Source organism: Leucopleurus acutus (assembly GCF_964270905.1).
Source record: "Leucopleurus acutus genome assembly, chromosome: 3".
Taxonomy (NCBI): domain Eukaryota; kingdom Metazoa; phylum Chordata; class Mammalia; order Artiodactyla; family Delphinidae; genus Leucopleurus; species Leucopleurus acutus.
Window position 1 is genome coordinate 60,683,212 of NC_139145.1, and position 130,261 is coordinate 60,813,472.

The window sequence follows — 130,261 nt, forward strand, 5'->3', positions numbered from 1 at the left end:
CTCTGACACAGGCTCCACCTGCCTTTGACAGATTAGGTTAGTTCATTCAAGCAGTTTCTAAACTCTGGGAAATCAGGGATACCTGTGCCTGTCCAAGTCTAGACACACTTGCAGGACCACAGAATTTTAACCTCCGCTGGAGGCCTACAGCAATCTGGAGCTAACAGTGCAGTCAGTTTAGCATCATCCCAGGGCAGGAGGGAAGTTGGGAAGACCAAGAGACAAGTTTAGGAAAGATCAAGTGGGAGAGGGAAAGCAAAGATATTCAGAGAGGAAAATGACCGAAGGGAACAAGAAAGGGCCAGAAAACAGAGCAACTGAAAAGAGGAGGGGAAGTAGAGAGGTAAAGGATCACACAGGTGAAAACAATGAAGGAAATGGCTGAAGGAGAAGGCGCCAATCTCATCAGAAGACACGTTAATTTCCTTGAAAGGAGGGGCAGTCTCATATACTTTTGTTTTTTTTAAGACTGTGAGGTGGTTTTTTTTGTTTCTTTTTTTGGCTGTGTTGGGTCTTTGTTGCTGCACACGGGCTTTCTCTAGCTGCGGCAAGTGGGGGCTGGGCTGCTCTTTGTTGCGGTGCACAGGCTTCTCATTGCGGTGGCTTCTCATATTGTGGAGCACGGCCTCTAGGCGCACAGGCTTCAGTAGTTGCAGCACGTAGGCTCAGTAGTTGTGACTCACAGGTTCTAGAGCGCAGGCTCAATGGTTGTGGTGCATGGGCTTAGTTGTTCTGCAGCATGTGGGATCTTCCCGGACCAGGGCTCGAACCCGTGTCCCCTGCATTGGCAGGCAGATTCTTAACCACTGTGCCACCAGGGAAGTCCCTCTCATACTTTTTTAATGTATCCCTCATATAACCCCCAAAAGTGCTCAAGAAGTACTTATTGATTCCAGTACTGTTTATGGACAAGGCTTTCAATAGGAGAATCTAAGTGTCTGGTTCATCAGAATCCTGGGACTGGGATTCTGGAATTCATAGCACTCCTTAATCTCTCTTCCATCCCAGGTTCTCCATCGTGTCTGTCAGAGGCAGGATTTCAGACTATGTAGACCTTGAGTCAGCAAAAACTACCCCAGGGGCAAAACTGCTCCCTGTGCCAGGCCTGTACACCCCAAAGGAGGCCACAGACCTTGGTTAACCCCTCAAGTTGTGATATTTGGCCACTTCTCCCAACTTTTAGTAAATAACTCCCTTTGGCTGGATGCAGAGAAGAGTCAAATGAAGAATTCTGGGGCTTCCCTGGTGGCGCAGTGGTTAAGAATCCGCCTGCCAATGGGGACACAGATTCGAGCCCTGCTCTGGGAAGATCCCACATGCCGCGGAGCAACTAAGCCCGTGCACTACAACTATTGAGCCTGAGCTCTAGAGTCCGCAAGTCACAACTACTGAGCCCACATGCTACAACTACTGAAGCCCGCGCGCCTAGAGCCCGTGCTCCGCAACAAGAGAAGCCACCGCTATGAAAAGCCCGCACACTGCAACGGAGAGTAGACCCCGCTCGCCGCGACTAGAGAAAGCCCGTGAGCAGCAATGAAGACCCAATGCAACAAAAAGTAAATTAATTAAATTAATAAATTTATTTTAAAAAAATATTCTGTTTTTGTTTCTTTGTGTGTGTGTGTGTGTGGTACGCGGGCCTCTCACTGTTGGGGCCCCTCCCGCTGCGGAGCACAGGCTCCGGACGCGCAGACTCAGCGGCCATGGTTCACGGGCGCAGCCGCTCTGCAGCATGTGGGATCTTCCCGGACCGGGGCACGAACCCGTGTCCCCTGCATCGGTAGGCGGACTCTCAACCACTGCGCCACCAAGGAAGCCCCCCAAAAAATATTCTGGATGAAGATGCCCAGTCTCAAGTATACACTCTGCCTGTCTCCCCTTGCAGGGAATGAGTACTCACAGAGAACTTCTCATGAATTTCAGCACAGTGGCTGCTTTCTCAGAGCCAGCCTCTCTCTCTGTCTCCTTCTGAACTGCCTCTCTCCCCTGCCCTCTGGTCTAGCTTCTTGTGAGGGGAGGCCAGAAGGCAGGCTTGCTCCAAGTATTCTATGCTCTGCTAGGCTTCTCAATGGCTTTGTGCAGGTGTTTCCAACTCTTTGCCTTCTAGATATTCCAAAAATCTATCCCTAGAGTCATCTTGGTAGAGACCCCAGCAACTTATAACCTACCCTTTTATAAATTCTTATTTGACCTCCCTTCAGTTTCACAGTTAAATCCAATGCTAATAGTGAAACAGCTCATGTAAAAAAAGTCCTTCAGGGACTAGATGACTAGTACCCAACTTCCAGCCCTCTTTTCTCATAATCAGAATATTCTAGAGCCCCACTGGAACCTGTTTGAGCACCACCATTTATCTCTAGAAAAGCACGCAATACAGCAAGAGGCTAAGGACATGCTGACATCTGCTCATCAGCAGGCCAGAAATGATGTTTTCAATTTCCCTTCTCATTTCATTTATTACCAGGCTGCTCCCTCCCCACCTTCATAAGCCAGTTCTTATTTCAAAAAGTGAAAGTAATAAAGCTGTTCTCCATTATTTATCAGGTTCCATGCTTCCTCCCAGTCACACATACCCCTCACACCTTCCCCTCCAACTCTTCTCATCACCTTCCTTTTCCCCCTTGGCCTCTTCTCCCTCACCCCTTCCAGATGGAGTTCAGGGTCACTGCCCTTCCTCAGACTCCTACACTTTTCCTATAACCTTCTGAGCTCATCCTCAGATGGGTTGATGATCACAGTGCTAAATACATACTTTATGATATGCTTTGCATTCACTGATTTCCTCATGCCAATGTCCCAGGCTGTACATCTATCACAGATAACCCTACAAAAACCTGCTGTCCCAGAGAGAACTGAAAAATCTCAGTGGGATACATGGACCATACTCCAGCTGGGTTTATCCTCTCCCATCCCAACAACAGAAATTATCATCCCCGAGCTGAGCTGACACCAAATACCAAGGCACTGGCCTTGCAGACTGTGTCTGGACCAAGAGCCAAGAATTCTGTGGGAACAAGCCCTTCTGTAGGCACCTACACAGTCATTCCTCTTGCTGGCATGGTTTGCCATCCTTGCGCAGTAAATATAAAGAGATGAAATAAAGCATATGGGGTAAGGGATGGGGCTTTGGAATAAAAACCCCAATTTAAGTTCTGCCCTGATACTTACTACATGCAGAACTTGGTTAAGCTACTTAACTTCTCTATGCCTTAGTTGTAAAGTAACAGTACCTCCCTGGTTGGAACAACCAAACGAGGATATGGATGTAAAGCATTTAATGCAGTGCTTGGTACATGAAGAGCACCCAGTAAACGTTAGAAGTTATTATGATCATATATGAATGGACATCAATAAGTCAGATAAACTATTCACTCATTACAGGCTTCTAAATAAAGAAATACAGCCTTTTTCTTTTTTAAGCATTGCTTCTAGGAGTTGCTTTTAATGAATTGCTAGAGCAGTGATTTATAAGTACTATATTGTTGGAATGCAAATAGATATTTCAAAGAGGTGAGAAGTAACTTGTTTTCTTGAGTGGGATAACATTCCCCTTGGGATCTTGTTTACAAATTCAAATATTTTGTAAGCAAATAGTACTAAGCTGAACTCCAGTCCTTATTTAGGTGAAATGATCACAGTACTGTACTTCTGAGCTTTGAGTAAAAGAGGTTTTTAGCCTATAGAAAAGGGGCCATTGCTCAAATGAAACGCTCTAATTACAAAAGCAGGAGGAAAAATGTCGATCTTGAGATTTTTCCTTTTATATATCTTTATTCTAATGTTGCAAAATATTGGGTAATGGCCAACCTATTGCACAAATACAGTCAATTTTCAATTATTCATGTGTGGGTTGTCCAAGGCAGATATCTAACCAACACTGTGTTTGCTTCTTTCTGTTCTATCTGCCCTTTACCTTTATTGTCCCCCCCAAACACACACACACACACCACACACACACTCATACATTCACACACACACTCACAAACTCTCTTACACACACATACACATTCCACTTTGCCCAAAGCAAGTCAGGCCCAGAAGTGCCTATTCTGGTGGTTACAAAAGATGTTGGTCCCTCAGACAAGCATCTTTGTTCCTTTTCTCCCTTACTGCAGGTTTCCCTTTCCTAAATATCTCGTGGGGTGGAAAGGGAAAGAAGGAGGAAGGAAGGAAAGGAAATCATGGTATAAGTTCCCCAGCCCAACAGTGCAGGCTGTAAGAAACAGAAGGCTCCTGTTCCCTGTGTGCTGGCATCTCTCTTGCCATTTTACTGAAACTTTGGGGTGTTTTTCTCTCTGCAGCACCCACGCTCCCTCCTTTTCTGCCAAAGCTCCTTGTTGTGACAGAATGAGAGGCTGATGCGTTGGGGGGAGGGGAGTGCAGCTAGGTAGCCTGAGGGCAGGGTTACAGCTTCCCCTCCAGGAGCAGGGTGGGGGGTAGAAGACTAAGCTACAGACAAATCCTAGAGGCCTCCCTAGTGCTGAACCTCACACATACCCATAGCATCTGTACACACACAGTGCTGTGCACCGCCTCCCAAACTCACGCAGACACACACACACACACACACACACGACTTGAACTTGGTGGGCACAACCATGCATTCAGTAACATTCAGGCAGGAAATTCTATGTCACATTGGCACAGATCTGCCCAAAGCAATCCATGCCCCAGGTCCCCCTACTTTGATCCCTCTCCCTTCTGATGGGCTAGAGAATGCTGCTGGATGCCGGGCATATTTGTGCATAGGCTCCGTTATCACTCAGCATTTCAAACACAGGGACCACCAGTGGCAGGGCCAGCAGACTGCTTAACCCTCTCCTTAGTAGTCTCCACTCAGAACACCCATGGGCTCCAGCAGCACACCCTGGAAAACACAGACCAAAGTCCTGATTAGGGGGCAGAGAAAGTGTGGGCTATAGGCCACAGGCTGTGGCCTCCTCACTCCCCTCAGCCTCAGCTGATGTCCCAGGCTTGTCTGAGGGAGAGGCCAGTGCAGAGACATGAAAGAGGGAGAAAGGATTCAATGGCGTCTCAAAGTTCCCTCAAAGCTCCAGGAGAACCAGCCAATGAAAGCCAGCTGTTACATCTGAACACTAGGCTGAAATATAGAGGACCCCAAATTGCCAGGCTAGACCCTGAACAGGAGAGTCAAAAGGACATCCTCTACTGTGTGAGATGAGGCTTTATGAGCTCAGCTGAAAGTGGCCAGTCTAAGATGACTCAGTTCTTCTCCTTCCAAGCCACTGCTAGGCAAGTACACTGCCTTTTCACCTCCCTAAATCCTTCTCTTTATTAGACATCTACATTATTCTTTGTACTTTATGCACATTAATTTAAATAACTCCACAGAGTGTTATTGAAGAGAAAGTTGAGAAAGCTTGAGGTTCAGAGATTTTACACGATTTGATCAAAATTACTTGGTTAGCAAGAGAAAGAGCCAGTCTTCACCCCATGCCTGGGTAACTCCGAAACCTTTGCCCTTTCCACTGCTTCTCAAGGATTCCACTGGGAACCCTCCCATCTGCCTCTGAGTGAGTGTGAGACTGTCTGGTAGTAAAGATAGTGTTGGGGAGGTAGAAGAGGAAGAATCTACATGTTGACCTTCTTCCAAGGGAGAAAAAAAGTAGTGCAACCTGGGTCTCCTGACCTCTGCCTGAGCTCCAGCATTGTGGGATGAGCCCAGCTCCTTTGGAGCAGGGTCCTGCCCTGAGTAGGCTGTGCCCAGTAGCACGGGTGATTCATCTAGAGTTGTTTCTCCTTCAGGACCCCACACTTTCTTGGCCAGTGTGCTGCATGGCTGCAAAATGCCCAGCCCCGGACATGCAGAGAATGTGTTGATTCAGAAACATTTAAAAATTAATCAGCACATGGTGATGCAGGCTGTTTGTTCAGGGCAATGTGCCACTATGTTGTAATGTGCCAAACTCCCTCCTTCCCCTTCCCCCAGCTCCTCCCCCTCCCCAGGTCCTGCCTGTTACCCTTGTCATTCTGCCGTGAGAGTCTGTTCCCTCACTCCCTCAGGGTCGACTGTTTGCAAAGCTCAAACTGCCACCTGAGCAGCTTCCCCAGGTGTGTGTGTGTGTGTGTGTGTGTGTGTGTTATTTTTTTTTCTCCCTAAACTGAAAAGTAGTGAATCCATTGGTTTCTCTACCTTCTGGAATGTGTCCTAGGAGGAGAGGTACTCAGTTTTGCATCTGCGTTCAGGAAGCCTGCATGAGTAGCTACTCCTTGAGGCAAGAACTACAGGTTGGGCTTTCTTTTTTTTTAATTTAATTTATTTATTTATTTTTGGCTACACTGGGTCTTCGTTGCTTCATGTGGGCTCTCTCTAGTTGCAGCGAGCAGGGACTACTCTTCGTTGTGGTGCGCGGGGTCCTCACTGCGGTGGCTTCTGCTGTTGTGGAGCACAGGCTCAGGCACATGGGCTTCAGCAGTTGTGGCTTGCAGGCTCTAGAGTGCAGGCTCAGTAGTTGTGGTGCACGGGCTTAGTTGCTCCGTGTCATGTGGGGTCTTCCCAGACCAGGGCTTGAATCCACGTCCCCTGCATTGGCAGGTGGATGCTTAACCACTGCGCCACCAGGGAAGCCCTGGGGTTTCTTGAGGACAACCAAAGTAGAGATTATTCCCCCTGGAGGGGCTGTCACCAAAAGTTTATCTCATTTTATCTCCTTCCAAATAGGGCTGCTCTTCCCTTCAGTCCAGAGAAACATAATTCATTCAAATATTCAGTCATTCAACAAGTGTTTATTGAGTACCTACTGTGAGCCAGAAACTGTTCCAGGTGGAGGAATATAGTGAAAATAAGACAGAAAAGAACCCTGCTTTCCTGAAGCTTGCATTCTAGTGGGAGAAGGTGGATAAGAAACGAGTAAACCAATAGTCAATGCCAGGATGAATATCAAATAAGATGATATAGGGACTTCCCTGGTGGTGCAGTTAGTTGTTAAGACTCTGTGCTCCCAATGCTGGGGGCCCGGGGATTCGAGTTAAGACTCTGTGCTCCTAATGCTGGGGGCCCGGGGATCTGATCCCTGGTCAGGGAACTAGATCCCACATGCAAGCCGCAACCAAGAGTTCACATGCCACAATTAAGGAGCCCACAAGCCGCAACGAAATAAATACATCTTTTTTTAAAAAGATGGTATAATAGCACAGGGATTGGATTGGCCAACTATGGCCCACTGCCAGTTTTGTAAATAAAATTTATAAAGTAAATAAAGAACACTCAGCAAGGAGCTACATTATTTTTTCCTTTTATTTGTATTTTTAAATATTTTTTGAATAGATAATATATTCAATGTGCCTAAATTTAAAAGAAAAAATAAAAAGGATATGCAGAGAAGTCTCCCAGCTCTGTTTCCCAGCTATCCAGTTTTCCTCCATATAAGCAACAAATGTTAATTTTTTATGCATCCTTCCAGAGAAATTTATTCACATAAAAAGCAAATACAGGGCTTCCCTCGTGGCGCAGTGGTTAAGAATCTGCCTGCCAGTGCAGGGGACATGGGTTCAAGCCCTGGTCTAGGAAGACCCCACATGCCACGGAGCAACTAAGCCCGTGCGCCCCAACTACTGAGCCTGCACTCTAGAGCCCGCGAGCCACAACTACTGAAGCCCGCATGCCTAGAGCCCGTGCTCCGCAACAAGAGAAGCCACCGCAATGAGAAGCCAGCGCCCCACAACAAAAAGCAGCCCCTGCTCAACGCAACTAAGGGAAGCCCGTGTGCAGCAACGAAGACCCAATGCAGCCAAAAATAAATAAATTTTAAAAAGCAAATACGTGTGTGTAGTCTATATTTTCCCCCCAAGGAAGTTATTTTAAACTGGGAGATCAGGAAAGACTTGTAATTTAGGCTAAGACTCTAATGGTACGAAGGTGCCAGCCAGGCAAAGTTCTCTGAGCAGCAGCTTCCAGGCTGTGGGAACAGATAGTACAAAACCCTAAAGCTGCACCAGACATGGTAGGTCCTAAGATGAAAGGAGGCTCATGTATTTGGGGCACACTGGGCAGTTATTTGAGGTAAGGAAGCCGGAAGATTCTCCTCTTAAAGGCTCTATAGTGTCCACAGATCCTGTGCTCCTTAGTCTCCATACTGGGATAAGAAGGAAGTCATTCCTGATATCCAACTCTAGTCTTCTTTGCTATCCTCTTGAGTCTTAAAGAGGGGCCACTCTGTCTTTTAATAATAGATTCCATCTGTATGTATATGTTGTATGTATTTGTATGAGCATGGAGGAAGGTATGGAGCAGGACAAGGGTATGGAAGGGGAGAGGTGGGTAATGATTAGCATTTCTAGAGGCAGATCTTACAATCAGAATTCTCAGTCTAGGAGCTTGGTAAAGCCTTTGTAAAGATGGTAATTACCAACCTGAATTGAGTAGATGGGTCGTTTCCTGGTAGCAAAGTCAGAGAGTAATAACTAACTCTCCACCCAGGGCTTTGCTTTGTAAAATGTAGGGAATTTTCAATTTACGCAATAGCTTTGTGGCCAGAAATTTTCAATCTCAAGTTTTCTAGGGTACCTGCTATGTGTTCTGTATCTTGGAGAAGGCAAGTGAATTAGAGCACCTAGTCCCCACCCTGAAGGAGTTTATAATCCAGCAGGGGAAAGACAACTTGAACGTGAGAAATAGTGGTGGGTTAACCTAGAGGGTATAAGCTAATTCAGAGAAGCTAGGAACCACCGTGAGCAAGAGCTGTCAAAGAAGCTCTCATGAGAAGGTGAATTATAAGCTGAGTCTTAAAGGACAGGGAGGATCTGAATAAAAATAATGATTTTTTGATTAAAGGGAGATAATGTGAATGAAGAGGACAGCAATTGGTACAGTAACCAACCAATAACTGGCAGCAGCAGCTGCTTCTTATTATTCCTATTATTGCTACTTACAGTTTACAAAACACTTTCTCATAAACTATTTCATTTGATATTACATTAACACTGTGATTGGATAGGGCCACTGTTACTGTTTCTGTTTTACATGTGAAGAAATTGAGGCTCAGGATGATTACCTACATTGTCTAAGTCACAGAGCAGAAACTGAAACCCAGGTGCTTTGAATCTACATAGCGTAAGCTTCCCTCTTTGTGGGGAGAACAGCAGGCAATTCAAGCAAGCAGAACAGCAGGAACCAGGGAAAGAGGCAGGGAGCCTTAGTAAACCGAATTATGAATTACATGTCAGTTGCACCAGGAGCTCGCTGGCTTTCTCTCTCTCTCTTCAGAAGAGCCTACACATGCTGCCTTCTCCCCTAGATAGGCTCCATATTCCCAGATCCAAGTTCTAGCTCAGGAAAAGGAGAAACTTATCGGTGGACAACCTCAACAGAGTAGGAAAACTGTGCGCAAGAGAAAATCACCATTTGTACAATCTCATTAGCATTGCAGACATACACACACATACATCAAACCTGCAGGTTGTCAGTGTTAAGTTATTAAGCCTGAGACCTGAAGTAAATCAGGCCATGTCTCAGAAAAACAGGTTATGTTACTCATATTAAGTTATCTGTGTGGATTAAAAGGCAATCTACTATTTTGCAAGTCCTTTCTTTTCTCAGGATCCTGCTGAGTGGCTGGAAAGGCTATCTTCCACACCCTTCACTCAGACCTACCTGAGTATATTAGCCCTGTCCTTTAACCCCACAGAGGGGTCTGGCTGAGATGAGCCACCTACCTGTTGTCTATCAGAGCCAGGCTTATGAGGCCCTGGGGCAAGGGGCTTCAGTGACTGCCTTTGTAATGAGGCTGCCTTCCAGGGTTGCCCCTGGCAACCAAGCTGCTCCAGTGGAGTGCATGTCTTAGAAGAGACTTGGGAGCTGGGGGAGGTCACTGAACCATAGGATGCAGGCAGCATGTAAGTTAGTGTCCTCCTTTCCTCCTCCCAGCCCCAGACCCCACTCCTGTGATGAGTACAAGTGCTTTCCCCTCACCTGTCTTCCCCAGGTCAACAGGATCAGCCTAGATTCTCCATGAGGACAAGAAGGTTAGGAAGAACCTGTCTGGTTTGCCCTGCAGCTGAGATCTGGGTACCCAACACATCCTTGGCCAGTTTCCCCATACCACATGTCCTCAAATGACTAATACTTTTTCACCCTTTAAGCATCAACATCGCTTTCTCCAGGAAGCCCTGACTTGCTTCCTGTGCCTCAGGCAGGGATAGGTGCCCTTGCCCATGAAACCCTGAGCATCACTCCATCATATTACACACTACCCTGACTGTTTTTATCTGTTTGTATTACCTCCTTGAGGTTAAGGACTGTGTCTTCTCTAGCACAGGACCTGGCAAACAGAAGGCACAAAATAAACTCTTGTTAAATGGATAAGTGAATAAATGAGAACACAAGATTCTGACAGGAGAAAACAGGGAAGTGGGAGGCAGCTGTTTAAGCACTGGCTGGAGGAAGTAGCATGCATAGCACACAAAGGGCCACGGAATGATTCAGCTTTATCTAGAATGTAAGGTATGAGGAGGGAGCAGGGAAGGTAGGCCAGGGCCATCCAGGACAGTCTTGAAAGCTGAGTTAATACATTTGGGACAGGAGAGTGGCAAGCTCGCAGCAGCATTTTAGGAAGACAGCTCTGGCCAGGTGTGCAGGATGGACTGGAGGGGAGAACCAGCTGGCAGGGAGACTAGTCAGGAGGCTGTTTTGACAGTCCAAGCTTGACATGTAAAGGGTCTAGACAAGAGCAGTGACAAGGGGAAATGAAAGCAAGAAATAAACCACCCAACTCTGTTGGATGGTTTCTTCATGCAGCCTAGGAAATGTCAGCCTCTGCCTGACCCTGGTTAATTAGCATCCTGTGGTTGTCATCTGAGCTGACTGGCCACCGGAGCACTCTGCTCTCTGGAGAAACTGTAGCTGCCATCCTCCGTGAAGCTGTTACTTCGAGGGGGCTAAGTGCTGGTGGGGGGTGGAAGGTAAGTCTAGGAGAGTATTTCCCAAAGTAGTAGTCCTGGAACAGTGGTCCACTGTATATTAATAGTCATCTTGCAAAGAAAAATAAATGAGTTATCTGCTCGGATAACTGTGGGAAACTCCAGACTCAACAAAGGGCAAAGCCACTTCTTTACCCTAATATCTCAAGGGAGCCATATTACACACACACATACCCCCAGTGTTTATCAAACTTAAATGGCATTGGAGCCTTTTTCACGTCATACCCATTCGCAGCTCCTAAAGACTCCGGAATCAAAATTGTTTGCCATGCCTCCTGCAGGATGCGTCTGGACTACACATGTAGAGCACACTGCCTGCATGCCCACCGCCCTTGCGTAGAGAGATGTAACTTCACCCACAGCCTGACCTCATAAGCAGTATAGAAGCTGCTTACAAGCTCTGGCCCTGAAGCCAGTCTGCCTGGATTCAGATCCTAGCTCTACCACTTAACAGTTATCTAGCCTCTCAGTTTCCTTATCTACTCAATGAGGAAAATATTAGAACTGACTTCAGTGGGGTTGTTTGGAGGATTATATTAGTGAGATAAGCCCTGAAAAGCACTTTACACTGTGCCGAGTACATAGTAATCCCTCAATAAATATGAGCTACTCTTTTTCTTATGCAGCCAACTATTCTATGATGAGAGCCCAAGCCCTCCAACCATAGCTCTGAACTGAGGCAACCTGGCGAGGCCTGGTATGAAAAGGCAAGGAAGGGGTCAGATTCTCTTTGGGGAGTTAGGACTGGGACACAGGGCTAAATGATTAATGCTAGAGTGAAAGCTGAAAAGATCAAAGAGGGGCCAGGGGGAGGCATAAGAATCACAGCAAAAGCAATTTTGTACAGAGTCTGCCCCTCACTCTCCGTGCCAAAATTCCCATTTTCTGGTGTCTCCATTTGCCTTTCCTTTATCAGAGAGCTGTCAGGCCCCCAGGTATTTGAAGCCAGTGGTTTCCTGGCTGCAGTACCACTGCTAAAATCTGTTTCTACTTTCAGAACACCTCCAAAATGTGTGGGAGGCTTTCCTTACACCAACACCAGTTCTCCAACTCTCTGGACACTGGCAGCATGTCCTACAATTCAATTCAGTTCTGACACTAACTACTGGAAATTAGCATTGGGTCTCACAGGTTAAGGGCTCAGTCCCACAAGGCTGCTTCCCATTTCGGATGCCAGTTGCAAGCCTTTGGCCTCCTCTACTTCCCACCAGCTAGCTATAAATTTGGGGTTCCCATGACTCTTCTCAGGTGCAATAATTTGCTAGAACAGCTCATAGAACTAAGGAAAGGCCCTTACTTGCAGTTACTGGTTTATTATAAAGGACATTATAAAGGATACATATAAACAGCCAGATAAAGAGGTATGTAGGATGAGGGCCGGAAGGGTCCCAACTGCAGGAGATTCTGTCCCCATGGACATGGGGGCACCACCCTCCTGGCACGTGAATGCATTCACAAAACTGAAAGCTCTTGGAACTTTGTCATTTAGGGGCTTTTATGGAGGTTTTATCACATAGCCATGATAGATTATTTACTCAATCTCCAGCCCCTCTTCTCTCCTCAGTGGGTAGGGGGAGTGGGATGAAAGTTCCAGGCTTCTAATCAAGATTAGTCTTTCTGGTGACCAGCCCCTATCCTGAAGCTATCCAGGGTCCCACCAAGAGTCACTTCATTAGAACAAAAAAGGATCCTATTACCCTGGAAATTCCAAGGGATTTAGGAGCTCTGTGTCAGAAACAAAAGATGCTGCTATCACCCCCATTACTCAGGAAATTACAAGGGTTTGGGGAGCTCTTTGTCAGAAACTGGAGACAATGATCAAATATGTATTTCTTGTTATGCCACAGGGATCAACTCAATAAGTATTTATAGACTCTTACTGTATGAGTAAGAAGCTCATGTCAAATCCTCTATGACTACAGGGAACACCACTTCACCGCACCTTTTACCCTCCCTTTATATCTCCTTGCCCTCACCACACACACACCTTTCCAGACGCTTACCTTGAACCCAATAGCTTTCACACATTCCAAGGAGAGGCCTTTGGATTTGGAAAACAGAATGATGGAATGGGGGAATAATTCCTTTCCACCCGTACAGCATTTTACAAAGTGCTTTTTTTTAAATAAACAAATTTATTTATTTATTTTTGGCTGCGTTGGGTCTTCGTTGCTGCGCGTGGGATTTCTCTAGTTGTGGCGAGCGGGAGCTACTTTTCGTTGCAGTGCACGGGCTTCTCATTGCAGTGGCTTCTCTTGTTGAGGGGCACAGGCTCTAGGCACGTGGGCTTCAGTAGATGTGGCATGCAGGCTCAGTAGTTGTGGCTCTCGGGCTCTAGAGCGCAGGCTCAGTAGTTGGGGCACACGGGCTTAGTTGCTCCGCAGCATGTGGGATCTTCCCAGACCAGGGCTTGAACCCGTGTCCCCTGCATTAGCAGGCGGATTCTTAACCACTGAGCCACCAGGGAAGCCCACAAAGTGCTTTTTGTATATTATCTGATTTTGATAATAGCTCTCTGAGGAAGGTATTATTATCCTCATTTTACAGATGAAAAACTAAAGTCTGAAGAACTCAAGTAATAGCGCAAGGTCATACAGCTACATAGGGTAGAATGAGGACCAGAACCTGGCAATTTTGACCTCTAAGCCAGGGACCTATTCACTATACCCTCCAATCTGACCTCCACCTCGACCCAGGACTTAGGGGTCAGGCCCATACACTCGAGAATTACAGTCTTGATCTGACTGAGAACTTGTCTCTGAGTTCTGTGGATTTGTGGGTAGGCAGCACCCCAAATACCTAGCTTGCCTCTGGAAGTGACTTTTGAGAGGAAGTGAGCTGGCAAGGGCATTCAGGGATGCCAGGAGCAAAGTCTTGGATCAGAGCTGCTCTTCCCACTCTTGTCATATACTCTCCTCTGGGGAGATCCCCAGCAGCTGTGATATAGTTGGCTTCAATATTCTGCCCTGATGTGGTCTGACAGCAGCTAAAAGGCTAGAGTGGGAAGATACTAAGACTGAAAATCCCTCAGTGGAAATGTGGTTTCTTGTTACTATCCTTCATGGTCCCATGGTATGCTGGGGACTCAGCAAGTCTCGGGCACCACGATTATCTCATAGGTTTTGAGTCTCATTCATTAGCCATGGTATGAGGCATCTTATCCTTCTCTAGCCTCCAGAGACGGCCTGAACTTAGCACGCTCAGGCAGATGATGGGTATCTGTTGCCTTGGTTTTCCTCTTTAGACCTGTCCCTCCTCTCCTCCTGCAGTGGGAACCAGTTTCTTCTCACTCATGAACCAGCTTCTGAATCCTGGGACTCACTTCACCTCTTCTTTCCCCTCTTCTCATCACAGAATCAGAGGGCACCCCCAAGTCCCCCATGTTTTATCTTCCAAATTCTAGGACCTACAATTTCTTCATTACAAGGGGGAAAGGATGTATTCCTTCTCATTCCCCTTATCCTGTGGGGATGAGAAGGCAGGTTGTTTCAGCCCTCATTCTACCCTATCCAAATTGCTACCCTTCCCAGCTCCACCTCAGCTGTCAAAGCCTGAGACAGCACACAGACTAAGGGAACCACACAAAGTACCCCCCCGGGGACATGGAGGAAAGCTCCAAGTTTTTTTAGTTTCTCCCAACACACACACACACACACACACACACACACATACACACTCACCTCTCTCTCTCTCTCATTTCCCCCTAAACTTTCCCTTCTTCCCTATCTCTCTCTCCCTCCCCCACTCTCCCTTTTTCTCCCTCACTCTCCTTCCTTCTATCCAAGAAGATGTTAATGGAGTTGTCCATTAAATGCAGCAGCTGCCAGAGTGCTAGGCTGACTGGGCAGAGGGCCTGAGCCCATTTATTCCAAACTACAACCCCCATCACATATCTCAGGTTTTTATCTTTTCATTTCCACATTGTGCCTCAGCCAGCTCGCTGAGTGCCAACTCCCTGTCTGAGAGCCCACATGCTTCCCTAGAGCACACACTGATGCCTGCCTGTCCACCAGCCACAGAAGCAGTGCATGGAGACGTGGGAGGGAGGATAGAAGAAAGGATAAATCAGCACACATCTCCCAAAGCCCAACCATGTCCAAGGAAATGTTGCTTAGAAAGTCTCAATTGTGGGGGACTTCCCTGGCGGTCCAGGGTTAAGACTTTGCCTTCCAATGCAGGGGGTGCGCGTTCGATCCCTGGTGGGGGAGCTAAGATAACACATGCCTCGTGGCAAAAAAAACAAAACATAAAACAGAAGTAATACTGTAACAAATTCAATAAAGACTTTAAAAATGGTCCACATAAGGGGACTTCCCTGGTAGCACAGAGGTTAAGAGTCCACCTGCCAATTCAGGGGACACAGGTTCAATCCCTGGTCTGGGAAGATCCCACATGCCACTGATCAACTAAGCCCATGCGCCACAACTACTGAGCCTGCTCTCTAGAGCCCACGTGCCACAACTACTGAGCCTGCATGCCACAACTACTGAAACCCACGCGCCTAGAGCCCATGCTCCACAACAAGAGAAGCCACCGCAATAAGAAGCCCGCACACCGCAACAAAGAGTAGCCCCTGCGCTCCGCAACTAGAGAAAGCCCATGAGCAGCAATGAAGACCCAACACAGCCAAAAATAAATAAATAAATTTATTTTTAAAAAAATAGTCCACATAAAAGAATCTTAAAAAAGAAAGCCTCAATTGTGGAATCTTTCTCTGGCATTTATCTATAATTGTGACAATTTATTACAATGTCACAAAGTCTAAAAACCACTCTCAAGAAGACCATAGCCTGTTTCTGAAGAAACAGGAGACCAGTATCCACCTGTCATTGTTATCTGGTGCCTACCCTGACCTCCACCATGAGTTACTAGAAAGTCATATACTTTACCAGCTATTTAGAATAAAGACAACAAAACAATAATTTTTTTTTTCTTTTTGGCAAAGCCATGCGACTTATGGGATTAGTTCCCTGACCAGGGATTGAACCCGTGCCTCCTGCAATGGAAACATGGAGTCCTAACCACTGGACTGCCAGGGAATTCCCAAAACAATAACTTTATAGTATAGGAAAATCCTAGAGTATCAGCTGTGTACCGTCTGGCAAATTGTGGGAACACGGCTTGATCAAAGAATGGAACTCTGGCTTAGCATGGGACTCTGCCTTCAGTTCTTGGTTCTTCCTGCTTCTCCTAGCTTTATCTTCTAGACAGACTCTTTTTTTGTTGTTTTAATTAATTTATTTATTTATTTACTTATGGCTGTGTTGGGTCTTTGTTGCTGTGCGTGGGCTTTCTCTAGTTGTGGTGAGCAGTGGCTACTCTTCGTTGCGGTGAGCAGGCTTCTCATTGCGGTGGCTTCTCTTGTTGTGGAGCATGGGCTCCAGGCGTGTGGGCTTCAGTTGTTGCAGCATGTGGGCTCAGCAGTTGTGGCTCATGGGCTCTAGATTGCAGTCTCAGTAGTTGTGGCGCACGGGCTTAGTTGCTCCGCGGCATATGGGATCTTCCCGGACCAAGGCTCAAACCCATGTCCCCTGCATTGGCAGGTGGATTCTTAACCACTGTACCACCAGGGAAGTCCCCCAGCTTTATCTTTGACCTGTGATTCTCAGAGAAGCCATTCCACAAATATTAACTGAGTGCTACTATCTGCCAGCCTGCTCCTGCTGCTATAGCCCTTGCGTTCACGTCACGACTGACTCCTCCTTGTGGTTCTCTGACACCCCTATCCAGCTGGTTCCCTGGACACTATGACCAGAAGCTCCTCAAACCAGCTGGACTGATTTGATCCTTTCTTGAGCTGAGTGTGCTTTCTTCACACCTGAGTCTAGAAAGCACTATTCACAACTGACTACTTCACCCATAATTTGTCTTTCATAAGCAATTTCATTTGAATAAGCTAGATGTACTCCATAGTCAAAGAGAAGAATAGACAATGCATGCTGTAAAGGACACATGTTCCTCCCCAAGCATCAGTTCCTTAAGGAAGTCTCTCCATCCCCTAGCTTTTCTAAGACTGGAGGGGTAAGATCCTCCCCCCAACCTCAGGGGTAAGAACAGGATCCAGGACAAGCCCATCAGATTATTCCACACCTCTGCACACAGCAACTAGTTCAGAGAAGGTCATATGACTTAAGACCACACCAATTACAGTCTTCTCTGCACTTTTGTAGGAGTTCTGGGAAAGGTACATGCTCTTTCCCTCTGGAATGGTGAGTTCTAAGGGTAGCACTGGTTTGGAGCTGCTGGTGGCCATCTGGCTGCCATGTGTGGAGAGCCTATCTAAGAACGAAACAATATAGCAGCAAACAAAACCAAGTGATGGTAATAATCTACACCTTCATGCAGCATCTGAACTCATGGATTTAGTCTTCCTGAAGCAAGTCTACTCTTCGTTGGAGATGTTTGAGAAGAAAGCAGATACCTGCCTTTCAGTTGTCTGATATAAGGTCCTCATGCTACCTCTATTTTATTCCCTCCCACAAAATATGTTGGGAGAAAAGTTATGGAAATGAGTAGGAGTTGTCCAAAATGCCCCCTTTCATCTCTAAATCTAAACACAAGATCTCTTGAGAAGAAGAATCAGGAGCCACTCTCATTCTCCTGTGAGGCAACTAAGTACTCGTTAAAGAGGTTAGGGATATTTGAGGCATGTCCCTAAATCTTTGAGAGCATCTGGACAAGCATTTACTGTGCTCTCTCACACATATTTCCTAGGGCCACTATCAAAATAGATGGGCCAAGGTGGGTCAGTGGAATGCCATGACCCAGTGGCATGTCAGGAGAGAGTTCTCTGCCCCTTCACCTACTCCATCCCTTCCTATCCCCACTGTTAGAGATAAGGAAGTTAAGCTCTAAGAGGTAACCAGAAGCAGGAAGAAATTATCTGGTGGAGGCTTTCTTGGGATAATGTTAGAATCCACCCTCATTCTCCTAAGATGGAGCCAGTCCCAAATTTCAGAGGCTCTGATGATGAAGCCTGCACTCAGAGAGGAAAGCAGGAGGTAGAAAAGGAAGAGAGAGGGAAAACAAAGGGAACTATTACAAAAAAAAGAATGAAAAAGAATCTCCTAAGAACAAAAAAGCATCATGAAAAAGCCAATAGACTGAGCAAAACATAGCAGAGAGGGGACAGTTCCCGAGTATCTAAATCACTCCATCAAAGCAGAGAGTTCCCTGGGCAGGTGCTGGGCTTCTCCCTTCAGAGAACTCTGGACCCTGCTGAGGGAAGTGTAGAGCCTGGCTGGCTCTCAATCAATGCATAGACCTGCCCAGTTGACTCTGCTGTCTAGTCATGGCTCAGGGATTCTTGAAGTCAAGATGCTTCCATAATTGGTTAAGCCCATGTGGAATCTCAGTCTGTGGCTCTGTGCTAACAAGGCTATTTAAACCCTTGCTGGCAAGAAAAGCACAGCTGTCCACCAGATGCCTGCTGAAGAAGCCATCTATTGCTAGAAGAACACATCCTCATCTTCTTTCTCTGTGGACCTTTATTCCTCCACACTTTTTGGACACAGAAATAAGGGCTGTTTTTCCCAATATTCATTATCATTGGGCATTAATCACCATCACTATACTCACAAAGCACTATAGAGTCATTTAGATTGCTCAGTACTCTACCACTTGGGAGAAGTGCTGCCTTAAGTTGGGTTCCCCAGAAGCATAGCCTGAGACAGGATTCAGGTCATGTGATTTGTTGAGGTCTGCCCTCAGGAGAAAGAGAATGAAGGAAGCAGGAAATGGTAAGAAAGGTGGATGTGGTCACAGCTTTGTATTTGGCCTCAGCCTGATCCTACGGGACAATTCAGGAGCATGAATGGCACCAAAAAATTGATCCTTCTTTGGGGTAAAGAAATGATCCTTCCTCAAGGCCTTTGTACCTCCTTGTCTGAAAGCTATAGGGGCTACAGAAGGTGTCTCCCATCCACCATGAGCAATTTTCTGGAGAAGGGGTCATCTGTGAGCCACTGGAACTCAATACAGCAGCTAGGAAAATGGATACACTGATGTGGTAAGGGAATTTTGGCAGGGTACCAACAGCATCTATTAGAGCTACTGTATTAGTGAGCTCTGGCTGCCTTAAGAAAATACCATAGAGTAAGTGGCTTAAATTTATTTCCCACAGTCTGGAGGCTGGAAGTCTGAGGCCAGGGCACCAGTGTGGTTGAGTTCTTACATGGGCTTTCTTCCTGTGGCCGCTTTCTTGCTGTGTGCCCACACGGGGTGGGGGAATGGGAGAGTGGGGTAGGGTAGGTAGCAAGTCCTCTGATGTCTCCTCTTATAAGAATACTAATTCCATCGTGAGAGTCCCACCCTTATAACTTCATCTAAACCTAAGTACCTCCCGAAGACCCTTCTCCAAATACCATCACATTGGGGGTTAGGGCTTTTAACATATGTATTTTAGGGGGACAAAATTCAATCCATAGCAGCTATCATTTCATAAACAGTTTCCCTGTTTACAAGACAACTGTTAGCCAGATTTGTTCAATGAGAGCCACCTCCCTTGCACCTAAATTCTTCTGGAATCCCATTTGTTGTCTGATGCAGAAAAGACCAGTTAGACCCCAACTAGCTGAGCTGGGCCTGGGATGTCCCAACAGTTTCTCTCTTCTCCATCTCAGCAGGCACTTCTTCTTGCTCTGGGAAAGTCAGGCTGTGATTATTTGCAAGCCTCAGCCCTTGGTAAGTATTCTGTAGGTGACAGCAGAGGCGTCTGGGTGCAGTCCTATCCAGCTCAAGCTTTGAAGCTCCAAAGCAGAGCCATTAACATTCTCTTCAGCCTCAGACAGTTCTCTTCAGCCCTTGTTAGTCTCATTTTCTTCCCTCTCAACTTTTTCATCAAGAGCAGCAGCTTCCTTTTTCCTAGAACTATTTCTTCTCTTCAAAGAGCTCTGGGCTCCAGGGAGGCCTGTGGCCAAGAGACTTGCCAGACACCTCTCGATTTTCAATGAAGAGCACACTGTGCCACCTGCTCTGTAGCTAATAATGCAAGCACCTCAACTCCCCTCAGTTCAGGATTGAGCAAAGGACCAGTCAGGAGGACACCTTCCCTCTGGCTTCCTGGGCTGTCTGCAGTGGTTAGGCCGTGGGTTATGGAGGCTATCCTGAGTCCCCCAATCCACCCCTACTTCTGGATTTGGGTTATTTAGATAGGGGAAGTCAGGGAGGAGAGACACAGTCCCTGCCCTCAGAAAGTAGAAATCTATCCACTGCCCGCCCATCTTCCATTCTGAAGCCTTTTTCCATCCACAGGGGAGGAGGTAGGAGGACTCTCCCTTTCACAGACGGGGTCCTGTAGGCCTGAAAGGGGCAGAAGAAAGTTCTCAATGAGAGTGCCATTAATGCCTCCATAATTTATTAAGAGCTGTCAAATACTTAGCTGTGTGGTAGATTCTTAGAAAATAGGAAGAAGCAATCTCAGGGAAGCTTTTAAATTCTACTACTGGCCCCAAAGTAAATTTCTTAGGCAATCTACAGATTTTAGTAAGAGGGACTCCAGTGCCTGCAATGCAGACAGAGAAGGAGTTAGGCAGATGGTAATTCAGCTTCATTGTCCAAACTTTCCTCTTAAGCCTGCCCTTTTCCATCAAGAGCCACTGGTTGTATTCCTGTGTCCTCACCAAGGTTTTTGAGGGGTGAGGGGATTGTGTCATATTCTCCCACTGCCCAGGACTTGATTCTGTCAACTCTGTAGCTTTCCTTCTCTTATGCCCTATAGCTATCTCAGGCATACAAGCACTCACTCCTTACAATTGCTTCTGCAGTGATTCCAGAGAGGCACATGAAAACAACTTTCCCAGGATCACATTTTACCAAACTCCTCTGCAGACTGAACAACACCTATGACAATGGGGTACAATCATTTGTATTCATTTCCCTGTCCCTTCTGCCCGCAGAGCTGGGCCTAGCATCACCCAGCGCACCTGCCCAGGTGGGCCCAGAGGTACACAGAGAAGGACTGCTACTCCATCTGCTGGTTTGACAGCAGCCCTGGGTTGCAGCCTTTCAACTCCTTGTAAGGCAGGCTCTGGTGCTGAACCAGGAGACCAAAATATCTTTTTGTCATGATAGAGAAAAGATATTCAGACATTTTGTCAAAAGTGATGACATTTACCCCTCCCACCTTAAACCTACAGACAGACACAGATAGAGCTGGAAAACACAGAACCAAGGATTATTGATCTAACAGGACCTGTCTCTGCTCTGGGCAACCATTGTTTTGGGGCTATAATAGGGACCTGAATATAACAAGAAGACAGCTCCAAACCAAAGTGGAGGTAGGAGGGGTTAGGATGGGGTTTAGAAAAACACTGATGATATTGGGCCTTTTCTTTTCTTCTTTCCATCAAGCCCTTCATCTCTACTTGCCTTTTTTGTAAAAAATTCTTCATTTGCAGATTATTTCCACAGGGCCTGTCCATCCAGAGTCATCTTTATGCTCACAATTTCTTATTTACCTACCCTTAGCGAGGCAAGGAAAGGATGGGGGTCCATTTTATAGATGAGGATAATTAAGTTTCCTCAACAGAAGAGAGGAGAAAATGATAATATCTGCCCTTACACAGAAATGAATTACTTAGTTCCTGAAATCCCTGTTCAATGACAGTAAGTACACAGTGCTATTTGGAAGTTTCAACAGAGGCTCCACTATGTCATATCCATGTGATACAAAAGTGAGGTGTTGGGCTTCCCTGGTGGCGCAGTGGTTGAGAGTCTGCCTGTCGATGCAGGGGACACAGGTTCGTGCCCCGGTCCGGGAAGATCCCACATGCCGTGGAGCAGCTGGGCCCGTGAGCCATGGTCGCTGAGCCTGCATGTCCGGAGCCTGTGCTCCGCAACGGGAGAGGCCACAACAGTGAGAGGCCCACATACCACAAAAAAAGAAAAAAAAAAGTGAGGTGTCAGCAAAGATGCAAGTTTTCATAGAAAAGCGTTGAAAAACAGTGATGAAACGCTAAAATCTTCACCCATATTAAGAAGCTGTTGGATATTAAGAGAAATTTTTTGGAAAAAAATTTATTTGGTGAGAAGCATTGGTATGCTGTGGGTTCCCCCTCCAAACAAAGAATGGTGCCTACATTTCACCACAAGCCTACTGAGAAGAGCTTCAAGGGGAACCCTCAGAGAGCTTGATATGTGTCTCGTGCAGTTAGAGGGGCAGAATAGACTAATTTCTGATTCCACCCCAAGAAATGTAGGGGCCATTGTATGGGCTAGCAGCTGCTTAACAATGTTGGGATTGCCCATAGTCTCAGAGCTTGTGTGAGCAAAAAATATGGTTTCTCACAGAGAAACTGGAAATGGACTGTTGATTTATTAGGGGCTATAGAGGAAGAAAGCAACTGACAGAGGAAAGTGTACTTGCCCAGGTCAAGTGTGTGTGTGCGTATATGGAGGGGAGTACAGATCTCTGAAGAACCCACAAAAGTGCCCCAGGAGAAAGCTAAATTTAAACATTGGCCATTCCTGGAGAACACAAAGCCAGCTTCAACAACATGAGACAAGTACAATATTTCCTGCTCTCTCATACTTCCTTGCTCTAATCCTGGAAGGGTCAGAAACTTCAGAAAAGAAAGAAGGACCACACCCCGCTTTTCACTCGTAGCAAACCCAAGATGAAGGAGGACAAATAGCTTAAAGCTGAAAAACTTTGGAAACAGTGACAATACCTGGGCTCAACATATTAAGTACCTAACTGAGATCATGTTTTATTACATAAAGCGACTGGAGGGCTTCCTAATGCCTGCAAGAAAAGCATTTGTCCAGGAATGGAGTTAGGACCATCACTACTGAGCAAGTTTAAAGGAACAGTGGGAGCCAAAAACAAAGTTCTTTTTTTTATGATTACACCCCATGAGTCCTGCTTATCATTGTTCTAGTTACAACTGTAAAAGTTAATCCTCAACCTTTATTTTAAAAAGTAATAAAAATACCACCAAAGGGGTCATAACAAGAGGAGCTGTTGTCAGAGCTAATGGTTCTCCTTGGCTTAATAGCACTCTAATGTCCTTGTGGAAAATGAGGCCTATGGATTTAAGCTCTGCCACTTCTCCCTGTTTTTCTTAATTTCCCAAAGCATCCTCTATTCTTTCCTCCTGTTACCCTGCAGTATTACTAGTTTTGAGAGAAGCTACTTTTAACAGTGTCCTAAAACCTCCTGTGCTGTTACATTCCTGCCCCATATCCTGCCCCTTGCACCTTGGGCATTCCCAGGGGTAACACGGGGAGTCATAAGTCACCACGACTTATGTAGTCAAAGTCCCTTCCATGGTAACACTTACTGGCACATACACCCACGTACAAAGCACTATAGAAAGAAAATTATATATATGGATTCTCTGCCCTCCAGGAAAGTACAAGTTAACACAGCTAACATTAAACAGATAAGCATAAATAGCAGAAAAGCAGCAGTAAACCAATACATCAATGAACAGCAGGGGAAATGCATGATTGAAGTGGGAAGCAGAGTTGGCCAGTTGATGAACGTTTACGGAATGGCTACTAGGTGTCAGGCATTGGGCTAGGTTCTGGCAATAAAACTGTGAACAGAACAGACACAGTCCCCATGCACATGGAGCTTTCAAAATACTGGAGAAGATAAACACCAAACAAATTTTTACTAAAAGGTGGTTTAATGAATATAAGTGCACAAAACGCTGTTGAAGATAATATGCAGGACTGGTCTGGGCATTAGGAATCTAATCTAGTTTGGGGGTTAAAGAAGCTTGCCTACACAAGTGACATTAAAATATGGGGGGACCCAGGACTTCCCTGGTGGCGCAGTGGTTAAGAATCCACCTGCCAATGCAGGGGACACGGGTTTGAGCCCTGGTCCAGGAAGATCCCACATGCCACGGAACAACTAAGCCCACGAGCCACAACTACTAAGCCCACGTGCCACAACTACTGAAGCCCGCGCGCCTAGAGCCTGTGCTCCGCAACAAGAGAAGCCACCACAATGAGAGGCCCACGCACCACAACGAAGTGTAGCCCCTGCGTGCCACAACTGGAGAAAGCCCATGCGCAGCAACAAAGACCCAACTCAGCCAAAAATAAATAAATTTTAAAAAAAGAAATGGGGGGACCTGAAGGCTAAGTAGGGTTAGACAAATGGCTGGTGGTGAGAAGAGGGACCTAGGAAGCAGAAAGGACATGTGGGAAGGCAGAAGCAACACAATGAAGGAAATGAGAGAAGGCCTGAGTGGCTAGAATGAATCAATCAAGTGGAAAAGGGGTCGAGGTGAGGAGGTTGAAGGGATCAGCAGAAAGCTGGAGATTTTAAGTGTTGATTAAAAGCAATGCAAGTGAAAATTATAGGATCACAGATTTGAAGTACTGGAAGGAATTTTAAGGTTATCCAGTCAAACCACTGGGATGATGCTGGAATCCCCTCTGCCTGTTCCCTATCACTAGATCAACATGCATGAAGGCCAGAAAGGACTTGGCATGGGCGGGGGGGTTGTCCACAGGAAGCTGGTATAAGCAGCAAGTGAAGTACTCTTGAAGCCCCAAGGGCTGAGGCAGGAAACTCTCCATTTCCCCAGAGTTTGAGCTGGAGCTGCCTCTCTGGTCAACCTGCCTATTTGTGTGAAGACACCCTCACAGGATTGGCCAAGGAGAAGCGAATGGCAATCATTTGTGTTTATTAACCATAGCTTGGTGAGAGAAGAATTACTTTGAGCAGGTGTCAGGGAAGCTGGTTTGTTCAAGAGTGATTGGCTAGTTTGCATTCATGACAGAGAAACCTATTGTGAAGGGCAGCCTGTGGAAAAGCCAAAGGATGGCAAAGCCAGAGTGCCCACCACCCAGAGGAGCTCTGGACCACTTACTCTGATAGTGGAATTTGTTTGTCATTGTTAGGGCAAATGCTTCTTCTGGTGCTGGAGGCAAGCAAGGAGGCTATTCCTTGATGGTAGACACCAATGAAACACTCATTATTTTTATGGCAGTAATGAAACCTGGCCCCTTTTCCCCTTCATTTTCCTGCTTCTCACTATATGGCAGGGCTGGGTGTGCTTAGGTAGGATCCTGTGTCCATGTCATGATATTCATTAATCAGCATTTAGTGAGCACCCCATACTATGAAGAGCCCGGTGGTGGCTCAGGATACAAGAAAGTAGAGGTCTCGGTACTTGAGAGGCTCACAAATCTAGATGAGAAAGGCAGAAACAGGCACCAGATGATAAACCATAGCCTCAGGTACCAAATGGATGTACAGAAGAGAACTAGGTTTATGGAGGACTAGATCACTGTGAAATGCGCTAACCACCAAGTTTTCTGAGCTGGCACTTGTTCTGGGTGTCACATCAGTCGGGTGTGGTGAGGAGGTGGGACAGTGTGGGGTTAGAGGAACAGGGCTAAGCCAGGGGCCTCTGACAAAGGAGCAATGGGAAGTCGCATTTCAAAGGTGAAGAAAATCATGAAAAGCCCTAATGGTAGACTAAGGAGCTTGGAGCTTTGATTTTTATTCTAGAGACAATGAGAAGCCCCTGAGGGTTTCTGGGCAAGAGCTTTAGAACAACTATTCTGATTGGAACGTACAAAATAATTTGAATGGAGAAGAGAGGGGAAAAAATGGAAAGGAAGCCAGTTAGGAGATCAGCATATGACACGATTTAAAATTTTTCTTTTCTTTTTTTGCTGAAAGAACTGAATGACAGATATTTCCCTTAACCTCCCATGGAAATTTAAGATAAAGGAAATAAAAGTTTTGGTTGTAGTGATAGGGGTTTGGGATTTAAAAGACCATTAAGATTACTATAAAAGAGCAAGATAAACCAGCCTCAGAGCAGCATAATGCAGGGAAGTGCTCCAGGCAGACTAGAAAGAGATTCCCCTGGGTTGTAGATGAAGATGGGTTTGTACAACAGGGGGACCCAGACCTTGCTCCTTGGCAGCACCTGAGGAGGGAACACAACCCTAGAGCAGACTGGCCCCATGATACAACTAGGAGACAGGACTCTAAGCTGCAGGATTCATAGTCTCACAAAAGGTTTCTGTGAGTCAAGGAGGAAGATCAGACACTCAGGCCCTGGACCTGAAGGGATGGTACAAATAATGGCACAGCAGGTGTCTCAGCAATAACCAGCATCTCAAAGCCGCTTCCAATCTCATGGCAAAATATAAGATACTGGAAGCAAAATTCAGATCTGAAGATGAAATATAAATGAGGTTAAATTTCCCACCAGTCAGATGGGATAGGAGCATACAACTGGAGTTTACCTTTATTTAAGCTTATAAATAAATGTGATACTTCCCTTACACCTGAATTTATAAACTGAGAGTCATACCTGATATAACTTCTACAGTTCAAGTGTGGAAAGATGTCACCTAGATTAGAATGACTGCAGCGAGAAGACAAAGGCATACAAGTCCTAGAGATATTATGCAGGAAGAAAGAACAGGACTTACTCTGCCCAGAATCTACAGAAAATCCCAGGACACAGTAAGAACGCAGGAAATTTCTCCTTGCCTCTGTCGCTCTCTACCCTTAGGCATCTTTATAGGGGACTCAAGTAAACGCTTTGTGAGTTAGTCTTAGCATTCACAAATTACGATGAAATGTAACTTAAAAAAGCTTTGTTCTCTCCCAAGGCTTTATGTTAGTGCTCAGGTGGAGAGGGTAATTTTTTAAAAAAAAGGATGAGATTTTTCATTGAGTTTCCACTTGGTGTCAGATATGATGGGTACTAGCAATACCTACATTAATAAAACTCTGTTCTTGTCCTTAAGATGCTCACAGTCTAGTGGGAGGGACGAATATGCTGATTAACTCCCATGTGTGTGTCATAACAAGACTGTGAATAAATATTCTAGAAGCACAGAGGATCAAGTGACAAGCTCCATCTCAGGAAGCCAGAGAAGGCTTTAGAGAGAAGGTGAGATTTAAGAGGGTTTTACTGGATAAGTAGGAGCTCGACATTTAGACAAGAAATAGAAGAGCTTGTCAAATAGTGGGAAAGGTATATACAAGGCATGGAGGCATAAAGAAACAGTGAGTTTGCAGTGGGGGAGTGGGAGATTACACTCAGTGAAAAAGATGTTCTGCCTGGAATTGGCCCCTACAATCTTTAACCAAGGCTACCCATATGATCAACACATTCACCTCAAAAGAACTTCTGAGATACACCAAAGAGAAGTCACATGTCACCTGGTGTATGGCCCTGTGCTGGAGACTACACAAAGGGATACAGACACTTAACTACCCACTGAGAACCTAATAGCCTCAGGCAAAACTTCATTTTTCTCTCTGTTTTTCTCTTTGAAGTCTTCTCACTGAAAATACTAGCATGTTTTCCTTCCTCAATAATATCCAACCTCATAGTCTTCTTCATCTATCAAATGAGCAAATTTCAGATAAAACACTTCAGTTTAAAACCCATCTTCCAGAAACCTGGATAAAGCCTGACGACTTAGAGGGGCACATCACACTGCTCAGCTTCAAGCTTTCTGTCCCAGGGGTCACTTCTCTTTAGGCCCTACTCCTTCCCCCTCTTTAGCCCTGAAGACTCAGGCAGGGTGGAAGAGGGCTACGCCTGCCTACTATCCATTGTAACTTTGAAACAGGAGGGAAGGGGGCAGAGCACAACCTTTAAAAGAAAGACGTAGACATTGAGGATACGACAAACACTGGTTAGAACCGGTTAGGTCCAAGATGGTGAAGATTCGACTTCCAGTAGACCTTGAGCCTCATTATACACTCATTGTAATATATCAGCAAGCTAAATGACACACCCACAGGTGCCATGACAGTTCCGACGCCAACCATAAAAGGCCAAAAAGTGTGCAGTGGCCCAATTCCTGGAAATCTCTGCCCCTTCTCCAAAATAGTTGGAATAATCCTCCCACCCATTAGCCTATGAAATTATCCAGCCCGTAAAAACTAACCAACCCATATTTTCGCGCCTCTCATCTTCTCTCTGTCTGTGGACTGTGTTTCTCCCAGGGCTGCTCTTGCCTTTTGAGGTGGATCACATTCTGTCTATGAAATCTATAGCTCTCTAAATAAATCCATTTCTTACCTATCACTTTGCCTCTCGCTGAATTCCTTCTATGCTGAGACATAACGAACCTGAGCTTCATTAAGTCCTAAGACCAGTTGTGCAATCTTAATCAAAAGACAGTGAGTTCGAATCCCAGTCCGTGGGTTCAACTCCCAATCTGGGTTTTGGTTGGGTTCGAGTCCCATCTTAGTTGTGCAGTTTCAACTTCATGTAAAATAATGGCACAAGAAGAAAATACCCCCAAAAAATTTAATAGAGTTTTTCCCTAATAATGTGCCTCAAGATTTATTGAGACATCTGAATCTCATTTTCAGCACATTAATGGTCTCGATTGCAAATGTACAAGTTATATATTTTGTGATGTATTTCTAATAGAATTCAGGGATCAGGGAAGAAAAGATATTATTATTGATAGATTCTTTGAGGGTGAAGGGAGGGTCTTAGAAAACTGACTTCAACTTAAAAAAGAAAGATAATTTGGTTTTACTCTTCAAATAAAAAGTGCATTTGATTTTGAAAAACAATCATCCCGACTCACATTTTTGTGTTTAACAACCACCTTGAAATTGGTCTGCTTCAGAGGACAGCATGATTCTGGGCTACCTTAGCATGAATGATTTATGACACTCATGAACTTGGCAACTACATCAGTTTTTCTAAAGCTGGCACCCAACACCACCTGCATGTTAAGTGAAGACTGATGATTTTTAAAGCTCACCTCATTATGCAGAGGTACATGAATTGTCTTATATGTGCAGTCTATAACTCCCAAGACAGATAAGGAGGCAGCTACGTCACAAAATTTATGGCTCTTTCCCGCTAAAGCTGAAGTTTTGGAGAAAAACTAAAGTAATAACTGGATCTTTGGAGAAAAATAGCTTTAGCTAACCATTACACCCCCAAATGATGAACCAGCTATAACCTACCGCTATATCTTACAGGAACAAAGAGGCTAATGGTGAAAGTCGCTTTAATCACAGCAATGAACTATGTCTACGTTTTGAACACTGCAGTAATAGACAGAACCTAAGTGACTCTTTGGAAATATCAAGTACTCTGTCAGTTTAATTTATTCCCCAGTTTGGTGTTTGAGACCTCTTGCTGATCAAGTGGCCCAGTCAGACCCACAGACATGGACTTCAGAGAAGAGAATTCAATACCCTGGTGTGCCCAGTGGCAGAGAATTCAATACCTGTGTGCTCCCTCAAAGTGAAGAAAAGCAAATGCTGGTTTAGGTTCTGAAATGAAGCTTGTTTTCTGAGATTCTTTAGAAATGCAGCAAATCTCTCCACATACCCTGCAAAATAGTAGAAGCAAAGAGGATTAAGTGGAATAAACTTATGAATCTCAAGAAAGAATAAGATTATATAGACCGCCATTAAAAATGACAAGTATATGAGACCAGGTTGACAAGTATATATTTTTAGAAAAGATAACTAAGCATAAAAAGCAGAACACAAAATGGCAAGCACACATGCCAACTGGAAGAACACAAAGTGACAGAAAAAATGGTGTTTCCAGCCTAGAGATTTTCAGTAATATAAAGCTAAGTGAAAAACAATGAAATTCTAAATAATTTATTTTCAAATATCCCTATCAATCAGGAAATAGACACATATGCACGGCTGCTAACGGCCCTGAATCCAAGAAGCACCCATCCCTCTCTCCTCTGCAGAGCTCAAAACAGTGGCACACTCTCCATGGCCTTTGAGAGTATAGAGCACCCGCACTCAAATACCTAAGGTAACATAAGAAAGCTGAAGACGCAAAAAGTCTCCAAGTAAGGGTAGGAAAATTATTTGGAAAAAAAGATTGTGGGGAACCCACTTCCAACTTAAATGACTTATTAATAAGTCACTTGATTTTTGAAACGTGCCTGGGATTTGTCCAGTTCTGACTTTGGGCTCTGATAATGCCTTCGGTCTGCTTGTCTCAATGTGGTTGCTCTAACTCATGGAAATGATGCTCCACTCACAAAATAGTGCCCTAGGGAAAGAGAGCAATATCAAAGAACTACAAATTATGCATCAGGAAAAGTGAAGCCTCTTTGGCTACTGGGAGTATGTATATCTAAAAACAGGGAAGATGCACAGAGAAGACCTGTATTTGGGTTCAGGGACTCAGTTACTACTTCTCATTAAGTTACCTGTAGACACTTGATCACACAAACACAGGTGCTGTTCTCCAGGGCTTTGGTGCTGGTGTTCTATTGGCTGCCTTTAATCCTGAGAGCAGCCTCCCCAGCTTAGGCCAGGGAGCTGTGCTATAAATGGAAGGATAGAGAAGTGGGCAAGCACCATACACACACACACACACACACACACACACACACACACACACACACACACACACACACACACATCCTGGCACAACAGCCCAGAGTAAACCAGACTTCCTTCTGGGAAGTCATGGAAAGCTGCAGAGGGCACACGCAGGGTAGCCTCATCCACAGCCTCTGTGGAGTCACGTTTGCACTTTGACAGGCTTAGAAACAGTTCATTAGTCTACGGTGAAAGACAGGTGTTCATGAGACCCACGGCAGCTATCATGCTCACAGATTCTCCCTTTCCCCTGAAGAAGGCGGTCACAGGGCTCCTTCTAGGTGAACCAGCTTTCTTCACATCATGCCACACACAGTCACCACTCCCACCCCCACCCCAACCTCTAGTTCAATAAAACAAAGAATTGGCACCTAAACCAAAGGCCTATGAGCTGACCCAGTGACCCTTGAAACAACGTGCTACTTTTCTGTGCCTTTACTCTGCCCAATAAAGTCACTCCATAACGATGGTGTACTTCAAGCCACACAGAAAGGTAGCAAGGGTAGTACAAGCAGCCCTGGGGATACATTAGAGTACAGGAAGAAAGTATTCAAATGTATTTATATTTATTTTTTCCATTTTTATATATGTTTAATAATAGTACTACATACATAGCTTCTAAATACATAAATATACACATAATGGAGGTGTGTGCTCAATTTTTTTTAAATTTTTTGGCCACACCACACAGCATGCGGGATCTTAGTTCCTTTACCAGGGATTGAACCCGAGGCCCCTACAGTGGAAGTGTGCAGTCTTAACCACTGGACTGCCAGGGAAGTCTCTCAAATATTTTTCTAATAGGATGTGTAATGAAAAAATGTGGTGACCAGAAGACACCATGTTACTTGGGGTGTTTCTAAACAAGGTGTGGTCCTTAATCCCCACCCCTATCAGAATCTCCTGTGGAACCTGTTAAACATGCAGATTACTTGACCCACCTCAGACCTACAGGACCTAAATCTCTTGGGTTGGTATGCTTAAAGAGCTTCCCAGTGATTCTGATGCCTACTGAAATGTAGGAACTACTGCAATAGAAGAATTAGAGAAGCAGACATAAAGAAGCTGAGCCATGGAAAGGGCAGAGTCAGTGCAGAGGGGAACATCAGAAGCCTGATAACAAGTCACTACAGCCAGGTCCTGCTGGGGCCTGACCAAGGAGGAGGAGCCACCCAACTTGTTCTGCCAGAACTCTGGTTCTATGGGTATTGAGACAATGCCTGTACTTCTTCCAACTAGCCTTCAATTAAATCCTCATCACCTAAGGAAGCCTGTGTACCTCCTCTCCTGACAGCTGGGGAGCCGAGGTGGGGAACCTTAGAAACCAAAAGCCCCTCACATAGAGAGAGGATGCAATCCAGGAGATCTGAAAAGATAGCTGATATAATTTCACTAATTGTGTACCTTAAAGAGTAAGGTTGAGACAGGAGGAAGCGGGTATATGAGCCAGAGTTGTCTGTAAGCATTTGAAAAACTGTACTGATTGACCATTTAGTCTGAAATCATGTGGGTGATTTCTAAAAAGCATACCAAGTAAAAATGGAGGCTGTAGAACAGAAGCTAACACTGTCTGTGTGACCTTGGGCAACTCACTGATTCTCTCAGTTCCTCATCTATTAAATAAAAGGTTAGATTTTAAGTGATATCTAAAGACCTTTCTGTGTTTCTGGAACCCAAGTTCAGGCTCAAGTCCTAGTTCAGGGTTGCTTCCGCTATAACATTCTGATCAAGAATAAATTAAAATTCTGGCCCTTTAAATGAAAGCATTCAGAAAACACTCCTGCATCCTTAAGAATTAATTATTGAATGGGTCTTCATAAAGAGCAAATCTCTGCTTTTGTCAGTCCTACGCCCTCCCCAAATAGGTACCTCACACACAGCTCTTTGGACCTATCCAATAGCCGACTGTTTTCCAAACCTGAATGAAAATCCGAGTGAGGTTAACTGACTGATTTTTACCCTGTGCAATGAGACTGCATTATCACTGGAATGTAAATATCCAACCTAAACAAAGGGACATCTTATTTTGATTTATTGCTACCTTAGTTTTCTTTCAGGGTCATCCTCTATTTCTCTTTTCTCCTATCAGAAGGAAGGCAGGTTGGTGGGTTACCAGGCATTCCATATAAAATGAAACCTGCTAATTGTCACCAACCCCGGGTACAGAGACATCACCTGACATAATACTTCCTACACTTCACTGGGGCAAGCTCTGTTGAATCAGACTTGAGTGAAGTGACACTGTGTAATGTACTCCAATATAGTATAGCTAATGCCCAAATGGAAAAGTGGCAACTGTCTCCTGAAATCTGCTGCAGGTACATAAAAAATTCCAAGGAGAATAAAAATGACAAATCCCTGCAGTGTGCCACATTTTATTTCATGAAGATGGAAAGTGCCACAGCATGATATTCATCTCTGGGAAAACTGAATAAAACGTCATCTGAGTCACCAGTTTAAAGAGACTGCTTTAAAAATATAAGCTTGATCTTATGTGTTCTATTACAGATTGAACTTTCTTTATAGATGTCTTGGAACCTAAACTACATAAAAATTCTTTTATAACTTTAATTCAATTGCCTAAAATAGCTGCTGTTAATAATGGATTAGGCCAGTGTTACAAAACTCATCTTCTGTATATGTGGAGATAAAAAGATCAGATCCAGTTTTGTTATGAGGCAGCAGAGCCTAGTGGTTAGCAGTATAGGTTCTGGAGTCAGACAGTCTGGCTTCAAATCTGGCTTTACCATTCAATTGCCCTGTGACCTATATAACATACTTGACCACTTTAAGCCTCAGTTTCCACATCTGCAAAATGGGAATACCAATAGTATTATTCCCTTGAAACCATTGTTTTGATCATTCCATTAAATAATGTTAGAAAGCATTTAGGACAGTGGGGCACTTAAGTAAACACTTAACAACAATTAGTGATTACTATCTAATGACATTTCCTATTAATGACTGGGAGTTAAATACTTAAAAATTGAAACTGGTTTCCTCTCTCAAAATATGCTAAAATAAAAATTACACGGCAGTGAGAGGCCTGCGTACCTCAAAAAAAAAAAATCATGCCAGTTAGAATATAATTTAAAATATAGTATGCACAGGTATTGGACAGCCACCTGTTCTGTCTGGTAAACATTTAACCACATGCAAATTATGTACCAGCTCCTTTCACTTTCCAGTATGACACTGAAATGACAACAGAGAAATGAAATACAGTGCTGTGTTGTATGATGAATAATTGCATCACCCGGCCGTGGATCTAACCATCCACTCTTATTCATTTGCAGCCAGCTCTTTTTAGACTCATGCTTATTTCTTCAAGCCATACGGCTGTAGGCTATATTAATTTGCAGAACAACCCCAAAACCTGTCCTTCACACTGGCAAATACAATACATGCAGCCCCATTCTCAGACTCCTGCTTTGAATAGTATCTAGAGCTACAACATCCCCCTTGTGGTCATGTTGAGTATTTGCCAGGCTCTTGGGGAAAACACCAGGAACCTCAGTGATATGTGTACCCCCAGAATCATCATCTCTGACAACCTTTAGCTAACACCATTTGATTCCAGGATTCTTTTGATTAACACTGTGCGGTTTTTAAGTGTATGCAACAAGAAGGAAAAAAAGCAAATTCTTAAGAGAACCAGTAGAGAAAAGAGGGAAGTGAGGAGAATGCAGTTATTCCAATTACTCCACTTGCCCTCCTCCCTCTTTTTTTTTTTTTTTTTTTTGCGGTACGCAGGGCTCTCACTGTTGTGGCCTCTCCCATTGTGGAGCACAGGCTCCAGACGCGCAGGCTCAGCGGCCATGGCTCAAGGGACCAGCCGCTCCGCGGCATGTGGGATCTTCCCTGACCGGGGCACGAACCTGTGTCCCCTGCATCAGCAGGCGGACTCTCAACCACTGCGCCACCAGGGAAGCCCCCTCCTCCCTCTTTATCATATGCAAGGTAGGGATGTGAAGTTTTCAATTTCTATTTTGCTTCCATGTTTAATATTATTTATTTGTCACTCCTCTCTATATTTCTATGTTATTTTTCTAAAAATAATTTTTATTGGAGTATAGTTGATTTACCATGTTTAGTTTCTGGTGTACAGCAAAGTGAATCAGTTATATATATATCCACTCTTTTTTAGTTCTTTTCCCATATAGGTCATTACAGAGTATTGAGTAGAGTTCCCTGTGCTATACAGTAGGTCCTTATTAGTTATCTATTTTATATATAGTACTGTGTATATCTCAATCCCAATCTCTCAATTTATCCCTCCCCCCTCCATGTTCTTTAGCATCAGTATATTGTTTTAGCATACAAATCTCTTTAAAATAGGGGCCATTAGACTGTAACTTGGATGACCTCAGGAAAGTCTACCTCTGAGGGAATTAAGAAAACAAGAGAAATGAAAGTATGAAGTAGACAAGTAAAGATACTATAATGATAACTAACAAATAAAAGGGTGAGGGTACTTTTTTTTTAGGATCTGTATAATCTATAAGCAATATTATGTTTGACTTTTTATTTTCTTACTCCCACTTCCCTCCCCCCTCACAATGTGAACTCAGCTATCTTCTTTCCCTCTTAAAATTCCCCCCAAATTTCCTTCATAATTCCTCACACAGTGGTGGTCACTTAACAGTGGAGCATCTTTCTCTTTTGAAATTGGACTTTGAGACTTTAAGGACAAATTACTTCATTTCTAAAATCAAGGCATTCCAAGACATATTTGTTGAATCAATGAATTAATTCTTTTTCTTACAAATCTGAAAGTGGTCACAGCAGAGAGGTCAGTGGCATCTTGTTACAGAACCCACACCATCTGTCCCAAGCAACAAGGTTTTGAGATGGGCCTGAGGAGCTGTTACTGAACACAAGTTCATGTGCCTGACTTACAGTGAGGCCAAACAAACCAAAACATCAGAGTTTCGAGCAGAGAAAGGTTTATTGCAGGGCCAAACAGGGAGAATGGGTGGCTTATGCTCTAAAAAAATCCCCTAACTCCCTGATGGTTTGGGGGGAAGATTTTATATGCAAAATTTGGGGGTGAGCGGTGCAGGGCGTGTGACTTTCTTCTGACCGGTTGGTGGTGAGGTAACAGGGCAGCACTCCAGGAATCTTGCCCTCAGCCTGAAGTTACCATCCTCCATTTGGGAAGGGGATAGTTTCCACAGAACTCACAGATATTATTATGTATAGTCCTTGACTGCAAACCAGGACCCTGAGCCAGGGCTGCACTATTGCTTCCTGACTGCGCCTCCCTTGTTTCCCTTCCCAGATTAGCAACTGCTTGAATCTGGCTTTTGGAACTAAGGGACAGTCAAAGAGGCTGAATGAAGCCTATTTCCTACAAACAATAAATGGGGAACACAGAAAGGCTTTTGTGCCCAAGTGGGCCCACAGGGTCCTGCTCTGCTTCAGAGCAAACCTGGGCAGGTAAGATCCTGAGCTCAGGTATTTTTTCTCGGGATGGTCTGCAAGATAATTAGCCTAAGGCAACCCAATGCTCTGTCTGAATGAAGGGCTGCTTTAGTAGTTCAAAACCCAAGGTCTCTGTGGTAAAACTCTGAAAGAATTTGTCGAAAGTCTGCATATGTAGGTTTATTTCAAGTTACTGCAATAGCAACAAGCGGTCAGAAGACGAAGAAATGACGAGGCTGAACTACCAAGATTTTGAACCCCAGGTGCACCCTGAACAAAGGCGCAGTACAAAATGGCGCCCTCCTCGAGGAGGAAACGTCAACTCGCGTAGAGCGTGTATCCGCCCGGGGCTCTTCCAGGGCAACGCTGGGACCAAACTCACGTGAGCTGGGGCGTCCTATGACAGCTCTAGTTAGGCTCCTCCCCGGTCTCCGCCACTCCCTGCGCACATGCGCTCCAGGCCCTCAGTAGGATCCCAGTTGCGCAGGCGCAACAAGCCCCTCCTCTCAGGCAACTGACGCAAGGAGACTGTTCGCAATTTATCCCGTGTGACCTTGAGTCTTTTCTGCCTCCGAGGACCGGGGTTGTCCACGGTTCTGCCTTATGCCGCTTTTAGCCTCCTGGTCTGTCACGGAGCCCAGACCTGCCGCAGCTGGCACGGGAGGACACGCTTTAACATGCCATCATGCCCCGAAGCGTATTAGCCATAGGCCCTGACTCCGGAAGCAGCGTTCAGGTATTTTCTTATCAGGCGGCGCGGGCGGCGCCTCAGCGGAAGAGCGGGCTTCCAGGCCGCAGCGATCAAACCCCGCCCCCCACCTCACGTAGTTGGAGGTTTCCAGAAGCGCTAGCATCACCGCGCCGCGCAATTCTCGGTGGCCGGAGCGCGTGTTTGCTGTCTCGTATTTCCACCATTTAGCAGCCATGATAAGCGCCAGCCGAGCCGCAGTAGCTCGTCTTGTCGGCGCCGCAGCCTCCCGGGGCCCCCCAGCCGCCCGCCACCAGGTAAGGGACTGCTGGGCCTTCCCCGAGGGGCTCACGGCCTTGGGATTCAGTGCGGCAGGCCGCGGCCTTCGGAGTCAGAATCCTCGGGGAGAGACGGAAAATAATGGACGTTCAGTATTCAGTGCTGCCGGTTCAAGGCCTCATTCAGGGTTTTGCGTTCCTGTTTCAGGCCCTGCTGAGTCACACTCCTTGGGAGCCTAGAGTTTTATCTCATCGAGTAGCGGGCAGTGGTCTTGATTAGTCCTTTTGAGACGATTACAGTTTTGGTCTTGAGGTCTTGAGTAGAAGGACGATTGTTCGCTGTGAAATGCAGAGTGTGCGAGGACCCCGTTGCTATGATACAACGAAGGAAGGAAGAGCATCTGAGCAGTAAATTAAAAATCAAGCTCTGATTTTCTTGCTTACGAACATTTGACTAGTTAGCTCCCCAGAATTTTGTTCTCCGTTATTTCAGAAAAAATGAGCAAATCAGGAAAAGGCCATGGAATGGTTGTTCATTATCGTGTAAGACTAAAAACATACCTTTTGAGGAAACAGGAATTGTATTTCTTTGCACTCAGGTTGGGTAAAAGAAGACTTGGAAGTAGCCTGAGATGAGATTGTAATAAAGGTCTTTGACACTGATGGGAAGCCACTCCTGACATTTTTTTTTTTTTTCCCTCGTAAACTGACTTCACAAAATTACCAATTCTAGTTCCCTTAAAGCAGCAGCTTGTCAAGGTCAGGGGAAATGTCTCTGATTAAGTTAAATCTGTACCTGCAACACGTAACATATGTGGGTCTTAGGTAGACACTGTTCCTGATGATGAAATTGAGTAGTATTTTAATGTATTTTTGCTTCTCCACGGGATATTTGGCACAGTCTGGAAATAATTTTGGTTGTCACAACCTGGGTAGCCATGCTACTAGGTTCTAGTTGTAAAGGCCCAAGTTGATGCTAAACATTCTGCAGAGCATAGAACGGCCCAGCTCCCAACAAAGATTTTGTTCAAAATCAATAGTGCCAAGGTTGAGAGACCCTTTGGTAATGTAATTCAAGATAATTTTATATCAATTTATTTCTCTGATTTCATTGGGAAAATTTGTACTTTATTAGGCTTGTTTGTTTCAGTACCATAATGTCTCTTAGATATGAAATATTTTATTTCAGTATATTTTATACATGGTAACCACTCAGTGAACAGAATGAAAGTCTCAACCTTTGATGTATTCTTCAGAAGAATAATTAAAACAAGCGCAAGTTTTCATGTGTAGTTCATGGCTGATCCTTTTTTTGTTTGTTTTTAAGGATGGCTGGAATGGCTTTAGTCATGAAGCTTTTAGAATTGTTTCAAGGCGGGACTATGCGTAAGTATAATTTCATTTCCTTTAGCGTTAAGATAACAAATGTTAAGCCCCAGAGCAATGGTCTCTAAATTTGTGATTAATTACTTCACTCAGAAAAAAAGACACAGCTAAGTTTATTTATAGAGTATGCATTTTGCCACAGTAACAAATGTTGTTTTCTTATGTTTTTCTACAACCATTTTGGAGATCACTGTTAAGATAATTAATCATAGCATTGTTTTAAATGTCTTACAGATCAGAAGCAATCAAGGGAGCAGTTGTTGGTATTGATTTGGGTACTACCAACTCCTGTGTGGCAGTTATGGAAGGTAAACAAGCAAAGGTGAGCATGATTGGAAGCTCTGGATCATGTAGTGGTAACCAGTACACAATTCAGAATTCTGCGTCCTTTGGCTTAGATAAGGGACATTTTCAAAGCTGCTTTTAAATTCTTAAGACTCTTGTGAGGTGAATCTTTGTGCTTAATTGTATGCTGGTAATAAATGAATGGATTTGACTTCCCAGGATTTAAGTGTGTCCTAGTATAGATGTAAGACTACTGAGTTACCATTAGGACCCATTGGGATGACTTGTGCTGTTGATTACTTCTGTAATTAACGTTCTGCTTTTTTGTAAGTCAGTTAAACAAAGGCTAAAGGTGCAGGAACAGTCTAGAAGCAAGTGGAGCTCCAGATAATGCATAGGCTGCATCCTAAGTAAGGCATGTTTTTTACTTCCTTCTGGAGGAAGTAGAGGCTGTTGCTCCTTTGTTTGTGAAATCTTTATTCCCACCTGGTTCTCTTCAAGAATATTTGGAGCACCTGGATTTTTGAATGCCTTGTTGTCAGTTTTTTTTAATGCCTGAAACTTGTAGGCATCACCAAAAAATCAGAAGTAGATTTAACTCTCCGTATGGAAGGAAAGATTACGTTGTCCAAACACTGAGTATGAAAGATGTGATTTATATTTATTCCTGTTTCTTGGATGTTCTTAGTTGTAGGTTGTTTGAATCTGCAATAGTAGTTGCTTACTATATCAGCATTCACAGAGCAGAAAAGTATGCCCATTAGTACTGTTCTTTAATATTTGTTTTGTGTCTTAAATGATTGGTACAAAGACAGTAGTGGTGACTGGAACCTCATTCTCTGTCCTATCTTGGGAGTTTTAGGTGCTAGAGAATGTTGAAGGTGCCAGAACCACCCCTTCAGTTGTAGCCTTTACAGCAGATGGTGAGCGACTTGTTGGCATGCCGGCCAAGCGACAGGCTGTCACCAACCCAAACAACACGTTCTATGCTACCAAGCGTCTCATTGGCCGGCGATATGATGACCCAGAAGTTCAAAAAGACATGTGAGTAATAGCAAAAATGTATTTATATGCAAAGGCTAAATAGATGAATCTTACCAGCAGGATCTCTTGGGACAGGCCCTGCTCCTGCCAAAAGGGTATCCTTCAAAAAATTCAATTCTGCCTTCACAGATTAGGTCTTTGCTATGTGTGACATGATACATGAACATCTGGCTAGTCATTCCTGGACCACATAAATTGGCGTTAAACACATAAGGTAGATAATGGCATAGGCGCCATCTTGATACTGATCAAATGTTTTCAAGGTTCATCCTTGTTATGGCGTGTATCGGTATTTCATTCCTTTTTATGGCCAAATAATATCCCATTGTATGCATACATACTGCATTTTGTTTATCTGTTTGTTAATGGGCATTTGGGTTCTTTCCACTTTTTGGCTAATATGAATAATGCTTTGTGTATAGGGGGGTTTTTTTGTTTTTTTGCAGTACGCGGGCCTCTCACTGTTGTGGCCTCTCCCGTTACGGAGCACAGGCTCCAGACGCGCAGGCTCAGCGGCCATAGCTCACGGGCCCAGCCGCCCCGCAGCATTTGGGATCTTCCCAGACCGGGGCATGAACCCGTGTCCCCTGCATTGGCAGGCGGACTCTCAACCACTGCGCCACCAGGGAAGCCCTGTGTATAGGTTTTTGTGTGGACATGTATTTTCATTTCTCTTGGGTAGACATCTAGTAATGGAATTGCTAGGTCATATATACCTATATGTTACCGCTTTGCAAAGCAGCTGCATACATTTTTGGTGAGAAGAATGTTCATGTTTCAATTCATCAGGATGTTTTTACATGTTAATGGGTGCTTTCTAAAGGTTTTCATTAAACAAATTCCTGAAGTTCTCATTTGTTGGCCATGGATCTCTTGGGGTGGAAGATGGGCTTTCATGGTGTATGGTAACCTCATGGTAGGTTGGGCTGGCATGTTTCTTAAGTATAATTTTTGTGTCTTTCAGTAAAAATGTTCCTTTTAAAATTGTCCGTGCGTCTAATGGCGATGCCTGGGTTGAAGCTCATGGAAAACTCTATTCCCCAAGTCAGATTGGAGCATTTGTGTTGATGAAGATGAAAGAGACTGCAGGTGAGATAGCTTAGTTCATATCTGGGAAAATTTAGAGAACAGCATGATTCCTCTGAGATCACTGGCTTCCATACTTCAGTGTCCTTCGGATGAGTCTGCAGTGGCTTTTATACAGAATACCTAGGAATGGCAAAACTTTATTACTCTTTCCCTACAAATTGAATTTCTCTTCCAAGTTTTCCTAATGGTGGCTTGCTTGTTTCTTTTTTCCAGAAGGGAAATCAAAAGACTACACATTAAGCTTTTGTATCTGTTAGATAAAACTTCCCATTTAAGAAACTAGTGGCTCTTTTAAATCTAAAACTAGGTCATTGTAGCTGGTGAGCCTTCACTAACATGTTAAAGGTGAGATCTTGGGTTTTTTAAATTGGAGTGTTTTCCTACAAGGTCTCTTCATGTTAGGTCATATGCTAAAAACTATTGGGTGCTGTTTGTGACCTCAAGAGAGTGACACAGGTTGTTAGGCTACATTAGTAATTGTAGCCTGTTTCATCTGATAGGGTCTCATGAATGATTTTCATTGATTGCTTTTCCAGAAAATTACTTGGGGCATACAGCAAAAAATGCTGTGATCACCGTCCCAGCGTATTTCAATGACTCTCAGAGACAGGTGAGTTTAATTATCATTTTTAATAATTTGTTTTTATTTATTTATTTTTGGCTGCATTGGGTCTTGGTTGCTGCACATGGGCTTCCTCTAGTTGCAGCGACCGGGGGCTACGCTTCATTGCGGTATGTGGGCTTCTCATTGCGGTGGCTTCTCTTGTTGTGGCGCACGGGCTTAGTTGCTCTGCGGCATGTGGAATCTTCCTGGACCAGGGCTCGAACCCTTGTCCCCTGCATTGGCAACAGGATTCTTAACCACTGCTGCCACCAGGGAAGCCCCCCAATTAGCATTTTTATTCAGGATATTAATGGTACCTGGGACACGGTGGAAAATGCTTTTTTCTTTTTTTATAGGCCACTAAGGATGCTGGCCAGATATCTGGCCTAAATGTGCTTCGGGTAATTAATGAACCCACAGCGGCTGCTCTGGCCTATGGTCTAGACAAATCAGAAGACAAAATGTAAGTTTGTGCAGTGAATTCCACCTAGATTTGTGAGACTTAAGTGCATGGAACCTTGAAACTTACCCTAAATCATCATCTTGATTTCATGGTGATTGAGCCTTATACTTAGACTGGAAATGTACTGCCTTGACCTTTCCCCAAGGCTTTTATGGTCTGTGTTTTTCATTCATTTCAAGATTGTCCCTTGATTACTTTTTCTTTTTAAAGTACTGGCTGTGGTCATTTTTTCCCCTTGGTATGCCTGTTGGCAAGTATTCATCCAAAAGAGTGGTTTTTGCTTTTTAACATTTCATTTTAACTGTATGTATGTTTTACATGTTGCTATTAGGGTCACCTGTTAAGACATACATCACTTACGCAGTCATCAACTTTCATAATTATACCTGGGGGGGAAATAGCCAAATTTATGTTGGTTTGGTTACTGAAATCCATACGCTGTGATGAGTTTTGTTCCTGACGGCCTTTTTCCTTTCTAGCATTGCCGTATATGATTTAGGTGGTGGAACTTTTGATATTTCCATACTGGAAATCCAGAAAGGAGTATTTGAGGTGAAATCCACCAATGGAGACACTTTTTTAGGTGGTGAAGACTTTGACCAGGCCTTGCTGCGTCACATTGTGAAGGAGTTCAAAAGAGAGGTTAGTTACCAGTGTGGTTAATACGTACACATTGGAATACTGAGAATTTCTTTGTTCTGACTGCTATTTGCTTTGTTTTACGATTTTTTTTTCCCTTAAGAGAGTGTTGAATAGGCCACTGAAACTGCATTTTAGTTCCATGGGTGCTCTGAACTATTCTGGTTATCGTAGCTTCAAATTGGAAACAAACAACAAAAGGCTACAGCAGGCTTCCCTGGTGGCACAGTGGTTGAGAGTCTGCCTGCCGATGCGGGGGACATGGGTTCGTGCCCCGGTCCGGGAGGATCCCACATGCCACGGAGTGGCTGGGCACTTGAGCCGTGGCCACTGAGCCTGCGTGTCTGGAGCCTGTGAGAGGCCACAACAGTGAGAGGCCCACGTACCGCAAAAAAAAAAAAAAGGCTATAGCACCTGGTGTACAATAGTACTATGGCATTTTATATAAGGGACTTTGAATATCTTTGGATTTGGGGTATCCGCATTTGACAGGGGTTGCTGGAACCAATTCCTCACAGATACCAAGGGATGACTGTGTAGGTTTCCCTCACTATCTGAAAATTGAGCCTGCGAAATTTTTGATAAGCTGAAATGTCGTGAAGCTACACATTTTGCTAACGGATGCACAACATAAATGGTTGTATGCTCACAGACAGTTCAAAGCTATGGTGGTGGTTTGGTGCTCAAATAAATGTAGTTACTGGGGAAGGAGCTTGGGGTGCACACTGCCTCTGTAATGGCTCGCTGCAAAGCAAACGCTGAACATTATTTGTCCTTTGCCTTTTTTGTAAAAGTGAAAATCCTTTTTAGATTTCATTTGGTTAGCAAAAACAGGTATTAAAGTAGATCTTATATAAAAGGGAAGTGGTGTAAAGCAAACTTTGGAAAAGGAATTATGGGAACTCCTTTTTTGAGCTAGAATTCTACAGCTGGAAAGAACTGAGAACAGTTCATCCTCTAACTCCAGACACATATTTCTTTTTCAAAGTAGGTCTTCTTTTTTCCTATAGATTTTTAAAGGCAATAACTAATTTCTGCTTGTTTATGACGGTATGGCTCTATTTTGTTTTGTTACACCTTACCACTGCAATTTAAGTAGCATTTGTTTTCTTAACATTAATATATTGTGTGTCTTCACTTTGTAGACAGGGGTTGATTTGACCAAAGACAACATGGCGCTTCAAAGGGTTCGGGAAGCCGCTGAGAAGGCCAAGTGTGAACTCTCTTCATCTGTACAGGTGAGACGTGGACAAATTCCACCAGTCTTGATGGATCTTTTCAGCCTGAGTTTACTCGAATAGCATATTCTAATTGGCATAATGTCAGTCAGATTTCTTTTAACAGCTTTCTGGTTGGTGATAAAAAGCCTTTCCATTAGCAAAGGAGCATTATGTTTTTTATGGGTGAGCTGAAGCACCCAAATCAGAGGTTATGATTTGCTTTCCTGCTGCCACCTGAGAACCTGGAATTAGATCTCCTGCCGTCTTGCTATATCCCTGACACGGATCTAACATACTGTTATTCTGTTCTTAGTGGTTAAGGCAAAGGGAGGCTTCATCTTTCAGAACTGGAGCAACTTTAGCACTCTGGGAAGGGAAGAGGTATTTATAGCATCTGTCATTGTGTTGGTAAAGTGGGTGACCTTCAGTCACATCTGGATTTTTTTTTTTTTCTTTTTAATAGCAGCTATAAGGAGTGACAAAGCTGTACAGGGTCATCCATGAAGTTGATGGTATTCCCTTGTCCTGCTGTCAGAATTTGCAGCACGATGGTTGGGGCTGAAATATGTGGCAGTACCAGAGGATAGCTTCTAATTCTTCCCAGGGGTTGTCACTGTATGAAACGGGACGTTGGTTAGTTTTACTGTGGCTCTATCCTATTAATAGGTATTTGGATTGTTTTCCACCATTTTGCTATTATAGCAAGGTGTATTGACCACCCTTGTACATTAATGTTTGTGCATGTGTGATTGTAAGTCTGTAGGTTAAATTTATAGAAGCATTTATTACCCTTGAGTTTATAATGTGGTTTGGGGAGGTGGACACTAATGAGAACACTTTTTTTTTTTGCAGTACGCAGGCCTCTCACTGTTGTGGCCTCTCCCGTTGCGGAGCACAGGCTCCGGATGCGCAGGCCCAGCGGCCATGGCTCACGGGCCCAGCTGCTCCACGGCATGTGGGATCTTCCCGGACCGGGGCACGAACCCGTGTCCCGTGCTTCGGCAGGTGGACTCTCAACCACTGCGCCACCAGGGAAGCCTGAGAACATTATATTAGTAAACGTCAGAAGTAATGTAGAGGTTAAGAGTTACTCTGGGGCTTCCCTGGTGGCACAGTGGTTAAGAATCTGCCTGCCAATGCAGGGGACGCGAGTTCGAGCCCCGGTCCAGGAAGATCCCACATGCCGCAAAGCAACTAAGCCCGTGCGCCACAACTACTGAGTCTGCGCTCTAGAGCCCGTGTGCTACAGCTACTGAAGCCCATGCACCTAGAGCCTGTGCTCCACAAGAGAAGCCACCGCAATGAGAAGCCCACACACCGCAATGAAGAGTAGACCCCGCTCACTGCACCCAGAGAAGACCCAACGCAGCCAAAAAAATAAATAAATTTTAAAAAAAAAGAGTTACTCTGCAAGCAGACTGGTGGAGATGAAGTCCTTATTTCATTACTTACTAGCTGTGTGACTTTGAATGAATTACCTAACATTTCTGTTTTCTATAAAATGAGGATAATTAGTGTTCCATTCCCCCTTAGAGTTGAGAGGATTAGTAAATTAATACATATAACCTGCTTAGGACAATGTGTAGTAAATAGTAAGTGGTATTCTAAATGTATGCATGTATTTTGTTTTTTTAAAAAGGCAAAGTTAGATTTATAATAAAGGAACCTGACAGGTGTTTGACATAATTAGGAGAGCTTCTGTAAGGGGAGTTAATCAGGAAGAGATAAAGGGTCAGGCAAGTATGAGGTTTTCGGGTAAAGACCTGAGTAAGGGTCAGTGTGGCTGAAGTACAGACTAGACTGGCAGGAGGAGCATAGAAGATAAGGCTAGAGGCTTTATAGATTGGGGATTTGGTATCTTTCCTGAGATAATGACAACAGACAACTGAAAATTTTTAAGGTGGGCCAGTAACATGGTCAGATTTGGTGAAAGCACTCTGAGGTGGAGTGCTCTTTGTGGCAGCCTGAGTGGGTGTGGGAAAATGTTGGGAGGCTATTGCAGCACACCAGGTGGTGAGAGAGGAAGGACTTGGACCAGAGTGTGGTAGTGAGAGATACATGGTTGGAATTGAGAGAGAAGAGGGACAGAACTTCATGGTGGAACTGGCTTTCGAGGGTGGAGAACCCTGGAGTTTTTCACCTGGTCATTATAGCATATAGAACTGCACTAATACAGTAACTACATGTGGCTATTTAAAATTAAATACAAGTTTTAAGAATTCCATTTCTCAGTTCCACTAGCTGTATTTCAAGTATTCAGCCACATGTGACTAGTGGCTGCTGGATCGAAAAGCAGAGATAGAGAACATTCCCATTGCCACAGAAAGTTCTGTTGGATTGCATTACTATAGATAATTTTATTTACTGATGTGGTTTGTTGACATTTTGCAAAGAAAGGGAAAATTGTTATTGGTGTTCTTGAAACTATATCCAATATCATTTACAAAAGATGTGTTGATTTTCCCTGTAAAGCACTTATCTGTCCAGGGTACTCTACCTGAAGAAAGCTGGTTAAGGATTTGCTCCCTTCAGTCTTTATTCTCTGTTGGCCTTGCTTTGTGAAGTTTGAGGGGCAGCATGCACAAACTCTTTTCCTGGGGGTTCACCCCGAGACATCTGTTTCTGCATGTTTAGTAATGAGTTTTGTTAGTCTAAATATTCTTAATCCATGCCTTATCAGGATTTTGGGCTTATTAAATACTGTATGTTACATGGTGTGACTGTAGCAGTGTTAGCTACTCTCTGGGGATGTGATAGCAGTAGTCAGTCCTTGTACTTCTCTTTAGCATTTTTGTTGTAGCTTTCTTAACCATCTTCCTGAAACTTGCAAAGCCCTGGTTTAGTGGCAGATTATTTGGTTCAGAGCATACCTTTCACATTTTTATTAATATGCAAGGAAATTTTTTAAAACTTGGTAAAAGAACACAGTAGTGTGATTCTTTATATATATATATATTTTTTTTTTTTTGGTGGTATGCGGGCCTCTCACTGCTGTGGCCTCTGCCGTTGTAGAGCACAGGCTCCAGACACGCAGGCCCAGCGGCCATGGCTCATGGGCCCAGCCGCTCCGCAGCATGTGGGATCTTCCCAGACCGGGGCACGAACCCGTGTCCCCTGCATTGGCAGGCAGACTCTCAACCACTGCGCCACCAGGGAAGCCCCTTAATATATTTTTAATAGCAGGACAGACTGTTCTTCACCTGAATGGGGATTTTTCCTGCTTCTCTGTTCCTTTCTCCATTGTTAATAACAGGTTTATAGTGTTTACTTCTGGGAAGATAAGAGGTTGAATCTTAAAGAGTCACTGTCTTTGGTGGCCATTCATTTAAAGTGTCTGACCCTCACTGTGGCTTTCAGAGTCTTCCTTTCCTGGGGTATAGTCTTTAATTGAAGTAATAAAGAGACTTCACTACTGGTCTCCCTGCTTCCTTTGCAGACTGACATCAATTTGCCATACCTTACAATGGATGCCTCTGGACCCAAGCATTTGAATATGAAGCTGACCCGGGCTCAGTTTGAGGGGATTGTTACTGATCTAATCAAAAGGACCATAGCTCCATGCCAAAAAGCCATGCAAGATGCAGAAGTCAGCAAAAGTGACATAGGAGAAGTGATTCTGGTTGGTGGCATGACTAGGATGCCCAAGGTAAGGACCCATGGAATTCTTGACATAGAGCGCAGAGAGGGCCAACACATAATGATTTATTAGGACATAACATATGGCTTATGTTGTGTAGGGACATGAATATGTGGCCTTTCTACCACGCTGACCTGAAAGGCGGATGAATTTGTGCCCTTGCTAAAGAGTTCTTAAAGGGTATTTTAAAAAAAGGATTAGGAAAGGGGGGAATGTCTTTGGGGTAGTAGCAAGGAGGATCCTGAACTTCAGTTTTATAGAATTTTTAGGAATGAAACAAAGTTTGCGGTCAGAGACAGCTTAACATCCTGGTATTAACTAGCCTCTATGGGCAATTTTGGACATGTGTTTTGCAGTATAGTGTTTGGGGTTTCTAAAGGCATCTCTTCAACAGAGATTTGTGCAATGATGCATTTTATCAACACATCATTCTGAAAAGACAGGTGTGTGGAAAATTAATAACTGAGCACAGAACCTGTTGATGGTGTAATTCTTGCTTTATAGCTTGAACAGAACTATCTTGGGCCTTGATTTTCATGATTTTTCCTTTGGAGTACTTGTGCTTAGGAAAATGATGCATACAATAAATCTGAAGTGAAAAGGAGAGGCTTTGAACCAGGCAGATATTTTTATGTTAACAAATTATCCCAGATGTTACTCAAATAGAACTTTTTCCTAGCATTAGTAAAATAAGCAGGAGGGGAAAACATGCCTCATACTTGCACCAGTATTGAATTACTACTGCTTCTGTTAAGCTGATTTTTAGTTGATATGTAGAAGAGGACTTGGACTATACAAATTAAGTCCCCTTGCCTTGTACCTTGTATTTCTAATTTGATGTGTTGCTTGGGAAACCAGATTAAAAAATTTAGGCAAATTGTTCCCAAATTTAAAAGGGCTATGAATGAGATACTCAAGAGTAAAGTATATGTGTAACCAAATAATATACTTAACTCATTAACAAGAACTCAACTACAGAATAATTTGAGTAAACGATCTTGGATCTGAAGCACCCTGTCCTGAGACCTGGTGGGGTCTCAGGACACATGTGCTACTCTCCTCTTCTCAGGCAATTGCCCTGAGTAGTGAGTGACAAGGTTCTTTTTTCTTGGTGCTCAGGTTCAGCAGACTGTGCAGGATCTCTTTGGCCGAGCCCCAAGTAAAGCTGTCAATCCTGATGAGGCTGTGGCCATTGGAGCTGCCATTCAGGGAGGTGTGTTGGCTGGTGATGTCACAGATGTGCTACTCTTGGATGTCACTCCCCTGTCTCTGGGTATTGAGACTCTGGGAGGTGTCTTCACCAAGCTTATTAACAGGAACACCACTATTCCAACCAAGAAGAGCCAGGTAAAAGCCACCCCACCCTACTTTGTCACAGAGATACTAGGTTCTGTGAGGATGTGATTGTAGCCACTTCTGTGAGCTTTTCCTAGAAAACTTTGCTTTTTGTTTTGCAGTCCATACTAGTTGAATATGGAGGGGTGGTAAGAATCTTGTCCTTTGTTCTCTTTTGTTCCTAGAAAAGTTCTCTTTCTGTCAGCCAGTGGTGATAATTTTAGGGAAGTCATCAGTAGTCTCTCCTTCTCAGGATAATAATTGCCAGAAGGAGCCTCATTATTTGAGACTGAATTCCTATACTCTTCTGTTCTCAAAGGCAGTAAAAAGAATGGCGTGGCTGAGACTAAGGGAGTTTGCTTGTCTTCCTGGAGAACGATAGGGGTTCTGAGATATCAAGCCAGGGTTATTTGGACAATGGCTTGGTCTTAGATTAAGAATTATTTCCTTTCTCAGGTTTGGTGTTTTTCTGAAAGAACTATGGCTATTGCTATGTTTGAAGTGACGTATTGCCAACACATCATTCTGAAGTGTGTGGTGATTTCCTGTGACTATGAGCATAAAATAAATGTCCTCTCTCTGACCCATTTCTTTGGATGAGCATGTTTCAACATCTCGCTTTTTATAGCTCCTTCTCTTGAGGCCTTCTGTGCTAATGCTGCATCTTTGTACAATGCCTTTGCTTAGCTGAAAACAATAGCTATTGTATGCCCTTTTGCTGTGCTAATCCTACTCCTGTTCTCTGTAAAGACATAAGCCTTTGTTCTGAACATAGTGTACATTAGGATTCTTCCAGTGTTGGGAGGTGAATTTCTTCCTTTGGTTTGTTGCACTTTGTAAGGGGGAATAGGCTGGGAAAAAAAAAAATCAGGCTTCCAACTCAGCAAGTTTCCTTTTTCTCCCTAGGTGTTTTCTACAGCTGCTGATGGACAGACTCAAGTGGAGATTAAAGTGTGTCAGGGTGAAAGAGAGATGGCTGGAGACAACAAACTTCTTGGACAGTTTACTTTGGTAGGTATTGGGAATCATGAATGTTATGTTCATTTTTTTATGGTGAAGTTACACTATTCTAACCCCTAATGTTACCATAAACTGCTGACAGACGTAGTCTGTGTTATCTTAGCATAGTATTCAAATGAATTCTGCAACTGGATAACCATGGCTTCAGTTTTTACCTGAAAGCCCTGCTTCTTGTGCCTTAGGAACTAAATAAAGAAGCTTGTAAAAGCCAGGGAAATGTTCATAAACAGTGCTTATTAGAAGAAATTCCTGATTACTATTTTCCTACTTTTAAAGACATTTGATATTGTTATTGGCTGCTACTTTGTCATCGTCGTCTTTTTTTTTTGGCCATGCTCTGTGGCATGTGGGATCTTAGTTCCCTGACCAGGTATTGAACCTGTGCCCTCTGCAATGGAAGTGCAGAGTCTTAACCACTGGACCGCCAGGGAAGTCCCTTGTTACTGGCTTCTAGTCAGCATCGCTTATTGCTTGTTGGGATGAATGATGGAAAAGTTTACTCTTCACGCATTGTGTATCCTTAGGTACATAAAGCCACTGTGGTTACTTGCTATAGCCAGCCTTCACTAGTATGAGTCCTGTTTATTTCAAGCAGCAATAAAATTACCACCCTTACCGACAAACTCATGTTTTTGTACATTTAAGTGAAAGTTTCACTTGTTCCTCCCAGAAACCAAGTAATTTCTTCCCCAGAAGACCATATAGGTTTTGGAAATAGAGCACTGGACCCCTTTGTGAGAGGAGCTTACTCTGGTATTTATTTATTCTAGATTGGGATTCCCCCAGCCCCTCGTGGAGTCCCTCAGATTGAAGTTACATTTGACATTGATGCCAATGGGATTGTACATGTTTCTGCCAAAGATAAGGGTACAGGACGTGAGCAGCAGAGTAAGTACTCTTATTTATTAAGACTGTAAGAGTGAGGTGAGGGACTTCTCTCTGTTGGGAACTAGACCCTCTAGATTGGGCATTATCTTTTCCCTTAGCCTCAGGGGAGGATGATGAGTCCTCTTTGCCCTCTTTCTCCTCAGTTATCAGTGTCACATTAACAGGTATGGTGTTTATTCCCCCAAAAAAGGCAAGCACTGAGCCTCTGGATTGCTGAAGTTTTGGTAGGTAGGACAGTTAGTTGTTCTCTGTATATTTTAGACCCTTGGTTTCCCTCTGCTTATTGTAGAACAATAGGATATTCCCCTTCTTCATAATGCACATCAAGACAGCTACTTTGAAGAGGAGGATTCTTTTTCTTAATACAGTAGAGGAAGAAGCATATAGTTTTCCTGGGAAATAATGAGGTGCCTTCTTTTCACTATAGTTGTGATCCAGTCTTCCGGTGGGTTAAGCAAAGATGATATTGAAAATATGGTTAAAAATGCAGAGAAGTATGCTGAGGAAGACCGGCGAAAGAAGGTGATTACTTTGCTCATAACTTCTATGTGAAATGCCTTTCTTATTTATTCTCAGTCTTCCCATATCAAAATTTTCATGTTACAGCATCCAGCTAAAACCTCTTACAGACATCTCAGACCACAGTGATTTCTCCCTCTTAACTGTTTATACTCTGTTAACTGTGTGTAGCAGTTTTCATGTTGTCTTCTTAATGAGGACATTCAGCCAACTAGTTGATTGGGAAGTCTTCATTCATACTACATTTTTAATTTCTCTTAGGAACGAGTTGAAGCAGTTAATATGGCTGAAGGAATCATTCATGACACAGAAACCAAGATGGAAGAATTCAAGGACCAATTGCCTGCTGATGAGGTAAACCCTCTTTTAAAATAGCTCAAGAAGTTGGGAGGCATTGTCACCAATGTCAGTGAAGATCATTTTTTCTGTGTGGGTCTTGATAGGAATTTAGTTTTTAAAAAATGTTTCTAAACATTCTGCTGTGTGTTATGGGATAAGAACCAGAAAAAGTGAGGGTCTGGTGGTGTTTTGTTTTTAAGTGCCACAAGCTAAAAGAAGAGATTTCCAAAATGAGGGAGCTCCTCGCTCGAAAAGACAGTGAAACAGGAGAAAACATAAGGCAGGCAGCATCTTCCCTTCAGCAAGCATCATTGAAGCTCTTCGAAATGGCATACAAAAAGGTACAAGGCTGTTTTACTCAATGAATATTTTGCTCCTAACTTGATGTAACTGCTCTTGATTACTGCCACTGATGGCTCCTACATAGCCATTTATGGAACTGGGAGTATTGGAATTGGAAATATCCTTCTTCCTGCCTTCTTGACTACGTTGGGTGGGTGGGAGGGAGGGAGGGAGGGAGGGAGGGTGAGGTCAAAGGGAAGAAATCACTAAAACTGGGAGAGTGGAACAGGCAGGATATGGCTTTTTCGTTTTTAGTTCATCAGAGAGCAAACTGTCACCCTTAACATTAAACAAGTGATTCTCAAATGTTTTCTTACAGATGGCATCTGAGCGGGAAGGCTCTGGAAGTTCTGGCACTGGGGAGCAAAAGGAAGATCAAAAGGAAGAGAAACAGTAACAGCAGTAAACTTTGGAGTCGAAAGGACAACATATTATGATGCTTGGGAGTGAAGGGATTTCCTGAGCTGAAATGGGCAAAACTTCAGTCTTCTACTGTGTTTTTGCAGTACTCTATATGAATATGTAAATTTAGTGACCATTAGCTAATGATCATTTAACAAGTGATAATTCCCAACAGTACAAAGTTCACAGTATTCTGTCCCTAGCCTGTCATTCTTTTTCAGCTGCATGTAAGATGGGGGGAAAAGATATAACGTTGTTTTGTGCTGAAGTAGCTGTATTTTCAAAGGGGTGAAGCCGTCTCACACACTGAAGACAGGTCTGGAACGAGACCATAGGGGGATGAGATCCTTCTAGTTACCTAAGTACTGCTGTACCAGCCTGTGTGTATATGGAGTTCTTCAACTGAGGCCTTGCAAGGCAAGCCAGCTAGCTGTGCCATGTTGGGAGGTAGGGCAGGGGAAGCTGAATCAATGGAAAACTAAGCTAGCTATTTATGTGAGGTCCAGCTTCTAAAACACAAGTCTCCCAAACTTTCTGAAGGCATACTTTCCTAGCTACCCTTTGGCCTGTGTCAGTGGCATCTGTATCTCTGATGACTGTTCTTTTTGATCCATTCTGGATTTTTTAAAAAATAAATAGGAAAAGCATTTTGATCTCTTGTCTGTGAGGGGTGAGGCCCTGAGATTTAGCTTCAGAAATATGACATGAATCACATTTCCCAACTCCCTGACCTCGATACAGGATTTTCTAACACTGGCATTTGAATTTCTAACAAATTGAAAACTTGGGAAGGCTGGTATAATAAGCATTATCACCAAAGACAAGTCTGGTTCAGAGGAGGCTTTTATTTTTTTTCTCTCCCTAGCCCCATCTAAGGTTTGGAATGTTGAAATAGTCTTTAGATCTCTAACATGAAAATCAGGCCTCCTATTTCCAGGCTGCTTTCTGCTCTAAATAAGTCCAACCAGAATTGGCTTACAGTAATGAAACACGTCTAGTATTAAGTCCTAAGGTGATATCAGTGGCTCAATAACAGGAACCCAGATTCTTTCTATAGTTTTGCTTTTTCATCCTCAGTTGCCTTGTCCTAATTTCTCTAATGTAGTTCTAAATATCACATGCTAACAACTTCAGAACCAGGAAGGTGACTGCATCTTAGAACTCACTTTAGTTTTAATAATTATTTCTTAAGTTTATTTCTTAAAAATTGAGATTGTTTATGTGATAATTATATTTCTGGAAAATTGTTTATTAACACCCTTTTAAAAGCTTCTTGAGGTTTCATATGAGAAATAATAGGCTCAAATTTTCAGCCACACGACCACTTGGTGGGAACCTTGTGGGGTGTGCAGTAATTCTTTATGAAGGATTGTTTTGTGGCATGCTGGGGAAGATAATTAGCATCTCTGGTTGGCCCTTGCTCACTAAATGCGTCTAGTGTTTACCAATCATTGTGATAACTAAGCCTCTCAAGCATTTCCAAAGTACCCCAATTCAGAACTACTGGTTTATATTATTCAAGATTTCATCTTTGAGATCAGTGAGAGGAGCCAAGCATGCCCTGAACAAAACGGGTTCTATCAGAGAGGTGGGGAGAAGAGCTGCTTGGGCAGGTACCCACAGATACTGTCTCAAGCTGTGCCATGAGTGGTATATGTAGTAGCAGTTCGGTTACCTTCTAATAAAACTAATAATCAGCACAAGCAGCCTTGAACAAAAATTTATAAATTCAGATACAGTCTTCCTTTTGTGGTGCAAGTGCTTGATAGGTCCCAAAAGGAAAACTTCCTGGGATTATTCCAGTTGTCTTCCCCAACTTAAAACTCCACCCTTGCTACACAATAGTACAACACATGTGATCTGACCCCTCAATACCTTTCTTTTCCCCTGCCCTCCTACTATACTTTGACCTTGCTTGGACAGTCTCCCACAGATTTCTACCTGACTCATCCCTCACTTTTTTCATAAGTCATAAGGGTTTTTTTTTTTCTAATTTAGTCATAAGGTTTTGAAATGTCATAAAACATGCTGCCTTCTTCAAGTCCCTGTCATTTCCTATCCTTAGCCTACTCTTTCTCCACAGCAGTTATTACCACCTAACTTATCTTTCCCCCCATTGCTATGGTCTGAATTTTTAGGTCCCCCAAATCCCTATGTTGAAATCGTAACTCCTACAGTGATGGTATTAGGAGGTGGGGCCTTTGGGAGGTGGTAGATCACTAAAAGGGGCTCTAGAAATCCCTGATCCCCTTCCACCATATGAGGACACATTTAAGTTTATGACCTGGAAGAGGGCCCTCACCTGACCATGCTGGCACCCCAATCTCAGACTTTCCAGCCTTCAAAACTGCAAGATAAATTTTGTTTGTAAGCTACCCAGCCTGTGTTATTTTGTTATGGCAGCTTGAACGGACTAAGACCCACCATTTTAAGTTTCAAGAAGCCAGAAACTTCTGTTCACTGCTATTTTCCAACATTAGAACAATGCTTGGCACTTAAGCACTCAAATCTGTCAAATCAGTCTCTCCCACGTCCAAAACTCTTGGGTGGTTTGGTTTCTCCATTTGAGAGAGAAAGGCCTTAATTTTTAAGTTTATGTATAAATTATACTCTGTCAAGAGTTCTAGGGGCAACAAACCAAACCCAGAAATTAGAACTTAACTGGTAAAAGATAAGTCTTAATTAGGAAAAGAATTTAAGGAGAAATTAATAGTAATGTTTAGAGGACTAAAAATGTGGCCTGAGGTATTCCTGGGCCAGCAAAGGGGGAATACGAATGACCAGAATAAATGCGCAACCCTCTTTTATACTTCATAGGTGTAAAAGTCCAATTCTGTTGCTGACTCTCTTGAAAAAATTTATCCAACTGGAGTTTTTTCTCAACTTTTTATTTCAAACCTGTTCTTAGAAAATTAAAAGAACGGTATAATGAACACACACAGAACACCATTCACCTAGATTCAATTTGCATTTTGCCACATTTGCACTCTTTCACACTTGTGTGTTCACTCTATATTTTCTGAACATCATGACACTTCAGCCTAAATTTTTCAGCACTCTTAACATTCTCCCCGCAAATATTATAATCAGGAAATTTAGCACTGATATACTACCACCATATATATAGTCCATATAAAATTTTCCCTGATTGTCTCAACTTTTTCATCTAAGGTCAAATCAAAGATTGCACATGGCATTTAGTTCTATCTCCTTTTCCTAAGAATAGTTCCTTTGCCTTTTTGTCTTTTCATGATGTTGATAGTTTTGAAGGGTACAGGCCATTTGTTTTACAGAAGAGGCCTTTGTTCAGATTCACCTGGTGATTTCCGTGTGCTCAGCGTCATGTACACATTATTGGTAGGGATACTATGTAAGTCTTGTGTCTTAATCAATGCATCAATTACCAGGAAGAATAAGATATCAATTCTGCGCTTTGCTCCACACTTCATTCTTAAGATACCTTTAATAAGTAATCTCTGGGGGTGGCTTAATTTTAAGTATAACGTTTATACTAGGGATTCTATAGCAAGAAGGAGCAGTAAAGAGAAAAGCAAGTTCTTACAGATGGTACATGAGAAGATCGGGAGTAAACAGACAACTCAAACTTTGAAAATAAACTGCTTCAAAGCAAAGACCCTTCACTATTTCAGATACCACTGTGACTCCATTCTCCAGTCCTAAGGCTGCTATGTTAGGGCTATGTCTCCACCTTTCCTTCCTCTGGTATCAGAAGAACAATTAAATGAGTGAAAGCCCTAGATAGAGGAGCTATAAGGCAACATACATTATTCAACCTGTGAAGGAGGTAATGTAGCAAATACAGAAAGAACCATTGAAACAGCCATTTTAGTAGGTCAAAAACGGTTGAGTATCACCAATTTCATATTGTTAAACCTAATTACAATGCACCATCAATCCCATTTCTGCTGCGGTAAGTCAGGAAATGGAAATCTATCTTCACACTAAAGAGAATACTGCAGCTGAACCAACCTTTAATAATTAAAACTTTCAATGCTGAGTGAGGCCACAGGAAACAGGAAATGTCCCACCTAAACCGTAAGCTCTTAAACCGGTTCTTGGAACCCCTAACCCAGAGCGTAGAGATTTGGGGCAATGGTTGGTAAGTGGGGAGTCCACGTGAGTAACTTCAGGGGGTCTATAAACCACTGATTGTAAAATGCAAGACCGCAAATATTAATTTTTCTGGGGAAACGGTCCATTGCTTTTACTGATTTCTTGAAGGAATCTGTGACCAAAAGGTTAAGAACCACAGATTTCCTAAATGGGAAACCAATCTACCTTACTAGTCTAACTACTTAAATTCAAGCCATACGCCTTGGTCCATGTACCCCCCTTGCCTTTAGCCATCTCCCCAGTCTTGCCTTTCCATATCTTAGGTATCTTTGGTCTACCCTCTTCTCTGAAGCCTTCCCCATTCAGCCCACACTGGCTGTTTCACTCAAATTCTTACACTCTATTTTTCAATTTTTTAATGTTCAATTCAGGAACTTATTATAGCTTTTAATATTTTCTCCCATCTTCCTTTGGATTATTTTGAAGCAAATTCCAGAAATCATAATTTTACTCTAACATTGTACCTCTAAAAAGGTTATTCTATAAAAATATAACAATATCATGATCATATCGAAAAAAATTAATAACTCCTTAATGGCAAAAACTTGAATGTTTAAATTTTCCCAATATTTTCAAAAACTATTTTTTTTTTTTTTTTTTTTTGACCACGCCACATGGCATGCAGGATCTTAGTTCCCTGACTAGGGGTTGAACCCGGGCCCCCTGCACTGGGAGCGCATAGTCTTAACCACTGGACTGCCAGGGAAGTCTCATAACTTTTTCAACTGTTAAAGAGTCAGGAGCCAATAACGGCCACACCCTATATTGGTTGATATGTCCCTTAAGTCTCTTTTAAACTATAGATTTCCTTGCCTCTTTTTCCTCTGCTTTGCAATTTATTTGTTGAAGAAACTGTGCCACTTGTCCTATAGTCCTGTAATCTACATTCTACATTTCACTGATTGCATTCTTATGATGTCATTTAACATGTTCTTCCATCCCCACTTGATCTGATTCAAGTTAAGCTTTTTGACAAGATTAGTTCATCAGAGGGTATATAATTCTGGTTGGCTCTTTTGTGATGTTAGCAGCCACTGATGATCATTACCTACCCCTAGATCTCTAATTTCATTAAAGGTATACTATTCTACTTCTATCTTTTCTTCATTTTTTTATATGAAATACCTCTCTAGTGAGAAACTTCCCCTCATAACAAGTAACTAGTTACCCTGAGGTAGAGTTCATATGGGAAAGGCTTCTTTATTTACTGGTTTTTAGAATGAGTTAGATCTGTAGTATTAATCAAAGGTGAGACCAGTGAGATTTCTTGGGTGTCTTTGTGAACGCACGGATTTTAACTTATTTAATGTGCTTCAATTCACTGCAATTATTCTTATTAAGGCTCAAATTCTTCTAACTTTGGCCTTGGTAGGCTTTTCCTTCTGGCTTAGTTTTTTTTTTTTTTTTTTTTTTTTTTTTGCGGTACGCGGGCCTCTCACTGCTGTGGCCTCTCCCGTTGCGGAGCACAGGCTCCGGATGCGCAGGCTCAGCGGCCATGGCTCACGGGCCCAGCCGCTCTGCAGCACGTGGGATCCTCCCGGACCGGGGCACGACCCGTGTCCCCTGCATCGGCAGGCAGACTCTCAACCACCGCGCCACCAGGGAAGCCCCCTGGCTTAGTTTTGACAAGACCCCATTAGTAAAGGACAGTATCTTCCATAAATGGTGTTGGGAAAACTGGACAACCACATGCAAATGCATGAAAATGGACCACTATCTTACACCATACACAAAAATTAACTCAAAATGGATTAAAGACACGAACGTAAGACCTGAAACCATAGAACTTATATAAGATAACATAGACAGTAAGCTCCTTGACATCAGTCTTGGATTTTTGGGATTTGACACCAAAATCAAAAACAACACCAAAAATAAACAAGGGGGGGTACACCAAACTAAAAAGCTTCTGTACAGCAAAGGAAACCATTAACAAAATGAAAAGGCAACCTACTGAATGGGAGAAAATATTTGCAAATCATATATCTGGTAAGGAGTTAGTTCCCAAAATATATAAAGAACTCATACAACCCAATAGCAAAAAAATAATCAAAAAATGGGCAGAAGACATGAATAGACATTTTTTCAAAGACACAGATGGCCAAAAGGTACATGAAGAGGTGCTAAGCATCACTAATCATCAGGGAAATGTAAATCAAAACCACAGTGAGGTATCACCCCACACCTGTAGAATGGCTAGTATCAAAAAGACAAGAAATAACAAGTGTTGGCATAGATGTGGAGAAAAGGGAACACTTGTTTACTATGACTGGAAATGTAAACTGGTGCAGCTACTATGGAAAAGAGTATGAAGGTTCCTCAAAAAATTAAAAATAGAACTACCACAGGATCCAGAAATTCTACTTCTGGGTATTTATCCAAAGAAAATAAAAACAGAAATTTGAAAAGATGTATGCACCTCCATGTTCACTGCAGCATTATTTACAGTAGCCAAGATATGGAAACAACCTAAGTATCCATTGATGAATGAATGGATAAAGAAGACGTGGTGTATATATACAATGGAATACTATTCAGCCATTAAAAAAAATGAATTCGTGCTGCTTGTGATGACATGGATGGAATTTGAGGGCATTATGCTAAGTGAAATAAGTCAGACAGAGAAAGACAAATACCGTATGATCTCACTTATATATGGAGTCTTAAAAAAAACAAGCTCATGTATACAGAGAACAGATAGGTGGTTGCCAGAGGTGGGGTTGGGGGTGGGGTGGGAGTGATAGGGGGCTGAGTGAAATGGGTGAAGAGGGTCAAAAAGATAGACTTCCAGTTATAAAATAAATCAGTCTTGGGGATGTAATGTATAATATGGTGACTGTAGTTAATTATACTGTATTGCATATTTGCAAGGTGCTAAGAGAGTAAATCTTAAAAGTTCTCACCACAAGAAAAAAATTATTTAACTATATATGGTGATAGACGTTAACTAGACTTATTGTGATCACTTCACAATATATACAAATATCGAATCATGTTGTATAGCTGAAACTAATATGATGTTATACGTCAATTATACGTCAGTAAAAAACCAAAAGTCTGTCAGGGTATTAAAAGTACTTTAAAAAAAAAAAAAAGACCCCCAGTAGTCTTCGTTCCTTTCCTTTCTTACTGATATAGCAAAGTGTTTCAGGCTCAATTTGTTCATTTCTGCCTCAGTCCTATAAACAGCTACTTCTCCTTTTATACTATTATCTATTTGTTTAACATTCCTGTATCTTTTTTCCCCTAAAAAAAGACCATAAATTTAATGACTGCACTACATCTAAAAAGAATGTTCAGCACTTACCCCAGCACTCTGCTAGACAGAAAACTAGTACGCGATAAATATTTACGGAATTGAACTAAAAGATTAGCATCTGTCTAGCTATTCTACAAGGATGTCTACTGAGTCAAGACAGGCAGCACAGGAAACATTAAGCACTTACCTCCTCCCCAGGTGGTCCAATGGCATGGCTCAATCTCACTCTAATTATTCTTTCATGTTATGGGAAGACCTACTCCAGCTCTAGTGAGTACTCCCTAGAACAAGGATTCTAAAAAAAGAAAAATAAATTTTTCTAGAGTTGAAAGAATGAGAAAAAAGTTCTCTATGTGCATAAAGTTGGAAATCATTATAAGGTAAAGCATTTAATGGTCCATATCTGCTTAATTTAACAAGACTACAAATTAGTGTAAAGATGTTTGGTTATCTAGACAGGAAACTGCTGTCATTCCTTAGTTGTAGTCCCCCTTCCCACTGAAAGGTTACATTTCACCACTAGGTGTCCACAGGGGAGGAAATGATACCTTACACTGGCCCATTTTAAGTCACTTTCACACACATCTGCACTCCACAATTAAGCAACTGTGCCTTATGTCAATTTACACAAATCTTCAATCCTTTGAGTTTTATATTGTACCATGCAGGTCTTCTTCATAGACTTTTACTTATGTAAGATTTTTTTATTTACTTAAAGATGGAATCTACAGAACTGCATTCCTTAAATTCACTATGCTTAAGTACAGCCAAGAATTGAGGGCAGACTACACATTCCTTTATTTATAGAGCTCTACTTCATGAACCTGTAAGCACTTTAGAGATAGTCTAATCCAGAGATTTTTCAAACTATTTTTTATTTTTCTAGGCACAGAAACATTTTTTTTTCTTTTTGAACAACATACTATATGTAACTCTTTGATGGATGGACGGGGCAGGGAAAACACACGCAGTTACTAAGATACCTAGGAAAACGTCATCCATTCTACTAATATAGTTAGGGTTATAAATACCCAATATTTTAAACTCTAACTCTGAAAAGTTCTGAATTTCTAACAATCATTAACACACCAGCCATGGAAGCAGCAGAAAATATCCCACAGACTTATTTTACTGGTCCCCTCTTTCCACCAGAAGGAAAAAATCCCTAAGAATTGTACTTTGGATCTGTTCTTCCTTTAGTTTTTCAAACTTACTTTCTGCTAGAGAATGATGAAGTGAGTAGTGTCACAGATCCTCAATAGAAAGAGTATAGAAAACAGCAGAAGAGGACAGAACAAATTAGGAAAAACTAAAAAGAGAACTAAAATTCACTGGTGACACATGCTTGCTGTAAATGGTACTAGGAACTTCACACAAATTATTCAGTCCAACAATAGTCCCAACAAAATAGATGGGATCCCCATTTTACAGACAAGAAAACTGAGATTCTGCAAGATTTAAGAAGTGACTTGTTCAAGGTAAGGAGGAGAGTGAAGGCTCAACCCTAAGACTTCCTAGCTCCAGACTTTTCTTTAACAACGCCATTGACTTCCAGAAGAGCCATGGGTTTGCCTTAGCAAACCTTTCCACAACCATCCCTTGCCGCCTTCTCCACCTTGATTACTCCTAAACTGGCCTCCACATTAGCAACCAATTATTTCATTCTGTACCTAACAGCACTTTGTTCTCAAGCTGCTACAGGTGTTTTCAACATCGAAACAATCCATCCCTTTCCTTTCCCCTGAATTCCCACCTATTTACTAGGAATGTCACCTATACCCCATATTTAAAATTATTACCTAATGTTAGAGCTGGGGGAAAAGTTCTGAGGTCATCAAGAACAAATCCTTCATTTTTCAGAGGACAACCTGTGCCTAGAGAGGTTATATATTCTACATTTTGAAAAAAATCTTTATCACTGTTATATTACAGGAGGTTCCTCCTGAACACTGAATGGTCATGGCCTCCTCCTTGCCAAAGGAAATAGCATCCCTGTTCTATTGCTCCCAAATCACTTCTGCTAGAGATCCATGCCAGCTTTTGTCTCTAACACACTGATTTCCAACTCTAAGTGCAGAGATGGTGAATTTGCAGCAACTAGGCAAGTAAGCTTTTAGGGCTACAGTTCAACTGCCTGGATTTAGAATATTCTAAGAAAGAAATTGCAGGAATATTACTCAGCCATAAAAAAAGAACAAAATAATGCGGTTTACAGACACATGCGATGGACCTAGAGATTGCCATACTTAGTGAAGTAAGTCATAGAGAGAAAAACAAATATCATATGATATCACTTATATGTGGAATCTAAAAAAAATGGTACAAATGAACCTATTTACAAAACAGAAATAGAATCACAGGTATAGAAAACAAACTTATGGTTACCAAGGGGGAAAGGGGAGGAAAGAGATAAATTGGGAGACTGGGAATGACATATACACACTACTATATATAACATAGATAACTAATAAGAACCTACTGTATAGCACAGGGAACTCTACTCAATACTCTATAATGATCTACAAGGGAATAGAATCTACAAAAGAGTAGATATATGTATATGTATAACTGATTCACTTTGCTGTCAGCAGAAACTAACACAACATTGTAAGTCAACTATACTCCAATAAAAATTAAAAAAAAAAAGAAACAAGTTGCATATCTTGGTAATCACCAAATTTCAAGGATTCAAAGGTTAACAAACAGCAATTCCATCTGGGATGTCACCATGCTTACTTCAGTATGAATCACAAAGAAAAGCCTGTGAGCTAGACTAGAAAGCCTGTAAAGCCATCACACACGGACCTGAAGCAACACTATAAACATAAAAATGAGCAGGAAAAGAAAATCAAGGCAACCTAGCATAAAAAGTAGGAACTGGGGCAAAGGGAGTGAAGTAGGGAAAATCAAAGGACATGGTAGACAACCAGTCAGTAAGCAGTGCTTATGACTATTTAAGAAGGCCCATTACTAGGCACAGTGAATGGCACCCAGTAAAAGTACAATAAATATTATGAGTTAACATATGCTGAAAATTACAAAATGGAACCTAAAGAAGAGATTCCACTCTGGGAATTCATTTGCTGGGGGAAAGAAGACTTGCCCCCCATGTCCCCAACCTGAGCAACTCCCTTTTACCTTTCTTTGCCTGAGTTTCCCAATGTATGAAATGGGGGTAAAAGCCCCATTTCCAAGGTGTGGACAAAATTGAAATAACATGCAAAAAGGATTCAAAGCTCACACAAATGCAACCGCCTGAGAGCACCACTGGCATGTCTCATAAGCAATCTCAAATTTAATAAGCACAAGATGAAACTTTCAATAATCCCCCTCAACCTGCTCCTCATCTTGCCCATCTCAGTAAAGGAAACCATTTCAGTACCCTGGCCATCATTCTTGCCCTTCCTCCTCATCCAACCCATCATCCAGTCCTATCCATTCTAACCTTCAAATATCATTCACTTCTATCTGCACTGTCATCACCCTATTCTAAGCTACAATTATCTCTCACATAAATTACTGACCTTGCTCGAGCACACCAGCTTTTGCAGTTCCTCAAATGTGTTTTGCTCCCTCCTGACAAACTCCTGTTCACCCTTTGGGTCTCACTCTAGAGTTTTCACTCACTCCTCATTCATTGCACTCTCACACCATTTTGAAGTACTTATGTATTTGTGCAATTATTTTCTTTCACAAACGGCTATAAATCCAACTAAACTAAGAGTTCCACGAAGGTAGGCACTGTGATTCGTTTGGTTCTCCTCATGAAAACCGGGTCTGGCACACAGTTTAGGCCCAAATATTTGAATGACTCCAGCTGAGGTGGAGACATAAAGTAGCCAACTACAACTCCTAACTCAAAAAGACAACTGCCCACGTTGCTTCAACACTCTCCCCACCTCCACTCTCAACAGCTCAGACCAAATCATTCACGGCATCAGATACCTCAGGGTTCCAACCTCAGGCAGCCCCCGCTTTCTCCACACACACACACCCCCATAAAGTTCCAGGTCCAAAGAGAACCCCTCAGCCCTGGGGCGGGAAGGGACGTGCCTCTTTTGCCCCTGTGGGTGTCGGGGTGCCGGACTACCCAGGAGAAGTTTCCTAATCCGGTACACCCTGGCCGAGCGTCTGAACACTAGTCCGCGCAGCCGTGACGCACGCAGGCCCGAGCGCTTCGTTAGCTATGAAGCAGCAAAGTGCGAGGCGCTTCTTTGAGATATCTCAGACGCAATTTAAACCGCGCGTCCCGGCTGGAGCGTAAAGGCGCGTCGCAGACCCTCAGATGTCCATTCTATTCAAGAAGGTGGGACAGAAAACACTACGACCCACGCGCCTTGCCCTTTAAGAAACACCCCCATTTGAGCCAGGCGGGGCTCCGAGTAAATCCTCGCGAGAGCCACCTGCTTCCGCCCGCTTCCTGCTCTCGGCTCTCCGGACCGGAAGGAAGGAGGTACTTCCCCCGCCCCCGGCTTCTACCTCACAAGGCAGCGCGGCCCCAGCTGCGGCCAATCGGCGGGCTCATTCTAGGTCACGGCCCAGAGAGCCAATGGAAAGTCGCGGCGCGCGCAGAGCTTCCTCTCTTCCTCACCGGCCCCCTCCCTTCCGCCTGCCAACTTCCACTCAGCCCCTGGCGGAGGAAGTGATGTCACAGGCCCCATGTGAGCGGATTGCAACACATGCAGCTGCCTGGAAAGAGGGAGCCGGTGTCCTACGTCAGAGCCGCCGCCGCGGAGCCGCCGCCGGGGAGGAGCAGCCGCTGCCGCCCAGGACTGGGCCCTTAGGTAAGCCAGGGGAAGGGAAATGCCAGTGACCACCGCGGCGGGCCGCGCGGGGCGGGAAGAGGAGGGACTGTCGGGGGTGGCGAGGAAGGGGGCCGCTCTGCCCCAGCGGCGGCGCTAACTCTGTGGTCTTGGTGTCTCCGGGCCCCGCCGGGCCGCTCTAGGGAGGAGGAGGCGAGAAGATGGCGGACGACCCCAGTGCTGCCGACAGGAACGTGGAGATATGGAAGATCAAAAAGCTCATTAAGAGCTTGGAGGCGGCCCGCGGGTGAGCGCCGCGTCTGGGCCCCCCCATGCCCTCTTGGTTTCCGGACCCCTCAGGATGGCCGCCCCCGCGCCGCATGGCCGGATGAGGAGAACCGGGCACTAGCCAACTCCCGCCTTCTGGACCTCTGGGTAGTAGCCCTAGTCTTAGGGGCGAGGGTCTGCGCGGTTGGTCCGAGAAGGGGCCCTTTACCCTGTTAGGGCTAAGGGGTCCCGCTCCCGGGGCTCGGGCCCCTCGACCCCCTCGTGGTAGGCTACTGCTACTTTTGTACCCTTTTCAGGCGCTTGAATCCAGAACCTCCCGTTTTGAGCTCCAGGTGCTGCCACCCAACTCGGGTGCTGCTGGGGGAAAGGGCCAAGCCTTGCTTTCCGAACGCCTTCCCTGATTTCCTCTCTTCTCCTTCCTTCACTTTTCTCAGCCAAGCTTCATTAAAATGGCCTCCCCCTCCCGGGCTTCTGAGACCCGGGTGGGTGAAGTTTGGATGGGGCGGGAAGGAGGGGTTGTCAGGGACAACCTCTTTCTGACTTCCTCTGATTTCTCTGGGTCTTACAACTCTCCCAATATGACTTCCTCCAAGTCCTTTAATTACTCTGTAGCTTCCTGGTGTTAGCTGTTACAGGAACCACCTCTAAACTGAAAATGTGTGCGGGGTCGGGGAGTGGGGGAGGTTTTGGTTGACAGGTGTGTATCTGTATATACAGGAGAAATCCCAGTTATGGGGCCGTTCATGTGAACTCTACCAACAGGGTCCCTTTTGGCCTCTCTCTGGAACTCTTGGGGTAGAGGTGCTGATGTATTAGTATTAATGCTTGTTGAAATTCAGAACTGGATTAAGCGGGCTTTGAGGGTTTTTTGTAAATTTGGGTAAGAAACTATTAGGTGTGTCCGTTTTGGGAAGGGGAGACTAGGTTAAAACTGACTTTATATGTTCTTTCTTTAATTAAAAAAAAGTTGTTCTTTGGGGGAAGGTGTGTCAGAGGTATATCTGTTTTCTCACTATATTACTTTATTTTGTTCTTTTTCCCAGTCATAGAAACTCTTTACTTCCAGGAAGTGGGGGGAAAAAGTGTTTGGAACATGACATATTTGTACGTCTTCAGCATTCTTAGACGAGCAGAGTGGCTTGTCCTGGGCCATGTTAAAAGTTATTTTCAGTACAGGAATTGGACATTCTGGTTTCCAGCACAGGTTTTGTCCTTGCTTGGTAGATTTGCAAGGATAGGATTCATCAAATTCATAGTTGTTACTGCTTTATGAAATAAAGTATGCTTAGTTCTATTGAAGGCCCAGGGCTAACAGTTTTGTCATTGTGTTGTTTTGTTTATAAATTTATTTATTTTTTATTTATTTATCTTTGGCTGCATTGGGTCTTTGTTACTGCATGTGGGCTTTTCTTTAGTTGTGGCGAGCGGGGGCTACTCTTCATTGTGGTGCACAGGCTTCTCACTGCAGTGGCTTCTCTTGTTGCGGAGCACGGGCTCTAGGCGCGCGGACTTCAGTAGTTGCAGCACGCAGGCTCTGTAGTTGTGGCTCTCGGGCTCTAGAGCGCAGGCTCAGTAGCTGTGGTGCACAGGCTTAGTTGCTCTGTGGCATGTGGGATCTTCCCGGACCAGCGCTTGAACCCGTGTCCCCTGCAGTGGCAGGCGGATTCTTAACCACTGTGCCACCAGGGAAGTCTCTGCCATTGTGTTTTGTTCCTAGTAATTAGTGACAGTTCTGTTTGGGGTGAAACTTCTGAAAGTTTAGTCCTCTTCAGTTACTGGGGCTTTTACTCACTTTCTAAGATATGAATTGAAGATAGCAGCTTATTTTTCATTCAGTAGGTTTGTTTTTCTTTGAATTTAATATGACATTCAGACCTAGATAATAATCTTAACCAGAATTTGAACACAGATGATTCTCTGCTACATGGTAGAATGAATAATTATTCCCCAAGTGTGAGAATACTGTACAGGAGGAGCAATATAGGTCATGACCCATTATGATGCACTACCAGGAATTAGCCGGGTTCTTTTGTTTCACTAGCACCTGCTGTTATGTTACTTGAATCCTTCACTTGAGTATGGCTTTTACAGTTTGCTGTTGTTACTGTTGTTTAAAGCTGGATGTACCCCTTGGGTTTGTTCTCTTATTACTTTAACTTTTTTTTTCATTTATTTGGTTGTGCTCAGTCTTAGTTGCGGCACGTGGGCTCCTTAGTTGTGGCATGCATGTGGGATCTAGTTCCCTGATCAGGGATTGAACCCCAGCCCCCTGTATTGGGAGCGCGGAATCTTAACCACTGCACCACCAGGGAAGTCCCTCTTGTTACTTTAACTTGAAGGCAGGTTCACACATTAGAACTTGAATACATTACATACTCTGAGGAAGTCTAAAATATGAATTCAAACTATAATTTGCTTCTTGTCCAAGTGAAGTGACACTGAAGATAACAGTGCTTAATAACAGCATTCCCTTTACTGCTTGATGAAGGAAGCTCATTCTTAAATTTGTTCCTATCCATGTTACCTAACCACTTGAAACTTTTAAGCTCCTCTTTAAAGCTTTTAAAGACTTTAGTCCTTTGATTAGCAAAGTCCAGTAAAGTTTAAAGCATGCTAAAAATGAGGTTCTCTTTGCAGAACTTTTTTTCTAAGTAGTAGTTTTTATACAAGATTAAACTGTCCTCTAAACAGTGTGGTTCATAATCGTGTCCTGCTTTGCCTACTTTGCTTTTATTCAGGATTTGTTTACATCTTGATCCCATGAAAATGTAAAATCTTGGCCATCTATAGGTATCAGGAAGGGAGTCACACGTTTCTTCTGTTTAACTCAAACGGTTCTTGGTATATACCAATTTCTTTTTGAGAATAGCAAGATTGTATTATCATGGTTGAGTTGTGTTAGTCAGACTCATTAGATTATAATAGTGTACAGTGAGAAATGTTTTTCCTTCTTTGCCTAATGGTAAAATACTAATAGGAGAAGCGTGACGGACTTTAAGCACAAACTGGATAGCACAATAAATCTATCTGTACTGGTGTTTAAGGGGCAAGTTGTGGGTTTCTGGAGAAAACAGGTTGTGTTCAAGCATGGTTATTAACACTAGATAGCACTTAGTGGCAGATGAGTAGAATGGCTTTGGAAATGAAGATTTCTTCTCCACCCCCCACCCCCCAACACACACACATACCCCCCCCCCCCCAGCAATTCTGGGCATGAGAATCACAGATTGGTTTGTTTTTAACCCTGGCTCTTAAGGTATGCTGGGATAAGAGTAATTTTGAAATTGAGATAGTCAATATGTGATTATCTTGATATATGACCCCCAAGGTAATGTAGCTTTAAAGGGGAACCACCTGTAAAATGGACTCACTGATTAAGTACATCTGAACAGAGTGAAGTTTCTAAGCACAATAATTTATTGCACACTTGGCATGTTATAGACATTGTGTTAAGCAATACATTATTTCATTTAACCCTCACAAAAAGTATTGCCACCATTTGGTGGGAAAGGCAGACTAAGGCTGTGAGGTTAAATATCTTACTTTCTGGAATGTAGCAGATGCCCAGGATTTGAACCAATGTGCTGTACTGCCCAATGGATATATTTTATGTTTTAAAAAAAATGCAAGACTACACTACAGCTATAACAGACTGTTTTATGCTATGGAAGACCACTTATAGGGGCCAAAATGACTAAAATGGGGAACTTGCTAGGAGTCTTTTTGTAGTCTTTTTGTCATACTTAATTTTCTGAGTTAAAAAGTGTGTTACACGTATAACTTGAATTTAAGTTGGGTGGAACATACATATTTAGCTTCATATAAGCCTGGTAGAATGTTGGTTTCTGTTTATGCTAGTAAAATAACCAGCTAATTCTTTTCCTATATATAAGTCCCACTTAAAGTTAATGATAGCTCTTCCCGGTTGACGATTGCTCTTGGCGTATTCTCTGTAGTTGGCTTAATGAGGATAAATGTGTACATAAGTCAACTGGAACTAGGACAATGTGGATGGAAACCATGGTTGTGGGTATTTTGAATAAGGAACTAAACCAGGTGAAGATATGTAGGAGAAAGGCAGATGGGAAATTTAGGTTGTTTTTTCCTAATGTTTTCTGAGCCAGCAAGAGGTAGCCGCAGAAATTGTGTTGGAAGCTTTATAGTTTTCAGGTAATAAAATCATAACCAGAGCCTGTTATTACCAAGGACAGTGGTGAATGTAACCAAGGAACAGACAAGGTTCATTTGGGCTAAATTGTGTCTGTGGGTATTAGAATATTTTTTCACTTATCTTCGGCAGGGAATCTTATTTCACATATAATGAGGGCTCAGTCAGATAACCCATGTTTGAAGATCAGCACAGTTTCTAAGCTTCATTTGAGTCTTTGGGCATTTTTAAAGCTTTTGTTAAAAACAACTTGTAGATATCTTGACTTTGAAGGAAATAAATTACCTGGCTTTACATGACTGTCTTTCCTGCCCCCAAATATAACTGGTGGGGGGACTATCTTTTTCCTCTACTCTGAGGAGTTCTGATCCTAGATGTGTGGTTTTTTTCCCCACACCAGGCAGTTCTCCAATTCTCACTCTACACCAACTGAGCGTTCCTACAGTTGAATTAGATTCTGACACTACCCAGAGTTAGTGTTGGATCCCACTAGGTAACGGGGTCAGTCCCACAAGACTGCCCACACTTGTGATGCCAAAGCAAGTCCTACCCTACCCTACTTCTCAGACAGGCTATAATTTGGGGGTTCCTATGACTCCCTCCTTGGGTTCAGTAATTTGTTAGAATGGCCCAAAGATCTCAGGGAAACTATTTATGTTAACCGGTTTATTACAAAGGATATTATAAAGGGTATAGACGAACCGCCAGATGAAGTGGTACATGGGGCAAGGTCTGGAAGGGTCTGAGTGCAGAAGCTTCTGTCCTTGTGAAAGTGGGGTATGCCACCTGGGTTTACCAACCCAGAAGTTCATTAAATCTTGTTCAAGAGGTTTTTTTATAGAGCTTACTCTACAGCTTCCCCTTCCCATAGGTCTGTGGATAGAGCAGAAAGTTCAGCCCTCAGAAAACTTGGTCTTTCTGGTGACCAGCTCCATCCTAAGTCTGCCTAGGGGCCCCACCCTAAGTCACTTCATTGGCACTCCATATGAATAACATAAACTCCCATCTCAGGAAATTCTGAGGGATTTAAGAGCTTTGCTAAATTCCGGGGACAAAGACCAAAATCTCCACAAAATTCCTTACATTATATTGAATTAGAAGTTAGTAATTTTATGAAATCGTTGAATAGGTTTTTTAAAGACAAATAATACAGATTGTTTATATGGTTCGAATAAATTAAAGTATCTAAAATGTGTTTGGGTACCTTTCCCAAGTGAAAATTGTTGATTAGTAGAACACTTGGAAGTTCTCAAAGCGATGAATTTCGGGTACTTTTATTTTTACTTTTGTTCTCCATATCCTTAAAGAGCTGGCTGTAACTAGAGTGATACTTGGTAGTTTTTCATACTAATACAAGAATATTCAGGCTCTTAAAAGGCTTTTTTCATCCTGTGTTCTGGCTTCCCCTGCCCCTCCTGTCTCTGATTGTTAACACACAGGTAAAAGACCCCGCTAGAGAAAAGTCAGGAATTAGAATATTTGTAATTTCCTGAGAAGAGATGAGTGTAGAACAAATAACTACAGAGGTCTTGGTGGCTTCTTACTAAGGGGTCAAAATACAGATGCCACCAACAGGTCTGAGCCATGAGAAGAGAGCAAGAAAGAGGTAGTAAAGGGAAGAGGAGGAGATAAGAGTAGGGTGTGGTGGTGTTCCTCAGTCCATTCCAAGTGTCATAGGCTGCCTGCCTTAACTCGGATCTAGTCCTAACTGCCTCTGTATTCTGGCATGGTGTTCTGTGCACTGTGAACCTAATGAACAATTACTTTCTTTGAATTTCAACTCTTGACAGACTTCTCATTGTAACAGCAGATACACTTATCCTTCCAGGAAAGGAAGGCTTGCTCTGGACACATTCCTAAGTAAGCAAGAGTACCTAATTAGAGTACCGTTTAAGGCAGAATGTAATGTAGGTCTCCAGTGTCCCCCCCCCCACACACACACCAGTTGGACCCCTTTAGCAGAGGGCCCTTTTTCTTTGAGCTTGGGGTTGAGGGTGTGCTCAGTGTGGCAAACCTTTCAGAACATGTTTGGTTGTGAGAAAACTTAAAATGTGGGTTTTGTAGCAGGGCTAAATGGTTTTAGATCCTATTTAAAGAGAAGGAGAAATCTGCCTCTTTTCCCTAGACCTACTGCTGGAACTGTCCCTCTGAGAACTTGGGCAGCAGAAATTTTTTCTGAGTCCAGCCTGTTCTCCAGGGATCTCAGAATAGAACCTTCTTCTAGAATACATTCGATAGGTGTCTCTTAATTCTTCAGCAGCCTGCTCTTTTAGTGGCGGGGGAGAAAGGATTTAGAGGGGGTTCAAGATTCTTCTTTCCAGCAAGTTGGAAATTATGAGATTTCTCTTTGGGGCAGCTGTCCTCAGAGAGCATGATGAAGTTCCCTCTGATAACAGCTTTCTCTTATGCCACTGGACATACTTTGAACCCTAGCTTACTGCCTATCAGGAATGAAAATTTCCTCTTTTTTTTTTTTCTTTTTCTGAACAGGTATCTTTTTCTTTGAATCTAAGTGAATTGAGATAAACAATGATTGCCCTTTTTCTCACTTCTAAACGTAACTGAGTTTGATTAAGAGCCATAATTTCATTATTATTCTTGTGGATACAAAGATAAAAACACTTGATTCTTGTACGTTGATAGATTGATCAAGCTTTCTGTGCTTTAATCCAGCCGTCTCTCTTTTATCTCCTTAATTTGTATGTAATAGGTGTCTTATAAGTATTTACATGTTCGCTTTGTCCTTTTTTTTAACCTCCAAGTTGTTTTATATCTTTTTTAACACCAATATTTAGACATGTAGCTTTCATCCAGTGTATACTTTGTCTTTACTCATCACCATCTTTTCTACCCAGTTCAGAGGACTTGACATTTTCAGGTGCCTGACAACAACTTCTTGTCATGCAGATAGCTTGGGGAGTACTGGTCCTGTACTGTTCTGTTTTCACATTTTTGTTTTATCCTTTAAGGTCTCCTTTAGAAGAATGATCCTAGTCAAAACAAAAGATTGTCTTTTTCTTGCCATGTCTGTGGCCTTGTAAATTAGATTTTCCCCCGAACTCACATCTAAGTATATGAAAAACAAAGCCCACAAATGTATTTTTTACTATTAACCAGTCAGCTTACAAGCTTCATCAAACATCTGCTGTAGGTTGGACATTTATACATTTAGGGGAGCAGTGTGTAATACCATGAGAATGGTCTGACACACAACTTTGGAGTGATACTATGAACCATTTCTGGCCCCAGAATAACCTGGTACATGTTGAAGGAGATGTAGTGTAAGCAAATGATTTGGGTCTTGAATGAGGCATTGGGCATTGTCAAAAACGGAGAGATTGTTTAACTAGTTGAGCAGATTTCCTAGGCAAGTCAAGTGTTTCAAAGAATGTAACTGTGGGCATTGGTATTATTTGGTTGATACAGTATCTTTGATACACTGATGTAGTGGAGCTGTAACTGAACTGAGACTTTGAAATGGTCATTGAAATTCATTCTTGATTAAAAGCCAGTTAGCCTAAAATTAGATTCAAAAGCTTTGTGTTGGTCGATGGTTGGTGAGCTGTCGGGGTATTGAAATAGTGCAGAGTATTTGCATATATGTGCCTTGTTGGTAAAGTTGGCTTGACAGAGTTTGACAGTCCCAACACCAGTTTGCCTTTCAGTGTAAATAAACTTTAGGGTGCAAGTACTGAAAATGTACTGATCCCCAAACATTAATTCCTTAATACCTCTGAATATTTTTAGCTTTTTACTGAAGAAGAAAAAAAGTTTTCTTCCTATTTGGCTATCCCATTCTCTGGCATCTTCTGGCCTTTATGACTCTACTTAAGAAAGAAGGCTCCTCGGGAAAGACAGGGTTAATCAAATAATGAAACTAGTTTTCTGAAGATGGGTTGAATAGCATACATTTTGGCTCCTCACAACAGCTCTGTGAGAAAAGCTATTACTGCTATTTCATGGATGAAGAAATTTGAAGTACAGAGAGATTAAGTAGCTTGCCTAATACCACAGTCTAGTACGGGGCAGTGCTAGATTCTGTTCCCACTTTCCTGATTCCAGAGCCTCTGATCCTAACTATTGTACCACACTGCCTTGCTCTTTGATTAGTATTTCTTTTGCTGAATAGAAACATCTATTCTCTTCTGAAAGGAGGATTCTTGTCCAAGGAGATCTGCAATTTACTAGAGGGAGCAGATCTGTGGAGACCGAGGAGCAAAGATAAAAGGGAAGAGGCATGCTGTTTGCAAATCTACCCTAGGAAGAATTTGGGTACTGAACATTTTGTTTTTAATGAGCGTCATTGGTGAGGGAAAAAACTTAAGTTTTAAATCCTTCCCCAGAAGCTCATTTGTGTATTAGAAAGAAGATTAACAGGAAGGCTGTGGCTTTTCTTTTATTTGAAAAGTACTTGCGTAGTGGCCAGAAAAGATAAGAAGTGGACTTTCTCATTTATACAGTCCTGTGTAGAACACTGGTTGTTAGTAAGTCCCTAATGTTGGTTGTGATTGATATCTCCTGGCTTTGCACTGATGTGAGAATGCTAGAGAAATTTTCCAGCTTCTGCTGCTCCCTGGTGGAATATTCCACTAGGTCGATTTGTTTGTTTTTAGTTTTCTTTTTATGACAAAGTAAATTCCTGTAATTGTAGAAAAAATACTCCACCAGATATATACATTTTTGTTTTGGAGGACAGCAATCCTAGTGCTTTGAGGATAAAATGAACCTTCTGTAAACTTTACTTTCTGTAAAATATTGGGACATCTTGAGTTACTGTATCCTCTAGGATAGAGACTGCTTTAATGTCTCAGCATGTTCAGATATTGGTACTTGTCCCATCTGGTAATGGCATCTAACCCTGAGGTCAGTTGCACAAAACCAATTTCTAGTAACTTTGTCTAGCCTCTTTCAACAGTAACAGAATCCTCCCTTAGTTTGGTATTCTGCAAGCTCTTTATAAAAAGCAGCCCCATCGACCTCCTACCTGCATCATAGGTAATGTGGGGGGCAGGCATCAAGGTGAGGATGAACCAATTAAAGGTGGCAAAAGAAGGCATTCTGAAAGTGTTAGTTTTGTTGTGTTAAAAGACTGATGGGATGGTGTGAGCATTTTAGTGAAGCTAAAGCAGGGACAACTAGTCATTTCTAGGCACATGTTAGTTCCTCTCCAAAGACTGTCAAAGTTTTAATTGGTATTTTATTTAGTAGTTTAAAATAAATCTCTGGCGTCCGCTTAGAAGAGACTATATAGAGAAGACCCTATTTTTTATGTTAGCAATTAACCATTTATTCATTCTCAAATGTTTGAGCATCCACTATGTCCTGAAATGAGTTCTGCTTTCAATAAGTAAGTGTTGTTTCACTGTTACTTGGTAGAAGAGAAAACAGGTCAGATCTTTGAAGTGACTGATAACCAGATAGAAGTGACTGTCTCTGAATTATATCAGAATATTTAACCCATGCCACAGCTGTAAGATGAAGCCACTTAAGCTATTTAAAGTTTTAGAGGGAAATGAATTTCTTTATTTCTCCCTTGTGATAAATGACAAAACAGCTTTAGCGTTCTGACCATATTGTTTTGAACTGTTCTGGTTTGGTTCTTTTGTTCTGTTGGTAGATTTGACAGGCCCTGTAACCCAATAAAGGTGATTACCACCTACCACAAAGTCAACTATTATCCCCCTCTTTGGACTTAACTCAGATTCAAAGAAGACTACAGCACCACCTAACAGTGTTGCTCCCCACCTCACCCCACCCCGCCCCGCCCAGCTGTGCTGTGCCCTTAATTCTGGTTTTTACTATTAAGGGCAGGGGGGTAGGGCACAAGAAGCTATCAAGTTCCATCTAGTTACCATTTAGCAATCTATCTGCTTCCATGCTAGGCAGTTGACATATATTCTCTTATAGAATCCTCATGACCTTGTGAAGTAAGGAGAAACTGAGTCCCAAATGGATTTATGTGTAATTTGCCCTAGGTTGTGCTGATAGGACAGGACATGAACCCAAATCTGTCAGATTTGGAAACCTGTGCTCATAACCACCCTCCTACTACGTTCCCATATTAAACCCATATAAAACCATGGTGAATAAAATGACAAAAGGAGTAGTAATTGGAGAGGAACTGATTGATTTTCAGCTGGTGATCCATATAATGTAGCTAGCTTAGTGAATCCCAGAAACACTGTGTCTGAGATTTAAGTTGAGGTTTGTGAGCTTGAAAAGGGGATAGGGGGAACCTTGGCCATCCATATCCTAGGCATATCCTAGGCAAACATCGGGATGAAAGCTTCTTGGGGGGCATATACTCTTAAGTCCCAACTAGACCGTATAGTAGGCAGTCTCTAAAATGCTCCTGCCCTAACCTGAAGGTAGTTCTATTATGTAGGGGTGATAAGATGGATGGCACGGATTTGATGATAGGGTTCTGGCTGGAAAAAGTTGGGCACATCTGAGCCATCACAATTCACTGGAGTTGTGTTACTGCTAGGGTAAATGACAGCAGCTTACTTGCAGCACTTGGGCTCTGAGTTTCTCTTTAGGTAGGGGTGAGGTCATGGAATCTCCACGACTTGAGCTGGCTAAGAGGTCTGCTTAAAGGCATAGAAAGCAACCCAGACACGGTGATTCTTAACCCTAGTTGTGCATTAAAATCTACCTGATTCTGTTTAAATCAATCCATTTGAGAACTGAGACTCTCTTAACCCATAATCACTATCACCCTCACTCTCCCTGTTCATGAGCTATTGAGTCAGAATATAGAGGAAGGGGAGATCTTTTTGTACCGGAGCATTTTTGTTTTGCTTTTTAAGAAAGCTCTCCAAGGGTTCTGTGGCTCTCATGCAAATTGGGCAGTGGACAAGCTTGTGGGTACCACATTTTCTTCCTACCTACCTTTCTAAAGTGTTCTTGAGCATTGTTAATGATGAGCACTGGTGAGATCTTTACAGGTCAAAGAGTACCTAGATTTTTCTTTTTGTTTGTCACTCTTATGACCATCTGCATCAGCAGGCTTCTTGAATCCTGAGGCTGGAACCCTGAGAGCCGTAAAGTTACATAAACATATACCCCACAGCCCAGGCTTTGCTCTGCTTACCTTGTGTTTTCTTCTTTAGAGACCTTTCAGTCCTGACAATCTGAACCTTAAGTTTCCCTGTCCATAGTGTTTAGGGGTCATGAAACCTTGGATTAGGTAAGTAACTGGTGGTACTACTCTAGGGAGAGAAACATTCCTTTCAATGGTCACCTTTGAGAATGAGGGAACAGAAAGCTGTCAGCTATTTCTTTAAATTCCCTTCCTTCCTGAGTTTTGTCTAGTATTATTTACTGTCCGTATTTAGTCTACTTACAGCTACTTCCTTCTGTCTCCCAGCTGTTTTATTTCTCAGAAGTTAGTCTTCTGGGTGGAAGCACTGCTGAACTCTTCTTTGAAAAGGGAAAGTGCCCCTAAAATGATGAGAAACAAGAAGGGATCTGAAAACAGAGGCCCTTGAGGCCTTACATGGCACATTGTATGTTGTGTCTTATTTTGCTCAGTTTTTACAACCTGCATGTGAATCATTGCTGTATACCTCATAATTCACTGGCTCTTGAATGAGAGCCTTTTGACTTTGGGAAAGGGACAGGGTGACAAAGCAGAGGAGTGGATGAAAACTATTAAAATCAAAGGCATAGTTTGCATACACTGCCAGCAGCTCCTTAGTGAGAGCTTTATTTCTCATTCTCCCCTTAGGACTGTTTGCTCTACTTTAAAATGAAATACTCAGCTTCCTTGGTTTTATTTTGGTGTTTACACAAACTGGTCTAGCAACTTAGATTGGCTTGGGGGGGTGGGGTGGGCAGGGAGGACTATTTATTTTGTTTGGAAGCTTTCCTGGAAAAACGTTTTTTTTTCCTTAATTTATTTTTTAAAACCAGAAGCCTCCCTTTTTTTTCATTTTTAAAATTTTTATTTATTTATTTATTTTTGGTCACATGGTGCAGCGTGCAGGATCTTAGTTCCCTGACCAGGGATAGAACCCATGGTCCCTGCAGTGGAAATGCAGAGTCCTAGCCACTGGACTGCCAGGAAATTCCTGGAAAAACTTTAATTTTCTGTATCAAACCCAACATACAAAACATCAGAGATTATAATGTGGCCTTTAAATTTCTAAAGTAAAAGCCATCCATTTAAATAATCCTTGTTTCCTCATCCCCAGTCAGGTGTCAGATGAATTCAAAAACATAAGGTTTCCCCCAGACTGGGTAGGGAGAGGCACAAGGGGAAACTAGTGAAAGGTAATTTTTTTAAACATTAGTCAAAATTCAAAATGAGTAAGAAGCCAAGACTAACTTTCAAGTAGTGTTTCAGATATAGCAACTTGGTAGAAATCTACCAAACAAAATTTTTTGGCAAGCTATACTTCCAAACCATTTTTTTAAAGTGGAATCCTATAACAAGATTCTGTTCTTAGGTATCTCTACCACTCTGTCCTCTCTAGGATGTTAAATGGATGTGAGTGCAAGGTTGCCCAACTCTGGTGCTATACAGTGAAGTTGCTTAATGGATGCTTATCTTCTTAACCTATCTGCAGTGGAAAGTAAATAGCTGCTTATCTTAAGGTCATTGCTTTGTCCTCCACCTGATTATCTTGCTTTAGGGATTTCCTTTAGGCATTTTGGGTTCACTCAGTTAATTTATCCCAACATCCTTTTTAGCCTCAAACTTTACATCCTTTGGGGTTTGGTGCACATTAGCTTCCTGAGCTCTGAGCCTTCACCCCTGCTATCCTTGGAGCCCCTTCTCATTACGTTTCCTACTTAACTGCCTCTTTGCTTGTTCCATCTCCTAGGAAACTATTCTGTAAATCAGAGCACATGAGCTTTTTAAAACTGAGCCCTTCTTTTGAGAAGTAACTAACTCCCTTGGTCCCTAAAGATTCCAAAAGCCCCAGGGTAGAGAAATACACTGTTTTGAGAATTGTTCATCTGAAAACAAATACAAGCCAGTGAAGCCCATATTGCAATTTAACCTGTCTTCTTTTTTCCCTGTCTTGTGTATTTTCATAATATACAGGTGGCACCTACAATCTAGAACAAGTTTAAAGTTAAATTTACTTGCCCAATTTTTCCAGCCCCTCCTAGATAAAGCAAACTCCTTTTTTCCTCTTTGGCCTATAAGATTTGGCAGAACTCCAGACGGAATTATCAAAGTTTTTTGGAAGTTCCTCTTCAGGAACCTAGCAAGATAAATATTGGAAGTAAAGCAGTTTGTTACATTTGATAGCTGAAAAATAGGACCCAGAGCATACTCACTGACTGTAAAGATCATTTTTCTTTTTTTGTAATAGAAGATACCAGTTTGTTTCATTTGAGAATTCTTTTTCTGTCTAATTCAGAAACTGGAACACGGCCACAGGTAGAATTGTCTGAGAGCAATACATCTGACTTAGTGTAAATGTGTGTGTGCATGAGCAAGGGATTGTTCCGAATCAGTCTGGTTTGTCAGTACTGTATTTGAAGTTTTAGGTGATTTAAATAATGGAACTAGATATACATTTATATAGGTGAAGAAGTAACTATGGGTCAGGTGTGGTGTGTGGATATGCTTTATCTTATATGAAGTGTATCTTGGAAGCAGCTTTTTTTAATGATCATTTTCCTTGTGTTTGTGGTAACAACTAAAGCTGCTTATCATAAATTTGTTTGATTTGATTCTCTGGTTTGGCTAGAATATTTGCTCCGCTATCCAAGGGGTGGCAGCAGAGCACACACCATACTTTACCATGTACTGTTAATCGACTTGTAGTTCATTGGGGGAAGTATCACAAAGGTTGTGAACCAGCCTTCTAGATTTGGAGTAGATACCCCAACAGAAACAGTGCCGGTTTTGGAGACGGAACATTAGCTGACAATCTGAGAGCAACCATTTTGATAGTGGAAGAGCTTGATAGCCAGCTTGTCTCCTTCTATAAAGAAAACTTGTCTGACTAAGGGACTTGTGGAATTTACCACTAGGAGAAAACTTTCAAAGGGCAGGGTCTTGTGTAAGTGAGGTCCCTTTCCAATGCTGGTACCAAGGTGCACATTTGTGAAGTTAATTTTACTCTAGAAAGGTAGTTTCCAGACACTTCCAGATTTTAAACAACTATAGTTATAAAGCTAATATTAGGGGTTTTCTCTACTTTTTGATGTTGTTCCCCTCACTGTCTCTTCCCTTCTTTCTTACGCCACTTGGCACATAAGCCCATTTGACTTAACACTGTACCCATCTTTCTAATTTCTTTTTCTTGCCAACTTCCACCAGACACTGGATATGTGAGATTACACACTCGGTGATTAGGGGAAAATTTAGGTGTTTCTGTCAGTCTTCCCAGTTTATCTAAAGAAAGCCCCCACCCATTTCATTATGACACTAATACTTGTAATGATTAAACTTGTCATAGCCTTTAGGGGCATGATCTATAAGAGTCTCAGGAAGTAAGTTGCCTACAGACTCATTAAGTATCATGTAGAAACAGTCTGTAAAATGATAATCACATTACTTAACATGCTTTGGCTCGTATCAAATCAGCTTTTGCCTTCAAAATATAAATTGTCTCAATTTGTTTATTTACTTATTTATTTTTATTGAAGTATAGTTGATTTACAGTGTTGTGTTAATCTCTGCTTTACAGCAAAGTGATCAGTTATACATATATACATTCTTTTTTTAATACTCTTCATTATGGTTTATCATAGGATTGTTTTAATTGATTTATTTTTGGCTGCATTGGGTCTTCGTTGTTGCGCGTGGGCTTTCTGTAGCTGTGGCGAGCGGGCGCTCCTCTTCTTTACGGTGTGCCGGCTTCTCATTGCGGTGGGTTCTCGTTGTGGAGCACGGGCTCTAGGCATGTGGGCTCAGTAGTTGTGGCTCACGGGCTTAGTTGCTCCGTGGCATGAGGGATCTTGCCAGACAAGGGCTCAACCCGTGTCCCCTGCATTGGCAGGCGGATTTTTAACCACTGTGCCACCAGGGAAGCCCGATAATGTAGTTTTATGTTTGCTTCAAGGAGAACTAGGAATATTGAAATGAGGTATTTCTTAACTGGTGGTGCTAGTAAGTATCTTGAGAATGCCCAGGTAAAAAAGATATGTTGCTGGCATCAGTATTAAGGTAAGAGTGAGGCTGGTGGCTGCTCATAAGGGACCTCCCATGTGACAAGGCCTTGGGGGTGTCCTCCATAGGTCAGGGTTTAGTCCTGGTTTTTAGTTGTAGAAACTTGAATTTGCTTGAGTACCCAGAGTTGATCAGACTTTCAGTGCATTGCTTTTTTTTTTTTTTGCGGTACGGGGGCCTCTCACTGCTGTGGCCTCTCCCGTTGCGGAGCACAGGCTCCGGACGCGCAGGCTCAGCGGCCATGGCTCACGGGCCCAGCCGCTCCGCGGCATGTGGGATCTTCCCGGACCGGGGCACGAACCCGCGTCCCCTGCATCGGCAGGCGGACTCTCAACCACTGCGCCACCAGGGAAGCCCTGCATTGCTCTTTTTAATCAAACTCAAAAGTGATTAATATGTAAAATATATTTAGAGATACATTTATTTAGAGAGAGAGAGGTGTGTGTATGTGGGTGTGACACTGTGTGAATACAAGGCTCTCGTTTCCCATTATAAGGATACTTAGGGTGCTAAATTAGTGATTATAAATTTTCGTGGTAAGCCTGGCATTTTATTTATTTATTTTTAATATTTATTTTTTTGGCTGCGTAGGGTCTTAGTTGTGGCATGCGGGATCTTTGTGGTGTGGGCTCTTCCTTCTAGCACACGGGCTTCTCTCTTGTTGTGGTGTGTGGATTTTTTTTTTCTTTCTCTAGTGCCGCGTGGGCTCTGTAGTTTTGCGGCACGCCAGCTCTTTCGTTGAGGCGCCCGAGCTCAGTAGTTGTGGTGCACAGCTTAGTTGCCCTGCAGCATGTGGGTCTTAGTTCCCCGACCAGGGATCGAACCCACGTTCCCTGCACTGGAAGGCGGATTCTTTACCACTGGACCACCAGGAATTTTAAAGGGAGGGACCAGGATATTAAATTGGTATTTCATCTAGACTTTGGAAAGATTTGTTGCACCATCCTATGATGGCATCATCCTCTGAAGAACCACCAGATTCCAAGCCTCTGCCATAGACTCAAGGTCAAACTCCAGCCTGTTGTCACACCCTTATCAAAGCTTCTCTCTTCATTCCTTGGGGAATGAGGTGTTTCCCAAGAACCCCTTAAAGTGCCTTACTTCTTTACATATTACATAACTAATATTCATTCAAATATTTGAGCACCTACCATATTCTTTTTTTTAATTGAAGTATAGTTGATTGTAAATCAAACTGGTGTACAGCAGAGTGATTCAGTTATAATACATATTTTTCATATTCTTTTCCATTATGGTTTATTACAGGATATTGAATATAGTTGCCTGTGCTATACAATGGGACCTTGTTGTTTATTTTATATATATATTAGTTTGTATTTGCTAATCCCAAACTCCTAATTTATCCCTCCCCCACCCACTTTCTCCTTTGGTAACCATAAGTTTGTTTTCTACGTCTGTGAGTCTGTTTCTGTTTTGTAAATAAGTTCATTTGTGTCATATTTTTAGATTCCACATGTAAGTGATATCATATGGTATTTGTCTCTGATTTCACTTAGTATGATAGTCTCTAGGTCCATCCATTTTGCTGAAGATAGCATTATTTTTCTTTTTTATGGCTGAGTAGTATTCATGTGTGTGTGTGTTTACCACATCTTCATCCATTCATCTCTCGATGGACATTTAGGTTGCTTCCATGTCTTGGTTATTGTAAATAGTGCTGCTGTGAACATTGGGGTGCATGTATCGTTTCAAATTTTCAAGTTTTCTCTGGGTATGTGCCCAGGAGTGGGATTGCTGGATCATATGGTAGTTATATTTTTAGTTTTTTAAGGAACCTCCATACTGTTTTCCATAGTGGCTGCACCATTTTACATTCCCACCAACAGTGTAGGGAGGGTTCCCTTTTCTCTACACCCTTTCTACCATTTGTTATTTGTAAACTTTTTGATGATAGCCATTCTTACTGTTGTGAGGTGATACCTCATTGTAGTTTTGATGTGCATTTCTCTGATAATTAGCAATGTTGAGCATCTTTTCATGAAATGTCTATTTAGGTCTTCTGCCCATTTTTTGATTGGGTTGTTTGTTTTTTGTTATTGAGTTGTATGAGCTGTTTGTATACTTTGGAAATTAAGCCCTTGTCAGTCTCATCGTTTGCAAATATTTTCTTGCATTCAGTAGGTTGTCTCTTTGTTTTCTTTATGGTTTCTTTGCTGTGCAAAAGTTTACAAGTTTGATTAGGTCCCATTTGTTTATTTTTGCTTTTATTTCTATTGCCTTGGGAGACTGACCTAAGAAAACACTGGTATGATTTATGTCTGAAAATGTTTTGTCTTATGTTCTCTTCTAGGAGCTCTATGGTGTCATGTCTTGTATTTAAGTCTTTAAGCATCTTGAGTTTATTTTTGTGTATGGTGTGAGGGGGTGTTCTAACTTCATTGATTTACAGGCGGCTGCCCAGCTTTCCCAGCACCACTTGCTGAAGAGACTGTCTTTTCTCTGTTGTATATTCTTGCCTCTTTGTCAAAGATTGACTGTAGGTGTGTGTGGGTTTATTTCTGGGCTCTCAATTCTGTTCCATTATTCTATATATGTTTGTTTTTGGAGCACCTACCGTATTCTGAACACAATTCCTAGCTCTGGGTATACTTTGATTACAGTGGTGTAGCCCCTACCTTCATGGTCACCTTGAGAGTGATTTATTTCTACTATTTTAGGGGCGTCTCACTTTTAACTCCCTTTATTAATGGTAACTCTTTACTTATATGGTACTTAAACCTCTAATGCTATACTTTCTTCGACAGCAATGGCACAAGCATGATATCATTGATCATTCCTCCCAAAGACCAGATTTCACGAGTGGCAAAAATGTTAGCAGATGAGTTTGGAACTGCATCTAACATTAAGTCACGAGTAAACCGCCTTTCAGTCCTGGGAGCCATTACATCTGTACAACAAAGACTCAAACTTTATAACAAAGGTAATCTGGAGCTTGATCATTTACCTCCTCTACTTTGTCTTGGTTGTATTTTCCACTTTGATCCTGCCATGATGCTTTCGGTCACTAGTGTTTTCTTCACCCAGCCATAAGCATTGTCCCTTTGGTCTTTTTTTTTCCCCCTAAGTTATTTTTTGAAAGTTAAGTAGTATTCACTGTACTTAAAATAATAAATCCTCCTTTTTAAAACATCTCAAGTTTCACAATTAGGGAGAGAAATCTGCCTGAGAGATTTACAGATATTTCCACTTTATTTAAATTACGAGGGGCAGGAACAACAGGCTGTGGGAACATTTTCTATTAATTGAGGAAAATTAGCTGTGGATATAAGTAGAGAAATTGTTTGTGTTCTTTGCAGTACCTCCAAATGGCCTGGTTGTTTACTGTGGTACAATTGTAACAGAAGAAGGAAAAGAAAAGAAAGTCAACATTGACTTTGAACCTTTCAAACCAATTAATACTTCATTGTATTTGTGTGACAACAAATTCCATACAGAGGTAAGAAGTTCATCGAATATTTTCATTACCCGGAAAGAAACCCCATACCCATTAGCAGTCATTCCCAGTCCTCCCTCCCTACTCCCACCCCCCAAGATCTCTCAGCTCTAGGCTACCCCTAATCTATTTTCTCTCTGTGGATTTGCTTGTGCTGGGCATTTCAATATAAATGGAATGATAGAATGGGTGGCCTTTTGTGCCTAGCTTCTTTCACTTAGCATGTTTTCAAGGTTCATCCATGTTGTGGCATGTATTTTGCTTCATTCCTTTTTATTACCAAATAATATTTGCCACATTTTACTTATTTAACATCATTTGATGAATATGTTGTTTCCACTGTTTGTTATGAATAATACTGCTTTGAACATACAAGTTTTTGTATGTCCATATGTTTTCATTGGGGGCAGGTATATACCTAGGAGTGAAATTTCTGGGTCATATGGTAACTGTTTAACCATTTCAGGAATTGCCAGTCTGTTTTAATTGTGCCATTTTACAAGGCTGGCTTTTATTTTTTTTTAATTATTATGGCACTGAATGATATGATCATTCAGCATGTTTGAGGAAAGTGCTAAGCTGGGTTTGAAGAACTAATTAGAAGCAAAGAAATAATTGGTTACCTGATCTCCATGTCTCCCTATGTATCCATGATACTTCTCTACATTTCTCGCTTAGTTTTCAGCTCACAGATTGTAAAATCTTTATTAGCAGGTCCATAAGAGCTTCCCCCGCCCCCTATAAAACTTTTGAGTGACAGAGCTGCCATAATATGATGAACATTAAGGGTGGAAAGGAAAATTCATTAGAGTGACCTAAATCAGTCAACAGTAGAACAATCAGGAATTCACAGCTGGCTCCTAGTTCAGTCTCTTGCCTTTCATCGACCTAGGGGGAAACCTCTACAGTGGAATTAGAATTGACATTTGTCGACACAGTTTACAATGGATGATTTTGCTAACTTGACAGGAAGTTCAGTTCCAGTCAGATCTTGAGCGGTTGCATAGATGGTGGAGACTGATTTTCTCTTGGCTAACACAGCCTCCTTCTGGCAAAAGCTTTATTGGAGAAGCTCTTTGCCACCCTCTCCAACTTAACTGTTGTCTGGTTTGATGAAAGCAGATTTTAAATCTTGTTGATTTAAATAGTACCTGGTACTCATGTTACCTAGTTTTAGCTTACTTACTAAGTTAGCTTCATTGGTTTTTCTAAACCTTAACTCCTCTTCCAAGACACCATTTCATCGTGCTAGCTTTATCTTGGCTTTAACGTGTATGTCAATAACTACATACGAATGTGGCATACTGAACAATACAACTTATGTCGTGTTTAATCGGAATATTTATACATTCTTATGAGGGATAAGTCTATTCCCTGATAAGCAGGCTTGTTAAAAACCTAAATTAATCAAGCTGCGTATCAGAGGTTATTGGGATAAGGCAAAATTTTTAACGTGGGCAATATTCATGTCTTTTTTTTTTAATATCCGCCAACACTTTGTTTTATTTAACTTTTTTTGTTTTGTTTTATAAATTTATTTATTTTTGGCTGTGTTGGGTCTTCACTGCTGTGCACGGGCTTTCTCTAGTTGCAGCGAGCGGGGGCTACTCTTCATCGTGGTGTGCGAGCTTCTCATTGCAGTGGCTTCTCTTGTTGTGGAGCACGGGCTCTAGGTGCGCAGGCTTAAGTAGTTGTGGCACGTGGGCTCAGTAGTTGTGGCTCGCAAGCTCAGTAGTTGTGGCACATGGGCTTAGTTGCTCCGCAGCATGTGGGATCTTCCCAGACCAGGGCTCGAATCTGTGTTCCTCTGCATTGGCAGGCAGATTCTTAACCACTGCGCCACCAGGGAAGCCCAATATTCATGTCTTAATGCTAATTATCGGGCGTGCTTTGGTAAAAGGGTGATTCTTAGTGATTAATCTGCTTTCCAGTCAATTCCTGAAGGAGGTATTTTCTTCCTCAGTTAAATGGTTTGGGTAATAATTAGTGGTAAAGAGGCTGCCACCTAGTAATTAGTCATCCACCAAGTCTATAGAATTTAAACTCCATCATGGAAAGTCTTGCCCATCTATATGGGTCCCAGGACTATTTAAATATTTTCTCTTTCAGGAGGCAGAAATACAGTGATACAATGCTAACCCAGAAGGAGGATTTTCCCCCATAAAAATTCAGAATTATTACCTGTAGTACCTTCAATATAAAATTGAGTTTTAGATCCTGATATCATTAATGATACTCAAGACATAGTTAAATGAAACATTTAAAAATTAGATCTTTTTATAGACTGTTTCTGGGTTTTGTACTCAGTGAGTACTACTCTAGAGTTGATTTACAAGATACTCTTACTTGCCATAGTGAATACCGCCTATTAATGCTGGGGTTATTAATGGTAACAGAAAGTCAACTTTTGGAGGTTAGACTTTGAATGTTACGTTCCCTAGACCATCATCAGTCTAAAATCAAGGACCTAGGAAGAATTTGAGCCCTGTAACTCTGTGTTAGTTTTGCATTCCTGTGCCTAGGTCAGCTTTGTAAAAAGGCTTCACATTGATATTGTTGGTTTTCTCCTGAATCTGGTTCAAATTTGTCCATGTGAGTTACATATTTATAGCTGAAGTCTATAAATTACTCCATGAAATGGTTTTTCTGTAGTACTCATACAAGTGAGTGGAGAGGGCTTGTATATGTCCTTTTGGATTTTTGTCTTGATTTTAGCAAAGCTTTGAGGTTTATTGTGTGGTACCTGTGTTTGCTTTTCAGGCTCTTACAGCACTACTTTCAGATGATAGCAAGTTTGGCTTCATTGTAATAGATGGTAGTGGTGCACTTTTTGGCACACTCCAAGGAAATACAAGAGAAGTTCTGCACAAATTCACCGTGGATCTCCCAAAGAAACATGGTAATCTAGGAAGAGAACATGAGCACCTTTCCTTTGTGTCTGATTAAAGAAGCAAATTGTATAATAGGGGAAAGTAAATCCAGATGATGGGAGAAGCATCATGCAATGACTTGTTGGTGCTTGTGGCTCTTTTGATTAGAGAATTAGTGGTCACTCTGTGAAAGCCAGTAATAGCTTATACCAAACATTTAAGTTCAGGGAATAGTGATTTTCCTCTTTCTCCTTTCCTTGGGGAATAGCATGATTATATAGTTACTTTTTAATTAGCAAGGCATCTTGTACTTTTTAATAATTGACTTTTTCTCTCACTACTTTTCTTTGTCAAAGGTAGAGGAGGTCAGTCAGCCTTGCGTTTTGCCCGTTTAAGAATGGAAAAGCGACATAACTATGTTCGGAAAGTAGCTGAGACTGCTGTGCAGCTGTTTATTTCTGGGGACAAAGTGAATGTGGCTGGTCTTGTTTTAGCTGGATCAGCTGACTTTAAAACTGAACTAAGTCAATCTGATATGTTTGATCAGGTAAGTGAGAAGTAGATGCTCCTTTATGTAAGTTTCTAGGTGAGAGTAGTTGAGTTCTCTGAGTGCTGGGACATGCACATCTTTTTTACTTTTACAGTGAAAAATTCTGTGTTAAAAACCTAGCTCTGAGTGGACAAAATTCCATGTGTATTATTAGGAATATTAGGAGATATTCCCCCATGTCTTTCTGGACTTTTTTTCTTTTGAAATCAGCCATTTTTTGGATAGTATCTTTCTGGACCCTATGTTGGCCCCTGCTTTTAGTGGGTTGCCATAATTGGCTTTAAAATGGAGTTTGATTTCAAAGAAACTAGGACTGGTTTTTCCTGTCTTTTTCGGACTTATTCCTGGAGGTAAGTAAAGCAGTGAACCTCTCAGCAATATGACGGAGCTGATTAAGCCTAAAGCTTTAATCCAGAAAGCTCTATTGGTTTATGACTTGGGCTGGGCATAACACATTCCCAAGGTGTTCTTCTGGTGTGGGGTAGTAGCATTACAGTAGAAGGCTCACTAAAGAAGCTGTCTTATGTACTCTACCACCTTATATAGCAGGAACCAATAGTTCCTCCTTTCCTCCACGAGACACTTTGTTTTGTTTGTGTTTGATGAGTTAGGCTTTTATAGGTCTGATAGAATGTGTGATATCATTGGCTAAGAAGTTTATCCTGGCAGTGTTCTTCAGTGAGACCTATTCATGAGTAAATTGGGCTCTTTCCCCTCCTCTTGAGGCTTCAATGATCATGTTGCTAGTTTTGCATGTCATTAAAAGGTAACGGGTCTTGGTAAGGGTGTTTTGAAGTACTAATGATGTGCTTTTTAAATTTTTTTTAATTGTGTCAGAGGTTGCAATCAAAAGTTTTAAAATTAGTTGATATATCTTATGGTGGTGAAAATGGATTCAACCAAGCTATTGAGTTATCTACTGAAGTCCTCTCCAACGTGAAGTTCATTCAAGAGAAGAAGTTAATAGGTATCAGTGAAATGCAACTTACTTACTGTGAAATGTTTTTGTATGTATATGTGTATGTATATGATTATATGTATGAAACACTGAAAAGGTAAAAGGAAGATTTAGCATTTTAAGTCCTCTTCAGTGGAATCATTAATCTTTCTTTAGTTGTTAAGTCTAATAAATGTGTTTGTTTTTCTAATGTTTTTACTGTTTTTGGCAATAGGAACCAAACTTCAGTTAGAGTTCCCATATTAATTATCCTTTGTAATAAGAGTGATGAATAGAGGGCTCAAATTAAAAATTAATGGGGCCATTGTTTGGCTATGTTTCTAATTTGACACACATTTCCAAATGATTGTGTATTTGGCCCAACTGTTACCTCTTCAGAGTCATTTTCTGGAGCCTCAACTAGCAGTGTGATTTTTCACTGACATTTGGCACTTACTCATTTTTAAGTTGACTTTTTTCTCTTCCTGACTTTGAGTAAGAAGGTCTGTATCTACAAAAGAAACCTTAATATATGTTCTTAATGACCTGTCCCTAACCACAGGGCGATACTTTGATGAAATCAGCCAGGACACGGGCAAGTACTGTTTTGGAGTTGAAGATACACTAAAGGCTTTAGAAATGGGAGCTGTAGAGATTCTAATAGTCTATGAAAATCTGGATATAATGAGATATGTTCTTCATTGCCAAGGCACAGAAGGTATGAGAATTAGAAAATAAGATGACTATTACTGACCTGTGTATTCAAGAAGCCTGGGAGGGAGATTTGGGAAAGGTGGCTGATTTCAGGAGCAATGAAAAGGCAGATCTATACCGTGTTTCCCAGTCTTTCAGTCTGTATCCAATTGAACTGATAAATGTCTACCTAAGATAGTTAAATATTTTGAGGACAAGGGCTATATCTTAAATATCTGGTGTTTCCTTATGATAGGAGGAGTGTACCTGGTAGACATTCATTCATTGCATGCTGACTAATGTTCTTATGAAAAGAAGGTTGCTAGAATGCGTTCAGGAGCTCTTTCATCTAACCTGATTCATCTCATGGAACTTAAACCTGTTAGTATATGAGAAGCGGGTTAACACATTCTTTTTTCCCCAATGCTGCAGAGGAGAAAATTCTCTATCTAACTCCAGAACAAGAGAAGGATAAATCTCATTTTACAGACAAAGAGGTATGTGATTGGTTTGGTGATACACACAAGGAAACATAAATCCATATGTTAGAGCCCTGGCAGCACAGAGTAGCATCAGCCTTGGAAAACCAAACCTCATACTTGCTGGCAGTGGGGAGTACCGGGAGGTGGTCAGCTCCGGTATGCCACATACTGATCTGATTCCAAAGAAGGAGGCCAGGTCATGGTTACCCTGGTTCCTTATTTTTAAAGAAAACATTCTCATACTTGAAAAATGTTTGAGAGGAAGATTAATTAAATAGTTCCTCTCCTGCACTGTGAAGTCTGTGCTGCTTTCTTCATTTACTTTACCAGCTCTTCTACTAAAGCAGCTTCTACAGGTTTGGCCTAACTGCATCACCACAGCTTCAAGTGTTACCTGCTCAGCACAGGTCCCTTTTAATTGGTAGCTTCTTCAAGTTCTGAGTTGAAGGACTTTGGTTTTTACAAGGCTGCTCCAAAAAGCAGTCCTGGCGTGTCTCTTCTTGGCTGTTGAATGAGTGCTGCCTAGAGACACTTTATAACAGCCTGACTTCTAGAGACAACAGGAGGAACCATAAGCTGAAAAACTGCCAAGTGTGTTAACATTTCCTTATTGAGGCTAGAGCCTGGGGAGGAATGTTGTTTGAAGTAATCAGAATTTCTGTGCTGTTGCAATTATATCACCAGAAACCATAATTCACTCACAGTTTCACATACACAGATATGACAGGGACAAGGAGAATGTTGGCAGGCAAGGGAGCAAGCGTTCCTGTCTTGATATATCCTAATCCCATTGTTTCTGTATCTCGTGGCTGCCCCTGCAGACAGGACAAGAACATGAGCTGATTGAGAGCATGCCCCTGCTGGAGTGGTTTGCTAACAACTATAAAAAATTTGGAGCTACATTGGAAATTGTCACAGATAAGTCACAAGAAGGATCCCAGTTTGTGAAAGGATTTGGTGGAATTGGAGGTGAGTAGCAAATCAGAAAACTAATAGCCAGGGTCTCAGGCCACAGCCTTTTCCTGGCTATCCCAAAATAACGTTAACTTCAGGTGAGGTGTGCTCATCATCCACTGAAGCAAGGGATTGAGGCAGTGCATGTGCAGGTTCCTTGGTTGGGACCACTTTTTATCATCTCTTTGCTTTCTATAATTCTGCAAGGGGATGGGGCTTCCCTTAATAGAGTGAATGTGCTCCCCACCCCCCAGTTCTGTGAACCACAGCTATTGACTGTTTGTTTGTTTCCCCAGGTATCTTGCGGTACCGAGTAGATTTCCAGGGAATGGAATACCAAGGAGGAGATGATGAATTTTTTGACCTTGATGACTACTAGGTAGTCGACATGGGTCCGGCAAAACGTGCCTCACCCTCCAGCATCCAACCCAAGGAGCATACCCGTGGTGGAATCCAAACAGATCCCTGCCTTACAATTGGAACATTTCCAGAACTTAGTCCATGAGCATTGGATATTGAAAAGAAAACCGAAACAAAAACCAGACCCAACCCTACACTTTGGTTTGTCATGGTGTCAGCGCAGCAGCCTACAACTAAGTTCCTAAATGCCACTTTGGACTAATTTAAAAAAGAATCCCAGTTTTTACTTTTACTTGATGGTGAAATTGGTTGCTCTTGTATTTTATGGGAAAAAAATGATTTTTTTAACCTTCATACATAGAAGCAAAATACTTTAACTGCTGTAAACCTTCAAAAGTTAATAGAAATGAGATCCTACTGGTTTGTTTCTTATTTTGATTGGAGAAAAATTAAATTGCTGCATTTCGCAGTGACCCATTTACATGGCATTCTCAGCTTAGACTGCATAAGAAGAAATATATGTGGTGAAATGTTGGAACCATTTCTCTCTTGGTCTCTGTTTAGTGTTGAAAGGGTGAGCTAATAGGAGGCAGTTTCAACTTCACTCCCTCACACTACCCCTCCCCTCCAGACTGTCAGTTTCAAGAATGCAGATTGCATTGCAAAGATAAACTGACACATGAAGCATTTGGGCCAGTGCTCTGTTTCCTTCCATCTGTTTTGCAGGCGCATTTGTGCCCGGGGTTTGGGAGCCCTTAGCATCAATTGCTTTGACAAGGGTTTGCATCATCTTGCATACTAGAAACCAGTTTGGGATGGATATGATGGGGCTTCTGTGCTATTGCTGGGATTGGGAGAAATAAAACATGCAATTTAAGTGGAAGCAAAGAAATTTAAAGAATATTTTATTTTGCTTGGGTCTGTCCTTGGCAAAAGGGAGGTGGTCATGTTTTCCTTGTGTTGGATGGCATGAGATTATATTGTTTCGATTTTTTAAAAATGAACTGCAAGGTTTTCACAGGAACAACAGACAAGACATGTATGACTGTGCATGTAATTGTAAACCCCTGACCTGGTGGGGTTGGAGCATCTGTTTCAAATATGGGACTTACAAGCACCTCTCATAGGAGAAATTATGGGAGGAGGGTGGGAAGGGCAGGGATGGGAAGGGATGGGACACAGCTTTTGGCACCAAGGACTTAACCACGTTGGATCCAAAAGTGGGCCTGAAAACCTGAAGCTTATGCTTCACAGCTGGGCTGTAAATTGGACTTGACCCCAGCTGACATGCAAGGTCATGGCGTGCCTGAGGTGGTGACAGTGAACAAAGTGTATAGGACGTGCCCAGTGGTAGCAATGGAAAAAAAGTATACCAAATGGACTTTGAAGGACCAAAGGTTTTAAAAGTCAATTGGTATCACCCCACACTGCTAGGGTAGTGGGGTGCATTTGGTTTTCAAATTGGGTACTTTTAACACTTTAGTGCCTGACTGCTGTTCTTCACTGACTTGACTCAGTCACTCGTAGCTTTATTGGTCTGAACCAGCTCCTTGTTCCCAGGTTACAGACCTGCCTATCGTTCCAATAATCCTGTTTCACTTGAATGAAGGGAGTATGTCTTAAATGTAAAGCTTCTGGTTCTCACACTGTACTCTGAGGTCCAAATGACTGTCTATGTATAACCTGATGTCTCAACCCCCAGTGAGAAGAGTCAATTCTTTGGTATTCACCAACGCGGGAGGCTTCACCGGAGCAGGCTTTTGCTTTGGGCTCTGCTGTTTGTTTGCAGAACACCCAAGAGCGAGCAAACATGCTCTCTTCACAGCAGTACCTTAGGGTTTTGCCATTGTAAATGGGTCTAATGTGATATGACAAGACCAGAGAAATTGGATGTAAATTTACATTTTTGAATATGCTTGTTGTTTCACATGATACATTTAGGGTATGCAGCTCCTTTTGTAGTTTTTATTTTTACTATTTAAGTTTGGAAATGATGCCAAATTTTTGTATTTCTTTAATCAATGTGTTCTCTTTGGTGATATATATTGCATTATATATTGATGTGTGTATCAATATATACTGATATGTATTACACTTACACATACAAACACATAAATAAGAGGGGGTGAAAACCGTAGCCTTTGCATTCTCTATAGCCTCTACGGAGAGATCCTAAGCAGCAAAATCTTGGTGTTGTGATGTACAGAAATGGAGAAGAGTATTAAACCATATTTAAGAATATACTTTGTGTGCTTGAGATTCTTTAGGACTGTTCCTAAGAAAGGTCTAAACCGAGGAGAACAGTGAGTGAGCTCTCTAAGGCACATGTCAGTTTCATCATAGTTACTAACTTTTCAGCCTTAGATTTAGTTGTCTTTGGCTACATTTGCCTATAGAAGGGTATATGCAAAGGGTATCTGAGGTCATGATCCCAGTGTTAACACCAGAGAAAAGAGGTTCCAGTTGCTAGGGCCAAACGAATTTGTATCTTACTCTATTCTACATGCATGCCCAAGGGAAACTTGCCCTTTTTTAGGAAAAGGTGTTATGCCATGTTACCTCAACATTCCATGGAGGTAGATGGTGCTTCCCATTTTATAAGACGGGCCAGAAGAGGTTAAGTAGCAGCTCTTTAGTGGTGAAGCCAAATTTTATCCCAGGCCTAATTCCAAAGTTGATTCTCTTTCTACATCTGCTTGCGTTTGAGTCAATAGAATGGTCCAGATGGAAGAGCAGAAACTAAGCCTCCCCACCTTGATCTTGCATACCTGGCACGGGGTAGGAGAGCAATAACCTCATTTAAGAGCAAGTCAGAGGCTGGCTCAGTGGAGCAGGGCTTCTAGGCTGTATCAAAACAAGAAGATTTTTTTTTTTTGCAGTACACGGGCCTCTCACCGCTGTGGCCTCTCCCGTTGCAGAGCACAGGCTCCGGACGTGCAGGCTCAGCGGCCATGGCTCACGGGCCTAGCCGCTCCGCGGCATGTGGGATCTTCCCGGACCGGGGCACGAATCCGTATCCCCCGCTTCGGCAGGTGGACTCTCAACCACTGCGCCACCAGGGAAGCCCAGAAGAGGATTTTTGTTTCATTTGTTTTTCCAAAAGTGGAGGTACTTAGAGCTTCTGTTTGGTAGCTTAGGAAGCCTAGTTGAAGTATCAAGGTGGTATGTGATTTAATTTCTCCAAATTTAATAAGTCAATGTTTTTAACAAAATTGACCAGTAAGGGAACCTATTGTGTCACTTTGCTTTTTCAGGATACTTTTGCCCAGTTTCTTATCTGATTTAGATGATAGCCTTGATAAAACCCAATCACCCTATGGGAAGGGGCAGACATGCCCCATGCATGGTGGAGGTACAGTTTTTTCTCCTGATGCATTCCTAGCTGCTGTTTGAAATCAAAAGTTAGAAGGCAGCACAGTAGTGCCGATTATGTGGGCTGTTGTGCTTGCCTGTCTGGGCCTGCAGCACTTGCCATCTTTTGTTCTCCAGCTCCAGTTCTCATGCCATGGTGCTCCCAGACAGGCACAGTGTATTCAAGGTGGAATTTAAGCTTCATGCCAGCTTCTCCCTTGTTGCCAATTTGAGTGAGCGCCTGCTGAGACTCCTGCCTGCCAAGTCTCACCCTGATAGGACTGTGCCTCCCAGGGACATAGGAACTGACCAGCCAAGAAGTGTGGAAGCAATGGGTGCCAAAGTTATTAAGGGTATGGCTGAATAACTGGCACTAGAAGTATATGTGAAAACCATTTATCTCCAGGGTTCTCTGACAATAAGCTTCAAACGTGTCTGGGAACTCTGCTTCAGGTAGAGTCTGAAATTGCTTGGCAAGCTCATCCTTGGGTTCAGTTAAGAGCCCAGGACAAAGAGCCAGCTCTTTGGACAAACATCTCTGGTTCTGTCTCTGCCATTAGTTGGACTTCTGATTTCAGATAAGTCCCTTCCTACCCCTCAGTTTCCCTATCAGTGTAAGGATGACTTTGAATCTAAAGAGTCTTTCCAGCTGTAAAGCTATCAGGATATAATGGTGAGCAGGAGATCTGACTGGAAAAAAGATCCTGCCAGTAAGACTTTGCCCATGTCTCTGAGTAGCAATTTCCCTACCTGTAACAATGCCTACTCCATAAGGACTGTGGTAAGGATTAAATGCAATAAGTCACGTGAAATACATAGTACAATGCCTGGCACTTAGCAAGGGCTCACTCAGATGGAAGATGATCCTAACCTTGGTCCTCAGGAAGTGACCTGGGTGAGTTTGCACTGGCATCCACGAGGTGGTGCTAGAGTTAAGGATACTGGTTGTGGAAGAAAGTTGCTTCTGGTGGGGAGATTTCTGACAAGCATTAAGAGATGACTGGGACAGCTTGCTTACCTTTAAAATTTGGCTATATGGAGAAGGGAAACTACCAAAGAAAGTAGGGATGAGCGAACAGAGAGGAGAAACAGGAGTCTCAATCTGGGCTTCAAGCTACCCATCTGAAAAATAACGACAATCACTAACATTTGTTGGACGGTTACCATGCACCAGGCAAGGTGCCATGTCACATGCATCATCTCATTTAATCCTTAGAAAAACAATGTGCTACATACTGCTGTATATCTGCCCATGTGGTTCCAAAGTCAATGCAAATACAGGTCGTTCCTCACGCAAGAAGAGAACAGGTGCTGGTACTGCTAAAAAGACAAGTCGACTCACCTCACCAACATTTGTGCCTTCAGAGACAACCAATAACTTGGAGTGCAACTGGAAGGCATCCATCTAGAAGTTATGTCCTTCCCCCAGGACACACACCTTTTGACTGATCAGCCCAGCTTAGCCCACAGCCACAGCTGAGAATGGATAAAAGGAGCTCCCTTGGACTCTAGAGGATCCCTGTAATTTATCCAGCATCTTCAAAGAAGAATGTACACACATAACGGAATTTCTCAGCGACTAGGGCATCTGCCCCTACTCTTAAAAACATGTTGTCAGTAGGGCAATTAATGAAATTGGAATGGGGACTATGGATAAAAGTATTGTATCTATGTTAAATCTCCTGAACTTGATAACTATATGTGGTTACATAAGAGAGTACCCTTTTTCTTAGGAAATATACACTGAAGTATCAGGGGGTTTAAAATGAGACATTCACTTAGGGAATTTTTGAAATTTCAGAAATATGGAAGAAAAACATAAAAGCATCATTTAACTAACATTTTAGGGTCATCATGAACGCCCATTATAGAACAGTGTGATATAATGAGTGTTTAGGTTCTAAATGATTCACAAGGTATCTAAAATACAACTTTAGTTTGATTCTTCATTCAAGTTTGGTTTTTACTCAGAATTTGGGTTTGACTCAGATCAGCATCTAGAAGAGTTCATTCTGCTGCAGGGTACGCAGTTGAGGAGAAATCCCTACTGAGTCAGCCAGAGGGGCGAGGGGGCTGAGCCTGGGAATTGGACCCAGACTGGAAGGAAGTGAGCAGAGGCAGTGCCAGGAGAGGAGTGCTGTCAGTCACACACCTCAGAGATGAAATCAGCTTTGAGGTTGGACCAGTGCTAGGTGAGATGAGACAGTAGGAAGAACAGGGCTTCTTGGGGGACCCTTGACCCCTGGCTCACTGAGCAACCAAGGGGGTGATGGGAAGAAGGGAAAGCTGTATCTCAAAGCCTAAAACCCATTCACAGAAAGGACAAGTGTCATCAGACTCTACTCGTTTATCTACAGCCACACCCTTCTGTTGCCCCATACTTTCACTTCTTAAGGAATCATAATTTTAGCACTTACAAGGGCCCTGGACCTTACTATTCCAATCCCCTAATTAGGAATAGGAAAGCTGAAGCCCACAGAGCAGCACGACGACCTGTCATGTTCATGCAGCAGATGACAAGAGCCAACATGAGCAGCTGATATTGCAACTCCAAATTCAGTACTCTTAACACATGGAGGATCTTGTTATTCATCTAAGCCCCTTCTCCCCCTTGTTAGAGATGAGAAAAGGGAGGATCAGAGAGACTAAGGGAGTGGCCTGAAGCCAAAGACAGAGCTGGGAGGGGAAAGGTGGCCAACATCCAGGTGGAGTTATGAAAGTTGTTTTGAAGTCACTTCCCTGTGAGTCAGGGTTGGCTTGAGTGTGTAGATTAACTTGCTTCTCCAGCCCCGAAGGTTCCATATTAGCCCCATCTAGGTTTCCCTTACAGTCAGACTTCCGGCTCTTCCACTTGGGTGAGATATCCTGCCTGGGCTCAGCCTCTTCTGCTTGGTTCTTCATCCTAACCCAAAGGAAACCTAGGGGGCAAACCCATTTTCAAATCAGGAAAAGAGGGTGGAAACGTCAGAGAGAGGCCCTGCAAACAGGAATGGCAAGGATCTTCTGAGGTAAAGGCAAGATGCAGGAATATTCTGCTACATGGGGGAAGGGAGGTGGGAGCCAGGATTGAGAACAAGGAGAAATCAGGGCTTGATGCTGGAATGCCTGCCCCAAGTTGTATGGCTGTCCAGACCTAAGTACTGGGTTGGCCCAAAAGTTCCTTTGGTTAAGGAATACATTGTTCAATACAGTTCTTGGTGAAAATGAAAAATGTGTCTTTTATTTTTGCTTAAAACCAAATGAACTTTTTTTGGCCAACCCAATACATTCCCGGGCTAGGCTGAAGAGTGGGATGGACCAATCACCTCACATCACAATTCCTACTGGAGGGCCTGCAAAGGGGGACTCTGTTTGTAATAGGACAGGATGTCACCTGAGGAAGAGGAGTTGCATTCCTGTGCTCAGGGTTAGAGGCCCTCCCTCACACCCCTGTCAAACTTGGATTCTAGAGAGAGATGGCAAGGAAGGGGCTCTGCTCCTCCCTGGGGAGCTGAGCAAAGGCCCTCAGAAACTCAGTCTCCTCCAGACTCTGTTTCCACAGACATAGCTCATTGCCACCTCTATTCCTTACATTGTGCTTGGGTTAACTCTGGTCTCATTCTTTCATTCAGCAAGCATTTAGAGACATTTCCTATGTACTGGGCCCTGTGCAAGATGCTGGGATACAGTGGTGAAAAACAGTCACTGTCCCTGCCCTTCAGCACTTACACTCCAGCAGGAGAGACAGCAAGAATGACAATAAAAGTGAGGAGTATTAGAGGATGAGGGGAGGGCACCCCTACTTCATCTGGGAGTGGCCAAGCTGCCTGGTGAGCCAGGGTCAGCCTGGAGAGGTGAAAGGCGAGTTTGGAAAGGCAGATGTGCTGGTCCTGACTTGACCCAAAGGCCAGGAAACAGCTTTATTGCGGTATAATTTACAAACTATAAAATTAACCCACTGTAAGTATAGCTTGGTGATTTTTTTGAAATAAATTCGTACAGTTGTGCAAACATTACACAATCCAGTGTCCATCTCTCAGAAAGGTCTTTTGTACCCCTTTAGTCAATCCTTGCTCACTTCCAACCCTAAGCAACCAATGATCTGCTTTCTGTCTCTATGGTTTTGAATTTCCTAGAAATTTCACGTTACCAGAATAGTGCTATATGTAGTCTTTTACATCAGGTTTCTTTCACTTAGCTTCCTTCATTTAGATGGATTTTTTACATACATCCATGTTGTTGCATGTTTGTTGCTTTTTATTGTTGAGTAGTGTGATACAGTAAGAAATATATATTTGGTCTTTATCTCCTGTTCTTGGTACACAGCTTCTCTAAAACCCCTGGAATCTCTAGCGTGATGAGTGTCTTTTGTATGCTAGTGAGATGCCCAGATAGTTTCAAGAGGGGGGCTGCTTGCCAAAAAAACCCCAGGATTACAGGGTTGGAAGGTTCAGCCCCACCCCAAGAGAGAGGAGAGGGGCTTAAGATCGAATTACCAATGGCCAATGATTCAATCAATAATGCCTACATGATAGTGCTTCCATAAAAATCCCTAAATTATGGAGTTCAGAGAGCTTCCAGTTTGGTGAACACACTAAGGTACTGGGAGGGATCCTTGCAATTCTATATGAATATGAGGATCAACTTTTCCATTTCTTCAAAAAAAAAAAAAAGCCATTGGAACTTTGATAGAGATCACACTGAATCTGCAAATTGCTTTCGGTAGTATTGCCATCTTAAAGATATTAAGTCTTCTAATCCATAAACACAAGATGTCTTCCCATTTATTTAAGTCTCTAATTTCTTTTGTAGTAGTCTGTGTATAAATCTTTTACTTCCTTGGTTAAATTTATTCCTAGGTATTTTATTATTTTGGATGCTACTGTAAAGGGAATTTTCTTAATTTCCTTTTTAGATTGTTCACTGGTGTCATTCTGGTTTTGATTTTCATTTTCCTGATGACTAATGTTGTTGAACATCTTTTCATAATCTTTTCATGTGCTCATCAGCCATTCATATGTCTTTTCTGGTAAATGTAATTTCATTCTTAATCTCCCACTCTGTATTTCTAGAGTGGAGAGAGGGGAAGTCCCTTTGTCTCTCTCACATACTTTCTCCCTTCTTCCATTTCTCTTTACTTTCAGAAAGTACTTAACATGTAGAGGGATAGCATAGTGCAGGGGGTTAACAACACAGACACTGAAGCCATATCTAGGTCCCACTCTGCCATATACTAGCTGCAAGACCATACTTCTTTTTCAGTTTCTTCCAGGTTTAAATAGGGTGTTTTGTTAAATAAGCTTTTATTTCATTTGTTACACAAGATAACTACAGCCTACTACAGCGAAGCACTGTGCTAAACCCTACAATGCAGTCATGAGCAAAAGGGACACAGCCAATGAGCTTCCAACGCATTACTCCAGTGAATATGAAACCCCAATTGCAATTAACACCTGAGGGAGGGCCACAGGTAAGTGTCTGTCACAGGGCATTTTGACCTGGCTATCACCTGTTCTGAAGACACTGGTGCTTTAACTGAGCACAGGAGATGTTAGCTAGGCCAAGAGGAGGAAGAGCATCCCAGGCAGTGAGAACATGTAGGGGGTGGCACAGTACAGCTGAGGAGGCAGGTGGAGAGCAGTGTGGATGAAGCTCAGAGAATGAAAGGGGAATGTGGTGGAAGATGAAGCTAGAAGAGGCCAGCATGGGCAGACTGGATTGAGACTCAAAGGCCTTGCTGAGAACTTGAAATTTTATTCTGAAGAATAGGAGAAGCTGCTGAGGTGTTTTAAGCAGAAGGGTGACAAATTCAAATTTGTTTTTCAAAGAGATCCTTCTGGACACAGTACAGTTTGAGAAGACAGCATGAGGCTGAGTCCTGAAGTACTAGAACACTTAATATCCAAATAGAGCCTTGTACGTCAAAATGTGTAAGCAATGAAAGAGAGGCCTTCAAGAAGAGATGATCACCTACAAGTCAAATGCCGCTGAGAATTACTCAAGGAAGATGAAGACTGAAAAAAATCTACTGAACTCAGAGTCAGGAGGTCCCTGGTAATAGCTAAGGAGCCCCCAAACACTGCTGCTCAGATCTCAGAGTCTGTCTGCCCTCTCTACAGCCCCACAGCCACTGCGTCAGGACTTCCCCTCTGGCAGATCAGAGCAGGTCTTTCTCATTAAGCTTCTTAGGAGGATTCCCTGGCAGCTCTCCTGGCTGGTTGCACCAGATACATCATGGGGCCAGGCCAGTTTGACCATGTCTGCCTATCTCATCTAACCCACCTCACCCATTTCGCTACTCGGGAGCCAGAGGTACCTACTGGGTGCCACCATGCAGGCAGCCTCATGCCATGGCTAAGTGCTACTCTGAAGGCAGACACCAGTTCCTAACAGCTCTACCACTAATCAAGATCTTGGTGAAAGATTTCTTTTCAATTAAAAAAAATTTTGTTTTTGAATTTTTTTGATTTTTTTTTCAATTTTTGGCTGCATTGGGTTTTCATTGCTGTGCGGGCTTTCTTTAGTTGCGGTGAGCGGGGGCTACTCTTCATTGCAGTGCGCAAGCTTCTCATTGCGGTGGCTTCTCTTGTTGCGGAGCATGGGCTCTCTTGTTGTGGAGAAACTAAGCCTGTGTGCCACAACTACTGCGCAGGCTTCAGCAGTTGCAGCATGTGGGCTCAGTAGTTGTGGCAAGTGGGCCCTAGAGCGCACAGGCTTCAGTAGTTGCAGCACATGAGCTCAGTAGTTGTGGTGCGTGGGCTCTAGGGCGCGTAGGCTCAGTAGTTGTGGCACACGGGCTCTAGAGCACAGGCTCAGTAGTTGTGGCGCATGAGCTTAGTTGCTCTGCGGCATGTAGGATCTTCCCAGACCAGGGATCGAACCCGTGTCCCCTGCATTGGCAGGTGGATTCTTAACCACTGCGCCACCAGGAAAGTCCTGGTGAAAGACATTTAAGTGGCCGAAACTGTTTTCCAATTTGTAAAATGCTGTGCCAATGAAGCATGTATCAAATACTCCATCTAAGGAATTAGCTATCATAGGTTCATAGTCATTCATTCAACAATTGTTTATTGTGCAAGTAATAGGGATATGATAGTCAACAAGACAGACGTCATCCATGTCAACACGGAATGCCTAATCTAGTGGGGGACCCAGTCAAGCAACGATTCAGTGCTTCGATGGGAAAAGCACAGGGTACTGGCAGAGGATTAGGTGGGTGGGGGAAAAAAGTCACACCCTTAGTCTTGATAGGGAGGGTTGATTTTTCTTTGGGCAAGATCATTCATTATAGCATAAATACAGGGTTGGTGCCATTGGCAAGAGAAGGTTTGGTTCCTGTCCTTAGAGAGAATTTAATTTGGTTGAAGAGGCAAGCACAGGAAAACAACGAGAAGAAAAATGCAAAGAAATTCTAGGCAACTGTCATACTGGGTGTCACACTGGCTTTTTTTGCAAAAAGTCTCAGCTTATCTATACTCAGGTTCCAAATATCCCCACCATACACAGGCCTAAAAGCTGGGCCCCAGGGCCACTGGAGTATCTGTGTCTCTCAAGACGGGGAGCAACGCAGGACCGCTACTGCTCCATAGGATTTTCCCAGGCTCGAAGCCCTCTCACCCAGAAGTGAACACAAGGCCTGCCCAGCAGAGGTCTGGGGTTCCTGCAACTTCTGTAGCTGGAGAGGAGGCTGCCGGAGCTCCCCAGCTTCTCTCAGGCCTTCCTCCTCTGCTAGGTTCAGCTATGAATAGCTTGCTGGTTTCCAGCTGGGAATCTCCCAGCCCTGCAAAGAGTAAGCACCGCCTTCTCACCCTGTGCTGCCCTCAGCCTGGAGCAGAAGGGGGTGGTAGCTAGCAGGGGTAAGGAGACTAGATGAGGGAAGGGCAAGAACCACCACCCCAGAGAAACTGGCCACTGGACTACATTACCCACAATCCCAGATCGTAAATGCAAAGAAGAGGCCGCTGGAGGCCTGCAGCCTTAGGTAGGAAAAAGTCCAGAGGTGTCCTAGTCCCTGGGTGTGCAGCCCAGGCCCAGACCCAGTTTTTTTTCCCGAAATGTAACCCCTAAACCTTAAGTCATGGGCCTTAGAGATCATCTCCTCTCCATGTACCCAAATCACAGGCACTCCCTGAGGCCAGAGAGACAGACAAAACTTCTTCTATTTTGGCCTTATTCACAGTGTGTGCCTGTGCTTACCACCAAAGACTGGAAGTCTGTGAGTGATTTTATTCTGGATCAAGTCCAGAGGCTTCTTAGTGCTAAAAGCCCCCTCCCTGGCATATTACTTGACTTGTTACTCCCAAGCTCTGAGCTTTTATCTCCCTGCCTTACCTGAGGAAGAGCAAATGCTCACAGGTTGGTCCATGTTGCACTTCTGGAACCACTGCGGGGTGGGTGTTCAGGAACTGCTGCTGGTTTCGTCTCTGCTGAGATCTGGTCCCTCTCCGAGCTTTGCTCATCTCCCAGCAGATAGATCAGGGTAATCACATGGCTGCGGCAGGTTTAAGTCCCTGGAGGCACTGTACGAGGGCCTGTGGGGGCCTGCTGGTTCCTGCAGTGGATAAACCGGAGCTGTCAGGCTGAGCGAGTGAAGCCATTCTGGGTGGTGGAGGCACCCAGTGGGCACCACTCCAGACCACAGTGCCACTGCAGGTGTACACCTGCCCCGTCTCTGTCTCCCCCACCCCAACCTTCCAACTTTCCACACAAACTATTCATGTTGGGTTCTGGGGCTCATGAAGCTCCAGACCACAGGGAGCGTAGCAGGTAAAGATGTCAGCGGCTGGAACTAAAGTCGGGGACCCCGGTCCAAGGTGAAAAGGCACTGTGGCTATCCTGACAACAGGGTCCTTTCCCTCTTTCCCCTCGCTCAGATATAATAACAACTTTCACATACTGAGCCAGGCACCAGGAATGCCAAGAGGAGTAAGATCGAATCGCAGTCTCAATAAATAACCGATGTGTTAGGTGCACCCCAGACCCGTGGGGTGGGAAGGACTTATAGATGGCCAGAGGCCTGAAACAAGTAAGGGATGAGTAGCAGTTCTACCAGAATGGTGTGGGAAGGGCATTCCAGGCCGAAGGGACAGCTTGAGTAAAGGCAGGGAGGAGCGAGAAACAGCAAGCCGGGAGGAAGGCAGGGCGAGAGAAATACCGAAGACCGACTAGCAAAATGCTAGCGGAGGCGCGCGGCGAACGAGGGCAGGCCCTCACAGCACGCTTAGGCTTGGGGTTTTAGGCCCCGGGCCGGGAGCCGAGGGAGGAACTCCAGTAAAGACAGCTGCGCTTAGAGAATTAGGGGAAAAAGTGGGACAAAATATAAAACCGGTGGGGACAGTGGGAACCTCAGACCCTCTTGGGACGCCCAAGTCCGCCTGTCCCGCGTTTACCTCAGCCAGGCCGGGCCGCGCGTTCCCGGCCCCGCCGCCGCCCCCTCCTTGGCAGCGGGTCCCCTGGCCGCCGGCTTCAGGGCGCGGGCGGACCCGGAGGGCCGAACTCCCGCCCACAGCCGCCCGCGGGCCGCCTGCCAGACACGCCGGGAAGGAAGAGCCTTGTATGGGCCTCAGGCAGGGAGCAAGCGTCTGGCAGGGTCCCGGGAGGAAGCTCCATATATGGCGAGGGGCGGGCCGGGGGCGAGGAGCGCGCCCGGAGCGAGGAGCGCGCACGAGATGGAGGCCGCTTCCGCCGCCGCAAGGCGGAGCCGCGCCGCGCCGCGCCGCCCCACCCCCACCCCGCGCCGGGCCCACTACCCCTCACCCAACCCTTCCTGTCCCGGGAGGTACGCACAGCGCCCAGCACTGCTCCCTCGGTGTCGGAGCTACGGGAAGTGGGGACGGGAGGCGGGGTCCAGGCCGCCTTTGACGCCTGACCGAGCCGAGACTGATTCCCGGCTCCAGGCACTTGCTCTGTGACCTTGGGCAAAACGCTTCAGTCTCTGATCCTCAGATTCCTCTTCCTCCGAGAGGTGGGGATAAAAATGAGAAGGATGCCTGTTAAGCACGTCCGGGAGCGGTACGGCCCGCAGGGGCAGCGCATTCACCCTAACAATTGTGTGTGGCGGGGATGGGGGCGGGGATTCCCAGTCCCCTGCTGTGTCCTTTTAGCCTCTCCCTAGCCACCTCAGTGCCTGGGGGCTATATGGAGCTGACGCCTCCAGAAGATATCTTTCCAGAAGAAAATAGGGCTACCTTAAGGTCTAGAGTTTTCCCTTCTAAGCAGTGGGATTCAGACAGACGGGGTTACAATCCCAGCTTCTCCCCTTCCAGCTGACTGATGCTGGGAAAGCTACTTTACCTTCTCTAAATCTCAATTTCCTCATCGGTAAAATGGGGATAATTCTTGATTTGCAGGGTTGTTGTGGTAATCAGATGAAACGAAATGGGGCCTCTGTGCGTGTATGTGTGTGTGGTGTGAGAGAGAGAGAGAGAGAAGGAAGTGCTTGACTCGGAGTAGGTGCTTAATTAATGTTAGTTCCTCAGTTCTCTGTGCACTTTCCCAACTGGAGGCTGGGGAGAAGGAGATAAGAAGGGCTAGGTAAGCTTGGCCATTCTTCCTGGAAGTCCTGCCCTCTTGGAGGAGACGGTCCCTTCTTTGACATCTATGGGAACTTGTTGCCAATATTTGGTGCGTCTTCCGGAGGCGTATCTGTGGCCCTAATGCTCCCCTTTCTCAGTTCAGCCACTGCCCCAATGACCTGCTCTCCTTGCCTGCTGTTCTTCTCTACCTACCCCAGAGCCTAGCTGACCTCCTGGACAGGCTGGCAAGGGCAAAAATAACCTGGAGGAAGTTGAAGTTCCCATCACAGCCAGAAACTGGTATCTAGGACATCATCCCCTCCCACACCTGCTGTCAGTACCACACCCACACATTTCAACAAGAGATGGGTATCAATCTCAGAGAAACATTCCCTAATCCTCCCTTTGGCCCTGCCCTGCGCTCATCTTTTCTGCCTGTACTGGAGTTCGACTTAAATCTAACCTGAACCTTCTTGCCTGTCAGTGGCAGCCCCATCCTGTAGTTAGCAGCCCCTAAGAGGTTCCAGGCAAGTTTGTGGACACACACAATAAATGTGTCACCCATTGCCTTGTTTCCTTTCATCCTGTCGTTGGCATGGTAACCTTCCCTGTAAAAGTTGCAGCCCTCACGGATGTTTTTCAGTTCTAGCAGGGACATAGCTCCTTCCCCTCACCCCGTGTAGATCACAGGGTGACATGTAGCTGTGTCATTCTGGCTCCTCTTCCAGAATGGGGATGTGGTGCTGGTGGCACAAAAGAAGGACTGGTTTATGGAGGGCAGCAGAGGACTTAAGGGAGATGCTGATTGGATCTCTGAAGAACAGATTCCTTCTGTCCTACATGTTGATCCTTGGCCACCCAGAGAAACCAGCTCTGAGGCCCAGAATATTTAGGGAGCCACTCAGGATCTCATGGTGAATGATAAACACACATCTTCACTAAAATCAGGCACCCAACAAATGGTATGATGGCCGGTGCTTAAGCCTATAGAATAAACTGATAAACTAAAAAGCCTCCAGAATCCAGTGATTTCCTCTCTCCTCAGTCCCTCTGTGGAATAAATCAATATTTATTAACCATCTCCCGTGTTCCAGTTTCCCCATATATTATTTAAACTAATTCTTCCCACAGTCCTTTGAGGAAGGTATTAGAACACATTTTACAAACAAGGAAGCTAAAATTTGGGCAGAGATCTTAAGCAACGTAACCAAAACTACGTGGCCGTGGAGTGGTGGCACTGAGACTGGAACCTAGGTCTTCAGACTCCCAATCCCACACAAAAGTCCTGTGTTCCTTTGTATTTGTGACTGTGCTACTGATAAAGAAATCCTTGCCCCCAGGTCCCAAGGCATTGCCTTTCTAGGAGGTCCTCAGGAACGAAATGGACATCAGCGTCAGTCTCTGTGGCCAAGGGGTCCTGTGTGGCCCTGCGTGGCACAGCAGCAGCAGCAGCAGCAGTGTCCTCATCCTCAAACCTGAGTCTTCCCCCTGCCAGCTGCCTTGTCTCCGTCATGGAGTTTCCCCAGCAGAGGGCAAGCCGAGGGAAAGTGGTTCCCAGCTGCCAGCCTCATCTAGACAAAATTGCATTAGCGCCAGCCCCGGCTTCGGTCCCTCCAGAGTGAGCACATTCAGCTCCCCCGCAGAAGGGAGGGGCAGAGAGACACGGAGCAAAAAAGGAAACTTCCATTTCTTTCTTTGGCTGGGAAGCACTTGGCTTCGAGCTGCCACTCATCTTGTAGGTGGGGAAGATTAATACTGATCCTCTGGAGATTATAGAAGTCTCTAAAATGAACCCTTGGGCAAGAGGTTTGCTAGGGAGAGAGGCTAGTAGGAAAGCCCGAGGTTTGAGTGCAGCAGGAGGGAAAGAGGGGCAGTCTGAGGAGGGAGAGAGGCCCCTGATCTCCTCTCGTGCTCTTTTCTGGGTGTCATTCTTCTTTCCGTGGGACTTCTGTCCTTTTGTCCAAAAAGACCAGAATAGTCATGTCCTGGCAACTGGAGCAGGGTGAGGGAGGAAGCAGTAGGAGGAGGCAACTATCAGATTGTCACCTCAAGCAAAACAGAGACTGCGTTAATAGTATTAATAGTTAATATTTAATAGTTAATAGCGGGTCAACCACACTTCATTTATTATCTTATTTAATAGATCCTACTGTTATCCCTGTTTTAGAGAAAAAGAAATTGAGAGGTTTATGGGGCTCCTCAATGACAATACCTCCCAATAGGAGTGGGCCAAGCACTCAGCAGATATTCTCATTTAATCCTCACCACAAACCAGTGAGAGGGAACCATTATGCCCATTTTCTCCAGGTGAAAACTGAGGCTCAGAGAAGTAGGGAACTTGCCTGTGATCACTAAGTAATGTAAGTGGCAGAGTGAGGGATTAGAATTTGGATGTGTGACTCCAGAACTTATGTGTTCAACACTGTCTTGCTGCCACCAAGTCTTCTCCACACCTTCCGGGACTCCTGCTCACATAGCCTGAGACCACAAATATCTGACCACACCTGCACTTCCCTGCATTTTGCCACACAGGTGAAAACACAGCCAGGAGCATTCACTGGGTTTAGTTCAGACTTGCCACCAGCGTCTTTCTAGGGCTTGGACAGATGGGCCTGGGTAACATGGGGCCCTGTGTCTTGGGGCTCTGGCTCCCATCCAGACTCCCGAGGTGGGAGGAAACCTAGAGAGGACATTACCACCCTCCACATGCCTTGAGATTTCCCTAAGAGATACAAAGATGTATAAATTGAACAGCCCTCAGGAGGTCTCCTTAAGATCCAGGAAGGTGCTTCTTGCAGGAAAGGATGGTGAGCCCAGCAATTTCAACCAGTGAGACCCGAAAGCAGCAGTCTCTCCAGCTGGGCAGGCTCCCAGTGGCCTTTCTCAGAGGCTCCTCTGCACTGTTACATGAGCAGACTCCATCACTCCCACCCCCACTGCTGTGGAGGTGGGAAACACTTGGAATCCTGAGTCACAGGCAAGGTTCCACTTCACTTTCCCTGGAACAGCAAGTCAAGGATGCAGCCGGCAGTGTATTTGGAAAGGAAGGGCAACTGGAAAGTGAAAAAGAATAGTGCTCATTTCCTTCCCTACCATCTCTTTTATTTTAAAAACATTTTATGCATTTAATTTTTATCACACCATGTGTGATGCACGTTCTTTGCAGAAAATACATGTTATGGAAATGAGGTTTATTAGTGTGAGTGTTCCTCCCTTTTTTCTCTCCTAACTTATCCGTCCACCAAAAGGTTTCCAGCTCAGAATCCGATCCCACTTTCCCACTTTCCAGTTTAGAGGGTTCAGTCTTTGCCAGCCCAGTTCCTGGACATTTTGTGATGCACAATCAGAACTGGGGGGAGGGAGTAGTTAGAGAGAGATGTAGAGTCTGAGAGGCTGGAAAAAGGAAGGACTTGGGCAGAGAGGCTAAACTGATCTATTTAATAAAGAACAAGGAAGGAGAGGGAAAAGGAAAGTTAGAAGGGCAAAGTAGGAGGACTTTTATGAAGTATTGCTGTGGGGCATTATGTGAACTCCCCATAATTCCCCAAGTAGAGATTGGAATAACTCTGTATTTTCTGGCTCCAGGATCGTAATTCCTTATTTGCAATTCTTTATTGCAAACCTTGTAGAGCTTTGACCATGTAGAAATCCAGCATTTATTAGGGTTCTATACAGGAAAGTACAAAATATCATTATCCGATAAGTGAAAGAAAATAGTCAAGTATTTATCCTGCCCTTTTTTTTTTTTTTAAACAACTATGATTAAGCCTAAGTTCATCATCGACAAATTCTGGCTAACAAATGCAAATGGAATGGTAGAATTACAAAATCACCATTTAGTAACCTCTAATGAGATAATAGATTTAGACAAGGATCATCAGTAATCCAGGGATTCCTAAAACCATCAGGTGGTGAAGGATGGAAGGGAACTTTATAATATCAATAATACTTGAACTCATCAATTAATTTTAACATCACAAAAAGAGAGACACCCAAGAAAACAGAAAACATATGTTCACATAGAAACCTGTATATAATGTCCGTAGCTGCAGCATTATTTGTAATAGTCAAAATGGAAGCAACCCAAATGTCCATTAACTGATAAGTGGATTTTTAAAATGCGGTATATCCATACAATGGAATATTATTCAGCCAAAAAAAGGGGAATGGGGCTTCCCTGGTGGTGCAGTAGTTGAGAGTCCGCCTGCCGATGCAGGGGACACAGGTTCGTGCCCTGGTCCGGGAGGATCCCACATGCCGCGGAGCGGCTAGGCCCGTGAGCCATGGCCACTAAGCCTGCACGTCCGGAGCCTGTGCTCCGCAACGGGAGAGGCCACAACAGTGAGAGGCCTGCGTACCGCAAAAGAAAAAAAAGGGGAATGAAGTACTGATACATGTTACAACATGGATAAACCTTAAAAATATTATGCTAAAAAAATATAATGCTAAGTGAACTGAGATACCAAAGGCCACGTATTTTATTGTTTTATCTACATGAAATGTCCAGAATAAGCAAAGACAGACAGAAAGTAGATTGGTGGTTGCCAGGTGCTGGGGGGTGGGTGGAACACGGAGTGACTGCCAACAGGTACAGGATTTCTTTAGGGGTTGATGGTAATGTTCTGGAATTAGGTAGTGGCAGTAGTTGTACAACAGCGTGACTATATTAAAAACCACTGAATTTTACACTGTAATTTTTATGTTATATGAATTATTTTTCAATTAAAAAATAATATCTAGAAAATTAAAAAGAGAGAGAGAGAACCAAAAATTATGTGTCTCTTGATATATTGCAGAAGCAAGTACATAGCATGACCTTAAAAGTGAACCTGAATTTGATCAAACCTCTAGGTATAAAAATGAGTTTGGGGGCTTCCCTGATGGCACAGTGGTTAAGAATCCACCTGCCAATGAATGGGACATGGGTTCGAGCCCTGGTCCGGGAAGATCCCACATGCTGCGGAGCAACTAAGCCTGTGCACCGCAGCTACTGAGCCTGCGCTCTAGAGCCCGCGAGCCACAACTACAGAGCCTGCCCACAACTACTGAAGCCCACACACCTAGAGCCTGTGCTCCTTAGTAAGAGAAGCCACTGAAATGAGAAGCCCACGTACCACAACAAACAGTAACCCAGACTCGCTGCAACTAGAGAAAGCCCGCATGCAGCAATGAAGACCAAATGCAGCCAAAAATAAATGATAAAAATAAAAATAAATATTAAAAAAACGAGTTTATAGGAAATTCACGGGAAAGAAGGACATAGTAAATAACATTATGAGGGGAAAAAAATGCAATCTGTCAAATCTAAAAGTGGGGAATTCTTCAGGACAAGTAACTTGGTTTCTTCAATAAATAAATAGCAAGGGAAACTAATATGAATGAAAAGAAACTTAAAAGACATATCAACAAATGAAAAATGTGGTCTTTTTCAGGTCTTGATTCAAACAAAGGAACTTAAAAAATACTCATAAAGATATATACTGAAGTATTTTCAGATGAAATTAGGTAATGTCTGGAATTTGCTTCAAAACAATCCAGTATGTAGTAGCAGGGAGTGCGGAAGGCAGTGTAGACGAGTCAAGACCAGCTGTGAGTTGACAGGTGTTGAACTGATGGTTAGATACAGAGAAGTTCATTACACTACTCCCTCCTACTTTTGTGAATGTTTGAAAATTTAAACACACACATAAAAATGAGGCTTGATTTATCCATGAAATTGGGGCATATTTAAAAGTTATATGTTATTTAAAGGAAAATGGGCTAAGGTCAAATAATTGAGTTTGAGGTCACTCGTGCTTTATTGAAAGCTGAAATTAAAGAGCATGTGTAAAATCTGAATGACAAAATTATTCTTATCATTATTGTTATTATTGCAATAACTAAATTGGAAATGGAGCGGGGGGACCAGGACCCTCCCAAGGAGGCAGGAAGAAGTGCAGCCTTTCGAACACCCAGAAACACAGTCAAACTAAGTTGTTGGCCCTCTGGCCCCAACCTGCTTTTCCAGCCCCGTTTCTTGGCCCCCCTCCTTTTCTTGCTCTCAGGCCACACCACCATTAATTCCCAGGTTCCTGAACACCTTGACGTCCTTGGCTTTGTACTTGTTATTGCCTCTGCCTGCAAATCCCTCTCCTGTGAACACCCCATCTTCCTCCTACACCCTGTTCGCCTCCTCCGTCATAGGATTAGTCACTCCCTGCTCCATACACACCTCTATCACACTGTGAGGCAATTATTTATTTCTAAATCTCCCCCCACCCAATTCTGTGATGGCCCAGACTCTATCTTGTTTATCTCTGCATGCTCAGGGCATGACAGAAAGCAGGTAGCATTTGGTGAATGTGTTTTGGATAACAGACTGACTGAGTAACTGAGGAGCAGCATAGACTTTGGATGGCCCAGTGCTCCGTGTGGCCCCAAGAAATTTACTCAGACTTGGGCTCTCTCCCAAGATATGCCTGCTAGACTGGGGTACAACAAAGCAAACAGTCTGATCCAAGAATAAACAACAAGATCACCTGGTTAACACCAACCCAGTTATAAGCAAAAGAAAGAAGTTTAAGAGAAAAACTTGGAGCCTAGTAGTATGCATGAATTGTGTATTGGAAATGGGGAGAGATAATTTGGTGATGGGGGCAAGAGCTCAAGAGTCCTGTGAGAAATAGGGTGGCAAGCTAATAAAACAACACTGCTTTTTGACTTTTAAAAAACCTACAGACCCCAAATATAGAAGCCAGCAGCAGCTCCCTGATGCTTCTATCCTGCCAGCCCCAACGGACAATCCACCTACAGGGAATATTAAACAGCCAACCTGTGTCCTCTCAGCAAAGAACCTAGGGCTCTGAGTCACTACAAAATCTTTCCCTTCTTTTCTTTTTAGCACTCTTAACACCTTACAACTGAAGGAGCACATCTGTGCAGGGGGAGAAAATACTCCATCAGAGGAACTTCCTAAAGATGACTACATCATACCAGATTCTAGAAAATAATTATTTGCTTACCTAATCTTATTTTTTCTTTTTCTTTCATAAATACTTTCTTCTGATGATTTTTTAAAAACTTGCTTACTTGGAAAATACAGAAAAGTACATGAAATGAAATTAAAATTTCCCATAATCCCATCAGAAATAACATTAACATTTGATGTATGCGTGTGTGCATGTGTGCATTTTATGTAACTGGAATCATGTCATATAGAGTTTTATATATTTACCACTTAGTAGTATATTTGGGTGTTTTTTCAGGTCAATAGTTATTTTAGAACATGATTTATAGTGACTGCCTAGTAGTCCATCATATAACAATTTACTTCAGCCATCACCCATAGGACATTTATGTTGTTGCCAGTTTTTCTCCATTGCGAATAATACACTGTAATTAATAGCAATCTTGGAAGAACTGCTAGGTCAGAAGGCATGCACTTTTTTTTTTAAGACATTTATTTATTCATTTTTGGCTGCATTGGGTCTTCGTTGCTGCACGTGGGCTTTCTCTAGTTGCAGAGAGTGGGGGCTACTCTTCCTTGCGGTATGTGGGCTTCTCATTGCGGTGGTTTCCCTTGCTGCAGAGCACGGGCTCTAGGCACATGGGCTCAGTAGTTGTGGCTCGTGGGCTCTAGAGTGCAGGCTCAGTAGTTGTGGCGCACAGGCTTAGTTTCTCCTCGGCATGTGGGATCTTCCTGGATCAGGGATCAAACCCGTGTCCCCTGCATTGGCAGGTGGATTCTTAACCACTGCGCCACCAGGGAAGCCCCGGCATGAAGTTTTATAAGGCTTTTGGTGCATGTTGTTGAATTGCCCTCAAGAAGGCTTATACCAGTTTATTCTCCCTCCATCAGTGTGTGAGACTTTCGTGCATCCAAGGGCTATCCCTCAATCTACCATGTGTGAAAAAGGTAAGGTGTTTCTATATTTCTCACAATTGATATATATTTCGTAATCAGAAAAAAAATCATGTTCTTTTTTTAAAGAAAAAGAAGTTTTCCCCATTAAACAGATGGGAAACCTGAGGCCCATGGATGAATAACTTTTAAAGTCTTGCTTTTTGAAGCCTGACAGTTGGGTCTAGGAGATTGAAAAAAAGTATTTCTGGATAGAACCAAGATGCTTCTGAGAAGAAAATTCTAAGGACCTTGGCAGTTTCAGTAGCCAAGAATGAAGTCTGGCTCTGAAGAGAATGAACGATGGCTCTGAGGAGACAATCAGGGGAGTCATCACAAATTTGAGGGGACAAACTTGGTTCTGAGGCCGCTGGAATGGGATTGGAAGCAGTCACCACTCCAGAGTTTCTGTTTTATAGAGACTTGGGGCAATCAAATTTGCATTTGCATCATTCATAGGATATTGAGAACGCTCCCCAAAGTACTGCTTGGTCTCATCACTGATCTAAAAAGACTTACAAATGGGCCAGGTCGGGTGGACCTTAGAGTATTAAATAGGTGGTTCTGAGAAGACAGTTTAAGATGGATGATTGGTGTTGAGGTGACTGAAAACTGGTTTTTTTTTGTTTGTTTGTTTGTTTTTTTGCAGTACGCGGGCCTCTCACTGTTGTGGCCTCTCCCGTTGCGGAGCACAGGCTCCGGACGCGCAGGCTCAGCGGCCATGGCTCACGGGCCCAGCCGCTCCGCGGCATGTGGGATCTTCCCGAACCGGGGCACGAAGCCGTGTCCCCTGCATCAGCAGGTGGACTCTCAACCACTGTGCCACCAGGGAAGCCCTGGAAACGGTTTTTTTTTTTCGTTTTTTTTTAACTACTTATTTCAAGACTTAGTATTTTTTTTTTTTATGAATCAGTTACATATATACATATGTTCCCATATCTCTTCCCTCTTGCGTCTCCCTCCCTCCCACCCTCCCTATCCCACCCCTCCAGGCAGTCCTAGCTGATCTCCCTGTGCTATGCGGCTGCTTCCCACTAGCTATCTACCTTACGTTTGGTAGTGTATATATGTCCATGCCTCTCTCTCGCTTTGTCACAGCTCACCCTTCCCCCTCCCCATATCCTCAAGTCCATTCTCTAGTAGGTCTGTGTCTTTATTCCTGTCTTACCCCTAGGTTCTTCATGACATTTTTTTTGAAAACTGGTTTTGATAAGGCAGCTGGAGATTCACTCTCTCTGACAAGCCAGTTTGAAGGAATTCAAAGTTGGTTCTAAAGAGATTCAAAGGTGTTTGGCAGGCTGGGATGGTTTTGTTTTTTGTTCTCCCAGATCCCCTCCATATGCTCTGGACCAACTTAACCCCAGTAGGTGCTTCATTAATTTGTTCAATAAATGAGGCCCAGTTTTGTTCTCAGGAGTTTGGTCTTTGGATCTGAAAAGATTCTAGGATGAGAAGTTGGTTATGAGCAGAAATGAGCTTCTGAGGAGGCTGAGATAATTTTCTCTGAGGCGGGCACCCACTTATGGTTCTGTGGAAATGGCGATTTCTGGGTTTGTCTGGGAACTCAGGAGGCACTCAGGCCCAGGTGGGCAGCCTGATTTACCTGGGTCACAGGGCTGGGAGAACACAGATTCGTTTCCATGCATTTGCCTCCCCAGATTTACTAAACCTCCTTCCTCCAAATGAGTCCCAAGTGAGAGCCTTAGGAGGGCCTCCCTCCCCACTATCCCCAGGCCTGCTCTTTGGACTCTAGTTTGCAAATCAGCGTCATGGTCTTAGAGGGCTATGTTCTCCCAGCAGAGAGGCTGGTCAGAGCCCAGGCCAGGGCAGCCAGCAGGAGAGAGGGCTCAAGAGGGTCACCCCCAGGGAGGGAGGACAGGTCTGTAGGACGGAATGAGCACTGGGAAGTCTACCTGGGGAATGGGCACTAGAAGACAGGAAAGGAAAAGATTTTAAAAATCTAGATGTAGTGAGGTATAAAGGGTTTAAAAATAGCTTTATTTACATACCATAAAATTCGTCCATTTTAAGAATACAATTCAATGACTTTTAGTAAATTTCCGGAGTTGTTCAAACATAACAGTTCATTTTTAGAACATTTCCATCATCCCCAAAATAAGAAGCTGATTTGCAGTCAAGATCTACTCTTTTTTTTCTCTTTTTAATTTATTTTTGGCTGCGCCCCTCCGCATGCAGGACCTTAGTTCCCCCACCAGGGATCAAACTTGCATCCCCTGCAGTGGAAGCACAGAGTCTTAACCACTGGACAGCCAGGGAAGTCCCTCAAGATCTACTCTTACCCCGAGCCCCTGGCAACTACTAATCTGCTGTCTATAGATGTGCCTTTTCTGGACATTTCATATAAATGCAACCATACAATATGCACCTAACTTTTGTTATTATAATGTCTTTAAGGTTTATCCATGTTGTAGCACACATCCATCCATATTTTGTCCCTTAATGATTGCAGAGTGGTCTTTCGTTGTTTGGATCTGCCACACCTTATTTATCCATTCACCAGTTGAATAGACATTTTGACTTGTTTACACTTTTTGGCTCTTATGAATACTCGCATCCATATCTTTGTGTAAACATGTTTTCACTTCTCTTGGGTAGATAGCCAGGAGTGGAATTGCTGGGTCGTATGGTAAGTGTATGTTTAACTTTATAAGAAATGGCTAAACTGTTTTCCAAAGTGGCACCTTTTTACATGCCTACCAGCAATGTATGAGGGTTCCAGTTTTTTCACATCACCAACACTTGTTATTGTCTGTCTGAAAAGGGTAACTGTTAAGGATAATCTTCTAAAATAAAGCAAGTCACCCTCTCCCCACACCAACCCCAACATATACCCAGGCAGGCAGCAAGTGCCAGTTTATCAGAGTTGGGAACCCACCCTCTGACCCCCACTGCCTTTTCATCCTCAGGCTGCTGCACAGTCCCAGGCTCCCTTGGCCCAAAGAGGAGAGAGAAAAGATGCAGTTGCAAGACTATCTCAGAACTGAGGGGTGGGAATGTGGTAAGATAGGGTTTGTGATAACTAGTGAGTGAGTGGGGCCCATGTTCTAGAAAATCCATCCAGGTAAGATCCCCCAGGATATAGTAACAAAATGCAACGTGTACAGATAACCTCTCAGGACTAGTCTCCCGGGACAATTTCCCACACCATCTGATCTTAGCCCCTTCCTCCTTCTGAGGTACGAGCACCTCATCAGTGTGTGGCCCACCATCCACCAGGCACCTTTTCTCCTTAGAAAAGTATTGCTGAGGACTTAAGGACATTTGCCAAACTGAATAAATAATGACATATAAACAAGCATACCTTATTTAGCCCCAGACATATTACCAAGAAGATATAAACAAACGGGACGGAGTTTGAAATAGAGCAATAAAGATGATGAAGGGGATGGCTCCGTTTCCATGCAGAAAGATTAAATGAAGCAAAAAAATTTTAGGAGTCTGGGCCCTGACTCTGTGAGTGGGGGGGGGAAGGGGGTGATTATTGCTTTGAGTAAGAGAGAGGGGAGTAAATGGGGACGTGGTGGGAAGAAGGTGCCAGAACGGGGGGGCACTGGAGTGAATGGGCCCACATCCACACAAAGACTTGTACTCAAATGCTCAAAGCAGCTTTATTTCTAATAGCCCCTAAAGGGAACCAACCCCAACGTCCATGCACAGGTGAGAAGGTGAGCAAATTGTGCTATAGCTGTGCAGTGGAATACTGCTCAGCAATAAAAAGGAGTGAACTATTTATACATGCAACAACATGGATGAATCTCAAAATAACAATGCTAAGTGAGAGAACCCAGACCAAAACGAGTACATACGGAATTATTCAACTTGTATGAAACTCCAGAAAATGCAAACTGATCTATATAGTGACAGAAAACAGATCAGCGGTTGCCTGGGGACAGAAGTAGAAGAAGGAAAGACGTCCAAGGGGTATGAGGAAAGTTTTGAAGGTGATGGATATGTTCATTATCTTAATTGTGGCGATGGTTTCACCTGTGTACACATGTCAAGACTCATCAAATTGTACAGTTTACATGTACCTCAATTGTATTTACATCAGTTTTGTGTACTTTTATATGTACATCAAGTGTACCTCAATAAAGTCATAATAATAGCAGTAATAATAATAATAAACAACCTAAGTACTGAGGAGAATGGACTTATGGGAGGGCTTCCTGAAAAAGGAGATGAGATAGTTTTACTTGGATCTGAGAAGCTGAGCCACCAACTTGACTTAAGAGAACATATCGAGTAAGCTTTGCCTCAAAAGGCTCTCCTAGGTTCTAGTAATGGGAAAAGGGAGATGGGATGAAAAATCACTGAAGTGGAGGGCTAGATTTGCTATTTGGGTGCAAAATCTTATTAGCACCCAAAAGCGTATGGGTAGAATGTTGACATCTTACTTGCTCATACCTGCTTCTTTTAGACTTGGTCTCATTCCCCTTAGGACCACTGGGATCTCACTCTGCCCAATCTTCCCCTCTCAAGTTGCATTAAGTGTCGCTGCACCAGGGAAAACAGCAGAGGAGAGAGGGGAACATTGGAGAGAACCCCTCTGACTCCATTGCACCCGTTCCTGACTCCATTTCTTCCTGGGGTGTGGGAGCTGTAAGTGGGGGCAGGTAGAAGGAAGCACACCTCAAACCCAGCCTGACGATAGAAGCTAAGCTCTGCCTTTCTGAGTGCTTAGAATCTTTCAAAATGAATGAGGCTGAACATTCCTGAAATTTAAGAGAAAAGAGTACCTCTCAGATACTAAGAGGTCAGGGTCAAGAGTCCTTAGGACCTGGTTTTCTTTTGCTTCAGAATTGAAACCTGTCCTTCGCTGGCCGAGTTCCCTTGCCCTCTCTCCTCTTCCACCCCATTCCTCTCTGTCCCTCTCCACATCCCTGAAGCCCTAGACAATGTCCCCAGGTAGCAATCAATTGTTCAACGCTATCTGGGTCCCTTCCCAAACCTCAGCCTTTATGATGATGCGAGTTTTTATCAGCACTGCCCTGTGCCCTTGGTTTTAGATTTCCCTCACAGGAGCAGGAGTTAAAGTGAACACTCTCCTTTTTCTTTACACTATAGGACCTTAAAAATCAGGCAATAATTGAGTCTTGGCCTATTTAAACCATGCAAAGAAACTTAAATTTCAACTGTCAGAACCTAAAGAAACCCTGGTGACAGGACTAATAATAATTAGCTGGCAGGCTTGGCATCTACATCAGAATCACCTGGCATGCTAGTTATCAAGGCCAGTTCCAGGACCCCATTCCAGACCTCAGGAATCAGATGCTCTGGGAATGGGGCCTAGGAATCTGATTCTGATGCACTGTAACAATGTAGGAGACCCTTTGCTTTAAAGGAACAGAGTGAGTCTCTTTGCTCCTTCTTTCATATTTTATTCTTGCCATGTTTTTTTTTTTCTTGGGAGCCTGTGATGAGAGATTCTTAAGAATGTGTAACAGGCATAGACTTGTTTTCCTGGGCCTAGAGTAAGATGGGGAGGGGAGGTGGGGCTGGGAAGAGGTGTGCCAATGCAAATATTGTCCCATCAGGACGTGGTGATTTTGCCAGGAGGCTACAGGGATGTGCCCGTTGCTAGAGAAGGTGGCTTTGTTCCCCGTGTTCCAGGCTGAGGAGTCTGGTGTCATGGGAAAGGGCAGAGATCAAACACTGCTGGTGCTTGAGGGGTAGAATGGAAGAGAAAGAATTGGGTTGATGCCAGGGGATTGCTGGAATTCCCCTGGCTCCGGGAGAGGTGTGGGTTGGTAACCAGGGAGACCCTTGGAGGAGGAGAAGGTGTGAAGGTAGGTTAGACTTCGATTTCATTCAGGGCCTGATATCCATACTGGATAGAGGGGATACTTCATTGTCCTTGATTTGGGGGTCAGAAGTTGGGAAGGGAGCCAAGGCTTGGGAATTCCAGGACACCAAATCTATTGCACCCATCTGACCAATGGAAGGTGGTGTCTGATCAATTCACAGAAGACTCATATCAGGGTTGGAGGTAGTGCTTCCATTCAGTAATCCATCCATCCATCCTCCCTGTCTCACACACAAAGCAAGCCAATCGGGCTGACTTCCACTTACTCTGCCAAACTCAACTTTTCCACCTTTCCTAAGCCCCTGGGTGGGTTGAGTGTCCTTTGCAGTACTCCCAGAGAGCCTCATGCTTGCCCATGTTATATGACCTAGCACTATGTTATAATTTTTGGCTTCATCTCTATCTCCCCAACTGACAATGTGCCTTGTTGTCATGGCCAGCTCAAGGCCTCTCACAGAATAGACAGATGCTCACAAGCCCACGAGAATTGCTCTGGCTATGAGTGTGGACCCTCTGGGGGCTGGGGCCAGAGGAACCTAGCACTTTAGGCCTCCTACATAGTGGGGACAGACTTAGTCTAGGTGGAACAATAGACACCAGGCCAGCCTCCTGCCCCCTCTGCCCTGTGTCACAGGAGGCTGCCAAGGATCACAGCTCTAGCTGGCAAGTAATGAGATTTTCTCCTGGAAGGATTCTTGGCTTGATATCTGGTCCTTGCCTCTTCTAACCTTCTTCGATACCCTCAGGCTTCTGGGGACATGGAGGATGGGAGGAAGAGTCTGAGGCAGCCCCAGCTTTTACTGTTTCCCAAAGCCCTCTGCCCACCCCTTATCTCCCCCAGGTGTATAGGGCAGGGATTCCCAAGAACACAGAATTTCCCTACCCTGGGTAGAGATGGAGGCAGGGCTGGTCAGACATTTGGGGCTAGAATGGTGCTACCTCTGGCCACACATGTTCCACCTCTACCTCTGGCCTTTTTTAGCTTTCACTAACCAAGATAAGCCTGAAGCCCACCAGACTGAGGAATGGGCCCAGTATCAAGAAGAGGAGACCCAAACCCAATTCTCAAAGAATTCACTCCAGCGACACACAGTGGGCACGTCTCTGGTTGGAATATCCTTGTCTCTGGAAAAGCCCCTCAAACCCCTCGATAGAGACGGCTACTACAGAGGCCTCCCCCTAGCCCAGGAAACACACCCAACCACAGCTATTTTATTTTTCTTTTAATTTTTCTGAAGGATATACACCACATATCCCATGGGCAGTAAAGCGCATTCAACGTGTTTATAAGCCAAACAGTCACTTTGTTTAAGCAAACACAAGTACAAAGTAAAATAAAACCACAAAATAATGAACTGCATGTTCATAACATACAAAAATTGCCGCCTACTCAGTAGGTAACTACAACATTCCAACTCCTGAATATATATATAAATTTACATTTTCAGTTAAAAAAATAGACTTTTGAGAGTTCTGATTTTTAGATTTTGTTTTCTTACATTCTGGAGAACTGAAGCTCAAGCTCAGCCCTTTTCCTTATTTTGCTCCCAAAGCCTCCCCTGAATCACCACTCCTTGCCCCCCTTAAGGCTAGAGGTGAGCACATCCCTCACAATTGCACATGTCAAGCCGTCAGCAAGGCGCATCACACAAAAGGCACCAAGACGTGAAACTTTTTAAACCAAAAGGACAAAAAAAACCCCAAACCTTTCAAAAAAAGGAGAAAAACCAAGCCATATTTTGCCACATGTGAGAGTACAGTCGGGCAATATTTACAAAAAGGTTAACAGAACAACACTCTGAAACATGCTCCGATTAATACCGAGAATTGCTGTTTCAAAAAAAGCTTCAAACTTAATTGTCACAGCATCATCACAAAACAAAGGATCACCATTGGTTTGCTTGGCTTTTCTTTTTTTTTTTTTTCCCCAAAGTGAGGATCTAATTCCAAATAATACAATAGAGTATGCAAATTATTTCACATCAAGAGTACCCCAAGAAAAACAAAATCCATGGCACAGACACTGTACAAGAGTACAAGGCTGGACTCTGAGGGGCCCAAACCCCATTTTGCCAACTTGATTTTCTAGCATTGAAGGGAGCAAGGGGTCAGGCATACGATGGAGATGATACTGAAATGATATATCCAAAATCCATGCAAATCAAGTTCTTTGGATAGAAGTGAAGACCTTGCACATGGCTGTTTCAGGCAGCTGAAGTCAAAGGGAGTAGGTCCTGGGGAGGAAAGGGAAGTGGACAGAAAGAATTGTTGGCCAACAGACCTTCCACAGTGACCCTGGGGTCAAGTAGAGGAGGATTTGGCTCTGAGAACCTCCATCTGACTTAAGAGGAGCCCCCTCCTACGGCCATCTCCTCCTCCCGTCCTTTAAGTCTCTTGTGTTTCATTTTCTCCCTTTTTCCTTTCCTTTCAGCAAATTTCAATTGTCCTGGGAGAAAACGTGGTCGTCATGTCCGAAAGCCCTGTGGAGGCGCTGAAGGAGTTGGTGACAGCTGAGGAAGGGAAGCTGCTGACCTGGGCAGGGAAAGCAGGAGGAACGGAGGAGTATGTGGTAGCCACGGAGGGTGACGGGAAACCACTGTGCACAGGCGATGGGTAGGTCGAGGAGCCGGGAGAGGAGTAGGAGGTGGGCACGGGTGATGGGTATGAGGTGGTGGCTGGGGATGGGTAAGAGGTAGCCACTGGGGATGGGTAGGAAGGGAGAGAGGAGGTAGCGGCAGAGGCCACACTTTTGTCTGCTTTCTTGTCCTTCTGCCGCAAGTGGATTTTGGTATGCCTCTTGCGTTCATCACTCCTGGCAAACTTTCTCCCACAGATGTCACAGGCGAATGGCTTCTCGCCTGTGTGGGTGCGGATGTGGGTGGTGAGGTGGTCGCTGCGGCTGAAGTTGCGCATGCAGATGCGGCACTGGAAGGGCTTCTGGCCGGTGTGGATGCGGATGTGGCGGGTGAGCTCGTCTGAGCGAGAGAAGCGGCGGTCACAGGACTCCACGGGGCAGGCGTAGGGGCGTTCATGGGGGGGAGTCTTGCTGGGTCGGTTGGGGTACTTGCGCATGCGGCTGGGTTTGATGAGCTGGGACTGGTAGGTGGTGTTGAGGGCCTTCAGGTCCTGGGAGCCCGACTGTGTGGCAAAGGCCTTGATGGTAGAGAGTGGAGTGAGCGAAGGCTGCTGGGTACGGCTCTCCAGGCCCTGGAAGGGTTTCTGGTCTGGGGTGCCCAGGCCCAGGTCCCCCTGCTGTTGTGGAAACAGATAGTCAGGGATCATGGGGACCTGGAAGCCACCCTTGGCAGCAGGGTAGGCAGGAGGTGGGTACTGAAGCGCGGTGCCTGCTGAGCCTGGAAAGGCCTGACCTTGTGGCTCAGGGAAGATGTCGGTGTTAGGTGTGGGGAAGGTGGGTGCCGCTGAGTAAATAGGGCTGCTGTCGTTGGACTGCACTGCGCAGCTCAGGGGTGGGCTCTGGGAGGCAGAGGAGGAGGCCGCTGGAGATGATGCTGAGGATGAGGTGGCTGGGGGGTTGGTCATGCTAACGAGGCCGCTGACCAGGCTGAAAAGGGGCTCAGGCCATAAGGTGTTGCCACTGTTGGGTGCAGGCTCCAGAGAAAAGCGGCCAGTGTAGGTGATGGGGGGCAGCCGGGTGGTTTGGCTGGGGTAACTCGTCTCCACTAGAACCTTCTCGTTATTCAGAGTGATGTCAGGAAAAGACTCTGGCAGGAGAGAGAGAGGGAGGAGGCCTGGTTACTGGAGAGCAATCACTGGAGGGCGAGGAGGACCCACGCTGCCAGGCGAGAGGTCGGGCCAGCTACCATTGACTCTTGAGCTGGTTAATAATTGATAGCAGCAGATTGCAATGTTCCTGGACCCGATCCAGAGGCAGAACCCATTTCAACAACAGCTGACGCAAATACGGAGAATCCCCCTCCACTGCAGCTCCCAGCGTTCCGCAGCAGCGGCTGCGAGGGCGAAGGATTCCCGCCAGCACCCCCTCGGCCACCGCTAGTGCGCGACCCCTACCCGGGGCTGCCGAGACATCCCTGGCCAAGGATCACGGTCCTTCCCTGGGGACAGGCGGCAGGCTAGCCTTTCTGGAGGCGGAGGGGGCGCAGCCCTGCTCGTCAAAACAAGCCCTCCCCCCTCCCCCCACCCCCGCAGCCCCACAGCTCTCCTTCCAAAACAAAAACTGGCTCCCCTGTGCACCGTTAAGGACGAGGAGGGGGTGGGGGGATGTCCCCAGGCATTCCTCTAACACAGGACCTTGGGGATGACAGGAATGGAAGGGAAACCCCACTTGCATCCCTGAAGTCCAGAAGCACTGCCGCGGTGAAGGGGCGCTGCAAAGGCCGTGGGGAAGGACCAGACGCCAGGATGGTGGCGAAGGGGCTAGCCCTCGACGTAGGCCACAGCTTACCTGCGGTCAGGTGCTCGTAGGGCTGCTCGCCCGCCTCCCCCTGAGGGTTGAAGGCGCCGCCGCTGCTGTTGCTGTTGCTGCCGCCCCCTCCACCTCCACCGCCCCCGCTGCTGCTGCTGTTACCGCCGCTGCCCTCCGGGGCCCCGGAGGCACCGAGAAACTGGGGAGCCCCATTGCTCAGCAGCATCATCTCCTCCAGCTTAGGGTAGTTGTCCATGGTGGGCGAATGAGGAAAGGAGCCAAAGGGGTCGGAGATCTGCAGCGGGGACATCAGCTGCATCTCGGCCTTGGCTGCCGCCATCCCGGACTGGCGGGCTGGAGAGCTGGTGTTGGGGCGGGTGGGCGCAGCCCGGGGCAGGAGCTGCGGGGGACACCTCTCGGGGGCCTGGCCAGGTCACATGCGGGGCGCGGGGCACACTGTGGAGAGCGCAGGTGGGGTCTGCCGGCTCGCCCTCGCCGCCGGCCGGTGTAGACGCGGCGCGGCTGCCGAGGCTGGGGTAGGGGCCGGTCCTGCGGCGGAAGCTGGTGGCAGCGGCGGCGGCAGCTGGCGGCGGCGGCGGCTCCCCGAGTTCTGCGCGCTGGGATCTCTCGCGACTCCCCGGATCCGCCTCTATTTGAAGGGTCTGGAACGACATGGACCCACCTCCTTCGTGACGTACATGGCCATAAATGGGAAACAGGAAGCCCTAATATGGCAAGACCAGCCGGGAGGACCCGGAGTGACGTGAAGCCCCCTCTCCAAGAGCCATAGGCACTGCCATCCCGCACCCTGGGCCCGACGCCGGATCCCACACCCTGGGTGCCCAGGCCTTGAGGAAGCTTAGTGCTCAAGCCACAGCTGAGGACTCCCGGACCGAAGCTGCTCCGTAGTTCCCGGCGTTGCCCCCGCCCCTTCCCTCCGCCTTCTTCCCTCCTCCCGGAGCCGGAAACAGCCGGGCCATATCTGGGCACTCCAAATAAGGCGCTGCCCATATAAGGGTTGTTCCGGCGGGGGATCCTTCCTGCTCCTTATATGGCGTTTCCGGGTCGCTGCTTGCTGTTCCCTGCCTCCCTCCCTCCTCCCTGGTTCTGAGCCGGGAGCCCTACGCGCGCGCAAGAGCTGGGGACGCCCAGGCGGGGAGGGTTCCAGGCGCGTAGCTCTATGCGCTTCGAGGCTCCCGGCGGGGACTGGGCTGGGAAAGCCCGGGCCCTGGGCGGGGGCGAGGGCGAGTAGGACCTGGGTTCTGCCACCGTGATCCAGGGCTCGCCCGCCTACCTCTGGGACCGTGGGAGCCGGGCGGGAGCGAAGGGGAGGAGCTGCTGGGCTGGCCAGGGCAGAGGCCGCCCAGGAGAGGCGGGGCCCTGACCCCAGGCCTCGACCAATGGCATGGTGCCTTTCCAAGTGTCGCGGGGGAAACTGAGGCTAGGAAATAACGGCCAGATGGTTCCTGGGTTCCTTCCTGTGCGGTACGGTGGGCCATCTGTTTCCCCGCCATCTGCCAATGGGGTGGGGCTGCTGGAGCTTGGGGATCCCTCTGTGCCACCCGAACCAAAAGGCTGTTGGTCCCTCTGGGGAAGATCCCACGTTTGGGTGGTTGGACGAGGTAAGCTGATTGCTTCTGGAGAGACCTGAGTGCTGTTCCCACCAGGAGCTGGTGGTCCCTGTGTTGGTGGGAGACTGTCCCACCTTTATCCAGAACAGGTGGAGGTGGGGCGGGAAGTGTGGGAATCTGAAAAGGAGGCTTCCCTGTGGACTGTCTGGGGACCCCAGGCTGGCTCGAAGAGAGGACCTGCTTGGCGGGTTGGTGCTGCCCTCTGGAGGTCCCTCCAGCTCGGTTCCCCCGGCCCCTGGCCGAGTGGGCTCTTCCGCCGCCGTCTTGCTCCCCCTCCCGGCTTCTGTGCTGGGCACAGCGCCAGGCTGGGGGAGCCTTAGACGCAGTGAGCGCGAACTGAGCAGGCGCCGCATCCTGGGCTACCCCTGCAGTCCCTGGGGAGCCGCCACAGCCGAGGCGCCCAAATCCCGGGCGGGATAACACTCCCCTCCTCGAGCCAGGCCAAGGGCGAGGGTGGGAGGAGAGGGACTCAGTAGACTGGAATGGTTCCCTCAGGTCTCCCAGGAGCGGGACGCAAACGAGGAAGCCCTCCCTGTCTCGTCCCCGCCCTCCTCCCCACAATCAAGTGCGCAACCAAAAGAGAACTGGGATTCCGGTAGGGGAAGGCTTCTGCTCTAGCTCTGAATCCAGGGGAGGTGGTGTTTTTCTGAATTTAAAAAGAAAGCAGAAAGTGTGTGTGTGGAAGGAGCTTGCTGACGATACTGGGAGGGAAGGGGGCGGGTTAGGGTCTGCTTGAACCTAAACAGCCTCAGGAAGTAGGTGTCGGAGGGTTTAAATTGGGGGGGGGGGCGTAGCTATCTTGGGCTTCATCCCTCTGAATCCTACACACACACACACACACACACACACACACACTTTCTTATAAAAACCGGCTTAAGAAATCCGGCACACACACACACACACACACACACACACACACACACACACTTTCTTATAAAAACCGGCTTAAGAAATCCGGCAGTGAACCAGGGCTCCCTCCTCTCTGTGCTCTAGGTCTGAACTCCCCATCCCAAATGCTAGGGCCTGGTGGGTGTCCACTCCCACCGCCTACCGAGTTGTTCATTAGGAGCAAGAGTGAGGCACCTCTCTGAGGCCTCCTGCTGGGCAGAAAGGCCAGGCCAGTCAGGGTCAGATGTCTTGTGTCTGAATGCCCATTTTGCTACTTCCTGGTGGGGTACCTTGGCCAGGATTTTTGTATCTTTCTTCAGCTGTAAAAAAGAGCTAATGTTGGGCTTCTCTGGTGGCGCAGTGGTCGGGAGTCCGCCTGCCGATGCAGGGGACGCAGGTTCGTGCCCCGGTCCGGGAAGATCCCACATGCCGCGGAGCGGCTGGGCCCGTGAGCCTGCGCATCCGGAGCCTGTGCTCCGCAACGGGAGAGGCCACAAAAGTGAGAGGCCCGCGTACCGCAAAAAAAAAAAAAAAAAAAAAGCTAATGTTAATGATGCCCACATGGAAGGATTGTTGTGAAGACTGAAACTCACGTGGACTGCTGTCTGTGAAGTCCTAAAGCACAGTGCCTGCCTTGCTGTTGGCATTCAGTAAACAGTGGCTATTGTTATTTATGACCCCCACAGGGTCACCCACAGCTCACCCACCCATCCTCAGCCTCCAAGCAAACTCCAGTGACCCTTTTCTGAAAAGTTGTACAGAGAAGGAGAAACATTCCAATTCTAACACAGGGGACATTGTCCTGAAGAGCTAATCGGAATCCTTCTTGCGGCAGTAGAACATCATTTCCTAGAGCAGAATTATTTCAACCTTGACTGTGCAGCAGAATCACTGGAGCTCTGAAAAAGAAAGGTTTTACCCTAGGCTAACTGAATCACAATCTTCCTGAGCTCCTGAGGGCCAGAACTAAGCAGGCACTTTGTCCTAGGATCCTTCTTCTGTCTCTCAGGAGCTGCCCAGACTCCAAGAGCACATCTTCCTCCCCCAGCCAGGGCAAACTGGTTCCCCTGTGATTCTAATGTGTAAGCTGACCTACGGTATCTTCAGGTCCTCACTGAAGCTGGGCACTCGAAATCCTAACAATCTACATCTTTTGCTTTGCATGTCCAACCTTTCTTTTCCTAAGTGCTCCCTGCCAGCTATTTCCTCTGGAGAGCCACCCCAATCCATGTGGTTGAGGGAAGAGAACCCCATCCTAGTTCTAGGAGAGGGTGTGTCACCCTTGCCTGGCCATCTGTCTAGGACGCTTCCATCCAGCAGTCCAGGAGCATTCCATCTCCCTAGGCATAGCCACTGAATCAGGATGGGCACATGACCCAAACCAGGCTAATGAGAATCTCTTCTTGGACTTTTTCTGGAACTCTTGAACAAGGGGAATTCTCTTACCCAGGTGGTACTAAGCCAATGGAATGTAAGCCTGGAAGCCATCTTGCCATCAGGACTGGAGAGCTTACCTGAGAATGAAGCCAGTGCAGAGGAAATTAGAAAATAGATTCACACATAGAGAGTAAGTCTCTGGATACAGCCTGAGCCTTTTAGTTACACAGGTCAGTGTATTCCTTTTTTATTTAATAAAACTTATTTCAGTTTCTGTTACAACACAGCAGGTTCTGATTAATACACCCATTATACACAACAACAAAAAACTTTTTTGAGGACTTTCTGTCGGCAAGGCCTGGGAATAAGGCCTAACGCATAGGCCCCTGCCACTGAGAAGCTTACAGTTGGGTAGAAGCAAGCCTGGATTCCACGTTACAAGAGAATTAGAATAGGCAGCAGCCCTGTTAGCCACCAAAAGTCAGTTACACTACAGAACATAGAGGATAGGGGGCTGGGAAAAGGACAAGGATGATATTTTGGAGGAGAAAGAACATGATGAGGAACAAACTTTGTGGTGAGGAGATGAGAGGCACTTTCAGGCCGGGGTTGGGGGTGGGTTGGCCAGGAGAGTCCATGTGTGGTCTGTCTAGAAAAAATGCGCTGGAGTAGAAAGCGTTCCTATTGGGAAGTAGTAGGAGATACAGTTGAATAAAACATTCATTCTTTTAAAAAGAGGTTTATTGGCCATTGCGTGTGTCAGACACAGTGCTAAGGAGGAGGTGGCCTTTTCAACTCTGTCCTGACTCCACGGTATATGCCCCTAGAAGGCAGCTTCCATCCAGAAACAGTGACAACAGCTGGCTCAGAGCCCCTACGCACTGCCCACCTTCGCGCTCGCTGTGAGGGGGCATGAGTGAGAAAGAAGCCCGGCGGAAAGCCTCCTCCTGGACAGGGTTATACTGCTGGTCTGCCTTCTCAGCAGTGGGGCTGGGAGCATCTGTGTTATCCCCATTCTCCTCTGGTCTGTCTTTTGGCCAATGGCACACTTTTGTTCGCTGTGACTGGGGGGACAGAGAGGGGAGGAGACATGGTGAAAAGACTTGGCCCCTCCCAAGGAGGGTTTGTGAGCACCCAACTTGTGACCAACAACCCAGATGGGACAACAGGTCTGGGGCCTAAAGGAAACCAGGTTGGGAGAAGGAAGGCCCTGAGCACCCTGGCCCGGGTGTCAGCGGGGCCTCAGGGGGGCTCAGGGATGAGTCTGGGACTCTCAGACCTTGCCTGCTGGGTGACTGATGCCAAAAACCCTGGAAAACTTGAGAGGCCCTCAGAGGTTCTGCAGGTCTGAGCTGCTATCTGTGCTCAGACCTTCCTTGCAAACCAGAGAAGAGGAAGACGCAGAGGTGAGAGCAGAACTGAGCTGGTCCAGGGCAGCTGAGGCTGCAGGAGAAAGCCAGTGGGAACCATCATGCCTGACCCAGGGTTGAGCAGGCTGCAGCTCTCGGAGTAAAACAAGCCCCTTTTTCCATTGCCGCTTCCTCCTCCCCAGCCCCAGGCTACGTCAGCACTCACATGTGCTGCTCAGATCATGGTTTGCCACCACTGTGGCCCGCCCAGGGCTCAGGAAGTGACTCTTGCTTTGGTTCTGTCTGGGGTGCCTGTCACACTTTCCGATGGCTGATCGGCTCCGCTGGAAACGTGGAGGGCCTGGCCTTCAATGGGTCTGGGGGTAGCTCTGCTCCCACCCCAGGGAGGGTCTTTGGGTGCAGAGAGAAGACACCTGAAGAGGCCAGGTATGGGGTGGGACAGAGGGTGCACTGAGAGGGTGGGGAGAAGTGGAGACATGGAGGAAGGGGGGAAATGAGAGAGAATCATCCCGGAGTGTTGTAGAGTGAAACCATCTCATCTTCTCCAATTACAGACAGAAAACCAGGTGCCAGAGGAGACCCTGAGCCCTAGGATAGGTGGAGAAGGGCAAGTTCTGAGATAGGCCCATGCAGAGTGATGCTGAGGCCTGAGGAAGAGGGGGGTCCACTGGACTCTGAAGAGGTGCCTGGCATGCGCCCTCCAGATGGCATCCAGGGCTGCAGGGAAGAGCCCATGGAGGACTGGCCCAGGTGGGGGTCTGCCTGCGAGAGTTGGGGTCTGGGCTGCTGTCCTCAGAGTCTGCCTGAGGGGTCATGTGCCGGACAAAGTTAGGTAAGGCCTGAAGTGGAAGTCACGGAGGTGGCTCAGAGGGGCCATTGAGGGAAGAGGGAGGGAGTGGGTCAAGATAGACGACCTTTATCATTTAGGCCTGCTCTCCTGGTCCTCTCTGCCCCAGAGTATCCTGCAGATGCAGAAAGAGGCCGCTGTCCCTGGACATCAGTCCCTCTGCCCCGTGCTGAGTGGCCCCTCTCCCAGGCTCAGGGCCTGCAAGATCCTGGGCTTAGAGGACAATCCATCCTGCGGTGGCTTCCTTGCTCCCCGCACCCCCAGCTGAGTGTGCAGCAAAGCTGGCTGCAGAAATCTCTGGAAGCTCGTTGGGCAGGCAGAGGGAGGGGAGTGTTACATAAGAGCCCACTGATGTGCAGGAAGTCTAGAGCAGCCTTTAGATTAGAAAGGCAGCGTTCCCATCCAGCCCAGAAAGGCAGGAATAGCAACTGCGGTTATTTCTGGCCCCTCACCACCACCCAGCACCAGGGCTGCTCAGCTTCGTGGTGGGTGAGCTTGGACTCTGCAGACCTGGGGGGAGGGCAGGGAGCGGGGACAGGTAGCCCCTGGGGTTACCCCACTCTGGTACTGGCCTCCTCACCGTCCCCTCCCTCTAAACACCAGGATGCTGAAATCAGTGGTGGTGCTCGTTTCCTCTGATTTTCCTTAATCTCTAGATGCATTCTCTATCCCCACCCCACCCCCAAGACACATTTACGATGTGACAGCCTCCGTGCTAAACACTTGACAGGCATTTGTCCTCACAATGCCTTATGAAGTAGGTTCCATTCTCATCCCCATTTCACTGAAGAGGAAACAGGTTCAGAGAGGGCAGGCGACTTGCTCAAGGTCAGAGAGCCCGGCAGTGGTAGAGCCAGGATTCCAATCCAGACAGTCTAGAACCCTCTAGCTGAACCCCAGCTCATCCCAAGAACTGTTTTCTGGGGCCCCAGAATGAATCAGACAAAGCTTTCATCTTACCGGGGTTCTTGAGTCAAATCGAATAGGGGAAGCAGACACGTGAACACATCATTTCACTTCATTCATTCAACGATTACTTATCACATATCTGCTCCACTCTAGGCATTAAAGATATAAGGAGAAGTAAGGAGGGTTCTCCCTTTTTTGCAGGTCATAGCCCAGTAAGGGAGACAGACAAGTAAACAAGCAATTTTAACAGTGTGATATGTGCTATCATGGGGGAAGCACAGTGACTGTGGGAGCCCCTAATCCAGCTCCCACCCACTGACGTGGTTCCCAGTCAGTCAGAGAGCCGACTCACCATTTTAAAATAATTCCAGGAGGCTGGGTGGGGGAGGAATGGTGGTGAGACCAGCCAGGAAACCATGCAATCATCCAGGAGAGAGGGTGAGGTCTGGGTGCATCGGCACCAGCTATCACAGAGACTCCCTTCAGGGGCCTCCGAGTCAGAGGCAGAGAGCAAGAAAAACTGACACCCAAATTTACTGACAGGCATCTCAGCCCAAAGTGCATCCATTTCCCATGGTATGGAGGCAATAGGATAGTTAGAGAGGCTGGATGGAAGAGTCCTCTCTTTTTCCTCCTCTAATCATCACCCTATCTGGTCTACCCATATTATGAGGAACGCTGTTTTAGGGCAAAGTCAAAATGAGTCACTGAAGAGGAAGCTGGCACCCAGAACCAGGGAGAAGAGCTTCACTTGGGCAGAGGCTGCACTTCTGTTCCTATCAGCAAAGGGAGGGGATCTTTGGAACTGAAAGGACCCAGTTTCCCTCTGGTCAAGCCACAGAGAGAGCCATCATGGCAGGATGACGATGTCTTTAGGCTGACATCGGACTCATTGTTTTTTTCAAAAATATATTGCAGTAAAATATACATAACATAAAATTTACCATTTTAACCATTTTAAGTGTCCTATTCAGTGGCATTAAGTACATTTGCAATGTTGTGCAACCATCACCAGTATCCATATGCAGAACTTTTTTTATCATCCCAAACAGAAACTCTGTACCCATGAAACAGTAATTCCCCATCCTGTTCCCTCCCCTCTGGCCCCTGGTAACCTCTGTTATAGTTTTTGTCTCTCTAAATTTGCCTCTTCTAGGTACCTCATGTAAGTGAAGATATTTGTCCATAATATGTGTCCTTTTATGCCTGGCTTAGCATAATGTTTTCAGGGTTCATCCGTGTTGTAGCATGCATCGGAATTTCATTTCTTTCTAAGGCTGAATAATATTCCATTGTATGTATGTACGACATTTTGTTTTGTTTATCCTCTCATCTGCTGATGGACATTGGGGTTGTTTCTACCTTTTGACTATTGTGAATAATGAATATTAGTGAGCAAGTATCTGTTTATGGACTCTG

General features: G+C 44.4%; 3 protein-coding genes across 3 annotated transcripts; 2 read left to right on the forward strand and 1 right to left on the reverse strand.

Annotated features, from left to right (window-relative positions):
• The first annotated feature begins 36,506 nt into the window (after window positions 1–36,506).
• HSPA9 (heat shock protein family A (Hsp70) member 9) lies at window positions 36,507–57,524 on the forward strand. Its single transcript, XM_082834961.1, has 17 exons — window positions 36,507–36,691; window positions 37,980–38,038; window positions 38,273–38,360; window positions 39,186–39,367; window positions 40,332–40,456; window positions 40,993–41,066; window positions 41,417–41,523; window positions 42,003–42,165; window positions 43,308–43,400; window positions 46,819–47,028; window positions 48,139–48,366; window positions 49,261–49,365; window positions 50,145–50,262; window positions 50,690–50,784; window positions 51,043–51,135; window positions 51,321–51,461; window positions 51,782–57,524. Exons 1-17 carry the CDS (start codon window positions 36,611–36,613, stop codon window positions 51,857–51,859), a joined length of 2,040 nt encoding a protein of 679 aa, XP_082691087.1. The 5' UTR covers window positions 36,507–36,610; the 3' UTR covers window positions 51,860–57,524.
• Window positions 57,525–63,912: 6,388 nt separating this feature from the next.
• On the forward strand, window positions 63,913–91,038 carry ETF1 (eukaryotic translation termination factor 1). The gene is made up of 11 exons (XM_082835487.1): window positions 63,913–64,041; window positions 64,203–64,306; window positions 82,355–82,530; window positions 82,907–83,046; window positions 85,804–85,942; window positions 86,270–86,460; window positions 87,301–87,430; window positions 87,963–88,118; window positions 88,526–88,590; window positions 89,397–89,544; window positions 89,826–91,038. The coding sequence occupies exons 2-11, from the start codon at window positions 64,221–64,223 to the stop codon at window positions 89,906–89,908; spliced, it is 1,314 nt and encodes a 437-aa protein (XP_082691613.1). The 5' UTR covers window positions 63,913–64,041; window positions 64,203–64,220; the 3' UTR covers window positions 89,909–91,038.
• Window positions 91,039–118,652: 27,614 nt separating this feature from the next.
• On the reverse strand, window positions 118,653–122,422 carry EGR1 (early growth response 1). The gene is made up of 2 exons (XM_082835405.1): window positions 121,860–122,422; window positions 118,653–121,158 (listed from the first exon to the last, which is right to left on the reverse strand). Exons 1-2 carry the CDS (start codon window positions 122,158–122,160, stop codon window positions 119,864–119,866), a joined length of 1,596 nt encoding a protein of 531 aa, XP_082691531.1. The 5' UTR covers window positions 122,161–122,422; the 3' UTR covers window positions 118,653–119,863.
• Between the last annotated feature and the right edge of the window lie 7,839 nt (window positions 122,423–130,261).

What these genes read in the sequence shown, in the direction of transcription:
- EGR1 (XM_082835405.1), bottom strand. Translation starts at nt 122,160, where the DNA reads ATGGCGGCAGCCAAGGCCGAGATGCAGCTGATGTCCCCGCTGCAGATC. An exon ending in CTACGAGCACCTGACCGCAG is followed by an intron (nt 121,159 to 121,859) that starts GTAAGCTGTGGC and finishes CTCTCCTGCCAG; the next exon opens with AGTCTTTTCCTGACATCACT.
- ETF1 (XM_082835487.1), top strand. Translation starts at nt 64,221, where the DNA reads ATGGCGGACGACCCCAGTGCTGCCGACAGGAACGTGGAGATATGGAAG. An exon ending in AATCTGATATGTTTGATCAG is followed by an intron (nt 86,461 to 87,300) that starts GTAAGTGAGAAG and finishes TAATTGTGTCAG; the next exon opens with AGGTTGCAATCAAAAGTTTT. An exon ending in TCATTGCCAAGGCACAGAAG is followed by an intron (nt 88,119 to 88,525) that starts GTATGAGAATTA and finishes CCAATGCTGCAG; the next exon opens with AGGAGAAAATTCTCTATCTA.
- HSPA9 (XM_082834961.1), top strand. Translation starts at nt 36,611, where the DNA reads ATGATAAGCGCCAGCCGAGCCGCAGTAGCTCGTCTTGTCGGCGCCGCA. An exon ending in TTCTTGGACAGTTTACTTTG is followed by an intron (nt 49,366 to 50,144) that starts GTAGGTATTGGG and finishes TATTTATTCTAG; the next exon opens with ATTGGGATTCCCCCAGCCCC. An exon ending in TCGAAATGGCATACAAAAAG is followed by an intron (nt 51,462 to 51,781) that starts GTACAAGGCTGT and finishes GTTTTCTTACAG; the next exon opens with ATGGCATCTGAGCGGGAAGG.